The sequence below is a fragment of the Neolamprologus brichardi genome, chromosome 8 (genome assembly GCF_056152115.1).
Source record: "Neolamprologus brichardi isolate AB-2024 chromosome 8, ASM5615211v1, whole genome shotgun sequence".
Classification (NCBI taxonomy): Eukaryota; Metazoa; Chordata; class Actinopteri; order Cichliformes; family Cichlidae; genus Neolamprologus; species Neolamprologus brichardi.
In genome coordinates this window covers 2520164-2664342 of record NC_142111.1, presented here as the reverse complement: position 1 = coordinate 2664342, position 144179 = coordinate 2520164, and the positions used below count along the sequence as shown (strand labels likewise).

Here is a 144179-nt window from a genome sequence, read left to right as displayed (position 1 = left end):
AATGTTGGACTAACAACAAGTGGTGGCTGATACTGTTGCTTCTTCATCTGAATAAGGAGCTCATTAGCCTCGGTGCTACAGTGCTTTTGTCTTGTGTTTACAGGTTGTTCCCCTCTGGCTAAAAAAGAACAAATGCAGATTTAAAACATCTATGAATAAAAAAGCGTTTCTCTGAATAATTTTACATTTTTGTGCCAAACTTCTCTGAGTCAAATCATTGTGAACGCTACGGCTTTGAATTAAAAAAGAAAACTATTAAAATGCTAGAACAGGAGTGTGTGTGTGTGTTAGACACTTATTGTAGCTTATTTACTTATTGTAAATAACGGGCTTTTCAGTGTTTTTACTGGCCTTATCATTTATAACAACTAACCATATTCCTTTGTTTTTTTCATAAACCTTTTTTTTCCTGTTTACCATGAAATTAGGTCGTCTTCATTCCTATTAACACCGTCTTCAACTGAGGCACAGCATCATTTTAGTAAATTAACCTTTATTGATGAAATTGATAAGATCGTATTCTTTAAACATCTTCTTCTACACTGCTGATGCAAGGTGGTACAAACTGGAGGAAACTAGTGACATTGTGATGTTTATATGCCTCATCTGCCATAATCTCAAATCACACTCGGTAAGCATTATGTCATTAAGTGAAAAGTACATCAAAACTAAATTTAGAGACCACTGCTCATGGTTTTCAATATGACACAGGAAGCCACCACTACTGTTTAAGTAGGCAGTTGCTCTCTACTTGCGTCCATCTCAAAGATGCTTTTCTTGCACTGTCGCATTCTTTCAGATGTTTTTCATTTTTTCAATATTTAGAGGAAACTCACAGTGTAACACGCAGCTGCCAGATCACACCATATGCCTGGCACACACACACACATATAAAAAGTAGGCTGTTTGAGGGCTGAAGGCTCTGCGCCACACGTTTAATTGGAAGAGGAGCTTGTTAAGTCCTCTCACGCTGCACATAAAGAAATCGTTTGTGAAACATCACTAAAAAGAGGATCTACAGTGTTTGGTCAAATAATTCAGTCTCTGGCAAGTAAAAGTATTTTCTTTTGTTAATGTTTGTGTGAATTCCACTGTGGAAATTAAGTTTTAAAGCCACCGAGCCCTCGTGGGTGTGTGGAGAATGACTTGTGCTGGTTCAAACACCAAGCTCAGCGAGGCAGCCTCAGAAAAAGCATTCAAAATCCCAGCACAAAAGAAGTCGTGTCCTTGTGTTACTGTAATGAACACTATTCCCTCACACAACTCCGCACTGCTGGGGATTCTTCAGTTTCCAGATTCTCTTTCATCTTAACTTGCCCACAGACTTTCTGGCCCAGAAAGGTGAACTGTCATTCATTTTAGTCTGTTGGATACACGGTTGGAAAACAGACAAAGCAGCGGTTACAACTACATCTATTCAGTTAGGAAAGACAAACCAAAAGCAGTGGTAATAATTATTTGAGCTTGATATGACCTCCAAACAATCTTTATCCTTAATCTTGATGAAGTCCAGATAATGATTGAGGGCATCAGCACGCTGCAGACGCAGGATAACTAACTTTGGTTTTACTGATTAAATGAAATGAACTTGGAGCTCTTTCTGAATTTTAAACAGAAGGAAACCGAATATATCAGAGGCTACAACCAAAAAGCCAACAAAGAGCAAGAAAAGCGTCTTTAAATTCTCAATCATGCTTAGTTGTCAGTAATATTGCTGGCAATTTGATTGTGTTGTCTATGTAACTGAATGAAGAACTACATTGCCTTGGTGGCAAAGAATTCCCTCCTCAATATACCTGCCAAAATCCCCATCCTTCCCTGGTTTCTCCTGCATTTTAAAACCATCTCTTTCTTCCAGGAACCTAATTCATGGGCTGTGTGAAGCTGGTTTTTGCTCAAACGCACCAGCTGGATGCTGAATGGATTGGCTGCTGACTTCTATGTTGTCTGAGGAGGAGGTGCTTTTAAATATTTAACATTTCAAGTTTCTGTACTACAAAGACATCATAAAGAAGGTGACTTCAAAAGCACAGAAGTTTAAATAACTGCAAGTCAAACCTCTCTTCAGATGTGCATCATGAGGAATTGCTGGAAAGGTATTTGTTGATTTGAGCTTCCAGATTCAAGAATACAAGAATAGAGTCCAATCAAAAGTTTGATGCAAAGGATTGTAAATTGTTGTCTATGGTTAGAAAGCGGCAGAAGTGTGACTGGGACAATCTGTGAAGTCACAGTTAATATCGTGTTTAAATCAGACCATAATCCTTCTTATGACCAAACAAGTCCCCAAACGAGAACGGAAAAATTAAACTATTGGTTCCTACTCTTAGGTAGAGTCTGAAATAGCACAGAAATGTCTCACCTCTGGGAACAAAACAGCTTTTTATTGATAGGAAATAATGGTTTATGGGTTTTAACAGGGAGGCTTCGGGTGGATTTCCTCTGTGCTGGTCAGTAGTGATGGGTCGTTCACGAACGAAATGGCTCTTAGAGCCGCCTCTTTGACGTGAACGACGCGAGCCGGCTCCTTATCGCGAGCCGTCACGTGGGTTTTTTTTTTTTCTTTCTCTCAGCCTCTCTCTCGCACTTTTTTTCTGCTTCACTCAGCACGCGAGCCTTGTGCTTTACGCTGAGCAGAGGGGGGAGGGGCGATAGTTACACTCAGTAGCACAGGAACAGAGCGGGAGAGAGAGAGAAAGAGAGCCAGGGACAACAACTTCACATTAGAAAGGTATAGTAATCATCCACAACTATTTTCGGTTGCAGATGATAAAGGATTCAGAAAGTTTATTCATGCAGGTCCATATGACAGAGAATATGCATCTTCTTTTTGTTTTCATATTTTAATTTTTATTTAATTGTGTTGTGGTTTGCAGTGTTTTGTGTTGTTTCACTTCAAATTTGTAAAAGGAAAAAGCTGAAAATTTAAATAGTTAAAATTTGAAATGTGAATAGTTAATTTTTGTATTATATGATTTATTTATTACATTTTATGTGGAGTGAATAAATAAAAGTATATTTACGGTGGCCCCTAGAGACAAAGCACATACAAACTTCAAATCACGTACAAACTCAAAAACACGTACAAACTCCGAAGCACGTAAAAACACGTACAAACTCCGAAGCACATAAAAACACGTACAAACTCCGAAGCACGTAAAAACTCCAAAGCACGTAAAAACTCAGAAGCACGTACAAAAGACAACAGAAGTGCTCCAGGATGCTGGGCGCAGTGTTGAGCTTTTGTTACCTAGTGGCTACACAAGCCAGCAAGTACCAACGACCGGATTTGGTGTGTGGTAGTAACAGGTAAATGAACTTTTTTTTAAAATTATTTGAATATATATGAGTGCCTGTGTATAAATACACAAACAATACACACATGCTTTCAATTGTGTAATTTAAGTGATCTAGTAGCTCTGCTTTGGAAGTTCAGTTCATGCTAGAAATGTGTTATGGAGTTTGTACGTGTTTTGTCTCTAGGGGCCCCCGCATATATTTATATATAAAAATATATAAATAAAACCACTTTTTTTTACGTTAGTAATTCCTTTTGTGCATAATTTTATATTATTGTTAATAATAAATTAATTAAAGCAACAAAACAACCTGAAGAGCTGGTTCGGAGCCGAAAGAGCCGGCTCTTTTTAGTGAGCCGAACCGAAAGAGCCGGATCTCTAAAAAGAGCCGGAAATCCCATCACTACTGGTCAGTGTGTGATACTGGCCTAGGTGTGTGTGCGTGGCTCTTTGTGAGTAATTCTTAACTGAGCGGTGGTTTCCCTTAAGTGACGGCGGCCTCCATTAGTTTGTTTGGCCTGCCTGGTTACTGCTAATAGCAGCGTTGCTGTCTTTTTCTGTTGAAGCCTTATAGTTGTTTTCTTTGTTGAAGTGGCCACTATCTCTTTGGGTTGACCTGTCTGATTTATCATTAAAGCAGCGGTGCTGTCTCCTTTTGTTGTTACTATTTATATGATTATTGAGTTAATTGATTATAATAAAGATTTATTTTGTGTTAAATACCTCTGCCTGGCGTTCTTTTCATTTCAACCCGGATCCAACTGTTACTGTCCCCCACCCTCTTCGCCTAGCTTTTATGTGGGGACGTAACAGAAGGTTTGTTGTAATTGTACCAATTACATGTTACATAAAATACTTAATAAGTAACTATTCTAAATTTTAAAGTGACTGTCTTCCTTCGATCATGCTTTATCAACCCTGCCATCCACCCCAACCTCTCTTCAAAGCTTATTTTGTGAATCTGTAATTAGTGTAACCATTAGAGGCCACTGTGACAGTCAAACATACCTATGCTGACTTGTAATGGTCAAATAACGTGCTTTTTTGTTTGTTTGTTTCATTTTACTGCAGGGGGATATTATAATGAAACTGTAGTATCATACTGATTTTGTTGCTTTCAGCATTAAGCTAATTATGACTTGCCATATAACAGTGCTTATCCATTATATATATGCAGGAAAGATATACCTGAATCTGAAACTATTTAATTTAGTTTCATGTTTTATTGAATAGAGACAACATCTGAGGATACACTGACTGGGGAATCACTGTTCCTGGCAGGTTGCAAAGACACCCCACTATAAACGAACACTAGAAAACTAAACCTTTATGCTCATAAACTGAATTTCCTGCATGTTTCCTGCAGGTCTGAATGTTGCTATTGAATAAAATCTTCCTGGCCTTTCAAGTTCAGAATCTAGTATCTCTCAAAACCAATGAGTCAACTTTCAAATTCAATATATAATTCAACATGCTGTTCAACACACTATTTTTAGAAGTTGTTTTTGTAACATAGAGAAGACAGAATCTCTGTGTGCATTGTGAAAGCAGAATGGGAAATACTTGCTGTAAACGCAGTGAATTCTGTTTCTTTTTTGGAACATCGTGTACGGAGCGCTAAGATTCCAGTGAGTACACTTGAAATTTTAAGCTAAAATTGGTCATAACATTGCTTTTCATATTTAACCTATGCATACATTTACAAAATGTTTGAGAGTATATTGTTGTCTGCTGATAAATTGGGAACCTGTCCAAGGTATAACTATGCATTTTGTGCTATGATGGCTGGAACTGGAGCAGTATCTTGTTATCCTTAAAATACACAGTAAAAGTTTGAAAAAAATAGGATATGTTTAACAAATACATAATTGTAATGTCTACACCAACAATCCAAGACATTATGATGACTGACAAATAAAGGCAAATGCTGAACATCTCATAACATTGCTTACAATTTCTCTCACCCCAACCGGTCGCAGCAGATGGCCCCGCCCCTCCCTGAGCCTGGTTCTGCCGGAGGTTTCTTCCTGTTAAAAGGGAGTTTTTCCTTCCCACTGTCGCCAAAGTGCTTGCTCATAGAGGGTCATATGATTGTTGGGTTTTTCTCTGTATCTATGAAGCGCCTTGAGGCGACTTTTGTTGTGATTTGGCGCTATATAAATAAAATTGAATTGAATTGAATTGAACAATGCCCATCATCAGGAAAACGTTAGAGCCTTATCATCTCTACTCTGAGCCCCTCCCAGATGGCTGAGCTTCTCACCCTATCTCTAAGGGAGAGGCCAGCCACCCTTCGGAGGAAGCTCATTTTCACCGCTTGTATCCGCAATCTCGTTCTTTCGGTCACTACCCACAGCTCGTGGCCATAGGTGAGGGTAGGGACGTAGATCGACCGGTAAATTGAGAGCTTCGCTTTTACACTCAGCTCCCTCTTCACCATGACGGACCGGTGCAGCGTCCGCATCACTGCGCATTACAACAGACTAGTCTGTTATAATAATTACTATCTATGTTTACTATTTTATCTCTACTATGTACAGCACTTTGGCTCAACCCGTGTTGTTTTTAAATGTGCTTATAAATAAATTTTGTTCCCCTATCCAGTTGACGAGTGGTTGCAGGAACGTGTTTGCTGTCTAAAAGAGATAGAGTAGGTTGTCTATTAGAAGAAATTATCAGAAGATCAGTTGTTTAGTGTCTAGCTCCCCTAGTCTCAATGTTAAAGTATCTTTGGGTCAGATACTAAAACTCAAGTTACACCTGATGCATCGAACACTGAGACATGTTGCTGCACCAAGAATCTTCTTGTAATTGCTTTGGCCACTAGCAGGTTGCCACAGATGACCATATTTTGTATAGAAGATGCTGACTTGTTGTGTTTGCATCACACTTTTTCAAGTTTCAGTACTGTTTTGTGTTTAGATAGCAAGTGCAGACAAGTCAGCATCTTCTATGCAAACTGCAAATGATCATGGCAAAACCACAGTTTTTCAAATTTCACTCAATCCAGCAATCACTCTCAAACCATTTGTGAAATATACGTTTATTAGAGGTCCCCACTGGGCGCCACCCAGTCTCTGGCCTGTGTGACTAAAGCCTAACATGTTAGAGGCACTGAAAATCAGCAGTTCTTAATCACTGTGCACTTTTGACGAAGGTCAAATAATGAAAGCCACCTACCTAAGGGTACATCTTTCGCCATCTTACAATGCTGTGATTGCAGCCATTCCCCAACTCTCTGTGAATGGTACTCATGGCCAGTGGTCTTTGATCAGTGGGTTTTGGTCAGTGGTTGTTGATCAATGGTCATGAGAATTTGCATAATTATGATTAAGGAACTGACCTCACAGCCCATTGTTCCTTCAGTGGGCTGGTTTCAGTCATTATGCAAATGTACTGTTTATAAGATTGGGGAAACCTGCAGTCAGCTGAGACTGAAGAAGTCACTTGGATGAGTGATGAAACGTTTCTCCCACAAAACGCTACGTCCAGATGAACAGATTTAACTTTTGGAGAATGAAAGCCAGGGTACCTTCTGTATTCTGGTTCAAGAACTAGCAAGAGAAGGAATCAATGACAGTCTTGATGGACCCAAAAGGTTGATTCTGTTCATCTGGACGTAGCATTCATAGTGGGGAAACGGTTCATCACCCAGCCAAGTGACTTCTTCAGTCTCAGCTGACTGCAGGTTTCCCCAACCTTATAAACAGTACATTTGCATAATAAATGAAACTAGCACCACTGACAAACAGAGGATAGGAGGTAAGTTTCTTGATCATTAATATGCAAATTTGTTAGGTGAAAATGCCCATTGATCAATTCTCATTGATCGATGGGCATTCATCAGTGGTTGCTGATCAATGGCCATGAAATTTACATATTTAAGATTAAGACACTGCCCATTGTTTACTGGTGGTGCTAGTTTCAGTTATGCAAATGTACTGTTTATAAGGTTGGGGAAACCTGCAGTCAGCTGAGACTGAAGAAACTCTTGGATGAGTGACGAAATGTTTCTCCCAGAAAACGCTACGTCCAGATGAACAGAATCAATGGCAGGTTATTGGGAAAAGTATTGGGACAAGTGACATCCACAGTGCTTTTTTGCTACCTACCAGTCTAGTTTCAGAGCACAACCTAAAATAGTCAAATGTGAAGTTTCTTTTTGTAACAAATGCATTTAAGCGCTAGGTATATTTCTATTTGCATCTCCAACATGTATTTTGTCCGGTCAAAGCAGGCACACATGCTTAATGGCTCATAATTATGGAAATGTTAATAATATAAGAAAATGTGTAAAAATCTGTAACGTGTAAGACTCAAAAGTGAATGTGAGCAGTAAAAAGAATCACCCTACCATCAACCGTTACAACCTATGAATATGGACCTTGTTGTGTCTTAAAACTTAATAATCCTAAGTCTGTGAACATCAAATTAATCAGCACATGAGACAATCAATAAGGAAAAAAGAACATAACAAAGGGCACACAAGTAATAATATGAAATGTAATACAAAAATCGATAGTTTATGATCAGAAACACAAATGGGTAGTTTAGAGGAACTATTTCACAAAATGGTGTGAGACTGTGTTATTCTTCCAGCATTGGAAAGAGGTGTAAGGATATGTATTGCATTACTGAAATAATTGAACCTATACTCGAATGTTCAGTGTCTGCTGTGCCATGTTTTCTGTATTAACTTTTCATCATCGAGCTATCAAACCATAGAAATAACAAGTCAAAACTGCATTTTTCTGGCTGTACCATTATTATCCTGAATACCAAAAATCTTAATATCCCATGAAAAGTCATAGAGATGTGGGGCAAATTCTGCATTTTTATTATAAGTAAAAAATAAATAGAAAAGAATTAGCCACTGTTTAAAAGAAGATTTTAAAGTGAAGAGCAGCAGGCAGGTATCCTGATGAGGAGTAACAGAAAGCCACTGAACTGAAATGTGCGTGTGAGATGCAAGTCATGGGAGATTTATCAGCTGAGCACAACAGTGGCTCTGAATACCTCACCTGCTTTAGCTGTCCCTGGACTCTGCTTGTTCTTTGCCACTTCACAACACGTTAACGCGCCACTTACATGTGGAGTCATGAAAACAATCATTACTACACAAAGTGATGCACTTTAAAACACAGAGAGGTCTGAGCATCAACTTAATAAGGCTACGTTCACACTGCAGGTCTTAATGCTCAATTCAGATTTTTTGATCAAATCCGATTTTTTTGTCTGCTTGTTCAAACTACCAGTGTTGGGACTAACGCGTTATTAAGTAACGCGTTACAGTAACTACGTTATTATTGTGGTAACTAGCACGGTAACTAGTTATTATGCCAAAATCAGGAACGCGTTACTCGTTACTGGGATTTAGATAGGGTCGTTATTCGTTATTTCGTGTGGTGGCATCGCGGAGCTTCCAAAGATTCAGTAAGATTAGCAAGTGGTGGAGGCCAGCAGGTGGACGAGGGAAAGGGGAGACAGGAGGAGCAGAGACCCGAGGCAGCCGCCGGTCCGAGTGTCAGGTGAACTGAACTTCAGGAAGAAGTTATGACCTGCAGTCTATCTGGGTCAGATATAAACCAAGTTGAGGTGGAGTTTATTTTCGTTCTGCTGACTTTTTCGTACTGGGTACTAGCTAGCATGACAGAGTTTCTATACATCTGGGTGGGTGCTATGATGTTACTGATGTTGAGCTTTATTTTGTTCATAAGGTTAATTATTAGAGTTGCCAACAGTCCCGTAAAAACGGAATCGTCTCGTATTCAGAGATAATATTACGCGTTTTGTATTGAGGTGAAAAGTAACGCAGTTTGTCCCGTACTTGGTAAATGGACTGATTCTTATATAGTGCTTTTCTACTCTCCCGGAGTACTCAAAGCGCTGTATTACCATTTGCCATTTGGTGTTGGCTACATCTTCCTACTCGGAAGTCAGAATTTCCGAGTTCTGAGTACAATCGAAAGCACCACGACTGCAGTTTTTGTGTTGGATGTAAAAAGTGCATGTGACGCTGTGACGTAGGCTAGAATCATGGTCAACGATGGTCCAGGCGTGGGATTTCTCTCGTGGAAATATGCAGATTATCTTTTCCTTTCTATTGGTAGGTGGCACAGTGCACTTGTGGCAAGTAAGCAAGCTAGAAGACTGGCAATCCTGCTGGGTATCCAGTTACAGAAGCAACACATTAACAAGAGAATTCTGAGAAAAACCAAAGTTACTTTCCCTAGTAACTAGTTACTTTGAAAGTGACAAGTAACTTGAAGTAACTGAGTTACTTTTGATAGAAGTAACTAGTAATGTAACTAAGTTACTAATTTAAAGTAACTTACCCAACACTGCACACTACAAATAAAATGTGACAGCAAACACGCTCTAGTGTGAACCCTCAAAGCGGCCCGCATGCGCAAAAGAAGACGTCACACACAACGCGCTTTGTTCAGACCCAGAACAAACAGTATTGTTTGACTGTTTTGGACTTTACGTTTCCCAATTTTCTTTAAGTTATAAAGTTATTTTGTTATTTACATATGGCCCAATAATGATCCTTATAGCTGTTTTAGAGGAGCGGTGCTTCAAAGGACAGTTGCAGATTTCTGTCAGAATCTGCAGATTATACAGTACAAATAAAATGTTCACGTTTCTCCAACGTTGTCTTCCCAACAGTTTCACTGACATCTACACGGGATGGCCAGGAAGCGTTCACGATGTCTTCTCGGGCACTTCTCCGGCGCAATATTAATATCCTGCAATATTAAGCTTAACAAAATATTGACATTTTTTTCATAAATTAACAATTAACTATCATTGTATTGCTAAATGTGAAAGGACCTGGTAGGATATATAAGTTCATCCTAAAATAAAAGTTTCCATGTTTAATAGATTGTTATAGATCAAAGTGTCCAGCGAACAATATTTTTTTTAGTAAAGTGGACCTATTGTGCAAATTTCCAGTTCCACATTTTATTATTTAAATCTTAGTAATGTAGTCGTAGTCGTTGTAGAGTAGCTTTGCATGATTAATAGTTCACAATGATTCTTATTATTGATGGTAATTATGTAGCTCTTTAGTTCATCCATGACTGAAACTGTTACATGACATGTGTTTTTATGTGTTTAAAATGAGCAGAAAATAGACTAACTAGAAACATCACGGGCTGGGAAAAACTAGTTCACCGACAGAGAGCTAAATTGTAAGTTACTTAAACACACAGGGATACACAAGGAAATGATCACAGCTGGGGAGAACAAAACAGGTGCAGACAGTTGGGGAACTGAGCTTAGTGAAACTAGGATAGATACGACACAAGGAAAGTGGAAACTATAACCAAACCATAAAGATTAAACTGAGAATTTAACTAAGGAATCTGTTATATGAGATATTTTGCAAAGCTTGAAACACCAAACAAAGGAAATACACCTCAACTAAGGATAAGGCGGTCCACACAATGACAAGTAACAAAACTCCCAAGGTTAAGCATGACATCTGCTAACTGTGGTTCTGTTCCTGGCACCTCCAAAATATCCTTGTTAAATTTCTCTGATGCATCTATTGGAAAAGTGAGTTTGTGCATGATGGGTAGAAACCATATAAATGAAGAACAATGAATAATGTCCATTTATCTTCTTGTTTGTTTATCTTAACATGAACATCCACCATTGTGCCAGTGTCACCAATCACATTGGGTGCCCAGAGTCCAGGTAAATCAAACCCTATGCCAACCTTTTCAAGCAGTCACACTAGTCAGATGAACTGGACTTTTGGGGTCAGGCCCAGAACATGTGCGTACGCCCAGTCACAGTATGTATTTATTCTCCCATATCTTGGCATTCTGATGAATAAACACCAAAAACCACTTACATTTTTCCCTTTTCTACCACTTCAAATTCAGGGTCACAGGGGGGGCTGCAGCTTTTCCTGCTGGTAATAGATTGTAGATCCTTCATGAGTGAGTTCTTGATTTAATTCCATCCCCAACTTTCTTAGTTTATAGTGAACGTAACAGTTTTTTGTCATGAGTGGGAGACTTGCCTACATCCATCATACACTCTCTTCTAAACGCATGCATCATAGTTTGAATTGTCAGTTGTGATGCACAGAAGTCAGGAAGATGAGTGTGTTGTTGTTTATTTATGTCTGAAAGAATGCATGAGAATGCACTTTCACTTTGCACAGCTCCGAAAGAAGCAGCCCGAGAGTAATCCACCTGCACAGGTGTACAGATTGCTTTGATGGAGATGCTCCAGTATGGATGAAGCTTACCTCTGAAGTAGGCACACGGCCACTGCTGGGTTTTATTCCTCATCTTGTGATGTATTGTAGCAGGGGGGAACTAACTGTGCTGGCCCTTTCTGGTTGGGTTATTTCATCTCCAGCTTCTGCTCCTGCTGGCTTTCTTGAACATTGCATGATTTTCGAAGATCCTGCTTTCCATGCTGAAGAGCATGATAGTTATGTAGTGCAGAGCAACTCCAGGTTTACAGAAGCTCCATCATTACTTTCCAAAGCCTCTTACACTGTTATTAACAGTGTAATATTATGGTATAGCAAAACAAGAAATTACTTATTTTAGACACCTTTGACTTTGGAAATACTATAATTGCTAGTATGTGTTAGGTTTGATGGATCTTCCCATTCTGTTGTGCCCCTTGTGTGATATCCAGCAAATTATAACTTTAACCCCAAATCAACATCAACATTAACAAACATTAACTTTGGGAACAATGTTTAAAAATCAAACCACAAGATAGAATCCTCTCCTTCTGTTTTCTCTCACTGAGATACTGGATCGTAATAGCTGCTCCACAAAGGCGCGTTCTTTTCAGGGAGGGCAGCGGTGCAGGCGTTAACGTCTTGTACACATTTATGTGCACACCTTCATGTCACAAGTTCTGGTTATTAGTGAAGGCACTGACTTAACACTATTGACAGATGTGATATTTTATGTGATAATGAAAATCTACTAGGTAGGTTCTAGGTAAAGTTCTTCATGTACAGACCCTCTTGTCAAAGCACGCTATCACAGCTCCATTACAGCTGGTGAGACATTTTTATTTCACGGTAATTACAGTTAGAGATCATTATTATTATTGTTTTTGTGGCATGGCAGACAACAAGTTGCTTAACGACAGTGAAAGCACATTTAATGTGTTGCGATCTAGGAGTGTGTAGAAAACTGACATTTCGTGAATCTTTGGAAAATCTTTAAGGAGTATACTAATTCTCTGATTTTCTATTTCCAGGAGGTTAGAGTTCAGACTGGCTGCTGATGTCCTCAATACGCGCAGAGGACAAACAACAGTGCGAGACGAGAGAGTATCGGTTATTGATGATATGCTGGGCTGCATGTAAACCCCAAACCTGAACTGAGGAAAATAAAGACAAAAGGAGAATGGAGTCATGTCTCTCTGCTAGATAAGTTCTGTCACAAACAAAGTTTCAGAAATTTGTAAGTAAATGAGTAAACCTTTTAAATTATTGTTGTTTTTGTGGGAATTTAAGCTCCACAGAACTGCCAATTGTCTTATTCGGTGCAACAATGTCAGCAGTTTTATTGTGTTTAAACAATATGAAACCTGTCCAACAATAAACTGGCAGTGCTGATTTTTATTTCTGGCTTTTTATTTCTCTGGAGACAACTTAGTTTCTAATTAGCTTAACACTGGAACTGCCAGATGACTCGACAAAATAAGAATTTAACATTTAACACATTTAAGGTTCTGAGGTTCTTTCATTTTATATATATATATAATAATAAGTTTCCTTGTTCTCCCCGTGAACCTGGAGCAGATAAGCAGAAGAGAATGGATGGATGGGTGTCAGAATAAGAAAGATTAATAATAATTAATAAAGATTAAAAACAAACAATAAAATACAGCTGTGAACCTGATTTTACTTGGATTAGTTTTTCACTCTCTGGTCAGCTCAGCTATAGTTCCCTCACTGCTCTGTACATCCAGCAATCATATTATCACACCCTTCCCGGCTGTGACCAGGCTCAATATCACATCCACAACTCATTTGGCACTACAGTAATTATTCAGTTCTCAGAGGGACCATCTACATTTATTTATTTATCAATCACATCTAGTTATCTCAGCTAATGCTATGGGACCACCCATATCAAAATGTATATTGCCAATGTTTGTTTGTTTTAATAATATTCTTGTTTATACTACAGAGTAAGCTGTATTCTACATGATTTACATATTATATGAATAAAGGTATAATTTAAATAAATAAAGTAAAATAATAAAAGTCATCTATAAAATTAACGAAATTGCTGTATTATGTTACCTGCTGTGTTCAAAGCGACTTTTGCCAAAAAATGATGTGTGTGTTCTTTCTGTCTCAAAATGATTTCATATCATTTATGAGAGATATGTTTGACAGATTGTAGGTCAACAACACATTTTAATAGTTTTAACACCACAATTTTGTGTTATATTACATTCATTTCTGTGGGTTTAAAATGATGTCATTGGCAGTTCTAAGTAGAAATTGTCCTTTTTTTTATTCTTTTTACCTCCCATCATGCAAAATTAATAACAGAATGAACTTACACATTTAAGAAAAAAATAGGAAATGTGAAATTATTGCATTTTATTTTAACATAGATCATTTTTAAAATGCAAAGGGTCATAATGACTGTAAAACTGACTGACTGAACATGCAGACTGAAGGCTGCATACAGGACTTTGTCACGCTGCTATGTGAAGAGAGGTACCAAGAACATGTGTGCACACGTGTACACACACACACAGCGTCTCACTTCATGCTTGCTCCTGTCCTAGCCTCTGGTGTCACCTAGTCGTCTTGTCTTATTATTGTCCTATTTGTTGCAATTTAGTCTGTGAGCACAAGCAGAGGTGTTTTCTTACGAAGTAACCGTGACCTCATTTTCAGAGGCTTCTTTAACATTTACTGCTTGTGAAATATGTCAAACCTTTCTCCCCTACCTAAAGTTAAACAGCTGAGAGCATCTTAAGCACAGCGGAGAAAAAAGGTGTGCACTGAGGATTTTGAACTGTGGTGTTTAAGCATTGTCACTGCTGAGGATTTGTGGACACAGATCGTTATTCACTTAGCAGCTGTTTATGGTTTAAAAGTCTCAGTGTTTTATTCTGTGTATTTTAGTTTTTAATGTATGGAGGGAACGTCCTGTTAGCCTTGTGCTCAGAGGGCTGTGGTCATCCATCTGTCCTGTTCTAATAAACCCAAACTTCAGGAACAGCTTTAGATCTGTTCAGTTTTATTCATATAGCTCCAGTTAACAGTCAACAAATCTTGTCTCAAGTCGTTTTATATTGTAAGGTAAAGACGCCACAGTGTTAATGCAGGACAAATGTTCACTCAGATTCACCGATGAAGTAAATGCAAGTCAGTAATCAAAGGTGAGTTTTTGGTCATAACTGACTACATGTGTATACTGTGCACAGACATGGATTTAAACCACGACTTAACTGTTAACAACCACGAGGCAGTGATTCTAGCTTAAAGGCATTCTGGATATTTTTAAATGTTTGTTTGTCCGGTGTCCTGTTGGAAGAAAACACTTTGGAGCCACTTGAATATGAACACATTTACATGAGAACAAAATGATTTCAAGTAAAATAAAAATGCCAAAATTGTAACGATTGTGTTATTTTGCTGTTTATTCATTTTATGTGGAAATGGATGCTTTCATTATATTTTATTATAGTTTTTGAGTTAAGGTAAATAAAAGGCTATTTAACGTTAAAGGTTAAAAAATGTTTGAGTAAATGGTGTATAAAGTTTCATTTGTATAGAAATGTATGGTTAACGATATAAAGAAGTACATTTGATGAGTCACGGTAAAAAAAAAAAAAAGTGCCTGAAATGTGATTTAAAGAGAATTTTCCATTTTTCTATTAACAGAAAATATTTGCTAATGGTAGAGAAAATATACTGTCAATAAACTGAATTTTCCATTTGAGAGTTGAAGGAAATGTCCAAAAATACTACAGAGAATATGCTCTAAATCAACAGAATTTTCCATTTCACCACTGACGGAAAGGTCCACGAACTAAAATTATCAAACTTACCAGGACATTTTCAGTTTTTCTACGCAATTTTTTACAGTGTAGTGCTGAGGTTTGTGTTTTTGGTTAGGAAGTGTCAAAAATGCAGACGAAATAGACTAAAAATAGAAAGTTATCACTGGAGGTCTAAGTTGTGACCAGTGGGAACCCCAAACCTAATCTCAACTGTAACCTCAGGCAATCGTGATATGACATGCGGATTTTTGCTTTGATTAAACTAAAGTCTTGATATGATCAGTGAAGAAAGAAAATAATCGTGATTGTATTGTTGGGAAAAACAACAACAATAAACAAAACATGCAACACAACACAAATTGCTAAAATAAAGTCAAATAAAATCTTCATTTAATGCAGTATATTGATATAAATAAACATGCTAAATAATAAATGTATCATAAAGATATAAAATTTATATAGATACAATATCACTGTCTTTTATCAGTCCCCAACTAAACTTTAACCCATTGTGATTCTTTTGATTCGTATCGCTTTTATTTACTTATTTATCATTTTGTCATATTTGCAGCATATTGTAAAGAAAAGTAGCTTTTTTTTTATCACAGATTTCTCAGGACTGTTTGTTTCATCACACACACATAGTCGACATCAGTGTCCCAAGACATGCTTCATCTATATCGATTCTTCTTCAGCTGCAGCTCCCGAGCTGCCCTCTTGTTTCCGGAGAGACGCGCATTCATAAATCCTACACTCACACTACTCATCGACTCTTCTTATTTATGACCCATTAATTAGGTATTACTGCAATAAACTGCCTGTCCCTGATTATAAATTGGTACACTCACTGTTAGTTGTTTACCTGCTAAAGTTTTCAGCATTTTTGCAATAGTGTCGTCATGCTAATTTACTCTTTTTAGTAAATCTCACCCTGAGTAGCACACTCTGTTCTCCATATTTAGCTCACAATAGTTTGAATCATCTGAGAGACTTAGAAAAAGAGCTTCTGGTTCATTCAATGACATTTATGATTCAGTACAGTCAGTTCAGCTGGAGTTCACTAAGAACTGAATGTGTCCTCAGACACCAAACTTTGACAGAGAAACAAAAAGAGACAGTGGGGTTAAACCAACAAACCATTCATCAGTTTATCTGGGTGTAAACTCATGTGTTCATAGACATAAACTCTCCAGTCTGCACTTACAGCTACTCAGAGAGACACACTTGAATTAGGCTGTTTTCTCTTTCCCACATTTTAACACAGCCACACATGAAAGTAAAGCGTAAACAAAAATGAAAGAATGAAAAAAAAATCTCATGCATAGTCAGAAGGCAACAAACAAAACACCCATGGGGCCCAAACAAAGGGAAGGCTTTCACTGGCTTGTAACTGCCTGTGCTTGAGGTTATCAAAAGGGTGGAACAAAAGACTGAAAAGAGAGAAAAAAGTTATGGTTGTTGTTTGCTGTTTTTCTCACATGTGACTTAGGTTCTTGGGGCTTGTTAGGCCTAACTTTGTACTCAGAGACTGACCCAGAAAAGTCAGGAAGGATGCACCAAAATGCGCCCACATATGAGAACGTCTTGGGGGAGCATAGTTGCCAGTCAGGGATGACTTGGTAATCTTTTACAGTGCTTCTGCGCCATCAATTTGTAGCTTACTCACTACTTAGCATAAGAAAATCTATGGTCGTCCCACGGCTTCTTATAACTGAGGCAAAATCCCACGAAGCAAAAATACTTTTACAAGTTAAAAGCTGAAAAGATATTGACAATGACTTTGGTTGATGTCTAGAGAACATTGAAATTTAGTTAAAAAGTTAAATATATAAACCGATTTTCTTAGGTTGTTGGAAAAAACACATAAAAATAAACTCGTTTGCATCTGCATTTAGTTCAAATGTGAAAAGGACACTTTCTTTCATCACAACCTCAAACGGCCACCAGATTTAAACCTCGAACCTTGTGGCTAATCGCAGCAACACTGCGACACTCTGACATGTAGGAATACGTTTTGGCTCACACGGATGTAACAAACAATAACAAAAACTCCTTTAAGAAACACAATTTACACGTAGACGTATACATTAATGGTCAAAATCTAGAGAAAGTCACTGTTATTGTTGTTTCCTCCCACTGGAATAATCTAACTTCTTTCAGGGCTGTTTTGGGGAGACAAAGACAGTCGTCTCTTTGATAGTTTCCTTCTCTTTAATTAAACTATGTTTAGTGAAGTTGTTCAAACATGCTCATCTTACACATATATACGACTACATGTATCTTTGTTTGTGGATTTTTGGTTTACAGGTAAACTCAGCTGCTGAGTGTAGTCAGTTTTTGAATGGATGTACAGATTTGACTGACTTTAGGTCAGCAGGCAGCTTGCTCCAGAGAGCAGGACCACTGTCACTGAAAGCACCCCCACTTGGCTTAAATTCTGGGAAGAGTTAAAAAAGTCCATGCCTGAAAAGTCTGACTGGGTTACAGATGTTGAGCAAGTCAGAGATGTAGTGGGAAGCCAAACCATTTAGAGCTTTATGAATGGAAGGATTTTGGAGGTAATTCTATATTAAACTGGGAGCCAATGAAGTGAGTTCAGTCATATTTCTGTGTACATGTAAAGACTCTCGCTGCTGCTGAACGAGCTCAAGTCGTCACATTAATGTTCATTCTCACAGATTTGGTAGAGGTTGAAAATTCAGCCTTTCAGTCGGGCTTCCAGTTTCTTTCTGAGTCAAAGAAAGCCGGAGCAGCCAGAAAGAGAGCTGAGTGGTGGCACTGGTGAGATCTAACGGTGCTGCGTTTGTGAAGTGGAATCTGTCTGTGTTTACTGTGCAGGTAGCAACCAAAGGTCGAATCTACAAGGCAGATGACCACTTTCTGGTACGTTAAATGTCAGTTCTCAAAAATCAAAAGTAAGTGGCGAGAAAGTCAGATCTGCATGCAGCCAACAGACAGAAGTCAACTTGCAAGCATCACATAGCAAAGACATCAGTCACTAAGTAAAAGAGAACATTACGCCTTTGTGAGGTGCGACTGATTCTGTTTTGCCCTCACAGACTCAAAGTAGCCTGTGGTGCTTCTAACATCTAACTTATTTACTTGTAAATAACACCAAGAGAAACATCATTATCTTATATCCAATCCACGTTGTATCAGATTTCTGCCTATTTGCTAAAACTGGTTATTTTATCTGATGGTGACTTTGTCAGCAGCATCATTTTTACAGCAACAGAAATTACAAACAGCTGTAAGGTTCTCAATTATCCAACATGGTGAAATTGCACTGTTTATGAATTTGAAGCTGCAAATTAAAAGCTGCGAAAATGCACTTATTCACATATTCACTTATTCCACCATTTCTCCACACCTCCCACACCTACACTACCTCCCACCTTTACAAACCACTTTTTTTTCCACTCCCCACATCAAAAATTGATAACCGATAGGTGTCCGGCTCAAAATGCTCATAATTCTGCCTCTCACTGCTCGTGTGTTCCAAGGTGAGGTGGGAGAAACCCATCAAATTCCATCAGATCATTGAATTTGCTGGTATTCCAATGTGATTTCGTTTGTATTTGTTAGCAGAAGTATGAAATGTGCAAAGAAATCCGACGTGGACAGCAAACTGTACCGGCTAAACACACATCAGCCTTGATGAATGAACACGCCCCCGAGAGAGCGCAACTTTATTTACAGCCACCTAATACATACATGTACATTATGTATCAAGTGAACATCAAACAGAGCACATCCCATTGGCCGTTTCCATAATTTGAGAGCATTTTCTTTCTTCGTGTCAACAGTATTACTTTATGATACAAAACACAGTTGGAATTATTGTGTTTTGCCAAGTTTTGGTTACATTAAAATGTGCACATGGTCCAAAGGAATTGGAGGCGGTGTTCATGCTTGGTTGGCTTATTAGTTTAGAAGGCTCTGAATTAGTCAGTGCTCTTTAAAGTTTCCCCTTTACCAATGTCATACTGTTATACCTTTCTATGTGTTAACGTCAGAGTTTTTGTTCAAGAATGGGATCCATACTGTCACCCACATTTTATCTACCCATCCAAGTGGTGAACTGTAATCCCTCTTTTCGTAAGCGCACTTAGTATCACTTGCATTTACAGTGTAGTTTCCCCAAGACATTGTTATATGTTTCTATCCTTGGTATCAGACGTTTTCAGAATAGCAATGTGCCCAGAGTGCTTTCAGGGGAAAACAGACTAAAATCTATTAATCTTTTTCTTGCCAAAGGTATAAACAGAGTACAGAACATACTTTGTGTTGGCTGATATTTAATTAAAGGCCTACAGCCGCTCCTTAGGAAACACCAGACAACATAAAGAATGCATCTGAATTTATCAAGGTCCATATGAGTATTCACTGTCAAAGAGCAGTGACTTACAGTGATGTGGTCAGAATGCATTAGTTTGTGTTTGTGAATAATCAGAAATCAATAACTCATTTCATTTCAGGAGAAAATTGGTTTGGTTTCTCCAAGTCTGTCAGAAAATAGCGCACAGCAGAGCTGAGAATGCCACTGTTGCAACATTAGAGGTGCTGATTGGTGAACCAAACATCAAGCATGGGACTGAAAAATGAAACCAGTAAGAATTGTAGTTCTTACAACTTATTATGGGCTCCCTTGTTAACCCTCTCCAGGCAGACATTGCAGATTTGCAACAGTTAAGACATAATACCCTGATTACCCCACATACATATTTTATGAGTTTTTATTACTCAGAAGTACCACTGCAGGACTTGGTTGTGCATTAGCAACAAAAAACTTAATTCGGGCCTGAGAGGGTTAAAATGTCAAAGTAAACAGCATTTAAAATAAATAATACAGTGCTAGATGTATATATATAACTTACCCATTTGGATACTTGGCTTCTTTGACATGACTGTTACATGTAGATGTAGAGCCAGTCTCAAGTGCATTAGCTGATAACTTAGTATTCCACTTCCTCCAAAAGCAGTAACTTCCAAAACCAATTTCTGTGGATATGTCCATCTTTTATGTTTGTTTGTTTATTTGTTTTGTTGTGAGTATGTTGTGAGTTAGCATCTATAGATTCACAGCTAAAGATCAGAGAGAAGGCCAAGCTATTCATTTTTCAAAACATTAAAAGAGCAGGCATATAATAAGGTGAATGGGATGCACATGGCCTTCAACAATAATGCTCTTATGAGATGACGAGGTTAAATAATTGTTGGCCTGTGCTGTAATTTTAGTATCTTTCAGGTGTCTCCTCACAGCCTCCCTGCACCTCTCTGACTTCAGCCAGTAAGTTTAATATGTAAACCACCTCCTGTAATGCACCTTGACATTGTGTGGGTGTACAGCTCATTTTCTGTCTCTGCCCCTGTAACATACTCCTATTTTTATGCTAATCCTTTGGCCAGACGCTCACAAGATTCCCCCAGAGAGGATAACGTGCTCCCAAAAGCAATACACTGGAAGATAGAAACACACACAAATTTAATTCAATTCAATGTTATTTATATAGCGCCAAATCACAACAAAAGTCACCTCAAGGCGCTTCATAGTTACAGAGAAAAACCCAACAATCATATGAACCCCTATGAGCAAGCACTTTGGCGACAGTGGGAAGGAAAAACTCCCTTTTAACAGGAAGAAACCTCCGGCAGAACCAGGCTCAGGGAGGGGCGGGGCCATCTGCTGCGACCGGTTGGGGTGAGAGAAGGAAGACAGGATAAAGACATGCTGTGGAAGAGAGACAGAGATTAATAACAGATATGATTTAATACAGAGAGGTCTATTAACACATAGTGAGTGAGAAAGGTGACTGGAAAGGAAAAACTCAATGCATCATGGGAATCCCCGGCAGCCTACGTCTAATGCAGCATAACTAAGGGAGGATTCAGGGTCACCTGGTCCAGCCCTAACTATATGCTTTAGCAAAAAGGAAAGTTTTAAGCCTAATCTTGAAAGTAGAGATAGTGTCTGTCTCCCGAATCCAAACTGGAAGCTGGTTCCACAGAAGAGGGGCCTGAAAACTGAAGGCTCTCCCTCCCATTCTACTTTTAAATACTCTAGGAACAACAAGTAGGCCTGCAGAGCGAGAGCGAAGTGCTCTAATAGGGTGATATGGTACTACAAGGTCATTAAGATAAGATGGGGCCTGATTATTTAAGACCTTGTATGTGAGGAGCAGGATTTTGAATTCAATTCTGGATTTAACAGGAAGCCAATGAAGGGAAGCCAAAACAGGAGAAATATGCTCTCTCTTTCTAGTCCCTGTCAGTACTCTTGCTGCAGCATTTTGGATTAGCTGAAGGCTTTTCAGTGAGTTTTTTGGACATCCTGATAATAATGAATTGCAGTAGTCCAGCCTGGAAGTAATAAATGCATGAACTAGTTTTTCAGCGTCACTCTGAGACAGGATATTTCTAATTTTAGAGATGTTGCGCAAATGGAAGAACGCAGTCTTACATATTTGTTTAATATGTGCGTTGAAGGACATATCCTGGTCAAAAATGACTCCAAGGTTCCTCACAGTGTTACTGGAGGCCAAGGTAATGCCATCCAGAGTAAGAATCTGGTTAGATACCATATTTCTAAGCTTTTCAGCACCGAGTACAATGACCTCAGTTTTATCTGAGTTAAGAAGCAGAAAGTTATCGGCCATCCAAGTCTTTATGTCTTTAAGACATTCCTGCAGTTTAACTAATTGGTGTGTGTTATCTGGCTTCATGGACAGATAGAGCTGGGTGTCATCTGCATAGCAGTGAAAATGTATGCTATGTCTTCTAATGATGCTGCCTAAGGGAAGCATGTATAATGTAAACAGAATTGGTCCTAGCACTGAACCCTGTGGAACTCCATAATTAACCTCAGTGTGTGAAGAGGACTCTCCATTTACATGCACAAATTGGAGTCTATTAGATAGATATGATACAAACCACTGCAGTGCAGTACCTGTAATACCTACAGCATGTTCTAATCGCTCTAATAGGATATTATGGTCAACAGTATCGAATGCTGCACTGAGGTCTAGCAGGACAAGCACAGAGATGAGTCCACTGTCAGAGGCCATAAGAAGATCATTTGTAACCTTCACTAAAGCTGTTTCTGTGCTGTGATGAACTCTGAAACCTGACTGAAACTCTTCAAATAAACCATTCCTCTGCAGATGATCTGTTAGCTGTTTGACAACTACTCTTTCAAGGATTTTTGATATGAAAGGAAGGTTGGAGATTGGCCTATAATTAGCTAAGACTGCTGGGTCTAGAGATGGCTTTTTGAGTAAAGGTTTAACTGCAGCCACCTTGAAGGCCTGTGGTACATAGCCGATTATTAGAGATAGGTTGATCATATATAAGATCGAAGAATTAATCAATGGCAGGACTTCTTTGAGCAGTTTTGTAGGAATGGGGTCTAAAAGACATGTTGATGGTTTGGAGGAAGTAATTATTGACGTTATCTCAGAAAGATCGATTGGAGAAAAAGAGTCTAACTTAACATCAATGGTACTAAGAGTAGCTGTAGATAATATTACATCTGTGGGATGATTATTGGCAATTTTTTCTCTAATGATAAAAATTTTATTTGTGAAGACGTTCATGAAGTCATCACTAGTTAACGTTAAAGGGATGGTTGGCTCAAAAGAGCTCTGACCTTTTGTCAGCCTGGCTACAGAGCTGAAGAGAAACCTGGGGTTGTTCTTATTTTCTTCAATCAGTGACGAATAGTAAGATGTTCTGGCTTTGCGGAGGGCTTTCTTATAAAGCAACAAACTATTTCTCCAGGCTAAATGATGATCCACTAAATTTGTGACACGCCATTTCCTCTCCAGCTTACATGTCATCTGCTTTAGGGTACGTGTTTGAGAATTATACCACGGGGTCAGGTACTTCTGATTAGAGACCTTAGTTTTCACTGGAGCTACAGTATCCAGAGTCGTACGTAGTGAGGAGGTGAAATTATTAACAAGATAATCGACCTATGTTGGGGTAGCGTTCAGATAGCTGCTCTGCTCTGTGTTGGTACAGGGCATTGACTATGATAACAGTGGCTGGATTATATTCTTAAACTTAGTTACAGCGCTTTCAGAAAGACATCTACTTTGATAAAGTCCACTCTCCACTGCTGCGTAATCAATTATTGTAAATGTAAATGTTATCAGGAAATGATTAGGCAGGAGAGGGTTTTCAGGAAACACTGTTAAATGTTCAGTTTCTATGCCATATGTTAAAACAAGATTTAGAGTGTGATTAAAGTGGTGGGTGGGTTCTTTTACATTTAAACACGTCATACTACAATACCTGCAATCAAAGGAGCTTGCAAAGAAAAGCGTCTGGACTTCTTTAAGTTGCTTGAAGACGTTTCACCTCTCATCCAAGAAGCTTCTTCAATTCTAAGGTCAAATGGTGGAGAGTCCCAGATTTAAATTTAGTGGGAGTGTCCCCCCACAGAGGGACAAAACGACCCCCTGATGATCCTCTAATCGCCTGAGCCAAGGTGTGAAACTGGGTGAGGGTCCCAATCAGCCAGAGTTTCAGGTGAGCTCATTGTGAAACCTGGCCCCACCTTATCATGCGAATTCCTGAGGTCAGATGGCCCAGGAAGTGAGTGGGCGTTAAGGCGTCTGGGGAGGGAACTCAAAACTGGATTATAGATGGCAGACAGTTGGTGTCGTAAACCACCGCCTCTGTTCAAAGATGGTCGCTCACAGTGGACGTAAATGGCTCCTTTCACTCCTCTTTCAAACCATCTGTCCTCTCTGTCCAAAATATATCGAAAGAATCAATATTTCAGTATCGATCCACCCACCACTAAGAAACACCAAAGGAATTTTCAAAATTCTTTAAAAAAAAGAGTTTTCAAACACAAGCAAGGCAGTCTGAGATTACCTGACAACATTAAGGCCCAAGGCCAAAAACACCAGCAAGGCTCAGACTTTATCCAATTAACGCGTAGGTCCAGATAAAATCACAGAAAGAAACTTGACTAAAATCAGACTAATTTTACTGCTGACCACAGAAAGACCGTGTTGTGACTACCAAAGTCCGATCACAGAAACTTCCTCTGGCAACAGTATGTCAGGGGCTCATGTTTTTCAGTTTTCACAGCTGGTTGCACTGTGGTTTACAACTCCATCTTGCATCCTATTGCAGATATGCAAAGGTAACGATGCGGATAATACAATACACACACAGATGCTTTCATACTATTTTACTATTTTTCAGTTGTAGGAAAAATGTTGTAATAATTTTAAAACAGTTATGCCAGAAATGAAAGATAATGTAAGTTATCGACTGCAAAATAAATGCATGTGTGTTCTGGATCATACAGACCCTGTTTGCAGAAAGTTGTTTGTATGATAAACTTTTCACCTCAGTAATTCTTAGCCGTTCAGATGAATGTTCAAAGCTGCAGAATGTTAAAGCCATTCCCACATGTTTCTCTAAGACTTACCTGCAAGGATGCAGTTACTTTCATATCAAGCCAGCAGAACACGGGTCACTGCCTCTGAATGGAGAAACTGCAATCTACTGAGAATCTACTGAATAATAAATGAACGAATTCCTATTATGACTGAAATATAATTGTTTGTATGTGAATTTTATTACATATCATACCAAGTCAGTCCACACTGATGACTTGGTATGATAATTCTTGTATTTATTTCTCCATTACTAACCTTTTCTGTTCTTTTTTATGACATGAAATTATGATGGAAAATATACACAATATTCACATAAATACAAGTTTAACTTTTTTTCCAGTTAGTTGCACTGAGTATAAAGTGACTCAGAAAAGTTGATCCACACGTTTTCACATTAAAAGCTAGTTTATAATATCTGGATTATGATTATCACAGCTAGAAATACAGTCTCAACAGTGCTACCACGAGCAACAGCTCAGATGAAACAATGAATAAACAGAGTTTAGTCAAGCAATGTCTTGGACTTGCACTGTAACTGCCTACAAATCAGTTCTCTTGTGTAAAGTTATATAATTAAGCAAACAGAGGCAAAAACACATTTAAGTGATCAAGTTAGGAAATAAACTCTTTCACAGGTAAGAGACAAGATTTTTACATTAATTATTTTAAAATATTCGAGTCTTACAGAACATCAGCATACCTGAAACAGTTATTTATTAACTCAATTAGAGTTCTTCGTCTGGGGAAAATAACCTGTTGAGCTGCGTCTCCTTCAGATTCCACAAACATGCATCCCTCTTTTTGTCCCGTTCTATATACACTGTTTTTATGCAACTCCTCTTTTCACAGGTTTTACAATGCATTCATTACATTGACTTGCTCTTAAATTTATTTTTTTTTTCAAGCTGTTTTAACAAAAACAAAACAGAAAAAGCCCAAAACCCCTCAATCCACAACCCTTAATTGGATAAGCAGAAAAAAAATGGATGGATGGACAAGACCCAGCTGTACATTTGCATCTAAAGGGCAAAGGTCACTTTCGAGGATGCCATTGTCCACATTTTGGACAGAGAAGACAGATGGTTTGACAGAGGAGTAAAGCCATCAATGTCCACTGTGATTGACCATTTTGAGATCCGTTCCCAGGCGCCAAAACGCCCACTCACATCATCTGTCACGTCTCAACAGGTCACATGATATGGTGAGGCTGATAATGACCCCCACCCTTTTTCATACCTTTGCTCATTTGATGAGGCACATGATCAATAGTGGGTCAACAAACCTTTTAGGGGACAATTCCCACTAAGGCTAGATAGCTGGGACCGTTGGTCTTAGAACTGAAGAAGCGTCTCTGATAAGAGCGCCTATACAGGCTTACTCTAGGTACCTAAAAAAAAAAAATATTCAACGCTTTATTATTTTTGTTACATCTGATTGTTTTGGTATTCCAGCCATAATAAAAGGTATAATTGATTTAAACAAAAACGTAAGCTTCTCCTGTGAGATTTGATGATGAAGCAGGATAGCGTTGAACAGTACAGTAACGATGACGTTTCACGATGAGCTGATGATTTTTGTCCTTCTGTTGCTTTTTTATTTAACCGTTGGTTTGTTCAGACAGATGACAGAAAGACAATACCTTCAGAATTTCATTGATGATCAGCTGATCCAACCCAATCCAGCTCCCACTGAGTGGAACGAACAGATTGTTCTTTTTTGCCCTTTTTCCCATCCAGAAACATAAGCGATGAACTAAATTCTACATTCAGAAATCTGAAGAAGTGAGAAACATGTTTTCATATTTTGCACTTACATCGTGTTTTCTATTGCAATGGCTAAGTATTCTTTGCATCATCTTTGTGTCATGTATTTATGAACTAAATTAATTGAAAACTACAGAAAAACAAAAATTATAAGTTCAGATTTTCTTTTGTAATTTTTGAATTCATTGTGAAAAGGTCCTTTTATTACTGCACCCCTAAGTGGTCACACCTACATCCAAACCCATTAAGACTTAAACATTGCCTCAATACAAAAGTAATAACATTAAATACAGAGGCTGGATTGTGGAGCTCATCAGAACTGACAAAAGTTGGAGCACAGCTCAGGATTTATGATTCACATTCACTGCATTAAATTGTATGAAGCAAAAACATCAATTAATGATGCAATATTAAGAGGAGTTTCAGAAGTAGCAACAGCTTGAGGAACGCCATTTCCAATTCTACGTAACATTTTATAATCTCCTATTCAAAGACTACAGCTGACATGAATAATTTCCTCATGTCAAACATGTCAAAACATGCCACAATTTTCTGTGAAGAATGTAAAGAGCAGACAGTCATGAACAGCTCTGACTCATCTTGCCTTATTCATAAACCCCACACTTTGATTGCAAACACGTTGTGGTTTAATATATGAAAAAGCTAGATGATATATGACTGACCCATTTTCCAGTCTAGCCTCTATGAGTAAGTCATCTAATTCATTCATAAAAAATTCCTGCTTTGAAAATAGGGCAGCTTTTTGCATCACATTATTTTGTAGACTTGGCAAGACCAGACTCTATATAAATGACTTTTTTGCAAAGCAAAGTCAGTATTGAAGCCTTTTTTCTTTTAATGACCTGCTTTCACATCTTTTTTAACATTTTTATATTTTATATAATTTGTATCTTGTATTTTACATATTAATTACTTTAAGTGGCACTTGTTGTGCTGTGCTGTGTTGGGAGAAACATATAAACAGTAATAACTAAATCACTGCCTCTAAGTATGTGTTTTGGCTAGCAGTGATTATGGCCCCTGCAAGACAAGACAATGTAAATGTGAGAACCCAAAAACATGCAGAACCCAAAGCTCACAAAAGGAACAAAAAGTCAAGCTTAAAAAATCAAAAATATGAGGCGAAAAAAGGCACAAAACCAACAGGGAAACAACTAATATTTTGACATATTTAAAAGTTTCTGGACACCGGCCCTTTAAAAAAAGAAGTTATTCAATTCAATTCAATTTTATTTTATTTATATAGCGCCAAATCACAACAAAAGTCGCCTCAAGGCGCTTCATAGATACAGAGAAAAACCCAACAATCATATGACCCCCTATGAGCAGCACTTTGGCGACAGTGGGAAGGAAAAACTCCCTTTTAACAGAAAGAAACCTCCGGCAGAACCAGGCTCAGGGAGGGGCGGGGCCATCTGCTGCGACCGGTTGGGGTGAGAGAAGGAAGACAGGATAAAAGACATAATCTAAGGGGTTTTTGTAACTTCGAAATAGTGAAGGTATGCACTACCAGCAAAAGCTTTTGTGTTTCTGGAGTGAAACTGTGGAACAGTTTGAATATGGAATTGAAGCAATGTCCAAACATAAAGCCGTTCAAAAAGAGTTATAAAGATATGATCTTCTTGAACTATAAAAAAAGGGAAAATGCTGAAATTAAGTGAATGTCTCATGATGTGATGTATATATTATATCAGAAATCTGTTAGTTATTTTTATTACAGCTTATATCAGTAAGGAAGCTGACTAAATATTGACTGATAACTTATGGCAACGGTGTGGGTTTAAATAAGTGTGTCCTTCTTCCCACTCCCTTTTCATATGTAACTGAATTAGAACAGAAGCAATATTGAAATGTATTAACTTTATTTTGTATAGTATTTTTTCTCTCTTCTTTTCTTTGCTAAATGTACCTGTGTATTGTTTACATGATCAAAATAAATTTACAAACAAACAAACAAAATTCATGGCTCTATGTATAATAATGGTTGTAATTCCTAAACAGTTAATGCAATCCGGTTGCATTATGACGTATGAACTCTGCTTCCAGGTCCAAACTACTCTGCGTTTATTAAGGCTTTTGTGTTTTTAACATGTTTTATTGCTTTGCATCTTGTTCTATTTAATCTTAACAAGCCCCTAAAAAAGTCAGGGATCCCTGTTGGCCTCTTTCAGCTTTTACTACCACTGTTCATTGGCAGCAAACCTTACAATGTAGCTACAGCTCACGGTTCGCAGGCACCAAAGATTTTATTGGGTCAGAAAAGAATGACTCTAAAACAAACAAAGATTTGAATGAGTGCGTGAAGATGAGGATCAGGACTTTATAACAAGTAGTAGCAAGTAGTATAAACCATGCGGCAATATATTAATGACTAAACCTCGCGTTGTGTTTGGATTATCTCAGTTGTTCTCCTGACTGAAGTTTGGTTCGCTTACATCATCCTGACATGCGATTGCATTTGTCCCTAACCATCGGGAACCCTCACGTTAACTTTTATCGAGTGGAAAAAAGTTAGCGTTCATCCTCCAGCTTCACTGTGCTAATGTGTTTATATTATGCTAACCATAGCTGTGTAGCTAGCCACCACGTTATTATATACCAATTAGCCCAACTTCAGTAACCCTACAAATGTCACTACTGTTTAGTTTTCTGTCTTCATTTATGTACAGAGTGATAACAGAGCTGCACTTTTTAATTTTTTAGAAATCTCTCAGTCAGAACATGGTGTATTATCTTCAGATGGAAACTATTGAACTCTCCCACCTCCAATTGCCGTTTCACAGAGAATCTACTTTGGAAATCCCTATCTAAACTGCTTTTATAATACTATATAAACCACACTTGCTATTAAGTGTTGTATTCCTCAAAACTGATTAAATCCAGCTTCAGGTTTTAAATTATGAAAAAAGACTTGTATATGAATATAGTCTAATTGAAAACCAAGTAAATGATGGATGTAGCCGATGTTGATGGCTTGTGAAGTCACCTTGTGAATAAGAAGATACTAGCCAATGAATAACCCCTGGTTTTTTCTCATTTCTGTAAACACTAATGATCGCAATTAATGATATAACCTTACTGTTTTACCCGAGACATGTAAACAGCTGTTAACAAGAGTGTTGTTGTTTTTCGATGGCCTCCGTTGGAGATGACAAAGGCACTGACTTCACTTTTTAGCTTCCGTGTGTCCATCTTTTATATACAGTCTGAAACACAATACAAAATGAAATTCAGCAATTGTTAATATTTATGTGTGAGAAATGTTTTCTATGACAAGCCCCATTAAATCACATCTGACTAAGAAGGCTGAAAGTAAGACGTGATTATATGCACATATTTTTTTGGTGAGATCAAATACATTGATCCATTCTACCCATAATTCACCATAATTTGTTTTTCTTTACACCTTATTGGTCTTAATCTGACAGCTCTTTCTCAGGTTGAATAAGATTCCAGCCTTTTCTCCTAAACTTTTGCACCTTGTGACAAAGTGGAGGAGCAGTTGCAATGCTCTCCATTTGTCGCATATGTGTTTACCTTTTTTTGCACATTGTACACATTATTCTGTTTTTCTGTATTTGCTATGATTTGCTATTTGTTAAGTAACATTGCTTCACTCACTATCCCGGGTTTGTTTGTGTAAGCGTTCTGTTGCCGGCAAATCAAACATTCTGCAAATTAAGACAAATACTCAGTTACATGTTTCTTTATATTTTATTATGTTACAGATTAAGTCATTTGTTCATACTTACTTTGTTTGTCTTTTCAGTCGTCATAAGGGTCAGGTGTGGGGAAACGCTGCCTGGCATTTCCTCATTTTAAAGTCTTGATGATGTCACACATGACATCAGCAGGTCAAACCAAGTGGAGGGGTTTCTTTTTCCATAGAGATGCTTCCTTTTGTTTGTGTTAAGGTTTAAAGGGATTTGTTGAATGTTTTTCCTTTCGTTAATACTGCCATTTAGTTGTGTAAATGTGCATGTTAGAAGTGTGTAGAGGTTTTGTGTTTTTGGATAATCTGTGTAGAGTTTTAGATCCCTCAGTTGAGTGAGTGGTACTGGCTGGGCAATTGGAGGGAAATTGATGACCCTATTTAAAGCCAGTCTCTACCAGATGCAGGAGAGAGGAGAGGTGAGCTGTGTCACCAGATCCATGTTATGTTGAGTAGTGTTAATAGAGTTTATTTGGGGAGGAAGTTTTGTTAAGTTACATTAAATTAAGTTCACTGTAAATAAATTGCTCACCTTGGAAACCTGAAATGTCTGCATAGTCTGCTTCCCTACCACCTTCCTTGACGTTCGAGTCTGACTACTTCACACACCTGACCTTCAGTTAGAAGGTCTTTTGGTTGTTTGGCTCTCAAGTGCTGAGTTTTAATTTCCATCTTGAAGCAAAAGCAGCACTGATTTCTGTACACTAATCAAGTGTGTGCTGGACTCTCTTCCAAAATCCTGAATAAGTAACAATAACTGTGAACTCTTCTACGCTAATAAACCAGAAGAATACTTTTTGTCACACTTCCTGCCACCACACAGAGATCAAGTAATTGTGCCTCCAGGCCAATATGTTAACACCTCTCCATGCACATCATACCTCAAGCTCAGTTTATTCATCAAGTGTCAACCCTCAACTCTATATTAAGGGTCTGACCTTCCTAGATTCATAGATCTTGCATGTGACTATTAATTTACTTTAAACACTCAGACACACACACACACACACTTCTTAATACCTTTCGTTCTAATCTGCTATTCACTTTACTGTATGTGTGTTTATTTAGTTATCAAGTTTATTTTAGAAGTCCTCAAGATGTGTGCTTCGCTGCTAATTGTAACGACTACAATTAAATTCACAGACACATAAACTCACAGACTGTGTGTGGTGCTGAAGATATTACCTTTGATAACTTTCAGAAGCAGCATATAATTACTCATTAAACTGGATAATTAGGACATAATCGAGTGCGGGCGATTTAAATGTCAAAAAAATAAGGGCCCGGTTATAGATCATTCTATTTTTATAGGACTGATGAAGTGACGTTACATGCGGTGGTGACACACATGCCGAGATTTGAGGATGTTACAGCTACACACTGCGGCTCTACAGTCCAGAGCCAGTGGGTGGGGTAACACTGCCCCCTTCAGGTGACATCACCATCCAAACAGAAATAGGGTTTTTCGGCAGACTGTTTAAGTTGCATCACTTGTGTTTTTTACTTGTGTTTTTTTCCCCCCACATTGACTTGTTGGTCTTAGATACTAAATGGGCAATAAAGAAGAAGGTAAACAGTAAAAACAGAGATACACAGAAAAAATGCCTTTCAGTTTCCCAGCAGAAGGTTCCTTTATCCATCTATTTGCTAAAATTGCTTATTCGTTCAGCAAAATGTTGATTTGGATCCCTTGTAGAGAATTTTTTATGTTTTTCATCTTATTTTTCCTCCTGTGGCTACAAAATCCATGTCAGAATACCATCACTTCAACTCCTTAAATGCATCTGGAGGAGGAAGAAAAGCTATATTCAAGAATGTGCAAGTGTTTCCAATGTGAAAATACTTTTACCCATGAGGCATGAAAGACTGGTGGAATATACAAAGCATAGCTGCAGGAAGTCTCTACAAACAACTATGATCAACTGAACGAACGAGTTTAAAAAAAATAAAGAAAAAAGATGCAATTGTCATGCATATGAGAGAAATTATGGTGGAACGTAAAAAAATATTTTATCCAATCAGTTTCAATACAGCCCCGTACATCTCATCAGTATACGTGAGCATGTGTGTGTTTCTTACTGGAAAAAACAATTTCTACAGACTCAAAACCTTTAAATTATTTCAGAATATATATGTTCCATGAAATCATGTCACAATATCTGAGCCATAAATTTATTCTGAATGTTTTTTTATTTAAAAGCACATAAAAATAACAATAAAAATATCACCATCATCTCTTATAAATAGTGGCAATTGACAGAAGTGCATGAAATGTTCAGAGTTCATGATATTAGCTAAATGGCAGCAGCATATATTTAGAAAAAGCTGATTCTGCTGAGTTTTTAGCAGAGGATTGGAAACCAGCATACGGTGAAGCTCATACTCAGACAGTGAATCTACGTTTCAAATTAAAGGTTTATCCAAAACACCATGCCCTTCTGTTTTGTATTCAGAAAAAGGTAATCTTCTGAATACAGAAGGCAAAAAATAAAATCGTTTTGGCATTTACAGACTGTTCAAAGTAAGAATAAAAGGGAGAGTAATTTATGACTAATTATTGTTGTTTTTCTTCAGTTACGTGCTCGACACACAGTCCTAGAGCAAAAATATTACCAGTGCTTTAAAATTCAAAATTCAAATACAAGCTACCATATACATATACACCGTATAATACCAGTGACTACCTTTGTATGGCACACTGGTAGAACATTGGTAATTCATTCTGAAATGTAATTCTTTTCTTACCAGCTAATCTATTTTAGGTCACCAATTTTATGATTTGGGAATAAAATCATGCTCTGCAAGGAAACTATATTCTGCATTCAGTCGCTATATTAACCCCACTGAAATCTTCATCAGACAATGCATTCTGTTTTGTCTGCAGTACATTAGGGGGCACTGTGGCCCCTGATATAACCAAAACAGATGTCATCATGGAGAGTTTCAGAGCTGCGTGAAATAAACAAACTGGGTGCGGCTGACCTTTAAGTGATGCCATGGGAGAATTCTGTCAGTTGATGTCAAGCCCTCACAGCATCCTGTGAAGTTTTTGTTTGGAAACAGGAAGTTTCCACTCGAGCAGTAAGGTGTGGAAGACGAGAGCACGGAGAAATGCTGCTCTTTACTTAATTGACTCATGGCTAATTCAGTGCAGCAGCAAAGGAGCGTTTGAGAGGGTTAAACACTGATATATGAAACCACTACAGGTCTGCACATCATCTCCTTTAACGTGGCTGCTGGTGTGGGATCTTATCTTCTGTCATTATGTAACGGGAAGGAGCTCTTCACAGGATCTGTAAATCCTTCTACGAGCTCAGCTCCACCGACCAGTCTAAATGGAGGGATTCCTGCGAGTAGACACGTCCTTAGTCACATTTATAGTCGGGGTCATGTTCTGGGACAAACTGAGTCTAGTAAGAAGGATGGGAGAAAGAAAAAGAAGCAGTGTTCCTGTTTCTAAGTGGAAGACACTTGTGGCCAAATCTGGGCAGGATCGGAGAAACGATACAAACATATCTTGAGCATGGAGTTTGGACCCAGGCCGAGAACAGGGAGAAAATTGATAGTGTTTATGTTTGGGAATTCTGAAGGGATGTGTGTTGATTTCTGTCAACGCTGTTCATTGCGCATTTTTTGCAGGCATCTCAGTGCAGTTTAATGGAGAACATATAAGATGTTGCAAGTCTGTGTTGGAATCAGACACATTAGAAAAACCGTTGGCTAAAATGAACTAAATGCAGTGTTTTATTTTTATTCTATTCTATTTTGTCCAATGTTGAAAACCTGCTTTCTTTTTAGAACATGTGCAGAGCAAGTTGCAGTGTAAATGGAAAAGAGATTATCTTTTTTCATTTTCTCAGTTTTTTTGCATGATTTTATATGTCATAAAATGAGATGTGAAAGGTTTAAAATGTATAAAGTGTAATTGTGCAGCTTGGTTTTTAATCACAACATAACATTTTTAGTCTTGTTGTTCCAATTCCTGCTCTTTTAAAGCAATTTTCTGATGTCAAAAACAAAACAATATTCTTTTTTTTTTTTTTCATTTGTAAAAAAGTTGCTTTCTGCTTTTATTGTCACTTTACAAACTATCTCAACTATTTGTATGAAAGTTGGACTTTAACGGGACAATTATGGGCAAGTGCCTGTGACAAAAAGAAGTAAACCAGAATACACTGGTTTGATCCACAAGCAAGGCCTTGCCTCAAAAATACAGCATCTGGATCAGAGCATATTTTGCTCGAATACGTCCAATATAAGGTTTAGCATTAATGGTGCCTTCAGATGTTGTCACAGTTGTGGTTGGACGTTTACATATGCTCATCATGGGTATGAATGCCATGGTAATTTTGGGCTTTAACTGGTCTTTTTCCAGGATGTAATCACTGTTCAGAAAACCCTGTTCTAATTTCTAACATTTCTAAACAACTGCTGATTCCAAGATCATCATTTCAAACTGTTTTAGCACAAGTTACTACCAAGGTCTAAAAAAGGCTCCAAACAATCACCCCCAGATAAGAGGAAATTGGTTAAAACAATTTGAAAACTGCTGGAACACTAGTGTGACTGTCCACAGTGAAGCCAGTTTTATATCGCCATAGACTGAGAGGATGTCACACAAAAAAGGAGTCCTTGCTCCAAAACTGACAAAAAATTGCAGCTAGACGAGGCAAATACCTTCTGGAGAGAGGTTTTATGGTCACATTAAACAAATATGTAAGACTGGTTTCTTCCATTTGAACAATATTTCTAAAATTAGAAACATCCTGTCTCAAAGTGATGGTAAAAAAGTAGTTCCAGCATTTGTTACTTCTTTGTTGGACTATTGTAATTCATTATTATCAGGTTGTTCTAAAAGTTTCCCTGAAAAGGCTTCAGTTAATCCAAAAGTGTATTAACAGGGACTTTAAAAATAGATCATATTTACGTCTCTTAATTGGCTCACTGTTAAATCTAGAATTTGATTTAAAATCTTTTATCTCATGCAAAGGTTCTTTGAATACTAGGCTCCATATTTATAAGAAAGAAAAAAAGAGGAGAAAAAGTGGAGAAAAAATTAAGCTTTGAAGATTTTTGAAAATGTGAAGTTTTCGATGTGTTACTATTGACAAGACTCAGGAGAACAGTGTAATGAAAACAGAAAAAGACCTATTCTAATCAAGGTCAGTTAAGGTCGTGGTTAGAGTTGAGGCTGTCACCAATAATGACTTAGACCTCAAAGGGTTAATGCAGTTCATCTGTTTTAATTGTATTTATATCTAAACCATCAGCTTCCCTTAAACACAACAAAAGTGTTTCTTTATACAGACAAAAGTCTGGATGCAAACCTCAAGTCTTTGGATCGAGGGTTGCATGTTTTCTACAAGGATCTAGCCAAAACACAACTGACATGACAAATTATTCTGACACTGATGTCAAAACTTCACTAATCCCCTCTTTTACAAAGTTGTAATCCTAATAGTTTGTGTACGACTGCCTCCATGCCAGAACAAAGAGGAGGTTGGAATATTGTTAGTGAGACTAACAGCACTGAAAAATTGCATTTCTCAAATTCAGTTTCCATTTGCCTTTCCGGAGAAATATCTTTGTTCTCCTGGATGATCCGCAGACCTCACTGTAAAAGGGTTTTGTTGGAAGTACTTTCTATTAGAAACATAGTCCTATCAACACTGCTGACAGCTAAGTAATCAGAAGCTTTTTTTGTAAAGGAATCGCGGCACAGTCACATTTCATCACAAACAAAATTCCACTCACATTTATTGTACTCACAACAACATTTCATTAATTAATAGTAATTTGGGTTGTGCTTTTTCATCAATCTGTTTTATGTGAAGTTACAGTATGTGAACAAATATAGAAAAGAACCACAATAAAGGTTTTGAGCATTCAGTGTCATGTTTGTTGTGACAATTTGGTATTGAAACAGTTTTGATATCTCTTTCAATCCGTTCGGTAAGTCTGACGTCACTAGCCGTGTCTGGGCCTAAACTCCGCTGCAGGTCCATATATCAAACGATCACTGTGGCATTACTGAGAGTTGAAAAACTGTCTAAAGTCTTTCATCTTTAATAAAATGATCAGCGTTCTGCTCTACCAGGTGTAACAATTGAGTTTAACATCCAGGCATCCATGAAAACAGAATTTATGACATTTAACGGAGTTAGAAGTTAGCAAGAAGTTAGCGTGCTAGCTTCTATCTAAGTACAATATAGCATGTCCTGACTGCGGGGTTTTGGAAACAAATTAAAACATACAGCTCTGTTATCACTTCTAACATAAATGAAGACAGAAAACTAAACAGCAGTGACATTTGTAGGGTTACTGAAGTTTGGCTAGCTGGTATATAATGTTGTGCTACGTGAGCGCTAGCGACACAGCTATGTTAGCATAATATAAACAAGCTAACTTTTTTTCCACTCGATAAAAGTTAACGTGAGTGTTCTCGGTGGTCAGGAACAAATGTAATCGCATGGCAGGATGCTGTAAAAGGACCAAACTTCAGCCAGGAGAACAACTGAGATAATCCATCCACAATACGAGGTTAGTCATTCATATACTGCTGCATGGGCTGGGCTGTAGTCACATCCTAAGGTTTTAAAAACTGAGCTTAAATAAATGATTAGCGGTAATAAAAGCCGAGGGAGGTCAACAGTGATCACTGACTGTTTTAGGAACTTTTTGAGATTAAATAGAAGAAAATACATAACATTAAACATGTTAACAACACAAAAGCCATATTAAACGCAGACTACTTTAGGCCCGGAAGTAGGATTCGTCACGTCATCACTTAACGACCGGATAGCCATTATTTTCTTGTAGCCTTTTTTTCCCCCAGTCGTTTATTGGCATCCAACTGGAGAATTAATACCACCAACAGGGTCTTGAATAATCAGGTCCCATCTTTAAAGACCTCACAAAACAACAGAGCACTTTGATCTCGGACTGCAGATGTATTTGTGGTTCCTAGAGTGTTTATAAGTAGAATGGGAGGTAGAGCCTTCAGCTTCCAGGCCCCTCTTCTGCTCCCAGTTTGGATTCCTTCCCCCTTTAAGATTAGGCTTAAAACATTCCTTTTGATAAAGCTTATGATAAAAGCTGGATCAGGTGATCCTGAACCCCCCCCCTAGTTATCCTGCAATAAGCATTGGTTGCTGGGGCTTTGCCATTTTTCAGTCACCATGTTGCATTTAATCATTAGTTATTAATAATCTTTGGCTCGCCTGTCCCTGAGCCTGGATCTGACTGAGATTTCTTCCTGTTAAAAGAGTGTTTTTCCTTTCCTGTTGCCAGATGCTTGCTCTTAAGGGGTCGTTGTTGGGATTTTCTTAGAATTCTTGCAGGGTCTTTACCTTACAATAAAAGCATGTTGAGGTGACATTTTACGTAGGTAGGTAGGTAGATAACTGCCAGAGTAATTAAAACTAATTCTGTAAACTCTGCACATCAAATATTAGGTGTCACTTTCTCCTTGCACCAGCATCCAAGGCTTGGATGTGTTCCTTCGACATTTTAGTTACCCCTCTCTGATTCCCATGTTTGACAGAGTTTCTGGTCTCTCTCACTGTTAAACTGGACTCCAGGCTGACACTTCACCATCACTCTCCACTCTAAACCCACCGAGGTTGACAAGTTCTGGAGTTTATCAGCCACACAAGCAAGGATGGTGGTAAATATTAGCTTTAATATTTAAAGGCCCTGTGTACATACTATTTGTTGGATTGATACACTAGCGTGAATGTTACTAAAATGCTATATGTTGATCAGAATATGTTCACTTATGAAGTCAGGGACTTTTAGTGGCTCTAATCAAAATAGACGTTGGTTGTTTTGTGATGCTGTGAGTTTATGTTTCAGAGTTACTTATAGATTTCCATTCATCGTTCCATTTTCTTGTTTGCTTAACCAAAGTTGGGTAGTTGAGTGAGTCTCTCAGTCCAAACCATCTCACCTGGCTCCATTTGAGGCGAAGGAGCAGCGGCTCAATTCCAAACTCCCTCTGAATGTCCAAGCTCCTCATCCCAGCTCTAATGCCCAGCCACATTATGGAGGGAATTAATTTCAGTCACTTTTATCCATTTCAGCCAAACATCTTTAAACCAACTACTTTTTTAGCACGACCCCGGTTGATGGATTATTTTTTAAAAAATGCATTATTTTGATACCTATAAGAACAGCAGTTCCCGTCACCAAAACAACTACACCAAGACCCTTTGGAGGAGGAGGTCGTGGTACAGTTCCAAACAAACTCCAGAGCGACTCATTTATGGTTCGCTTGAAGTTGAATTGGATTTTTCTCTTTGTGAAAACAAACCAAATGACGGGGAAAGCTACAAGTTTATAAACTCATCAATTACAAGAGTAAACGAACTATAAGTGTGAAATTTCACTGGGAACTCTTGCCATACTGAAAAACATGAGTGATTGAGGGATTGTGAGATTGATTGTGGGTTGAACTACTATCTTGTGTTACTACCATTCAACTGGTTATCACCAGTCAACCCCTTTCTTTTGTCAGTGCCCCTGACAAAAAGGGGGGAGGTACTGTCTTTTTCAGGGGTACTAACAAAGTTGACTGGTTATCACTAAATATTTCTTGGACTCTGACTCACACCCTGGGATTTGCCAATAAGTGTGTAAGTGGTACGAGACGCAATGCGCGAAGAGATGGAAAAACCCACAGCACATTTTAGCTCCTTAGCACTTAAAGCCAGCACTGAATAGATACTTGCATTCATAGAACTTGAAATACAACAAATAATTATCATTATAGCTCAGGTCTGACCACGGTGACCTTGCAGCTGCATTGAATCAATTATACCTTAATGACTTGTTTGCTTCATGTGTTTGACATTCTCCTCCAGAAGCAGCATTGAGTTGCATCTCCGAGCTTTGCTATGAGTGTTGTTAGGTCTGGCCTCAGCTTACAGAACAAACAAAACAGAGGAACATTTCTGCACTGAAACAGCGGGCCAAGAAGTGTCCGGCAATGTTGAGTGTGTGTACATAAAGCTGCCACGAGAAGCAGATAAACGTTTAAAATATTAATGATTTGATCGTTATCTGCCGGCTGGAGCAAAACAGAATGCAGTCTAAGAGTGCAAAAGTATGTGAAAGATGTTTTCTGGCAAATACACAAAACAGATAACCAGTCTCAGAAATGTAGAGAACTAACTACTAGCATCAGAGGTTATGTAATTTTTTATTTAATATTGCACATGGAGGCCTCTTCTTACCCAAACTAAAGCTTTCACCGGCCTGAATATGTCCTAGTTATCCCTCCATGTCTCCATGTCAACAACTTTTTGATGAGCTCTCTTCTAAATATAAACTACACTCATGAATAAACATGTCTGATTACAATATATACTCTGCTAATAAATAATCCTTAATGATTTTTAATCTACAACTTTCTTTCTAAATAACTTGCTCATAAAAACATATCCAAGTGTACGCATTAATTTATGCATGAGCACGAGTAATTAATAGTGGTAAAGTTCTATTGTGAATGCCACAGTGTGAGGGTTTTATTTAAGGACTCTTTGCTTTTTGTTTAGAGTCTGGTGCTGAGACTGTGTTTGGGAGAATGTAAATGGATGATAAATCTTTGAAGTACAGAGCTGACAACCTTCCCAAAACCCTCCTCCTCTCAGAGCTAATCTCTGCTTTCATCTCGAGCGTCTCTTACAAAAACATATATTACTAACAGAGCATGTGTGAACAGTAAATGTATGAATCTATGGGGGATTGGGGAGGGAGAAGATGATATGAAGAAATAACAGGTATTTTTCATTTTGCCAGCTCAAGGACATATAGAGCTGCTGAAAAGGAATTAGAGGGTTGAGTCCTGTGTCACAGACCTGTTAACAGCGTCAATGGCCAATATTATGTCCCACCGCAGGATCCTGGCTACTATTGAAAAGCGCCTTCAGCTATTAGAAAAAACAAATCTGTCCATGAGCTATTAAGTAAGCTAGCACTGTTAGAAAAAGAGAAACTATCAATTTCCATCAGTGTAGGAAAAGTACCAGCTGATCTGAGATGTATATTTAGATCCCCTTTGTTCCTCCTACAGTATCCTCAGCCTTATATTTACTTACCCCGTGTGTAACAGGTAATGAGTCAGAACAGGAAATGTTGTGTCATGACTACCTAAGTCGAGGATTTCTCTGTTAGCTTAGTCATTCATCTCCATTAGCTCATTCCGATGAAACTCAACAACTGAAATTATGCGCTGCATGTTTCTATACTAGGACCAAAACACAAGCACTTAAAGGGCCAGTACTCTGCTAAGTGGTAAGCCATTTTTACATGGGAACTCAGGGTAAAATCAGGAGAATTAGTTTAGGTTAGGTCACTGCTCAAAGATGCCCTTTCCCAAAACACACACTGATTCTATTCATACTTATTATGGAAAGAATTTCTAGGCGTAGCCAGGTGCCTTCTAATTGGTCGGTCACGGAATCTCTTCTCTGCTTTTCACGTATGATCTGTTTCTGTTGGCTTCATCAGGTGGTGGCCTCCAGCTCACATTGTAGTGGTTCACAGCCAAGTGTGAAAGAAATGAGAATCAGCACCTCCAAGTCTGATGCCATCGTCCACAGCCGTAAAAGGGTGATGTCCACTCCAGGTCAGGGCTGAGTTACCTGCCCCAAGTGGAGGAGTTTAAGTGAGGGGAGCTTTGGGTGGTGACCAAAAGAACAAGAGTGTGGATATAAGCTGCGGACATGAGCTTTCTCCGAAGGGTAGCTGGCCTCTCCCTTAGCGATAAGGTGAGGAGTTTAGCCATCCTCGAGGGGCTCAGAGTAGAGCCGCTACTTCTCCACATCCAAAGGAGCCAGCTGAGGTAGTTCGGGCATCCTACAAGGATGCCTCCTGAGTGAGGAGGCCCCAGGGGAAGAGCCAGGACACGCTAGAGAGATTATATCTCTCAGAATGCCTTGGTGTTCCTCTGGACAAGCTGGAGATGGTGGCTGGGGAGAGGGTGGTCTGGGCTTCTCTGCTTAAGCTGCTGCCCCTGGATAAGCAGAAGAAGATGGATGGAAGAATGATGGATAGAATATAATGTATTAATTTTGGGGTGAAACTGTATAGCAAGACTTAATCGTTTTGGTGAACTGGTTGGTTAAATATAATTGAAAGAAATAAAAAAAGGTTCATAATTTTATTTTAAGGGTCTTCCTGCATGTTTGCATTTTTTCTTTTCAAAATAATAACAGTAAAACACACCAGATTTTCCACTAATTATTAATATATACCAATATAGCTCTATCTACACCAAACAGTTTTCTTTAAAATAAAAGTGATTTACTTTGCTTCTGGCTCATATAAGTAAAAGAAATAATGAACAAATGGGTTTCTGTGACTAGAATCAGATCTAAAACTTCCTTTTTGTGCGAACTTGACCGTCGGGGTTGGCTATTACCTTGATGCGCTTCTAATGCTGTTTTCCGGCTACCAAATGATGCAGTGCCTGTAGCTGTGTGGAGTGTTGACCCAGGCAAACCCATAGACAGGATGTTCCAGAGCATCCCCGGGCTACAGCGGGCTCTTTTGCTGCAGCCTCAGCCTATTTGTTTTTCCAGTTGAGAGCTACCATTTGCTCCCACCATCTATCCCTCTCTGCCCAGCCATCACTCTGGATTAGCAAGAATGTAAGCGCAAGGAGGATGTGTGCACATGTTCTGTACATGCGTTTGGTCATTTACAAGCTGAGTACTTCAAATACATAATATTTAGCATAGGTAATATTTCAAATATTCCCTGCATTAAAGTATCACAACTGATACAGTATATGAAAAGTAATATAAAAATAATTATATTCAGTTAATGAGCACATGACTTACATATATCTGTAATTTTCTGCCTCAGGGCTTTTAAATAAGTGTCTTTAAAGCATCCCAACACGCTGCCTCCTTACCAAGAAATGTTTGTACTCTTTACCTGAAAAAAGACCAGATCTCCAACTCCCGAGCACAGTACAGCAGGCACTCAGGCTTTAGAGATCCAAACAGTTTATGCGGCAGCACTGCAACCTGTTTAAGCTTCCACATAGCACCTGTCCTGTCTGGTAAACCATTTGCAGGAGAGCGTAAACATTTGCAGGGCTGTGTTTGCCTAATATGTGTAAGAATGACACCCATCTCCATCTCTACCTCACCCCGCTACTATGTTGTCTAAAAGGCGAGCCTCAGCTGAGGTGGTGGTGTGGAGCGATACATTAATCACCGTGCCTGACCTCCTTCAACCTTCTCTTGAAATTCACTCCCTGAATTTATGGCTGCTTGTTTGGGACTGAAAGTCAAATTTATCAAAAATGTTGTTAACATAAGGTCAGTTTGATTCATGGGGAAACAGAATATGTTATGTAGTTATATTTCAACTTTCTCAACCTTTTTAGCTTATTTTAAATGTTTAAATGAGGTTTTAAGGAATAATATAAATTACTATTTACTTTATGACAGTATAACTTGGAATCCTTGGAAAGTGCAACACAGCCAGAAGATAAATGGCATTTCTTAGGAGCTGAGAAAATAGTCAGATCATTTATATATCCCCTCAAGTGAAAATCTGTGATTGAAAATAGCATGTTTCCAACACTGCTGTAAGAGTTGTTAAAACACTTCTGGGAAGTAATTAATCAAATTCTAAACTGACAATGATCCTCAGGATACTGTAAAGTACGGTGGCCCTGAGAGGCCAAACAGACTGCAACTTAAGAAAACACCAGCAATAAGAAAAATGCTGCAAAAGCACACAAAACACAACGGAAATAGGAAAAAAGAAAACAGAAATAGGAAAAAACAGATTTCCAAAAGCACAAGGGAAGTGTTTCTGGGGAGACAATAACCCGACGGACCAGCTGCAGGATATGCTAAGAATTGCACTGAGGTAAGTGTGTTAGACTAAAAATCCATCATCAGCGTTATATGAATCATGATAAAACACGCCTACCATGTTTTGGGTTCCTGCAACTGGTCTGTCCCGTTATTGTCTCCCCAGAAACACTTCCCTTGTGTTTTTTCCTATTTCCGTTGTGTTTTGTGTGCTTTTGCAGCGTTTTTCTTATTGCTGGTGTTTTCTTAAGTTGCAGTCCGTTTGGCCTCTCGGGGCCACCGTAGTAAAGAGCACCAACTTCCTGAAAGTTTATGGCTGTATCCCAATTCAGGGTCTGCAGCCTTAAAGTACGCAGCCTCAACGATCCTCAAGGGCCGCGTACTTAAAGACCGCTAAGGCCGGAAGTGCGAGGCTTGTGAAATGGGACGGTCTAGCCTCCATTGCGCTGCCCAGGTTGCCTAGCAACCATGATACTAACAGCTGGAAACGTTTCATACAGCTTTGTTTGACAGAAATGAAGGAGAAAATCTTTTGTTCATTTGTTTGTTTGTTTCTACATGAGCTTTGATCATTCTCTGATTAAGCTCAGCTATTGAACGGCGTATATTTTAAAGTAAAGGCTTTAAAACCAAGTTAGTACAAACGTCACTAATGTCACATAACTTTGCCGACATGTGGCCAACAGTAATGTTTTAATGTTCTTCGTTACTAAACATTTGCACATAAATAAGTGACATAATATTCAGTACTTAGTTTACTAAGTTACTCTTCGGGCGCCCCTCATCTGCTGTTTTTTTTATTATAAATTATCCACACCCACCGCCGCGCTATGCATTCTGGGATATGTTGGGCCACGAAGTCTACACCGCTACGTCCTTAAAATTCAGGGAAATGAAGGGCGCATTTGAGGGCCGCATTTCGAGCAGCCTTCGAATTGGGACAACCTTCGTCGCGTTGCTGTGACGTAATCGGCCTTAAAATGCGGCCTTTAAGGCTGCAGACCCTGAATAGGGATACAGCCTATGTCAGCATGGTGCCACACATGCATTCATTTATGCAGCACACTCACTATAACGGACAGGAATTTCACATGAACGTTTTTCACACCTTATGACACAAAGAAATTCAAAGCTAGTCTGGCCAGTGCTAAAATATACTGAAACTCTGAGAATTAGCACCTAAATCCGTTCCTCACAGTTTTGTTGAGCATCTTATCATTTTTCATTTAAATTACTTTGGTTTTATGACTTTGGCATTTACATTTTTTCGATAATTAGTAAGACAAGAATTGGACTTCCAATGATATAATCAGATGAAACATATCTTTCAAATGAATATTTCTGTTGCTCTTTGTCTGCTGAATGAAGAAAACGGTATTTGCTAGCATTTTAGCCGTAATGCCTATAGATATAGTATAGATAGATAACATGCTTTAACTTAGTCTGTTACCACAAACTGGACAATTGAATTAATAAATGAAACTTTCTTTGTACTTTTAATTCAGCTTTTATATTTTTATGAATACTTTTTACTTTTTTATGAGTTCATAATTTGTTTCATTTATTATTGGCTTGTACCAGCATAAGAATGCGATGATGGTAAATGGTAAATGGTCTGTATTTGTATAGCACTTTTACTTGGTCCTAAAGACCCCAAAGCGCTTTACGCTATACACAATCATCCACCCATTCACACACACATTCACACACACTCACACATGATACTCATAGATAACACAGACAACAAAAAATGGATGTAGCTCCTGTGACATCACCCACTAGTTTTTGAAGCCCTGTTTAGAAGCATCAGTTTAGGCCTCTAAATGTTGAGAATGTAAAATTCTTGCAAATATTTTGTTAGTTGAAAATTACCGTGTCATTTCACAGGACAATTTTGCATGGGTTTTTCTTTCTGTTTTTTGCCGCTCATGCTTGATTGTTCTGATTTTTTGCATGCAAAACCACATTTACCACTGGTAGCTCAAAATGAACACAGATACTGAATATACTATGATAAGAAAATTGTAAAATAATACTGTTTTACCTCAGACACACAGCTAGACGCTGCTCTGGGTCAATCGGCTCTTTAAAATTTTTCCTCTGCCTCCATAGATGTGGTCCCAACTCTGCCAACAGGAGCTCAAACCCCCCACTGACACGATGGAAATCTCCTTGCTGCTGAGCTGTTGTTTGGAAACAACCAACCAAGCTCATCATCGCTTGATGCCTCCCTATTTGTTTTCATTGTGCAGGATGTTTTTGCAGAAATGCTATGGATGCAGTGTTTATACATATTCCATGAAAAGTTTGCATCCAAAAATATTCAGAATTTCATGTTGTTTTTTTCACAATACATAAATAATATGACAGTGTAATATAAATAGTATTAACCTATATATTTCCCATTGTTAGCATCTTGGTGTTTTGGTGGTGGAGGCGATGAGAGAAAGTTGAAAATGTCGCCCAAACAAGAAACACATTTGTTTATTTAAAAATCTCCTCCAGTCACTTTCTCATGTCCTGTTGTTCTTTACTGTGCAGTAATTGACAGGTGCCATGGTTACCTGGAGCCCTGTACACCGCCTCTCTAATTTTGTTCTTGCTTTCTCTCTCTCTTCTGCTCCCAGGTCTTTGTGCGATTAGGCTTTGAGAGCAGGTGTGATCAGGGGCTGCAGCAACTGCATCATCACACCTGTGTGTCACTGCCTGTAACTGCCTAACTGGCTTTTGAGCTACTCGTTGTCAGGCTGTTCAGCTTGGCTTTGTGGTAATTTAGGGCTTGTAAGTCTAAATATTCAGAATTGTTGTTTCCCGTGTGATTCACACTCTCATCTCCCAGGAATCCCTGATTGTGCGTCCCTTCAGTTTGCTGCCGTTGCCAGAACCTCATCTCATGGATTTACTTCAGTTTGGACTTTGAACTATGTAATTCACTCTTCCAGCTTCATTGTCTCAAGGGAGCCAGTTGACTCACTGAAACTGCAGGTATATCAACTTTCTTATTCAAACCAGAGTTTGTGAATTAAACCTTTGAACTGTCCTGTGAATATCATGACAACAGCAGTCACTGCTGACTACACATCTAACACCTTCACATACACACCTAACCTTTGTTTTCAAATGTCTAGAAAAGAGTGTCCTGTTGCAATCAGTCCTAAATCCTTAACAGATCATTTAGCGTCCATTTACACTATCAATATGTTTGTGTTTTCTGGGTAAATGTGTAAACGGTTTGTATTTTACTGATTTCAATTCTGGATATGTAACCAGCTGTGTATTTCCTAAAACTAAAATAGAAAATTGGACTTACTAGAATGGGATTTATACAGTTATTTTATCCGTTTTACTCCACTGCCTTTACTAGTAGATCACTATCTCACAATCACTTTCTTGGTAAAAGACTGAAAGTGGCTCTCAGGTTTAGTGAAGCTCTCATAAATGGAACCAGAGCACAAACCATGGGAGAGGTTTCGACCGTTAAGTGGGTTTGAAATGGCCACATTTGAACTCTCACATTACCTCTTCAACAGCCTCTTCTCTTCCTGCTGTCCAGCTATAAATGAGAATCCCTCCACACCAGTACCCTAAGGCCATACGTCTGCTGCTTGAGACCGCACACTGCTATTTAAATCTTTCAAATTACACTGAAAATTCTGATGTATTTTTCCTCGAGTCTAAACCTAATCTCTGCTGTCTGCAGGCACATAGTGTGGACATTCAGCCACAGCTCTGTATTGCCAAGCTTACAAAGCTGGAATAAAAAGATCTTACTGTTAGTTTGCATGTCATGATCATAAATAACGCCAAGCGTGGTGCACTATGACGTCCTGAAAGAATATATACATAGATATAGATAGATCTATCTATCTATCTATCTATCTATCTATCTATCTATCTAAAATTTTAAAGTCTAATTAACATGTAACAAATACACAAATCTGAGGTTTTTCCTTGAAGTTGAAAATAGGTAAATATCCCATTCGGAGTCACTTTGCTGCCTGGGATATCTCTTCATTTCACCTTCCTTTTGTTAGATAATTTTGGTGGTTATGTTTGTATATGTGTGGTGTGAGATTACATACACACTCAAACGGCCGTTGAAGATCGTCCTAAAGCATCTCAATAGGATTTAAGTCCAGACTTAAACGAAGCCGCTCCAAAACTTGTTTGTTTGTTTTAGCTATTCAGAGGTGGACCTGCTGGTGTGTTTTCTGTCATTGTCCTGCTGCATAACCCAAGTGCACTTGCTCTTCAGGACAGAAAGTGATGGCTGGAAAATTCTCCTTCAGGAGTTTCTGGTAATAAACAGAATTCCTGATCCCATCAGTTGCAGCAGACATCACACTACCTTTTATTTTAAATGTCATTTTAATAATCATCTTATTTTTTATTTTTTTTAATATTTTTTATTTATTTTGTATTGTTTTTATTTTTAATTTTTTTATTTCTTATTTTTTAACATGTTCAATGTATCATTTCTGGCATGTCAAGTGTACAGCACTTTGTGTTCAGCTGGGGGCTGATCTGAAAGTGCTATATAAATAAATTGCTTGCGTGCTATCTCCACCATGTTTGGTGCTCTTGGTCTCTTTTTCTGAAAGGCTGTAAAAGTTTTATGCCAGATGTAACAGGACTCAAACCTTCCAAAAGGTAACTTTTGTCTTATCAGTTCACAAAATATTTTTCCTAAAATCTTGGGGACAATCATCGCCTCTTTCTTGTGGTCGTGTCATGATTACTGGCCTCAACTGAGACAAGTGGCATCTGCAGCTCTTTAGATGTTCTCCATAGTTCTTTTGTGACCTCCTGGATGAGTCGTTCATGCGCTCTTGTAGTAATTTTGGTAGGCCGGCTGCTCCTGGGAAGGTTCACCACTGTTCCAAGTTTTCTCCAAGTTTGTGAATAATCACTCTTACTGTGGAGTAAACTCAAGTCTCTGTTGCTTAGCTGTTTTTTTTAGACTGTGGCTTTTAGCCTGGTTCCCTTTTCAGACAGTCATCTCTCCGAGGTGTGGCTAGTGAAATTGAGCTTTCCAACAAATGTGGTTAATCACAGTTAATCTATGATTGGTCACAACTGTTTTACTTACTAAAACTGCATTTCTTTGTTTAAAATCAAAATGTTCTGAAACATGTATCTGCTTCTAAAATACAATTAACTAAGAGGTCACAAAAGAGCAAATGTTTTTTCATGGGACTGTACGTGCATGCGTACATACAGCTTTAAGACATCATCAAGTGCCTTGAGGCAGCTGTTGTTGTAAATTGGTGCTATTAAATAAAATCAAATTGAACTGAAATGGAATTTATTTGTTAGTGAGACAATTCAGAATGCAATTATTTGGTTATGAAATAAGAATTCATCAAATCAAGGTTTATTGTGATCCATGTGATGTAATAACATTTTCTCTCGTTTTGTTTAAGCTTTTTCTATCTGCTGTAAAAAGTCATGAGAAAGTTGTGGCTTAATTATCTAATTGGTTAGTCAACTAATACTGTTACTGCTTCCTTTCTGATTGTGAAATTAGCTTTTGTCAATTAAAAATAAATTACACAAGGCGATTTATTCTTAATGATATACTGAGATGGGTTTTTAATGCACCAACCCTGGCTCTTTGCTCTCTAATTTGCTCGTCTGTGTTTGGCTTCTGTGGATGTTAGTTTACACTAGATCCCCATTAGTGTCAGAAATGCTGGGTGATGCCCAGTTACTGTTTGAGCTGGTTAGACAGAAGGGAGCAGTCGTGTCTTCTCTTTTTGTCACAAGTTAAGGTGGTATTTGCTTGTGCTTGTTTGTGCATTGTGATTTTTCAGCGCATATGTGCATGAAATCCCAGTGAATGCTGGTACAACAGTGTGTGACCATTTTACTCCTGTGTGATCAGTTTTCCTGGACAACAAAGTTAGTTCATTTATGCTCTTCTGGGGCCTTATCTTCATTGGTTAGGGGAGGACTGGGTGGGAGAGGCAATCTGTCGGTGAGGATCCACAGGCGTGTTCAGCTGCTCTGTATCTACACAGGCACAGACAGACCTCAGTCCCAGAGCTCTTCATGAACAGATGGGAAATTGGCTTTACCCTCCATGAAATCTGTTATTAAAAAGTAATATAGTAGCTAATTGAAGAACTAGAGTGGAAGCATTTGCTGGATCTGAGGAACTCTAAGGATAACTGGTTTAGGTGGGAGACCAGCTTTGAGCACAATTCTTTCAAATCATCTTCTGTTGTAACAAAATTTTCGGAGTTTCTTGGAAGGAGGTCAGGTTCAAATCCACTCTTTTTGATGCAGTGAAGCTGGAACAGCAGTGCAAAAAAGGAAGTACGGCGCTAAAGCAAGGATGAGTGAGAGGCCCGACAAGCCAAAGCGAAAGGCATGAGGTGGCAGGAAAGCCAAGAGACCAGACACCAATTGATTTCAATGTGAACACAGAGCCATGCCGGCTCCAATGCCAGCCTGGCACAAGAGGACCAAACTCCTGCTCACACTGCTCTTTATCATCTACAACCATCAGGTAAACTGTACATACACACACATTTGAGGCTTTTCTGTGAAATTATAAGCAGACAGAAAAGCAGTATTTATCACTGAGTGTGAGAGCTGCGTCACACTTAATGGAAACATCTTCAATATTTGATTCAAACGATCATTTTGCAGCACAAAATAACAGTAACAATGACAGCTAACAGTTGTCTGTGGAGACATATATAATGCATTGTGTTGCAGATTGTTTTAAGCCCAAACATTGATGTGATCCGTCGGGCTTTTATGTATTTTCTGCAGCGTTTACTTGCCTTTAGCAACGTGCTATTCTTGAAATGATAATCTAGATTTGTTGTTGTTGTTGTTGTTGAAAGAACTTAAAGCAAAACTAGCATCTGAGTCCTTGAAAGGTTTTGGGTTTTTTGGGGGGGGGGCTGTGGTTGAGTTTAAAGGAGGTTTAGGCCCACAGGAGACAAGAGAGAAGACAGTGAGACAGCTTTTCCTTATATTCCTCTGGATGGGTTTTTGACAAGACAACCCTCAGAGAGTCAAAACGCTCTCTATCAGCTGGCTCACATGGGACATTCTGAGCGGCGCAGGCGGTTGCCTAGTTCAGCTGTTGCTCTCATTTTGATGTGAAGCTTGGAAGTGTTCAACCAAGATAGGTGAGCTAGATATCATCTATAAAAGACGGGGTCTCAAATACAGGAAATGCTGACGTCTCACTAATGAAAGCAAATTAAGGGGGAATTAGAATTTATGAGCCAGCTCAGGGCACAACTATACACTCTGTATATGTCACTGAGGCAGGAATAAATACACAGGTGTGTGTTTGCATTGCTGAAGGCATGGCACTAATGCAGTGAGCCAGGTTGATAAATTGCACGTATCAATTGGAGATTAAACTAAGATGAAAATGTTCCCTCAGTCACAGATGCTGCTCCTGATTAAATACTCCCACCAAGTGGATAAAAAAGGTACTGCAATACTGCCTTCATCTGCAGGCTGCAGATACTGTGAAAGATTCAATCTTGCAGTCATTATATTAAATAGACAATTCAACTAAATGACTGTAGCTAACTGTAAATCGCTTTAAGTTAATCAGCAATGAACGAATGAATAAATAAACTTTCATATTATTGAACAATTGATTTAATTTTCACTTAAGTGGAAGCAAAATTAATTAGCAAAAACTTAAAATTAAACTGTGCTCCTTTCATAAACTCCTTCTGAGTAACTTAATATGGTAAATATGCAATGATTACACAGGATACTAAGCATTCACTTAAATACATAAATAATGGATTGCATTTATATAGCGCTTTACAATACCAGTATTCATTCACTCTCACATTCATACACTGGTGGATACAGTTGCAGCCACAGCTGCTCCTTCAAACGAATCATATGATGATGACGCCTCAGATCAGGAAACATTTTTTCAATCATCGGTTGTCGTTGCCTCCTCGTTGACTGGAGTGGTACACTGGGTGGTCTTCAGGTGTTGCAGCCATTCTGTTTTAAGGATCAATGCATTGTGTATGCTCTTTGGCATACAGTCCTGTCAGCTCAATGCATGCTAGCCATTCTCCTCTGGCATCAATGAGGCGTTTTTGCACAGAGAACTACTGCTTACTAAATATTTTCTTGAGATGATTATGCAGGAAAGTCTCAGCAGATCTAAAGTTCTTTTCACCAACAACCATGGCACATTCAGAGTCACTAATTTGACTTTGTTCCACGTTCTGATGCTGGATTTGAACTTCAGCAGGTTCTGTTTTCCATGTCTACATGTTTAAAAGCATTGATGTGCTGCAGTGTAATCGACTGATTAGATATTTGTATTAACAAACAGGCCTTGGCTCATGTCAGTGTCAGTTGAAAAACATATGCAATATAAAGTACGTCACATGGTTGCTTGGGAATAGCCTCCAGGCTGGTCCATGCAGACCAGACAGTAGTTTCACTCCTCTGGTCTCCTAATGGGGTTTTTTGGTGGACAATTTATACTAGCTTTACTCAAAGAAAACCCATGTAGACACCCCAACTATTGTTGGACCTGTAGGCACACACAGTCATGTTTGCTGGCACATTATTAATAATAAGAAAATGCCATTAAACACGATTATTGCAAAGGACATGAAAACAAAGAAAATGTTTGTGTCACAGAAGGTGTTTCAAACCTCATTAAAATGAAGATTAAACTGAATCTTATTGATGTACTTTTATACATGTTATCCCTGTTGGCCTTCCTGAGCTTGGTTAGAGGTTCTTTTTAAAAATGCTGCACTTAGAAATATTTAAAACCTCCGAAAATGAGCTACAACAATCTGAAGAAACAACACCATGACTTCATGTTCTAGACATCTACATTTGGTATTGTGTTGAACTAATATCTTAAGTTTAAAACTCATCTTTACTTTCATGTAACACAAGTGTGTGCCATAAGATGGTGCAGTTAGTCAGTTAGAGAAGTCATTAGGAAAACATCCTTATGTGTAAGCGTGCCTTGGTAAAAGAAAAAGACAGCGTCTCACATCTGGACACATTTGAAAACACCCATAATTAAACTATTTTAGTGAAAGGTACTTTTAAGATGATGGGTTTTCTTCTCGTGATTAACTATATTCCAAAATGTTATTCACACAACCTGTGTGTTATACTTTTAATTAAATTTTAACTGTTATTTTTTAATTTTTGTTGTTATTTTAGTGGGCAAATTTGAGAGTTTGGAGTCCATGAATTTCATTACCAATAACGATGTTCCCCTGATAAAAATCAATCAGTCAAATATTCAGCGTTTTGTACGTTGTACTGTTTATGTGGTCTTTTATACAAGTATCTTAAACAATTCTTTCCCAGATATCATCCTAAACGAAAACATATCAAATAACAGTTTTTCTCTCACTTCTTTCTCCATCTGCAGGTAACAGGTTCACTGCTTGAAAGTCTGATTGCTAAGCGGAATGAATACTCGAAGAACTGCAATAAAACTCTGGTAGTGAGTGCACTCTCAATAACTGGTAAGCCTTCTGCAAGCCTTCATATTTTTCATTTTTTATTACCTTTACAAAATCCTCAAGCATTATTTTTATTGCAGGAAACTACTGCAAAGGAGCGTTTGACATGTTTGTGTGTTGGCCCCACTCTTCTCCTGGAAATGTGTCCGTCCCCTGTCCGTCTTTCTTACCGTGGATCAGTGACGGTAATGTTGTTTTATCCGAAACAAATCACATGGGAGTGCACAAATTTTTAAAAACTGTATTATGCATACTTTGTTCATTAGTCACAAGAATGCAGCAAAAAGCATATGAGGCACAGGATCAGGAATTTTACAGTGCATTTAAATGTCAAAATCTGTCAGGGCTCTGTGTGCAGGCAGATGGAGAGGAGGATCCAAATGCGAGACTCTGAGACTGAATTGAAACTGAGAACCTTAGCTTTATTGCTGGTGATAAACAAAAACATGAAGTGAACAATGACACTGAGAACTGAACACACAGGCATAATTCTGAGGGTACGACACGACACTGAGCACCGGAAAACACAGGGCTAATATACACAGGGTGGTAATCAGGGAATGGGCAACAGGAGGAAGACACAGCTGGGAGAAATTGGACTAACGAGACAGGGGGAGTAAAGCTGCACACACTAACATAAGACAGACTTTCACAATAAAACAGGAAATAAGACACAAGAACGCAGACTAAGCAACAGACTTAACACGGGCAGAACTAAAAATAAACCAGAATAAGCTGGAACATAGAACATCATCATAATCATCATCATCACAAGCACTAAGAGAATAAGAAAACAAACACACCAAAGTAACTTGAAACGCAGATTCATCACAAAAACCCAACAAAGCACCAGAGAAACATAAAGAACAATCCATCATTCAAAAATAAACCAAAACATAACTCAAAATACTGGGTCAAACTGACCCAGAACCATGACAAAATCAAAACATCTAATTACACATTCACACTTTAAACGTGAAAAAGAAGAAACATAGTCACAGGATTATTGCCTAATGGTCATAATAAACTCTTGGAACACTGTCCTGAGCTGTAACCCACTGTTACACTATTTAAAATGCTTCTTCACTTAAATATACACAGAATTAACATTTTTCATGTTTTTGCCAATAGTTGTAGGTTAATAAAGAATTCTTGTATTCTTTATTAACCATGGAAAAAAAGCACAGGTTGCATTTAGGGCTGTCATGATGCCAAAATTTCACTTCACAATGATTGGAGTAACTTTGTCGTTATTTTATGTTTGTGTGTATGTGTGTCTAAAGTGCATGTAATTTTTTTTGTGCAATTTTAAGTCAGTTTTATTCAAGTTGAATTTTCCATGCAATTATTTTCTCGATAGTAAGACAGGAGGAACTATACATGCAGAAGTAATACAAAATTTCCCAGCTTCAAATAAGCATTGTTATAACTGAGCACGATTCAATTTTGATATCATTTCATGCTAAATTGTTGAACTTTAAGTGACACAGTCCCTTAGGGAAAAATAAATGTGAGCATAGACTGCTACCCCTCTAATTTTGGACATCAGATGACATTTTTCCAGTATGTCCCTCATATTTAGAAACTTTATGAAAAACTGAATATAAAGATGTGCTCTGAAGTACTTTAACATTTCACATTTCTTAAATCTACCACCAGAAAATGATACAGAATATATCACAATGAAGTTTGAATTCTTGACCTCTTCTTCCAAGGAGAAGAACTGCCTACCCAGAATAAATACAAAACAATAAACGTAAAGTAATTATCTCTCTCCCCTCCAAATCAGCCTTTTTTCTCACTGAGCTGTCAGAGGATATAATGCCCATCCTTGTTTCTTCCATTTACCTCCAGACAATTCTAGGAGCGCACATAGAGAATGCTTGGAAAATGGGAGATGGCGACAAATGGAGAACTCCTCCGAGGCCTGGAGGGATGTCTCAGAGTGTGAGGAGCACCATTACTTTAAAGACAAGGTGAGGGAAAGGGTGTGTATTACATAGTTTCCCTTTAGGTTTTAACGCTGAAAGCGAGGTCTCTATTTTGCAATTTGTTTCTTTCTCTAGGCGTAAAAGTTCTAGAAAGACTATAAGGGATTATTTTCTTGATTGTCCTTAATCAGAAAGTGTAGCGTTGCCTCCGTCAGTTTTATTGTGTAATTATATCTGTTTCCAGGAGGATGAAATGCTGCGCCATACAGCCCTCAGGCTCATCTCTGTCATTGGCTACTCCTTGTCTTTGGTGTCTCTCATATTAGCCACTCTGCTAATGGGCATGCTAAGGTTTGAAACAATTTTCTAATGTTCAGAAAATAAAGTTTATAAAGATTTATGACAACTTTGGTATTAACTTTGAACCTTTGGTCATCAGATCTTGTGTATGATAACATGATAACATTTTTTACTAGATCATTGTAGAGCAGGGGTGGGCAATCTCAGTCCACGAGGGCCGGTGTCCTGCAGGTTTTAGATCTCACCTTGGGTCAACACACCTGAATCACATGATTAGTTCGTTACCAGGCCTCTGGAGAACTTCAGGACATGTTGGGTGTGTCCCAATTCAGGGTCTGCAGCCTTAAAGGCCGCATTTTAAGGCCGATTACGTCACAGCGACGCGACGAAGGCTGTCCCAATTCGAAGGCTGCTCGAAATGTGGCCCTCAAATGCGTCCTTCATTTCCCTGAATTTTAAGGACGTGGCGGTGTAGACTTTGTGGCCCAACATATCCCAGAATGCATAGCGCGGCGGTGGGTGTGGATAATTTATAATAAAAAAAACGGCGGATGAGGGGCGCCCGAAGAGTAACTTAGTAAACTAAGTACTGAATATTATGTCACTTATTTATGTGCAAATGTTTAATAACGAAGAACATTAAAACATTACTGTTGGCCACATGTCGGCAAAGTTATGTGACATTAGCGACGTTTGTACTAACTTGGTTTTAAAGCCTTTACTTTAAAATATACACCGTTCAATAGCTGAGCTTAATCTTACAGAGAATGATCAAAGCTCATGTAGAAACAAACAAACAAATGAACAAAAGAGTTTCTCCTTCATTTCTGTCAAACAAAGCTGTATGAAACGTTTCCAGCTGTTAGTATCATGGTTGCTAGGCAACCTGGGCAGCGCAACAGAGGCTAGACCGTCCCATTTCACAAGCCTCGCACTTCCGGCCTTAGCGGTCTTTAAGTACGCGGCCCTTGAGGATCGTTGAGACTGCGTACTTTAAGGCTGCAGACCCTGAATTGGGATACAGCCGTTGAGGAGCTAATTTAGCCATTTAAATCAGCTGTGTTGGTTCGAGGACACATCTAAAACCTGCAGCGACACCGGCCCTCGTGGATTGAGATTGCCCACCCCACTCAATTGGTTTCTCTCAAAATGTAAAAGAACCCACCCACCACTTTAATCACACTCTAGATCTTGTTTTAACATACGGCATAGAAACTGAACATTTAACAGTGTTTCCTGAAAACCCTCTCCTGTCTGATCATTTCTTGATAACATTTACATTTACAATAATTGATTACGCAGCAGTGGAGAGTGGACTTTATCAAAGTAGATGTCTTTCTGAAAGCGCTGTAACTAAGTTTAAGAATATAATCCAGCCACTGTTATCATCGTCAATGCCCTGTACCAACACAGAGCAGAGCAGCTATCTGAACGCTACCCCAACAGAGGTCGATTATCTTGTTAATAATTTCACCTCCTCACTACGTACGACTCTGGATACTGTAGCTCCGGTGAAAACTAAGGTCTCTAATCAGAAGTACCTGACCCCGTGGTATAATTCTCAAACACGTACCCTAAAGCAGATGACTCGTAATCTGGAGAGGAAATGGCGTGTCACAAATTTAGAGGATCATCATTTAGCCTGGAGAAATAGTTTGTTGCTTTATAAGAAAGCCCTCCGCAAAGCCAGAACAGCTTACTACTCATCACTGATTGAAGAAAATAAGAACAACCCCAGGTTTCTCTTCAGCACTGTAGCCAGGCTGACAAACAGTCAGAGCTCTTTTGAGCCAACCATCCCTTTAACGTTAACTAGTGATGACTTCATGAACTTCTTCACAAATAAAATTTTTATCATTAGAGAAAAAATTACCAATAATCATCCCACAGATCTAATATTATCAACAGCTACTCTTATACCATTGATGTTAAGTTAGACTCTTTTTCTCCAATCGATCTTTCTGAGTTAACTTCAATAATTACTTCCTCCAAACCATCAACATGTCTTTTAGACCCCATTCCTACAAAACTGCTCAAAGAAGTCCTGCCATTGATTAATTCTTCGATCTTATATATGATCAACCTATCTCTAATAATCGGCTATTTACCACAGGCCTTCAAGGTGGCTGCAGTTAAACCTTTACTCAAAAAGCCATCTCTAGACCCAGCAGTCTTAGCTAATTATAGGCCAATCTCCAACCTTCCTTTCATATCAAAAATCCTTGAAAGAGTAGTTGTCAAACAGCTAACAGATCATCTGCAGAGGAATGGTTTATTTGAAGAGTTTCAGTCAGGTTTCAGAGTTCATCACAGCACAGAAACAGCTTTAGTGAAGGTTACAAATGATCTTCTTATGGCCTCTGACAGTGGACTCATCTCTGTGCTTGTCCTTCTTGACCTTAGTGCAGCATTCGATACTGTTGACCATAATATCCTGTTAGAGCGATTAGAACATGCTGTAGGTATTACAGGTATTGCACTGCAGTGGTTTGTATCATATCTATCTAACAGACTCCAATTTGTGCATGTAAATGGAGAGTCCTCTTCACACACTGAGGTTAATTATGGAGTTCCACAGGGTTCAGTGCTAGGACCAATTCTGTTTACATTATACATGCTTCCCCTAGGCAGCATCATTAGAAGACATAGCATACATTTTCACTGCTATGCAGATGACACCCAGCTCTATCTGTCCATGAAGCCAGATAACACACACCAATTAGTTAAACTGCAGGAATGTCTTAAAGACATAAAGACTTGGATGGCCGCTAACTTTCTGCTTCTTAACTCAGATAAAACTGAGGTCATTGTACTCGGCGCTGAAAAGCTTAGAAATATGGTATCTAACCAGATTCTTACTCTGGATGGCATTACCTTGGCCTCCAGTAACACTGTGAGGAACCTTGGAGTCATTTTTGACCAGGATATGTCCTTCAACGCACATATTAAACAAATATGTAAGACTGCGTTCTTCCATTTGCGCAACATCTCTAAAATTAGAAATATCCTGTCTCAGAGTGATGCTGAAAAACTAGTTCATGCATTTATTACTTCCAGGCTGGACTACTGCAATTCATTATTATCAGGATGTCCAAAAAACTCACTGAAAAGCCTTCAGTTAATCCAAAATGCTGCAGCAAGAGTACTGACAGGGACTAGAAAGAGAGAGCATATTTCTCCTGTTTTGGCTTCCCTTCATTGGCTTCCTGTTAAATCCAGAATTGAATTCAAAATCCTGCTCCTCACATACAAGGTCTTAAATAATCAGGCCCCATCTTATCTTAATGACCTTGTAGTACCATATTACCCTATTAGAGCACTTTGCTCCCGCTCTGCAGGCCTACTTGTTGTTCCTAGAGTATTTAAAAGTAGAATGGGAGGGAGAGCCTTCAGTTTTCAGGCCCCTCTTCTGTGGAACCAGCTTCCAGTTTGGATTCAGGAGACAGACACTATCTCTACTTTTAAGATTAGGCTTAAAACTTTCCTTTTTGCTAAAGCATATAGTTAGGGCTGGACCAGGTGACCCTGAATCCTCCCTTAGTTATGCTGCAATAGATGTAGGCTGCCGGGGGATTCCCATGATGCATTGAGTTTTTCCTTTCCAGTCACCTTTCTCACTCACTATGTGTTAATAGACCTCTCTGTATTGAATCATATCTGTTATTAATCTCTGTCTCTCTTCCACAGCATGTCTTTTATCCTGTCTTCCTTCTCTCACCCCAACCGGTCGCAGCAGATGGCCGCCCCTCCCTGAGCCTGGTTCTGCCGGAGGTTTCTTCCTGTTAAAAGGGAGTTTTTCCTTCCCACTGTCGCCAAAGTGCTTGCTCATAGGGGGTCATATGATTGTTGGGCTTTTCTCTGTATCTATGAAGCGCCTTGAGGCGACATTTGTTGTGATTTGGCGCTATATAAATAAAATTGAATTGAATTGAATTGTTATAGAGTCTAGCTGCCAACTGTAGACCGTAGTTCACATGTATAGAGCTGCCATATTTAGCAAACCTGGCATGCTTGCTTTACGTAAAGGAAACAAAAGCTGGAAGTTTCTACTTTTTGCATTTTTAACAGATCTCCACAGACTTCAGTTGCAATATGGATGCTACATTTTGGCACTACATTTGTAACTGAAGATATCCTCTAGGCCTAAAAACATCTACAACATTCTGTTTCCACTCGGCAGGATACAGCTTCTATAATTCTGTTATACCACTAGCAAAATATAGGATGGACTTGTTAACTTCAGCTGCATTGATTTTATGCAGAGGATTACAGGACTTGACAGTTACCCACTAGAAAGAGATATTTACAAGCCTGTGGAGACAAGTTATCATTTTTAATTACATTAAAAGCCACAAACATTTCCATGTACCTGTGAGAACCAAGAGCATTTTTCATTTCCACTTACCGTATGTTATGTCATGTGCCCTCAGTAATGCTTTTACAGTTGCACAAGAAGGATCAATGGCTTTTTCAAATTGCTTCTGTATCTTCTTACCAGGAAGCTCCACTGTACCAGGAACTACATCCATATGAATTTGTTTGTGTCATTCATCCTGAGAGCTGCAGCTATCCTTTCTAAGGAGATCATAATGCACATCATGTACTCCAACCTACCAAAGGACGACCCTGGATGGAACACCTACTCGAGCTCTCCGGTACACTAACCATGGTGTTTTTTCTAAAGACTGTTAATAATGTCTTATTTGTTTGTGGTTTTCGGTGGATACAGTTCTGAGACTAATCTACCTGAAACTTACACTTTAACAGATAGTGATAATGTGCAGATTGTCCAAGGTGTGCATGGAGTACTTTGTGGCCTGTAACTACTTCTGGCTTTTGGTAGAGGCCATTTTCCTTCATACGCTGCTCTTCACTGCTGTGCTGACCAAGAGGTGTCTGCTGAAGAAATACATGCTGCTAGGATGGGGTGAGTCATGCATGAGCTATTTGTGTGTATGCTTTTATATTAGGAAGTAACCTGAGCCCAAAGCTCACTTTTGTCCAGATAAGTTTCCAAATTAACATGTTCACACAAGAATAAACAAAACAAATGAACATGGTAGCATGGAGGTCTGAGAGCAGACCACAGCAACCTCCCTGAACAGAGTCCATAAACCATCACAGTGACAGACATCCAAGAAAGGTTTGCCAGTATGAAGAGTTGGACAGCACCAGGCCCCAACATGGGTCACACTTACTGGCTGAAGAAGCTGACTGGGGTTACATGAAGGGACCGATGGAAACTTCGATACCAAACATCCACATTGACGGCGAAATAATGTAGCTCAGTGCTCCAACTTTCGGAAGAAGGGAATGCTCTGATAGCTAGAGATTGATGAGGTACAACACACATGCTATGGCAAGGGGGAGCCAGGATGGCAGGTCAGGGGAGAGATAGCATCACCCCCACCCGAGATTGGGTACCAAGCCCAAAGTGCGAACGAAGAAGGATCGTTGAGTACGAGAGGAACTGACCTGAAAGACAGAATCATGGCAAAGCTTGAAACGTGGATCCTCCAAGACTACGTGAAGTACCCTCAGAAGACTAGATGATGGACAATACTTACCGCCACTATTACCGAGACTAACAAGCTGATCTACACTACGGCAGCAGTGATCAGTGAGATGCTTGGCTACAAGTTGAACAGCCACAAGGAGCAATACCCTCCATGGAGAAGGCGACTAGAGGCTAAGATCAAGCTAGCACGGGGGGAGATTAGCCAACTATGGCTCGTGGATCTGAGACAAGACCACAGCAACCTCCCAGAACAGGGTCCAGTAACCATTACAGTGACAGATATCCAAGAAAGGGTTCCCAGTATAAAGAACTGGATCAAGGCAGTAGCTATATATGGATAGGGATGGGTATTGATAAGATTTTCACGATTCTGATTCCATTTTCGATTCTGTTTAAAAAGGGAGAACACTAAGGTCGATTAGCTTAGAACTTTGTTTTATATCTTCTCTTTGAACAAGATAGAAATTTAGGAGTAACATGGCCTTACAAACCCAACAGTGAGATCTTAAGAGATCCACAGCCTACGGCTCTTCAATGGGGTGTCACAGGGTCCCCAGGAAAAAAATTTGTAAATGTAAAATAACAAAATAAATATTCTTCTGTAGCAATAACAAAGTATAACATAAATTATTCTGTAGCAATTACACAAGAATATCCAGTAATGTCCCTGCCTACAATTAAACACATTCACTTACCGAAAATCGGGGCATCTGCTGTGGCAAATGGGTGCAAGCCTTTGACCACAAACTGAGTCACTGCTCGGTGACATTCGTCTATCCTGGCCTGAAAGGAGACGCTAACGGTAGACTGCAGCGAGAAACACGACATTCATTTAAGGTCATCGCGTGTTTTGTGAGCAAATGCTTTTGCATATTCGTAGTGTTTCCTCCATTAAATGAAATATCTACTTTGCAAGTATTGCAAGTTGCCTTGTTGTCATCCGTTCTCGTAAAGTATAACCAAACTTTTGAGCGTTTAAGCTGCTTAGGCGCCATGTTTCCTGCCAGGTAAATGACGCTCTGCAACGTGGTGACGTCATTTGGGGCGACTGGAATCGATAAGGGAATCGTTTGCAAAAATGGCAAACAATTCCAAGGAATTGAAACAGTGGGAACCGGTTCTCAACAAGAACCGGTTTTCGATACCCATCCCTATATATGGATGAATTAAATGTTAAGTTAAGTATTTCATCATGTTAACTCCACAATGGTGCAGTGGTTAACTAAGGTTCTGGGTTTGAGTCTGCTTGCTCTCTGTGGAGTTAGCATGTTGTCTCTGTGGTTGCATGGGTTCTCTCCATGTGGGTAAAAACTGAATGGGTTTCATCTGTTAGCAGGATTATTGGTCCAAGTCAGAAACATTTCCCGCGGCAGTGAAGGTTTCATGAACTTGTAGTGCTTCGAAACTAATTTTTGAGCGATAGCGTCTTCTTGTGTAGTTTGATTCATGTGCACTTAAGTGTGATCTGTTAATCTGAAATGCTCCAGTTTCAACTACCATCTCATGCCATTGGTGTTTCAGGAACTCCGGCCTTGTTTGTGACACCATGGACAGTGGTCAAGATTTTATATGAAAACACAGAGTAAGTCTCTCAATACATGTTTTATATTAAAATAATCAGTTTAACAGACTCGTAAACCCTTTATTCCTTAGATGCTGGTCCATTATTAACAGAGGGTTCTGGTGGATCATAAAGGGCCCGATCACTTTATCAGTGCTAGTAAGTCAAGTTTCTCAACAACCTCTACACACTTTTCAAAGAACCATAGCACAGTCACATTGGTTACAGATATGTCATGTGGCTCCAGTGGTGCTTAATTAATTAGTTACTTTCCCCCTAATTTTCTCCATGTAATGGTTTGTGCCTCGTGTTGGCATGTGATATGATGCTGCTATAGTCACAAGTATGAATGATATTAGCCATCTTCTTACTTACAAAAGCATTTAAAACACACTTTTAGTCTCTTTTTTTTTTTAACTTTTATTTAACTTTTTTCCCCAACAAATACAAGACTGGTTCACATCCAAGATAATAACACTACACAGCACTAGAATATTACAACATTATGTCCATAATTGTTGTCCACTAGGATCCAGTTTACAGGTTACTCCCAGTGCTTCCAGTGGTTTCTTCCATTTGTCCACAAAAATTCGGGATCAGAGTCATAACTTCAATGATGAGCGACTTCCATAGAGAGGCTCAGCCCCCACCCATCTCAACATAATGCTTTTCCTGGCCAACATTAACAGTGACTGAATTACATGCTCATGTTGTATCAGTGAAACAGGGATATATCCCAATATACATTAATGGGTTTTCTGTCACCTGATGACCAATGGCTGTACTAATATTGGCGCAGACCTCTTTCCAAAATGACTGGATAATAGCACATTCCCACAAGCAGTGGAATCTAGTGCCCACTCTGACCTTACACTTGAGACAGTTTGGAGATGTTCCCATATTATACTTACTTTAAATATACGGAGAAATATACACATTGTGCAAAATTTTGTACTGCAGTTCTTTAAATCGGTTACAAACAGAGATTTTAGATGGAAGGAGCAGGATTTTGTCCCATGCTTGTATATCTATTTCACATTTAAGCAGCGTCTCCCAAGATTTTCTCAACCATGCCAGTTTATCCACAATTAGGGCATAAATCTCAGAATAAAAATGTTTATGCTCCCTATTATCCAGAAAGAATTTCTCCAACCGAAAAGAGGCTGTTGAGATTTGTAATGATTTAGCATTTTTTAACACAGAATTTCTCAATTGCAAATACTTATAAAACTCAGTCTTTGACATAGAATACTGGGACTTCAAGGATTCAAATGATTTAAACTCACCATGTTTAAAGAGGTCATAAAACCTCTTTACACCTACTTTATGCCATCCCACAAAGCTTGACCCTATGTTTTGCGGCAGAAGGTCTGGATTATTTATAAACGTTGACAAGATATCAAACGGAAGACTACTGTTAAAAAATTTTCTCAGTTTTCCCCACGTCCACATAGCATTATATATCAGTGGGTTATGCTTTATTACGTGAGGCAAGTCATTTAGACGTTTCCCTAGAAAATTAACAGGTGACTTTTAGTCTTTTTTTAATGTGCATTTCATTTAAACCTGCTTTTGTTGTATATTGCAGGTTATTTTCTTTATCTTCATTAAGATTCTGATGTTGCTGCTGTCCAAGCTGAAAGCAGATCAGGTGAAATTTACCGACTACAGATACAGGTATTTAAGATTTTACTGCTTCTCTGTCTAAATGTCAGGAAACAAGCTTGACCTTGAGAACTGTTTCCAAAGTCTTCTTCTTAAACTGGTACAGCAGACTCCTGGCTTACCATTTAAATGTTAATCACTCACCATGTGCAGCACAAATTCAAATGTCACCCCCACAGCTCTGACCATAAATGTCACACCACGAGGGAAAATCATGCATATAAATGTATGCACAGGTTATATAATGTTTCTTATTCCCTTATCCTTTGCTCTTTTTAAATCTAACTCCACTTTAAAAATGCTCATACACATTCTCAATGTTAAATGTATTTGTTTAGCTTGGCCAGAGCAACACTGGTGCTGATTCCTCTGCTTGGAATCCATGAAGTAGTCTTCACTGTGCTGATAGACGAATGTGTAGATGGAAGCAGTCGCTATGCTCGGAACTTTGTCAACCTCACCCTCAGCTCATTCCAGGTAACACCACTAATACAAATTATCCACCTGATGAGAATTTTATTTTGTTCTAAAACTGCATTATAACTGCTATTTGTTGTGTACAATCTTTTTTAGGGGTTCTTGGTAGCTGTTCTGTACTGCTTCGCTAATGGAGAGGTATGTTTTTCTTTTGTCAGTTACAATAAATGCAGTTTTGATATCAGGAAAATTGTATAGCAAGAACTGAAAACTTAACAAAAAAAAAAAATTTAAAATGCACAAGTTCTTGCTTTGTTGCCTGAAAGCTTTAAAGCTTCTTTCTTCAGTTTCTGCAGGTTAGCAGACTACATACCTGCTTGTACTTCATAATATAACCCCAGCTTGTAGTACATTAGCCTCTATGGTCTGAGGCTCTCTGAGCTTCTATATTGACATATCACTGCACAAGGTAAAGACTGACAAGATAGTATCCTCATTAAAAAAAATCATGAGGCGCACAACTAATCAAAATAACGCCAAAGTGGAGCGTGCAAGAACAATTGTTTACAAGGGAAAGTGGTGACCATAAACTACCACAGCCCCCTCGCCCCAACTAATAACACTTGAAACCAACAAATGAGATAAGTGGCCGGTCAGAGGAGTGTTATACTAAATATCTGTGAAGGATCTCAGTCATCCAGGTCATCGTAGTCTAAGGTGCTTGGAAAAAAAGCGTCTGGACTTCTTTAAGTTTCTTGAAAACGTTTGATCCGAGAAGCTTCTTCAGTTCTAAGAACAATTGGTGGAGAGTCCCACAGTTTAAGCCCTATGAGAGTGTCCCCAAGAGGGTCATGGACCCCCTATTGATCCTCTACCCAATCACACAAGGTGTGAAAACAGATGTGGGTCACAATCAGCCAAGGTTTCGGGTGAACCCATTGTGAAACATAGCCCCACCCTATCATGTGATTTGAGGTCAAATGGCCCAACACACACAAAGATTTGTAACCCAACTTTGGTTAGAGGTTTCTAAAAATCTTGTGAATGTGACAGCTCAAGAATTAAGTCGCCTAAGATTTTCAACTTGATGCCATTGGTGCATCTAATAAAAAATGTTGGACAAGATTAAATTGCAGTGACATTGATGTCAAGGCCAGAGATCAGAGGTTAAGTTTTCTGAAAATCTTGTGATTTTCAAACAACTTGCGTACAAGGCAGTCAGTAACTTGCAGCAACTCCAAAAAGTATAAATCCGAAGCTACGTGCCATTATGTACATGTATGTAAATATATGCCTAATGGACTGCTATAACTGGGAACCTTTATCTTTAGGTACAAGCTGAACTAAAAAAGCGCTGGCAGCTCTTCTTGTTCACCAACCACTTCAAGGTCAGGACCTGTTTTCGGGGAGTGCCCCTGAAGCACCTGTGGAAATGTACTCGAGGACATCATCCGCGGTGCTCTCGGCAAAGTGAATCCTATGACGAGGGCGGCATTTCAACAATGCACCCCCACCTGCTCCAGGTGGCTGTGCACGGCAGAGGCAGAGTACTCGGAAAAGGAGAAGTTAAAGGTCAAGCGCTGAATGGCTATGATGTGACAGGACTTGAGTTCCTCACCAGGAAGAGTCTATCCAGTAGCGATGGTGAGATGACGCTTGGGGAAACCATGGAAGAGATTCTGGAAGAGAGTGAATTCTGATATACATACGTTTTCAAGATTGGATCACCAACCAGAAAACTTGTTTGTTTCAGAGCAGTGGTCCAAATCCTCAGTCCTCAGGCCTTCGCTGACTAAGGGGACACCAAGGTAGATATAACTGCACAATGGCAGGAAGTTTAAATGTGTGGAGAAGAGGTTAGCAGACACCCTGTGAGAAAACGTTTGCATTGAGATTCTAATTAGAGCATTCTTCGAAATAAAATAATTTTTTTTCATTCAGGGTGAATTTTACAAACTTGCAGTATAGAACGTGTTTACTCTAAATTCACCAGAAGATAATTTATCCTGCTGCATTCCCAGCCACTAAGATATACAAGCTTCATCCATGGCTATAAATCCATTAATCAGATTCTTATGTACTTACAGTATTCAGTGAATTCCACACAATTGCAGGCACGTAATGTTCACCTTTGATATTAGTACTCGCACAGTTAAAGTTATCCTATACACAAACAGCAGTGTTAAGCATTTCTCTGTTTTATTTACACAATATAATATGTCAGGCCAGTTATAAATATCCATATGATACATTTGGATTGAATTGTGTGTATAAATACAATGTATTTGTTGTTTTAATGTGAATATGTGCAGAATGTTTTGCAGGCTTTTCATGTTTTCTATTCTTGTGAAGCTTAAAATGTATCAAAGGTGATGTACAGGTACAGTAAAACTATAATTTGTACATGTAGTGTCACAAAATATGATATTGATCATATATAGAAATAAAACAGCAGTTAAAATGTAGTTGTGTGCTTCTTCTCTTACTATCTGGGCCTGAGACACTGCAGTTACATTTTCCAAACAGATTCAGTTACACTGAAATGGAATTTCATGCATGTGCTTGAAGAGTCATGTGAAGTGACTCAGAGAGTGCACAGTCTCATAGTTTCATTTAATGATTTATTTTTCATGGACACAAATTTTCCTTTTTCCCGTGTACACTTACATGGTAAAGGGCTGCCATGGAGACTAAAGTCAGTTTGTGAGATATAAACAAAATTATTTTTATCGTGTTCACAGACATGAACTGTAGTGCTTCAAGTCTGAAAGAGCCGCACAGTCCACCCCAGGAGTCGGGAGGAGCGGTAGTGGCTTGAATCACACACAGGACCACACTTGGGGTTCTTATACTTGAACTTTATTTAGATTGGAATGAAGTGGTGACTGAAAGTAACTACATAATATGACATCAAAGATAAGTAACCATAGAAGGATTCAAAACAACAACAAAGAAGTTAAAATTGACAAAAATGATTTTATGGCGGGAGTTGTCACGGTGTGCTGCATTCACAAGTCACTGAATTCATATAAGCTACAAACTCACAGCTGACACTTGTTCCTGTGTGACGTTCCTCAAATAAGTTAGAACTGACCTGGTCTTGGCTTTTGTGCTCTGATGTGGTAAGGCACTGATAAAACACACATTTCCACATTCCCAGACACAAACCCAGAGAATAGGTCGATCAGTGTGTTTGAATACCTACTGTATATGTAACAATGGTTTGGATTTTTTCCCCCTAAAATAATAAATGCCTTCATTTAGAAACTGCATATTGTGTTTACTTGTGTTATCTTTGTCTAATATTCAAATTTGTTTAATGATCTGAAACATTTAAGTGTGACCAACATGCAAAAAAAGAGGGAAAGCAGGAAGGCAGCAAATACTTTGTCAGTGTATGTACAGTTACATGTAACTAGGCATTAGTGTCATTGTGAGAACGAAAATTCCCAGCCTACTGTCAGAATTGCCCTTTTCCAACACTGTTACTTGCACTTAGGGATGCACCGATACTGGTATCGGGTATCGGGGCCGATACTGTAAAATGTGTGTGTTCTCATACTCGTAAAAGTCAAAGGAGCTTGCAAAGAAAAGCGTCTGGACTTCTTTAAGTTACTTAAAGACGTTTCACCTTCATCCGAGAAACTTCTTCAGTTCTAAGGTCAAATGGTGGAGAGTCCCAGATATAAACCTAGTGGGAGTATCCCCCCACAGAGGGACAAAAGGACCCCCTGATGATCCTCTAATCGCCTGAGCCAAGGTGTGAAACTGGGTGTGGGTCCCAATCAGCCAGAGTTTCGGGTGAGTTCATTGTGAAACCTGGCCCCACCTTATCATGCGAATTCCTGAGGTCAGATGGCCCAGGATGTGAGTGGGCGTTAAGGCGTCTGGGGAGGGAACTCAAAACTGGATTATAGATGGCAGAGAGTTGGTGTCGTAAACCACCGCCTCTGTTCAAAGATGGTCGCTCACAGTGGACATAGATGGCTATTTTCACTCCTCTTTCAAACCATCTGTCCTCTCTGTCCAAAATGTGAACATTGGCATCCTGGTGTCTGATCTTCATCAGAAGCCATTTACGTCCTGGCTGATTGGGACCCACACCCAGTTTCACACCTTGGCTCAGGCGATTAGAGGATCATCAGGGGGTCCTTTTGTCCCTCTGTGGGGGGAAACTCCCACTAGGTTTATATCTGGGACTCTCCACCATTTGACCTTAGAACTGAAGAAGCTTCTCGGATGAGAGGCGAAACGTCTTCAAGTAACTTAAAGAAGTCCAGACGCTTTTCTTTGCAAGCTCCTTTGACTACGATGACCTGGATGACTGAGAACCTTCACAGACATACTCGTAAAAGTTAACCGATACCATGAACCGATACCAACAGCCACTAGGGGGACATCCCGCGCTAAACAGGCACAGGGTTAGGCGAGTGAGACTGGCGGCTCCAGATAAAAAAGAGAAACTGGAGGCTGCTGTAGCTAGGCTAAACAAAATGTCAGCAGTGTGGACCAGAACAGCCAAATTTAACTCAGGTTTTGGAAAAGCGAAGAAAAATGTCAAGAGAAAATCCACAGGCAGTTAAAATAACAGAGGCTCTGGCTCATTTTATCGCTCTGAATGATCAGCCAATGCCGGTTGTGGAAAAGGATTGCACCGTCTTCTCAGCATACTCGAGCTGCGATATGAAATTTAATAAATAAACAGAAGTGTTTATTTATTATTCTGAAAGCTCGGGACAGTGCCAATAGTTCAGTGATATTCTGTTAAATTACAATGTGGAGACTCCGCAATAATTTAACAGAAGTGCTTATTTTTCACTTGAAATTTTTTTGTGGTCATTTTTATTAAGATTTTATTTTTTATCAGCAGAGAATAAAATAAAACCTGTCTTCCAATTCATTGCATTTGTGTGTGTGTGTGTGTGTGTGGTAGAAGTATCGGTTTTTGTACTCTGTATCGGCAAGTACTCAGATCCAAGTATCGGTATCGTATCGGTTTGAAAAAATTGGTATCGTTGCATCCCTACTTGCACTACTACCATTACTTGACCAACACCTAGTTTTAACCATAAAGATGGGAGAATAGAAGCTAGTTATTTTGGCTCTTGTTTATTATATTTCTCCCTTCCTTTCTTTTATGTGCCTTTTTTCACTCTTATGTGTATCCATCCAGTCTGAGGACAGATTTAGGCCTCTTGCCACCAATAAATGTTGCTGACAGCCAACATAAGTGGCATTTCTTTTAGTAGTTCTAGCTGTTAATTACATCGCCCTCAGCACAAAATCCAATTTGCACCAAATTTCATACAGTTCTGCTCCAACAGTTACAAAACAGCCAGCACTCAGCATCAGTTCAGCACCATCTACGTTTAAGTGGTTTCAGATCGTTCCTTCCAGCTATAATTTCCATCAGATTTTAATCATAAACAATGACGGTGCTACACCTGATTTACACCTACTTTCCTATAAATCTTGACACACCTTCACTTTGCCTGTAGCATCACCCTCCATGGTGCAACCATTTTCATCAGAGGTTTATCATTCCATAAACTAGCATTACAAACATGTCTGCAGAAATAGCTTTCTGTTCATTCACAAGTGTTCATGTGGGCTGAGAACATAAAAAGCAACAACAAAAAACCATAAAACAACAGAGAAGGCCCAGAAAGAGCCATGACATACATACAGGTTACCCAAAATAGTTAAAGCCGGAAAAGTCGTCATGAACTGGGCATAGCAAAGTGGGAAGAGGAATCTTGCAGATTTTGTCAGCCTGCAAGTCCACAGACCATTAGTCTGACACCAATGACTGACAGTTTGTTCATCACCCCAGTACATTTGGGCACAGTTCAGTGCACAAGTCATGCACCATGGCTAAATCATTAGCCCTGGATGCATAACGCCCCCAACGAAAAAAATTCCCTTCCCTCTGGTAAAGTCTGTGTAGGTTTGACTAGATGGTTTTGGATACCCTGGAAATGCTCTCTCTAGGCTTCTGGTACAGGTTCATGTGCTTGTAAAATGGCACTCTCCAAGTTTTTGTAAATTAGACCTTGGGAAACAGGGGAAAGCAAGCCCCCTGAGCCTTATTTGCTAACTGTAACTGCAACATTAGTAGCAGTTTAGTAGCTTTACGCTCAAACCTCGCAAAGTAAATATCAACATCTGCCTCAGAAAATACAAGAGTCACATTGCTATTTTTAATGAAGTTAAATGGTTATACACACCCTGGTGCACCAGGAATCATAGCATCAGAGGCTTCAACCACTTAAGTGCCAACTTTCTCCCTCGTGTCTTTCTGAAGACACGCTGAACACACTCTCAGTCTAGCATCCACCCAGGCAGCTAAGATAGAGCTTTTACCCTCTGATGCTCATTAGCAAACAGAATGACTGGTTAGTGGCGTTAAATGACTGGAGAATCCTACAGGTGGCAGTAATGCATCGTTCTGGATGTTAGCTGCTGTTAAGCATCAAAGAAGAAGAACTGCACGCTAAGCTACAAGCACAAAATCAGATTGTTATATGCACACAAATTAAAATGCAACAACACCTTTCCACAGACCGACCTGTCTTCCGGAGCAGGCTTGAGACATCTTTATAGACAATTTCAGCTTGTTGAGAATAGTTTCCTTAATATACATCAGAGTTAAAGAGAATATAGTTTGGGATTGCTTTTAATATTACAATATGGCGGTTAATGGGTATACAAAATAGAAAATAGGCCTGGAATGGGAACAAAGAACTGGGGTACAGGGCAGAAGGACAATCAACACCCACCCCCAGGGCAGGAAGCAAGAGTTACTGAGGGTGAGGGGCAGACCATTGCCAATGGACACTACCTTAAAAGGAGATGGGGGTCAGCACCCCTGGCCACTGTACCAGTGTATTTTCATTGTGGGGGTGTTTACTGTAGGAGGAGGAGACCAGAGGTTATAACTGCAACTGCTGTGTGGAATTCTTTATAGTGATGGGATTTCCGGCTCTTTTTAGAGATCCGGCTCTTTCGGCTCGGCTCACTAAAAAGAGCCGGCTCTTTCGGCTCAGAACCGGTCTTCAGGTTGTTTTGTTGCTTTAATTAATTTATCATTAACAATAATAAAAAATTATGCAGAAAAGGAATTACTAATGTAAAAAAAAGTGGTTTTATTTATATATGTTTATATATGGCCCCTAGAGACAAAGCACGTACAAACTCCAAAACACATTTCTAGCGTTAACTGAACTTCCAAAACAGAGCTACCCAGATCACCTAAATTACACAATTGAAAGCATGTGTGTTTGTTTGTGTATTTATAGACAAGCACTCATATTTATTCAAATAATTTTTTAAAAAAGTTCATTTACCTGTTACTACCACACACCAAATCTGGTTGTTGATACTTGCTGGCTTGTGTAGCCACTAGGTAACAAAAGCTCAACACTGCGCCCAGCATTCTGGAGCACTTCTGTTGTGTTTTGTACGTGCTTCTGAGTTTTCACGTGTTTTGGAGTTTGTACATGCTTCGGGGTTTGAAAGTACGTCTGAGATTTTACGCGTTTTGGAGTTTTTACGTGCTTCAGGGTTTGTACATGCTTAGGAGTTTGTATGTGTTTTGGAGTTCGTACGTGTTTTGGAGTGTGTATGTGCTTTGTCTCTAAGGGCCACCATAAATATACTTTATTTATTCACTCCACATAAAATGTAATAAATAAATCATATAATACAAAAAACAACTATTCACATTTTAAACTTTTAACTATTTCAATTTTCAGCTTTTTCCTTTTAAACAAATTTAACGTGAAACAACACAAAACACTGCAAACCACAACACAATTAAATATAAATTAAAATATTAAAACAAAAAGAAGATGCATATTCTCTGTCATATGTGCCTGCGTGATTTCTGAATCCTTTATCATCTGCAACTGAAAATAGTGGATGATTACTATACCTTTCTAATGTGACGTTGTTGTCCCTCGCTCTCTTTGTCTCTGGCTCTGTTCCTGTGCTACTGCGAGTGTAACTAACGCCCCTCCCCCCTCTTCCCAGTGCAAAGTACAGGCCGCGCGTGTGGAGTTTAGCGGAAAAAAAGGGCGAGAGAGAGGGTGAGAGAAAGAAAAAAAACCCCTCATGGCTTCCAATAAGGAGCCGGCTCGCGTCGTTCACTTCAAAGACTTCGCGAGCGAGCGACACATCACTAATTCTTTAGATCAGCCTTTAGAATAGGACTGCTGTGTGCTGATCTCCAGATGCATCTGTAAGGAAAATGGGTCATAAAAGGATTGTGTAAAACATGGAAACATCTCTGCGTGATTTCTACCAAGACAAAAAGAATCGGAGAGAGAGGCCGGCGTTGTCCTTTTTCACAAGCTTTACATCATGTTCATTTTTTTCGTCTGGTGAAGGTTTGCCAGTTTAATGATAAGTCAGGGGTAACTATTAAATATATACGTTATATTTATTGAAAACAACTTTTTACCGCATTTACCATACATACCAATGTTCTGAATTATAGGCGCTTGAAGTACACAAGGGGGGTTGTGTACTTTAAGTGCCTATTAAATATACTAAAGTAATGGTGTAAAAAAATCTGTCTGATTTTGAGGGGGTCAGATAGGAGGCCACCACAGGGTGCTGCTCACTTTAAAACATATAAAGCAGAAATAATGGTTCTGAAACTCGGGATTTTAAAATCCACTGTAAAGTCTCCATCAGAATAAAATATTACAGTAATATTTCAGAGGTCAGGATTATTGTACTTCCTGTTTCTGTTGATTATCTATTTCCTGGATTAGACAGAGTAAGCAGTAAACAGTGTCTCATTAACCATTGTGGATTAGTTGAAGCAGAGCACGCTCTGGGATTAGATGCTGGAATTAATCACACAGCTTTAAGGTAATCTGGTTGAGGAACCCACACATATATACATAATGATGGTTTTAAGATCACCGCAATGCAAAGAGAATCACAGGGCTTCAGTGTGGCACTCACATCACAGAGTCATGCAGGACTTATAAAGCGGAAGCAGCTACACACACTAATGACACTGTGGCAAAGTAATCCTACTCCAGAAGGAAACCAAACACAGCATTACACTGCAGTATGTGATTAAAACAGCTTTCCCTATTAAATCAGTCGAAATGAAGCAAACAAATGAAGCATTTAGAAGTTTTCTCAGGGGGATGTTGTTTCACAATTAAACTAAATGACACAGCCAGGAGAAACTGCAAGACCACTCTAAAATTGTTGTAAGACAAAGTTCTTAATTAATAACAACAGAGACCAAATATTTCTCAGCATTTCCTTCCATAGTTTAGAAGAAGAACATGTAGGTTAGCTTTTGAATTGATTCTTTTTCTCTGTGCCTTTGTGACTTTCCTCTTAGTGCTCTAGTTTGCTTCCAGAGTTCAAAGACATGCACGGTATATTAACTGGTGCATGTGAGAGTGTGAGTGCTTGTTTGTTTCACTGTGTTCACCCGAGGGGAGAACAGGACGGATGGATGACTTTGAGTTATTTTCTAAGCCTGCCTTTCGTAAATCATACACTGTGTTCTGTGCATGCTTGGTTGTCAGATGATCATTGTTTTTTAAATAACTCCCAGACATCTTCTTCCTCTTATTCCTGTGTATCTCAGGTAATGCTGACCGCATCCTATTAGCAGTGTTGGGGAGTAACGGAATACATGTACCGCCGCTACGTATTTAAAATACAAAATATGAGTAACTGTATTCCGTTACAGTTACCGTTTAAAAAGGTGGTATTTAGAATACAGTTACTTTGTTGAAATAAATGGATTACACGGCGGTACTTCCCTGTTTCATATTGTGGTGGGTCAGGACTGTTTGGGTTTTGTTTGACAGCTACGTTCTGGTGTTCCAGGCGGCAGCGTTACAGTTGCCATGGTTACAGGGTGACGCTCTCTCTCTGCGTGTTTCCTGGGTGAGAGAGCGCCTGTTGTTGTTGTGCTAAGCTAATAGGCAGAATGCTACCGGTATAGCTCTAAAGAATGTAGCATCATAGGCAGTGTAGTCCGTGCTGCAGGGAGAATGGACTGCCATACACGTTATGTGTCTGTGAGCGAGGGAGGGAGAAAAAGGAAAAGTACGAGCTGTCATCGAGCAAAAACGGGAGCTGGAAGCATGTAAATATAATAATAACCACTGCAGCCAAGAAGAGAGCCTGACGAGCCCAGTTGTAAGTAAGCTATTAAGACTCGACTGTACACCGTGTTCGTGTTTTCCTCCAACCGTTCAACGCCTCTGTTTGTCTCTCGCAAGCAAAGTTGACCCAGACAACAAAGTAAAGCTATTTTTCGGCTACGAGCCCGACACAGAACCCACCGTATTAGCCAGAGGTCCCTTTACTACGGTTCGGAGCCGCGGACCTTCAGTAACAGTAATAAATCACAGCAATAGTACATTCATGTAGTTGTAAACAGCATGATAATACATTAAGTAATCCAAAGTATTCAGAATACGTTACTCTCATTGAGTAACGTAACGGAATACGTTACAAAATACATTTCGGGGCATGTATTCTGTAATCTGTAATGGATTACATTTTAAAAGTAACCTTCCCAACACTGCCTATTAGTCATTGCTGGCACCAGACATCAACATGGGGGATGATTCCGTGAAATAGGGTTTATTTGTGTTTAAGCTTATGGCTTTATTGACTTTGCTGACAGTGCTATACTGCTATTGGCAGGATGACTGGATACCAGCAACTAATTGTGGGGGAAAGAGTCTTGTTTGTGTTGTAAAGTGTTATATAACATTAGGTTTCATGTTTTCATGATGTCCATTGCACCTTTTTTATTCAAATAACTGTTGATAATATAATAACTTATTGCAGCTGCTGCTCTATTAATAATATTTACGTATCCGAAAGGATGCACCCATAGATCAGCACCACTCTTTTTTGTTTCCAGTGACTCACGTGTATTGACTTTTGTAAATCAATCACAATGTGTAAACAGGATAAGAAGACTATGGATAAAAATGCAGTACCTGCTGACAAGACCCTCAGGTGTAGTCTATTTATGTGCATCTACAGCATTAAAATGTGTTATATTGATGAGTATTTATGTATTAATGGTCTTCCAAATTTCACCTGAGGGCTTTTGTTGCTTATGCAGATCATGTGACTTATAATAACGCCCCTGATTTGCGCCAATGACCTTACAGCTTGAGTCACGGTTTTATACATTCTCCTTCCGGTTTATCAGCTGATATAAGCCGTCCCCTTTGTGTTTGTGCGGTGACATCATGGCAGGGTCATCTGCGCACAGTAGCACAGCGGAGCGCATCGGATACATAAGCAGAATCCAGAGCTTCAGCGCTTGTCACCGTCTTCACAGGTACATCGCCTCCATCCCTCCTCCGTTAGGGAGGAAGCAGGCTGATAGAGAGTCGTCCCGAAAGCGGGTTTATTTCAAACACCTTCTTAAAGCACTCACACTGAAGTGCGCCGAATCAAAGTAGCTTTCACCCGATGGCGCAGGGTTTGCGTTTGACATGTACTGAAGTGTGTTTTTACAAGAGCGAGTAAAATCCCGTGTGTCGTGGATGGAGGATCGTGGAGAAGTGAAGCGCGATGATTAGGATACTGAATAAGTGTGATGTGGATCATTTGGAGCAGGGGGAAGTCACTGACAGTGTCACTGACACCCGTGTTCTTGCTCTTTAGCGGATTAAAGCTTTTGGTGTTTGCGGCATTCTGCTTAAACTCAGAAAGATTCGCGGAATATCCACTCATGCTGCATTTACGTGCAGTCGGCGCTGTCGAAAACGAGCCTATCCAAAGATTAATTGGAGACGACTTAATTAGATCTAGATCCAGGCCTCGAGAGCCGGTGTCCTGCAGGTTTTAGATGTGTCCAGCTGATTTAAATGGCTAAATTATCTCCTCAACATGTCCTGAAGTTCTCCAGAGGCCTGGTAATGAACTAATCATTTGATTCAGGTGTGTTGACCCAGGGTGAGATCTAAAACCTGCAGGACACCGGCCCTCGAGGCCTAGATCAACATTTTATGCTGTGCTAATAAACATCTTTTACTATATTGTTTGGTGTACAATTTTTGTTGTTGTTGAGCAATAATACGTTACGTAGTATACGTCTACAAAATGTGACAGTTACACTGTTAAAAATCAAAATACTTGAGCTTGGCGTACTTTAATTGCCTTTTTGTCATCTCTTTATACTACATGACTGTTAGAAATGCACATTAAAGAGCTTTTGACTGTCTTGGCCAAAAGGCTTTCCTGACTATTCCTTCACATCTCATGCAGCATTCACCTGAGTGATGAGGAGAATAAAGAAGTGTACGGAAAGTGCAACAATCCCAACGGTCACGGACACAACTACAAAGGTTTGTCACACTCCTTCCCTTCAATTTAACGAACTATATTAGGAGTGTAATGCTCTTCATTCATCGCTCTCGTTTCTCTCCACAGTGGAGGTAACCGTGCGTGGAAAGGTATCTGGAACATTTTTGTGAGGAATCCATGTCACCCTAGTAATAAATAGGAAAACCTGTTTCAGGAACAAGTGTGTTTTCTGTATACGTTTTCAGATTGATGCTAAAACTGGCATGGTCATGAATCTGACTGATTTGAAGAAATGTATCGAGGTAACTTTTTTTTTTTCTTCTTTTCCTTTTTTTAAATTTTTTTTTTATTTTTTATTCTTAATGGAATTTAAAAACTGGCTAAATGTTACTCAAAAAACAGACTTGTTTTGGACTGGGTTTAGCTTGATAAAAGCTGTTTTGGATGCGAAGATTAATTACATTTTTCAGTTTTTATTACCAATTTGATAGTAAATAACTCAATTACTTATGTGCTAATTAAAATTATTATTGTATAGTTTTCTGAGGTTTTAACTGTTGTAAATATTAACAGGTTTATAGACAGTTTTTATTATGTTAAGTTGGTAAATTTGTACACTACTTCTACAACATGCAGGCTAAAACTGGCCTTTGTTAGTTTTACACAGAACATTTAGGATGACATACATTAGCTATGTATGGAACAAACTCTGAAGTTAGTAACTAACTGCCCAGTTGGTGTACAGTATATTGAAACGTTTTAAATTAAAAACGGTGCTTCTCCTGCAGGAAGTCATCATGATTCCACTGGACCATAAAAACCTTGATAAGGATGTTCCATATTTTACTACGGTTGTCAGGTGTGTACCCTTTCAGGCTATTGTCACCAGTATTACAGATTAATTTGGTTTTCCTCACTGAAACTTTTTCATCTGCCCACTTAGCACAACAGAGAACGTGGCTGTTTACATCTGGGACAACATGGTGAAGGTTCTCCCGCCCGGCCTGCTCTATGAGATCAAGATTCACGAGACCGACAAGAACGTGGTTGTGTATCGAGGAGAGTAGTGAAGCAGTGTTTGGTTTAGAAGCCCTAAAGTGCCATTCCTTTCTACTTATTTTAGGCTAATTGTTTACGGACCGACTTCACTCTGGTCACACGTAGTGAAAGTCTCTTAGACGTTGTTCCTTTTGCACAGCAAATGAGAGAACAGAAGCCTGAAAAATGTGGTTATAAAGTAAACTGTCAAGCATATTGTAAACTGAATTCAATAAATAAATAAATAAAAATTGATTCTCAGTGGTGGTTTTGGGCCTCGTTAGACATGATTTACACAAGAGGTGGTCTGACCTCCCTCCAGAGGACGGAGAAATTTAATGAACCAAATTGAAAAGTAATACAGGTGAAGCAGACCTGACCAATCAGAAGCATCCTGTGTGTTTCATGCTAGTATTAACAAATGGTTAAAAATGACCAGAAGTCTGATATTTACATGTCATTTGGCATGTATATGAAAATGAGTTGTGAACATCCTAATAAGATATTCTCAGTCCAACAGTGACATCTAGTGGAATAAAATCATCCCTCTCAGCTCGGTGGATTAGACCAAACTTTTTCAGATGAGTAGAGCTTGGATTTTATTTTCAGATGAAGGGTTTGAGTCAAGAGGTACAGAATTCAAGATGTTGGAAATCTGTTTCCACAGTCTGTAAAGTCATCGGTAGCTGTTGGCAGTGGTTGATCTTCTGTGTTTTGTGAAGTCCAAAGTCAACACAGCAGCTTAGCAGGAGCTTTGAGAGCTCTTTGTGTCTGCATCTGTGTGATGCTGATTTCTTTTGTTCAGCTGGATTCAGTATCTGGCTGCAATGCTAAAACTACTGCAGGACCAAATGGTTCGCTGACACATTAATACTGTATGGAACTGACCTGAACCCCATCCCCATGTATATGGAGTATTGTCACGACGAAAAGGCCCCAAACAAAAAAATGCAGAAAGAGCTGATGGCAGATCGCCATAACGAACCACAACGACACAGTAATTCCTGCTAAAGGAGAGTTGACCAAGCACTGAATATTTAAATTCAAATATTTATAAGAAGGTACACGTGTCTGTCATTTTAACCACTTGATGTCAGTAAAGAGCTGCACATTTCTTAGAGGCTCTGGCACATTTGCACCGGGGTAATAAGTTTACCACAAAAGGTTGGGGGGGTGATATGAGCTCATATTTTCTGCTTCCACAAAACTTACCAAAATGAAAGTGGGCGCACTCCTTTCATCTCAAACAGCATTATTGTCATAAAACCTGGATTGTCTTTATTTACGTACCTGCAAAAGTCAGACCAAGTCACCGGTTTCAAGTAACGTTTGTGAACTTTTAAGTTGTCTCAGATCAATGGCATGGAAATTAAAAATGCATATATGCTATATGTTGCTGTGTAATGTTAATGCTTCATATTTGGATGCAGAGAGCTTTCAGATTTGGTTTGTGAATCGTAGCTTCAGGCAGCTAAAATATTAACAAGGACGACTTTTTGCTGGTGTGAAAAAGATGACTGTTTATTCAAACCTGAGTGTCCCGTCTTTTTTAGATCCCATCTGATCCCTGAGGATCAGAGGACTGAGGTGCCGTCAGCTTGTCTGATCTCCAAACTTTAGATAGTTGCTATTATGTCTCTGAGGCATGTGCTCCATGAGTAAGTCATAAATTTAAAGCCACCAGTCAAACTACCAGCAGAAATTAAGACCATACACTGTTTCTTTGATTTGATTTGCTCAGTCTTTTTTAATTTGTGCTTCCAGGATGTCAGGATTCAATAGGACACCACATTTTGGTGACTTTGAGAATGTTATTGAGGAGAGTAATAGGTCAGACTCCTAAATGACCTTTTAAAGCTGATGCTTTTTATTTTTATATTGCTTAAAAATCCAAGAATGTGGAACAATGTGAATGTGAAGGAAAGGACTGAGCAAGAACTACTTCCTCCTGTTACAGAAACTGAACATGTCCACATCCTGATGTATAAAGAACTGTGCCGAATGTTTGGGAAAGGCTGCTGCAGGTGAACAGGCTGGTTTGTAGCCTTGAAAGAAGTAGTAAAAGTATAGGTGACATTCAGCACTACTGATACAGTAGTGGATCTTTTACATCAGTACATCCCCAGCAGGTCCCTGAGGTCATGTGATCAGGGCTCGCTGGTCGTCCAACATACAAGGCTGAAAACGAAAGGCGATAGAGCGTTTGTAGCTGTAGTCCCCAGACTCTGGAGCTCCCTTACTTTAAGCCTGAGGTCTGTGGACTCAGTGGTTTCATTTAAAAAAACAGCTAAAAACCCATCTTTTTAAACTTGCTTTTGGTTGATTTCTGCTTTTATGTTTTAGTTTTTCTGTGAAGCACTTTGTGATTTTTGTCTTGAAAGGTGGTATACAAATAAAATTTTACTTTACTTACTTACTTTACATGTTGGGGACCAAAATGCTAATACTACATGGTGATTGTACCCATCGACACCAATCTGGTCGTTAAGTGATGACGTGACGAATCCTACTTCCGGGCCTAAAGTAGTCTGTGTTTAATATGGCTTTTGTGTTGTTAACATGTTTAATGTTTTGTATTTTCTTCTATTTAATCTCAAAAAGCTCCTAAAACAGTCAGTGATCACTGTTGACCTCCCTCGGCTTTTATTACCGCTAATCATTTATTTAAGCTCAGTTTTTAAAACCTTAGGATGTAACTACAGCCCAGCCCATGCAGCAGTATATGAATGACTAACCTCGTATTGTGGATGGATTATCTCAGTTGTTCTCCTGGCTGAAGTTTGGTCCTTTTACAGCATCCTGCCATGCGATTACATTTGTTCCTGACCACCGAGAACACTCACGTTAACTTTTGTGAGTGGAAAAAAAGTTCGTTTGTTTATATTATGCTAACATAGCTGTGTTGCTAGCGCTCACGTAGCACATCATTATATACCAGCTAGCCAAACTTCAGTAACCCTACAAACGTCACTGCTGTTTAGTTTTCTGTCTTCATTTATGTTGGAAGTGATAACAGAGCTCTACGTTTTAATTTGTTTCCAAAACCCTGCAGTCAGGACATGCTATATTGTATTTAGATAGAAGCTAGCGAGCTAACTTCCTGCTAACTTCTAACTCCGTTAAATGTCATAAATTCTGTTTTCATGGATGCCTGGATGTTAAACTCAATTGTTACACCTGGTAGAGCAGAACGCTGATCATTTTATTAAAGATGAAAGACTTTAGACAGTTTTTCAACTCTCAGTAATGCCACAGTGATCGTTTGATATATGGACCTGCAGCGGAGTTTAGGCCCAGACACGGCTAGTGACGTCAGACTTAACGACCGGATAGTAACAATCCTTTGTAAATTGACTATCACTATTACTTAATGTTAAAAGCTTTTAATGGAGCCAGGCTAGCTGTATCCTGTGGTTCCTGTGATTTTGTGCACTAAATCTGTTTCCAAATGCAACACAGATTAAATCCAGTGTCCCACTTTAATGGTTTCTAGTCTGATCCCTTTATTGTCTTTGTGAACTGAGACCACAAAACGTGTGAAGTGTCTCTGGATGAACATACACAGTTTAAAACAAGGGGCCTCTTCTTGTTTCCCTGCCAGAGTTGTAATCTTTGTGTCAAGATTCAGCAGCCGACTCAAACCTTTAATTAATAAAATTCCATAAACATGTGTCATGCACAGGCAGATGACCTGCTATAAACAAGCCAGAGCAAGACTTGCAAGCAGAAGTGCCACCTCTTTACTCTGATTCCAGATCAGACTCAGCCTTTTGTACTTCACCTCTTTTCTTGATTCCAGTAAGCACTCGCTGATCTGAGATCTGTCAAAAAGCCTCGAATAAGAACCTGCTTCTTTTATAGCAAGTGGGTAGATACAGAACAAATCAAACTATAATTACATGTCATAGAGTGCAGCTGGATTACTGCAATTAACAGGTAAAGCTAGTGATTATCCTCCTGTTTCATGGAAAAGTATTTTTTGCTACATTTTAAGGCCCTCTTTGCTTTTCTGTTTAAACACAAGCAACTGTGTGTCTTATTTATTTATGAACTTAGCCCAAAGTAAGGCAGATGAGTCGGATTACGTCCCCTAATTATCTTTGCAAATGTAAATAAAGATACTATAAATGTTTGTTAGCATGGATTTAACATATTTTTTGGTGCTGTGATGTGTTCAGGTAGTAGACTTTCACTTGTTTGGCTGTGCATCTTACTACATCTTTCCGAAACAGCTCTTATTTATACTCTTTAATCTCTGCCACAGGTTAGCTCAACAACACAGCACAACACAAACAAGTGCTCTGCTAAAAGCTTTGGATCAGAACGCTTAGGTAATAGCAAATGGCCTGGTGCTTATGTGGCACTTTTCTACTCTACCTGTGAGACTTTAAGGCACTTCATACAACTTGCCTCGTTCACACAATCACTTTTTTCTGCTGAACTCGATCTGCCGTTCACATGTATGCGTCTCTTGCCCAATGATATTTGGCATGCAGACCGGAGCCGCCAAGGATCAAACCACCAACCTTCCAATAGATCCTGCATCATTAATAATATAATCTATAGCATTGATACTGCATTAAGATGTTCATTAAAATCTGCCGGCCTCACATTAACCTTTTATTACAGGTGCAGCCATAATAATTGTACACACACATTGCATTTTGTGCTTATTAAAGAGTTGAAGTTCAGTCAATTAAGGAAAGGTCATAAGCCTCGTTCGGCACGATGTCCGTACGATCTATTGTGTAAGTGACTTGGAGCTGCAGAAGGTTAAAACTGCATACACGCCTACAAAACACATATAATACATACAATCTAGAAACAGGCCTGAGCGAAGGCCTGAATGTATTCAGCTTCTTGTTGCAACCTGTTGCATTTGAGTTTGCTTAGTAACAGGTGACAGAAGATGTGTCAGAGAGGAGGACAAGTCCACGGGGGCCTGAAGTCATCGCCATATTTGGAAAAGATGCTAGAAAGAGGAACTTCTGGGTCTGCCTTTAGCTCTAAAATTGATCATTGTCTGTAAACGATGCACATAATGTTCTTATAGTGCGTGAAGGGGCGTTAACCCTGACATTATAAAAAGCCATTGTCTGTGTATTTTGGGCGAAGAAGTCCGCTGATGTGATGCTGTGTGCTTCTTCCCACACAGTGTTGGGAAGGTTACTTTTAAAATTTTCCATTACAGAATACAGAATACATGCCCCGAAATGTATTCTGTGACGTATTCCGTTACGTTACTCAATGAGAGTAACGTATTCTGAATACTTTGGATTACTTAATATATTATCATGCTGTTTACAACTACATGAATGTACTATTGCTGTGATTTATTACTGTTACTGAAGGTCCGCGGCTCCGAACCGTAGTAAAGGGACCTCTGGCTAATACGGTGGGTTCTGTGTCGGGCTCGTAGCCGAAAACTAGCTTTACTTTGTTGTCTGGGTCAACTTTGCTAGCAGAGACAGAGAGAGGCATTGAAAGGCTGCTCCAACAGAACTTATTGTTTTTGGAGGAAAACACGAACACGGTGTACAGTCGAGTCTTAATAGCTTACTTACAACTGGGCTCGTCAGGCTCTCTTCTTGGCTGCAGTGGTTATTATTATATTTACATGCTTCCAGCTCCCGTTTCTGCTCCATGACAGCTCGTACTTTTCCTTTTTCTCCCTCCCTCGCTCACAGACACATAACGTGTATGGCAGTCCATTCTCCCTGCAGCACGGACTACACTGCCCATGATGCTACATTCTTTAGAGCTATACCTGTAGCATTCTGCCTGTTAGCTTAGCACAACAACAAAAAGGCCTCTCTCACCCAGGAAACACGCAGAGAGAGAGCGGCACCCTGTAACCATGGCAACCGTAACGCTGCCACCTGGAACAACAGATCATAGCTGTCAAACAAAACCCAAACAGTCCTGACCCGCCACAATATGAAACAGGAAAATACCGCCATGTAATCCATTTATTTCAACAAAGTAACTGTATTCTAAATACCACCTTTTTAAACGGTAACTGTAACGGAATACAGTTACTCATATTTTGTATTTTAAATACGTAACGGCGGTACATGTATTCCGTTACTCCCCAACACTGTTCCCACACATGTGTTCTTAATAAACTCTTCATCTGATTGCACTCTACTGGGCCTCCATTGGTTTGTTTTTGTGCCACATTTTCGAATTCGGGACAACAGTCAGTAGAAGGTTCGTTTTATTTGATAAGTTATATTTAACAATTTCGATTTCAGTGAATGTGATAAATGTGTCAAATGTGTAGCAAACTGTTGTAAAAGAAAAGCTTCTGAAACACCATTCAGCAAAACACTAAACATTTCTAACTCAACCACATACTAATTGTTTACTTGCACCAATCTCTTTCCTTACCACTAGGAGACTAGGAATCTTGTACACCTAGCTATACCTCAAAGATGTTTATCACATTTTGACTTTGGAAAACCACGGTTTGTCAAAATGGGACATGAATTAAAACATGTAAAAAGAGTATTTCCTACTCCTTTTTCTATAAAATTGGTATAGTTTGTGCTCATCAAATATTTGTGCTTCTTTGTGGAACTTTGCTTGAGAAAAGGTAGCTAGCTAGTTAGCACGATAGTTGCAGAAGAACAATGAGTTGTTGCTTGAGTCGTCTTGCATCATCCTGCACATAGAAAAGTCTTTCTTCCTTGTCACGGTAATGTATGATCTTGTTAAATGCTATATCTGTTTTTACGTTTACTGCCTTGATGCCAGGTCTCTCTTGGAAATGAAATTTGGATAAATGAAGAATTAATAACTAGACAATATAATTCCCACATTGTCATCTTTAAAATTTCTTAATCACAGACACAGGCAGCCATTTGCCTCATTTGAGAAGCAGCAAACCTACAAGTTGTCAGCTAAAGCGTAATTTATGGTCCCACAAATGTCCCTGTCTGCATATGCAATAGAGACTGACTTAAGACAGAAATAAACAGAGAGGAATTTCCACCCACCGCAAACGTGTTCTCATGCTTTTCTCCAAAATGCCAACGCCATGTTGCTGAACTTGGATGACGTATGCGTCAGTCAAATGCTGGTTGGAAGAATTGAACAGTGAGTCAACACCGAGGCATTCCCTGGACAGTCAAGAGATATAATCTCACCAGTGTGCTCTGGGTCTACCCTGATAGCCTCTTTATGGTAGGATATGGCCTGAACACCTAACCTGACTCTTTTTGATGTGGAGGAATAGCGGCTCTACTCTGAGCCCCCCTGGAATGACTGAACTCTTCACCCTATCTCTAAGGGAGAAGCCAGCCACCCTCAGGGGAAAATACTGTACTATTCACTGAATAAACACATTCAGAACCAATCATTTGGAGCAGGTAAGGTTGGAAGCATGAGTTAGACAAAGTTGAGCACCATATAAACCAAACAAGCTGGAAGATGCTAAAATCTTTAGCTTAGCAGAGCTCAACAGTTAATGATCATTGTCTTCAGGCTTGTCATTACACATTGTTGTTGGATTCAGTCAGAATATATTAGTATTTCCACTATTATAAATGTAAAAACAAACAGAAACGTGACTTTTTACTCTTTATAAAGGTGAAAAATAAATTCACTGGGACATAAAGTATATTTTTTTATGAGCACAAGATCAATTTCTTGAGCTTTGCATGCATGCTGACATCCACTTGACTGTGAGTCAAGCCATAAGCCAAACAATAGACAATAAGCCTCTAAAAAATCCCGAGTTTCCCTGCCAGCTTGATTAAAAACTTCAGGGATCTGTTCTTTTCATGCCCACAAGATGAAACAAGATAAATTACCCACTGCTGTCATTTTGCCTGTGTTGCAAGGTAAACATATCATTTCGTGCATGATTTCCTCCTGCCTCCAGCCAGTAGGTGCAACAGATCTTTATCCAACAGATGACACACATAAAAAAAATACCCAGGGGGTATTTATTAAGTTATTAAAGTAGTTTAATTAATAAATAAGTAATAATAAAATATATGCATGAATTATGAAGCTATTGCAGGACCTAGAGACTTCCAACTAGCAGATAAATGAGAATATGAAATGCTAGTGTAAGTTCAGTCATAGCCTGAAGTTTGTGAATTACTTGTGTGAGTGCCAGAAACTTTTACTTTTTAACTTTTTTCCTGCAATAATCCAAAAAATACAAAAAGCATTGTACATGCATTCCTTACAATGTGACGCTGCTTTTTCATGGTGTTGTTACAACTTTAATTTAATGTTTCACCATTAAAATTCAGTATTTGTTATTTTAAAAACAGAAAATAATAATGTCACATGCACAACACAGTTTGGTTGCAAATGAGCCGCTCTGTAGTATGTGTGCGCTACATTGTTGCGGTAAAAGCTGCCAGTCTGTCTTCTTTTGTTATGCCTTTGTCAGAAGGTGGCGTAGCTTTGGGCAAAGAGGAGAAATGTGTGCATGTGTGGAATCAGGGTTTAGAGCGGCGTGGGGGTGTTCAAGCTTGTTTTTTGTTTGCTCGTCATCTCCCTCCCTCCTTCCCTCCCTCCCTCAGGGTCAGGTAGCATGCATAGCACTCTCACACACACTCCCACAGCTTCAAGAGAGCACACACACATTCTTCACTATCTACCCAGAACCTGCTTGGGTGAAGACAGCATGTGCGTCTGTGAGCTGTGAGGATGGAAAAGAGAGTGTGTGTGATCCAGACTGACTTCCACCAGTATAGACCCACCATTGCTCTCCACAACAGACCCCTGGCACATGTAAGAAAAATGCCTCTTTTTCTCTGGCACTACATGTTTTCCTTCTTCACTTAAACTTTGCTTATTAATTTTTTGCAGACTTTGTGTTATTTAATCTCTCCCGGTTAGTTTTCTTTCTGGCACTGTGCTTCCACCATGATGCAGGGCTCTTCCTTGTTCCCGGCCCACACCTCTAGAAAAGAGGGTCCTTCATTCAGCAGGGGGCATCAGAGTGTATAGGATCATTTGTGAAACACATGTATGTGCTTTTCAAGTTTTTTTTAATTTTCCATGTTTCAGGATTAGCATCATTCTTAAAGTTTAAGCTGTGAGTAGCCAAATGTGTAGTTTTTCCTCTTCTTCTCACAAGCTCACACATACATTTCAGTGGAATGCAAACACAGACAAGCATCAGAAAGCCTGAGGAGACTAAAACAGGGAGTTTCATTTGCTTGCTCACTGACTTAAGGTACTGCTGAAGGATCAATTACAACCACTTAGAAAACATTGGAAGATTTGAAGATTTAAAGCAAAGAGTTTTATGATCAATACAACTCCAAACTACTAAACTGGAGCCAGGTAGCAACTCCAGAGTTCCCCTTAAACTAACTGACATCATTCTTTATGGAATTAATTACTAATATTAAATGATATCAATAATGAAAAACAGTGAAACAAAGTGTCTGTGAAGATCATGGTAGTCTATGGAGCTGAGAAAGAAAAGCGTCTGGACTTCTTTAAGCTTCTTGAAGATGTTTCTCCTCTCAGTTGGTGGAGAGTCCCAGATTTTTAAGCCCTATTGGGAGTGTCCCTAAGAGGGTCGTGGACCCTATTGATCCCCTGCCTGATCACATGAAAACAGGTGTAGGTCACGATCAGCCAAGTAAAACAAAGTATTAAATGTGACAGCGGGGGCATGTACTGCAGCCTGCCAGCAGGGGAGCATCACAAGATTTTTGACCTCTTTTGGGGAGCTGTCATGTTGTGCACCTTTATATTAATGTATACTATCTATGGTGTGTGTGGATATTAAAAGATAGTCAAATGATATGAAGTAATGTAAGGCTGTACTTTTGATAATGGCTACTGCAGAGTAACTGTTTACCATTTTTATGTAACTTGCCCATCACAGATGATATACAACTCTGTGACCTAAACCATGGTGGCTCTTTCAGCTGGCTGGTTCCTGTCTCTCTCAGTAGTTTCACATGTAGCGGCTGGGTCTGTCAGCAAAGACACAAAAAGCTCGGTGGTTTTCTTCTTTGATGATGGTGCATGTGGGTCATGCGGCTCAGACGGGATACTTTGTTTCTTTGTGTGTTTCCTCCTAAATTGAAAGGAATCCCACTGATCCTCAGATAATGTTATGTTTAGGTCTACACACTTCACGGTAACTACAGTCAGTGTTGTCTATAATCCATCCAACTGTTATGCGGTCCAATAATGTAAGGTATTTCAAATCAACCTTATCAGGACAATAACTCACAAAGAAAAGAGCAGCTCTTCAGTGTAATGAATGACAGTCATATCACTGATGTAATTTATAAGCTGGTATTATTGGACCTGACCTGCAGTCAGTTGACCACATGAGTGTAAGTGAGCTATGAGGTGCTTCGCTGATCAAAGGCTTGCTGTACCTCCCTCCGCGACCTGGATCCAGAGTTCAGCCAGAGGCCAGGCTTCGCTCTGTGGGCCATTTATCTGGGAGCAATTTGGATGCTCAGGATTTTTTACTGTACAGAAAGGCTCTGTTTGCAGCAATAAGCTAACAATTCAAGGACGACACACACCTGGATAAGAAGCACCCAAACACAGTAGATGTGCATTAAGCATCACTGAGCTTTAAAGCTACAGGTTTTTGCTTAAGCTCTGGGTCTACAGTCACAGTCTTACCTGTATACTGCAGTGGTCAGTAGCACTGCAGATGAAAGAAAGAATAAAGTGCATTCATCAAAGTCGCTCTGAGTAAAACTTAGATATATGTCATGTGTTTTATCTCTTGTCAGACACACATGTATAAAGACAGATGTGATTAATCCCAGTCCTCACTGTCTGTTAGGATCCTTTCCTATTACCTTTAGCTTACTAGAAAAACTAACTTTAATGATTTTTTCTACTAAATAATGGGCCATTATCACACAAACCTTTACGTTTTATTAACAGAGGAATGATTTAATTTGCACATTCATTGAACAGCCTGAAATTAGTCATTAAGGCTCACTATAGTAAAACAAAAAAAATATTAAGAGCTAGCTATTTAGTGGTTGTTAGTGGCATTGCAGTTTGCCATGCTTACAAGTTAACTGGTTCTTAATTATGATGTCACTAGGGACTGTATTACTAGTTTTAACACATTGCTACTAAAACCTCCCAGCAATGACTTTTGCTCAGGCACATTTTGAAGACTAACTTTATAATTCCTGAAGTTTTGTTTGCACCTACATATGCAAATATAAAAGATATTAATTTCTTTTTTTATGGATATTAGTGATGAATGATTAGACTTAAACATTAAAGGTGACGGACATCTATGCTGAGGTTTTAATATTAAAAAAATATTAAAATGATCTTCAAATGCCGACTTTACCCAAAATTTAGAATTAGTTCTTTTTTTCCAAAGGCTTGAAAGTAAACTGACTATCTCTTGCATCCTTCTGTCCAAGCTCGCACTCTGTTAGTCTTTGACTCTAAATTTATGCTTCATTAAGTGACAGGATTTTTCTTTGCATTTAGCACCTGCCTTTGCAAAGGTATTCAATTAAAACTGAGCATTAACGAAGCAGCTTTCAAAGCTTCAAAGCATGATCCAGAGTTTGCATAATAATTTTATTACTTTTTTCCTGAAATAGTTCGGCTGTTGCCTACTTGAGTAATGTGAATATTAACTGGGATAACACGCAGGCTGCATTAAGCCGTATTGAACCATCTCAGTATTTAGCATGGTAACTATTGGTGGTAACTACTAAAGAGTGACTATTATGGCTGTCCTTATTTTCTGCTACACAATATATTATTACAAATATTAAACATAGTTACACAACTAGAGGTCAGCACACATATGCAAGCAATCCCTGTATGCAGACATTTTTTTCTTGGATGTTAATGATGGTAATAAGAACAGTAGCCCCGCCCATCTTCTGTTTAAAAGTAGCAGCCACTCAAAAGAAGGTTTAGTGAGGGAGGGGGTTTGTTTCAGAAGACAAGGAATAAGTTAAATAAGGATTATTTTTGAACTGTGAATCAATATAAAAGTGGAAATGGATTAAGAATAGAACAACAGAATAAGTCCCCTTTTCATATTCATAGTCCTCGGTTGACTTCAAAGTATATTCAGGGAGTGCAAACAATTTTTACAGCACTGCGAATCAGATGGACACTTGGAAAGTTTTTTTTTTTCTGAGACAAGAGGTGCAGAAACACCTCAGAGCTTCAAGTCAAAACATGAAACCTTTGCTCAAGTGTAATCCCCGGCCTTCACACAAAGCGGGAATGCGCTGCAATAAAGAGACTACTTTATTTGTGCAATATCAACAGTGGTGCTGGCATAAGGGGTTAATCCCTGTGATCATGCTAAAGGTGAACCATTGATGTGTCACATTTGTCTTCCTCTTCTTTTTCTGGCATCGGCGTGCAGATTGAAGCTAAGTGAGACATTAAGTCCCGCACTGACAGGTGAAGGTATTGTGTGTTTAATCTGACTACAGGCAAAAGGAAGTTCAGGTGTGTCAGGTGATACACATGTGCTAAACCGTGTTTGGACAACATGGTAATTATCGGCACACACTTTAAGAAAGATGATAATGCCCTTACTACTTTCCCTGCTGACGACCTGTACAGTTTGTCAGGCATGAGCAGTGAACTGGCTGTCAGATCTCTGACAGCCCAACTAATGACAGCTCTTTTTCCGATACCAGCACTCAAGCAGCAACAGGTTTTTGTGCATGTGTGTGTGTGTGTGTATGTGCGAGCCTGCCTTTCTGTACAGTAACACAGCATATGCTTTTTAACACCTTCTTCAATGGATAATGACATTGTTTTATTCCAGATCCACTTCTTGTTTCTTTTAGAAGTTATGCCAGAAATACTTGCAGAATCTTGTTAGGTGAGCAGAGAAAATAAAAGAAAATATATATATTCTGGCAGAAAGTTGAAATGCATGCAGCAGATAGCCGGTCTGTTGCTTTGGATAGTGCATTTTGTGTGAAATTGAAACCATTTCCTGCAATACATTTAATGCGGGTCTTTATTGTGTTAAAATACCCTGTCTAAGAATTCAGTGCAGAACAGCTGACATTTCTATTTGCAGTATAGACAAATACTATTGTTCATAATCAGAGGGTTCAGAAATTCCATGCTTCTATTTCAAGGTCACATTTGCTACAGCAGAAAGCAACATCCTAATGGTTATCTAAACTTAGCACAAAAGTAAGAAAATGTGTGTTTGGTTGATTATTTGTCCATGCTTCTTGGAAATAACTCTCACACCATTGGAAAGCAAGGGTACTGATTATTATAAGCAGACCTTTGACAAAAAAGTAAAACGTGAGTGAGCAAAGTGAGCAAACTCACTCTGGACACTAACTAAAATTAAACTGAATTAAAAGAAACATTAAAATAAATATAAATATAAATATAAAAAATAATTCGACATTAAAAACTATAATAACTCTAATGGAAACCTGTTTATTTCCCCTAAATAGTGCCACATTTGTAAGGAAAATGCATCTGTGTGTTAAGCAGCAGGGTTGAGCATGTGGATGGATTATCTCAGCTGTTCTCCTGACTGACGTTTGGTCCGTTTAAAAATCTTTTTCCTGCCATGTGATTGCATTTGTCCCTAACCATCGTTAACTTTTATCAAGTGGAAAAAAGTTAGCATTCATCCTCCAGCCTCACTGTGTTTCTGTTATGCTAACCATAGCTGTGTAGCTAGTCACCACATCATTATATACCAGCTAGCCCAACTTCAGTAACCTTACAAACAGTGTTGGGGAGTAACGGAATACATGTACCGCCGTTACGTATTTAAAATACAAAATATGAGTAACTGTATTCCGTTACAGTTACCGTTTAAAAAGGTGGTATTTAGAATACAGTTACTTTGTTGAAATAAATGGATTACACGGCGGTACTTCCCTGTTTCATATTGTGGCGGGTCAGGCCTGTTTGGGTTTTGTTTGACAGCTACGTTCTGTTGTTCCAAGTGGCAGCGTTACGGTTGCCATGGTTACAGGGTGACGCTCTCTCTCTGCGTGTTTCCTGGGTGAGAGAGGCCTTTTTGTTGTTGTTGTGCTAAGCTAATAGGCAGAATGCTACCGGTATAGCTCTAAAGAATGTAGCATCATAGGCAGTGTAGTCCGTGCTGCAGGGAGAATGGACTGCCATACCCGTTATGTGTCTGTGAGCGAGGGAGGGAGAAAAAGGAAAAGTACGAGCTGTCATTGAGCAAAAACGGGAGCTGGAAGCATGTAAATATAATAATAACCACTGCAGCCAAGAAGAGTGCCTGACGAGCCCAGTTGTAAGTAAGCTATTAAGACTCGACTGTACACCGTGTTCGTGTTTTCCTCCAGAAACAATAAGTTCCTTTGGAGCAGCCTTTCAACGCCTCTCTTGCAAGCGAAGTTGACCCAGACAGATGGTGTATCATCTTCAGATGGAAGCTAGCGAGCTAACTCTGTTAAATTTAATAAATTCTGTTTTCATGGATGTTAGACTTCAATGTTACACCTGGTAGAGCAGCCACACTGACCATTTTATTAAAGACAAAAGGATTTAGACAGTTTTTAACTCTCAGTGATGCTGCAGTGTTCCTTTGGCTTTGGGACCTGAAGCAGAGTTTGGACCTGGAAACGGCTAATGAGGTCAGAATTAAAGACCAGGTTGTAAAGCAGAAGGGTTTAGTAACTGCAGCAACTGCAGAAGAACATGTGAAGCTATGGAGTGGGGTTGCTTATGATAAGGCGCCTTGGTGCTCTGCTGCTAACTGCAGAGTTCGAATTCTTTCCTAGCATTAATATCGGCACAAAAACTGATATTCATGGGCTGGGTACATGGTTATGTAGCTTATTTGTGGCCATACAGTGTAGGCTAGCTGGGATTTTATGGTGAAAAACTAGTCTTTTTTCTTATTTCACTGCCACTCTATCAGTGACTAGATAAGTTGCTGGCTTCAGCTTTGTTTTAGACTCCTCCAGCTCTGCTTTAGTCTTTGGCATACACTGATTCAAATCCTGAGGACATCTTGAAATGTGGTGTACATTAATCAAAAACGTGGCCTGCATTTTGAGAAGACCTATTATAAAACCCCCACCAGCAGGAGATCCAGAGTTACCAGTCTTATGATAGAAAGCTGACCTCTTGCTTGATTTCTTACTTACTTCCAGCAGCAGTTGTTAGTTTTTATTGTTGCAGTGCAAACCAGCAGGAGGCCAGTTAGGTAAAAGGGGAGAAAACGTGGGCTCATACTGGTGGATTCTTGGATGTCTTTTACAGGGCAAAACTCCCTGACGTGTGGGCTTGTGTGTGTGTCAGATGTGGATTTGGAGGAGTTGGGGAGTGGGGAAGGCCAGACAGCAGTGAACAAAAGTGAGAGAGACTCAGTGAGAGCGCCAGACAGCCTAGCTGAAATACCAAGCCTTCTGTATGCATGCGTGTATTTGCAGATGTGTGTGAGTGGTGTTGCGGGTCAGGTCCCTGTTTTTGCAGCCGTTCATACAGAGGAAGCAGGGATGAGGGAGAGAGAGGAGCTCAGGAGAGCCATAGAGCAGAGTGACCGGCTCCTTTCCAAGGTCCGTGAACTGGAGGAGCAGAACACCCAGCTTAACAAGGAAAAGAATGAGGTGGCCACTAAATACCGAGCTGTAAGTCTCTGCTGCTTTTCCCTCTATGCCTCAACTTTATTCTTTCCCTTTCCCCTTTAAATAAGATATTCTTTTGTTTCACTAACTTGATACTTTGGAACTCACATAATTTGTGATTAAGCTTGAATTTCTGCTCGATAAGGGATTTTGAACGTGGTCATTATACCAGCCCCTAGTGTATGAAATTAAGTGGATAATGATACCTTTGCTGAGGGGGAGACAGAAAGAGAGAGAGGGATGGAGTCACTGTGGCAGTCGTATTAAATCTGGATTTTCCTTTTCTTGCTGTGCTGACTATTTTCCAACTGATTATTTTATGTAGTGAAGAAGCACAAAGTATCTTATTTTTATTTGTTTTTGTACCCAGACTGCTGTCAGTGCTGTGGGGCACCATACTGTTCCTTGGCTTCAGACTCACAGTATTACTGGTTTATTCCAAGGAGGAGTGTTTGAGTGGCACATCCCCTTCTTTATAGCTTCATAGGAGAAATAGAACAACCATTTTCTTGTCAGTCCATTAAAGAAGCACGACAAAACTAGCATTAGCACAAAAGCAAAATTACAAATGAATGATATCGTTTCTTTTTTCTTAATTTGCAAATACCTGAAGTGACACGTGTGAACTCAGCTTTTACCCACTGAGGATTAAGTCTGGCGATGACTCCAACCCCAATCCTAACCCTTACTCTAACAATAGGCTTAAGTCTTAGCAGTTAGGGAAACAAAGAAAGTAATCGTTTTAACTAATCTACATCAAAAAATATTCACATTAAAATAAAAATCCATTTAGACTTTCTTGAAAACATAGGTTAGGAGTAACCTCCTATATGACAACTTCAGAGTACTATTAGGTACTAATCAAGTACTACTTTTGCAGGACCAGGCTGTTTGAGATATAAACTGGAGTGTAAATGTGGGACAGTCTCTTCTTCTTGTTGGTGGTCTTGCCATATTGGTTGTGACACTGTCCAGAGTTCTATGCTAAAGAAACATAACAGAAACCTTCACCTGTCTATGAGCTCTGGGCTTTTGGCCACCATCCCCTCTCCTAGTCTCCAAATCAACAAGAGGGTTGACTTAGTTTGCGTTACCTGTTTTGGTGCTCTGCATGTCTAGGAAGCCTGTGTGTAAGGCTTCAGACAGTCTTCATGAAGCAAAGGTTTCTGTTGTTTAAGATTTTTGGTAGTTACATCAAAGTTAACTTCCACCAGTGAACCCCTTGGCCAGCCCGGTCTCACTCCCGAGGCGTAACATGCCGACGTTTTGTCACATCCCGCGGCGTTCCTGAGGAACGCGAAAGGAGACCTTCGGCGTTCTTATGGTACGCGGCGGGTTATGGCCGAAATCCAGTGCAATGACGCTCCCGCGGTAATAGACGTTCCAGCCCTGTATTCCAGCCCTAAACCTAACCTTATCCCTAACCCTAACCATAACCTTTTTCCTGAGCTTAACCAGGACTTTAATTATGTTAAATAGCGTGTTTCTAAGTGATTTGAAGAAAAAGAGCGAACATGTGTAGATTGAGTCCATACGGTTCTCATATTTCCTCATTTTTCCTAGGTCGTCATTTAGGAACGTGGTGGGTAGCCGAAAACGTAATATGTTGACGATTTGTCACCTAGCCTAAAATGTTACGCTTTGAGAGTGAGAACGTGTTGCCTTGGCGATGGGGTTAGAAGTAGGTTAGGTTGGATTTTAGCTATGTTACACAATTAGAAGAGGTTACTGTTCAAATCAACTCTAAATTTGGCCTGACAGCTTCTTCTCTTATAGCGTCTCTATTTGGTTAATAGACAATTCAATATAAAGGGGAAGATTTGAACCTAACCCTGCAACAGTATCGACTTCTTATACTTGTGCGGCTTTTCCATTAAACATTATTTAGAAGTTGAACTAGAAGCTCCTTTTTACTGAACACAAATCCTGATGTTAATCATACTGGGTATATTCTCAGGAAGAAAAACTTGAAAGCTTTCTGTGTTGTATTGAGTTAGGGCATTATTTAGAGATTTAGGTGCTTCAAGATAACTTATTAGTTGTGAGAAATAAATCCTTCCTTCAGGCAGAGGATTTAGTGTGAGAGTGCTGCTGCCAGTGTTTGTTGAAAATGCTCCAGGGTTGCCCATGGGATCTGGTCATTATTGGTGCTGAGTGCCTTAGCAGACTTTTCATATGGCTTTGATGGAATACATCATAAAGGCTTTCAAGGAGCTGGACCGTGGCCTTTGTCACTGTATTTTAGCAGCAATCATCTTTTTTGTCCTTGTGTGCCTCTAATTACAGTGACCTTCAGAAGATTTCTTCTGCATAGTCACTTTGTTTGATGACTTGCAGCTGATCTTCCTTTCTTTATTGATATAACAAGTAAGTCTTTAAAGTGGGTTTAATTCGAAGAAAAAGATTTTCCTTTATAATCAGCATTTTTCCAAATTTTATAAAGTTACTTCAGCAGAGACAAAGTGTTAGGACTATAATCCCCCCCTTTTTTTATTACCCTTTTAGAGTAAAACATAACTTTTTTATTGAAATCACCAGGTGTGCGCTGGCTCCCACTGTTTTTTCTTCACTGCTTAGATTAGCCAGCCACAAATAATGACGTGAATCTGCGGAGGAGACAGATCAGCCAGCAGAGTTCATATCTCGGAGACCTCCAGATTTGACTGCAGTGAAAAATGTGATCCCTTGTCAGAGTTGTTTAATGCTAAGGAAGACTTCCAGTTTTCCAAGGGAGTTTTGTCCCAGACTTCATTACCCAAGTTGTTTGCTAAGGGACACATCTGTTATCTGGGGTACAATAAAATCCTCCTTATGAATCAACCCTGATGCATATCTGCCCTGTTAAGTCAACACTGTTCTGGCAGATTGACATTCTGTTGGCTTACTGTTAATAAATGCATAAAGGGTCAAATACTATTAGACTGTCAACCTCAACAACCAAAAAGATGAAAGTTTTCCACTTTGTTGGTCTGGCTTTCCGATATTAAACTAAAGCGATTCAATCCAGCCTGTGAAAATAATCGTTTTACTTTCCTTTTCAACAGCTGGTGTTGTGGAAAGACAGCTGACAAATTAAAAAGAAAAACTCGAATCTTTTAACCCCTACAGTACAGACACCCAGCACCTTTGTTATGCTGTGGTGGCATTTTACAGGCGTGGCTTGGGTCAATAGAGAGAAAGGTCACAAATTACAAATTAGTACAAAGTTGGTCTGAATGACCAGCTTTGTTATATGATTTCAACTAGTTTATGGAACTATTCCTGTCGTATGTGGTGGCCTATCTCCTTATCAGTTTTTTTCTTGAAATTAGTTATTTGGAGTGAGGCCAGCAGATACTGATCAGCTACAGATCCTTTTGACAGAATACTTGTCAGTCAAAGTAGCCCTAAATCAACTCAAATTAATACTGTAGCTGCCCACTTAGAATTACCACTCGTGACGCAGAGGGCTTCGACTGATGCAACTTTATTCTCTCCTCTTTAAACCACCGACAATATGGCACCGTGAAAACTATAAAGATGCACAAACAAATACCATTAAACATTTAAGTAAAAAGTGCAGAAATGTTCACATTTTACTATAGAAAATTATTTTGATTAACTCAAATAGTGACATTGACATAAATCAATAGTTTTTAAACTATTTATGTTACAGCATTTAATAAAATGAATTAACGACAACCTTTCTGTCTCTTAAATACATAAAAATCATTTGCATCATTAAACCAACCTCTTTCTGCTTCCAAGGGTGCTAATCATGCTGAACCAGCTAGCCAACCTCCTCCATGCACATCTCTTAGCCAGTCTTTCCACACCACAAACAAATGACATGCATATACAATAAAAAACGAATTCAACCACATTGAGTAAACTTTCAAAGTTATAGCATGTGACAGATAAATAAAATACATAGTTTGCACGAGTATTTTCAAAAAATAAACGTTTTTACTCACTCTGAAGCAACGTGTTTGTGTCGTTTCACTGAGAACAGAACAGGAAGTCTGACACAATAAAAGAAGAAGTGCTAAGGTACCCTTCAAAATAAAAGCACAGAGTAAAGTGGCTTTGCCGGCATTTACAAATACTACTCAATTCATTTTACAACAGTAGTTGCCTTACGGTGCTTTATATTGTAAGGTAAAAACCCTACAATAAACTCCGGTTTATAGTGTACATTAAAAAAATTCCAGTATATAGATAAATGACAGAATGAGTTATGACAGAATGCACATTTGTTATGAAACTATACATACAGCAAAAGCAAAAAACTTCCTACTAGCCTCTAAACGTGTTATTTCATATTTTAAAGTTGGGTATTTTAACATGGAAGTATATGGCGATTGAGTCACTTTTGGATCTAAAACCAAGTGTCCATTTGTGGAACTGCAACTTTTTAAACTCTGCCTTGGCTTAAATTTTCAGGAGGTTTCTGCAGAGCAAGCATAGTACTAGCACATCCATATGATATCTGAGTTTAAACTAAATTGACTAACTTTTCCATTCCTGACCTGTTAATGTGGCTACAGAAAAAAAAAGGCAATACTAAAGAAAAGATGGTAAAACTAAATGAGGAATTTGAGGGTTGCCACTGCATGATAAGCAGAGTTTTCCTTTTTCTGATATTCAGACCAACTTTGGTACAAATGGATATAAACAGAAAATGTTTACCACTGTTTACCGCCCAGTTACTGCTAATGGGAAATAAATGTGCCTTCCTGCAGCACTATCCAGATGCCCCAATTCTGCATGTGGAAAAACTTTCAGCCTGGATAGACTTTGGAGTTTCTGAGGCCTGAGGCGAACTGTGAGACAAAAGACTGGCAGGGAGAGATGAATGAGCAGTGTAAAGAAGAGGAGTGAGTAGAGTAAAGAGAAGCTAGGGAATAGAAGATTGACTTCAAGGGCAAGAGGGAGAGAGCAAATGAATGGAAGAACAAATTAGTCAGGAGTGATAAATTTTGACAGGAGTTGGAACTGGAAAGCCTGCGAAATAATGCTAGAGACACATTACTTTTGTAGTTGGAAGATATTTCTTAATGAAGTTTTTATATTTTCTCCTTTACTTTGCACCAGACACATTTACCTTATATGCAAAAGATGTCTGCTTTTAGGTTAGGAGGACAAAAAAAAAAACAGCATCAGGAAATCACGCGATCATTTAAAACTAGTAGCAATAACGAGCCCGGATAAATGGGATGGTTGCCAATTTGCAAGCACAAGACAATGGTTATTGTAAAGACTGACATTCCCGTAGTTGAATATTGAATCAAATTTGCTCAAAGCACAGCTATGAAAAAGTGCAGCTTCTCAGGAGTGTTAGCATTTAAATATCCTGTGCAAAAACATCCAGCAGATGAACCCGTAGCCTCCCCTTCCCTCTGGTGTTATCGCTCATCTTACCCTGATTATGTTAAAAGGATGGCTGTCAGTTAAATACCAGGCATCTGGCCTCAATGTGGCAATATTTTGAGCTCGAGACACTACACAACTATTGGCTGCATTTGGCACTGAGAAAGCCAACGCAGCCAAAGACATGTAACCAGAGGGCTTTCCTGTTATGCTTTTGCCTAGTAACCATGTCCTCACATTACATTATAACTCTGTAATCACAATAAACTGTAATTTCAATCTCTGGATGAATGAATAAGACCTAAAACAGCAGTGTAAACAGGAAATGTGCTGTGTTTCATAAAGTGACTTGGTTCTAGAGTTGGTCTAATGAAAATCTGATATAGTCTCGAGTTATCTGTGTGTCTGAGTCACTGGCAGCTGCTTGTCAGATATGTGAGTGTTGGTGTTGGACATGAGCAGTGTCTGGTTGGGCAGCCTGGGCGAGCGCAGAGTCTCAGGCTTCTCCAGCTCTAGTGGGAGTAACATGAACAGAACTCTCTGTGCAGCCACTCTGCATAAGAACCCAGACCGCATTGTCAAAATAAAACAGTATAAATTCTCAGAAAGCCTATGTTTGTCTTTTTTTTTGTGGCCGGATATCTTTCACGATGGCATTGGCTTGTCCTGCCTCGTATATCTGTGTCCACTGTTGGACGACTTTAAATTCAGTGTTATTCTAACTCTTTGTAAGTTAGGAAGGTCGTGTGTGATTTTAGCTGCACATTCTGCGGTTTAGAGGGGATAAGTCATATACAGCACATGATTTTGTTTTTCCCGATACTTCAAATTATATATATGTTAGATATAATTAATGTTACATATTTATTCATTATAGTTTCTGCTGTGTTTTGACGTAAATATACATCATTATGTACAGGTAGCATGCTACATACCAAGGCTTTTACTTTCCTAAAAATAACCTAAAACACAATATATGTGAGATACTGTTCTTTACTTGTATCACTCAAAAGAATAACATATATACATTAATGATACTCCTATCATGCTTCAGTACAGCCACCATATTCCTGTGGTAATCAGTTTCCTCTGACAAGTTTGTTCTTGTCTTAATCACAGTACCATCTCCATTACTGATGTTAGCTCAAATAAGGAAATGCTTGGTTAAGTCTTTGTGGGGTCTCAGTAACTTCATTAAAAGGAAACCCCCCTATCAACACTTAAATGTAAAGCACAATACGCCTCTTTGTTCTTGCTAAGATGAATGCTGTGGCATTGTGGGGGACCATGTGGGCGTGGGCACACATGACATTTATGTCAATTATAACCGAGAGGAGAAAAGGCATTCTGACTTACTGCCCTTGTTTTTTCTATTCTCTGCTTGGGCTTTGAGGGTACAGCTGAGGGCTGCGTTTCTGTGGTAGAAAGGCACAACTTTACAGGCTTTTCTTTGGACCTGACATCCTACACCAACCACCATCCCTGTGGGACACCCTTGGATCCCCACCCGAGAAACTAGGGAGAACCACCTGTTTCTGGACTACAGCAAGGGAGTAAAGCAGCAGAGGTAGCCTTTGTGGTGAAACAGCCTTGAGAGTGGACCGAATAGTGGCAATTTCAAAGGGGTCCTAGTACAGAGGAATGTTTGGATTCCAGCAGCTTATACCAGCACACCCATATGAATGGCTGATTGAGTGGGAGTGGAAGAACGAGATAAAAAAAAACAAAGAAGAAAGACAGGGCTGATAGATTAAGGAAGGAAAAGAATGGTGAGCAGAGCTGCAAATGTGTAAGGGAGGGGATCTGTAGGGTGAGTATAGACGAGAGCAACACCAGGGAGGGAATTACTACTGTCACTCCTCTTCAAACCCACCTGTAACAACCAGAACAGCTGTACACCCAGTCAAAGGAAGAGAAAAAGACTCAGTTAAGCCTAGCTGTGGGACGGAAATACTGTTGGGCAAGCTGCGGCAGGTGAAGTTGGAAGCGTGTACGGCAGAGGAAGTACCACAGAGATGATGTCTGGGAGACGAAATCAGTGTCGTCACCCCATTTTTGATGACTCAGAGGAAGCCAATGGGAACCACGCAGATAATGGACCAGAACCAGAACCCGAGGAACTGGATTGGGATAGCTATAGCACCACACTGGAGCACAGAATAGCAGCTGTGGGTAAAGCATACATTAAAGTAAAGCATATATTAGGCTAATTCTGGAGTATATATTGTGCTGGGAGAATTTTGTTTTTTTTAAGATAACCGGTGTCTTCATAGCAGGAAAAGCACACAAGTTACTCTGTAGACATTTAAGTTCTCCAGTAAACACCACAAACTAAAGCAGGTAAATGTTAAAAATGCCAGTTGTCTGACATTTTATTCTTTATTTGTATATTTAATTATATTCCTTATTACTTATAATAATTATTTTATTGCTTATACCTCTGTGTCTCCTCCTGTGACATATGGTAAACTTGAGTTTAAGCTAAGTGAAGAATTTGAAACTAAGTATAAATAGTAAAAAAGAAAAAAGAAAAAAAGTAATATGTTCTCTTAAAGTCTAGCAGTTGTGAATTACCAGGACAATTTTGTAGTTTTTGGCTTTTGGCTGTAGTTGGCTTTTGAGACTGTGTATGAAGTGGTAGAAAAGGTAAGAGATATTAGCAGCTCTTTTAAATTAATTTTCGGGTGCTTACCTTAAATGTATGTACCTTAAATAACGCAGTAAATATAGACAAGAAAGCATGTAGAAGTTAAAGTTATCAAAAGTATAAACTTTTTTTTTTTTAAGTGACAGTCGTTGTGAAATGCTTAGATAGTGTAAAAATATTAGCAGTAGTTCTAATAGCAATGCTAGCTAAAACGCCACTGCTGCGTTATAGCTAGCATAGCAGGACAAGCTTTAAATACTATTTCGTTTAAAAGGTAAACAAGGTATAACACTTAACAAATGTTGTTCTTTACAGAATTATTAAGGATGTGTGTTTTATCATGGGGATTCTAGCTGGGCCTACCCTAGTAGCTAAAGCAACAGAAAAATGGATAGCGAAGAGTAAAATTTAAACAGGTAGATAACTGATAATAACAGGTTGAAGGATGTAGCCTGTGAGGAACCAGCTATGAAGGACAGTATCGATGCCGTCTTGTTCCCACTTCTCATCAGGGTGTCCTGGTTCCTCAACACCCGACATGGACCTTGTTAATCCGGGTAGGCTTGATTTAGTATAGGGGTTCTAGCTTAGGACCCTTACCGGATAGAGACACCCGGGGCAGGAATCGGAGCCTAGGTGCAGTGACTCCCAAGCTAGCTGAGTAGCTTTAGCAGATCCCAGGAACAACATCCAAGATCTCTGTCCAGAAGAACACAGTCCTAGGAACAGCTAAGATACTGCACAGGACCCTCAAGCTCCCAGGCCTCTGGTAGAGGACCTGAGCTTGAAAGATTGATGGCCCGCAGGGGCAAGAGGGGAATTTATATATACTTTTATAGTTTACAATGTATCACAAAACAGTTTCTTTTGGTTTAAGAATTCAGTCTCCAGCACAACAGTATCTGATAGATGATTGTACAATGCCAATGTTGTTTTTTTTACTGGTTTTAGCTTAAAGGCCATTGATATTAAGCTCCCTTTTATAATTACATCTTAATTACAGTCCATTAAAAGACAGTGGAATCACACTCATGATCTATCAATTTAAGGGATAATGTCAATTTAAGAGACTGCTACATAAATTTCTAATGTAGAAAATGCCAGTGCATTATGAAACCCAAGGGCAGGATGGTACTGTAATAAAAGATTTTTACAGAATTATAAGTACAGGTAGGACAAGCTATTGTATAGCTTGACTGAACAACTTCCTTTCTGCAGTTCTGTGTATTTCATATCTCACTATAGAAAAATGAATGTATGTGCAAATTTGTTTGCACATACCCTTTGTGTGTTAAGTGCTTGTATTCCATTCATACCTGGTAATACCTGTTTAGTAGTGACGAGGTAAAAGGGTTAAAGGTGCAAACAGCTCTGCACAGAAACTTGTGCGAGGAACTTTTAAAAAAAGCACGGAAAGTCCTCCAACCAAGTACTTTTATGGAAATAAATGCAGATGGAAATGTGGTCGCTTGATCATTTCACAAATGCCCAGATATCTGGGTATGCTATTTGCTCATTTCTAAATGCCTTGCCCATGATGACTGGCCTATAAGAAAGTAACTGTAACAAAAGCAAAGCTCTCATAATGTGGCCCTTTCACTACTGTTATGGATGGCAACTGATTAAGTGATCTGGTGTTTGGTAGAACTTGCTTATCTGGTTGGTAATACACGTGACCGTGTTACTTCTTAGCAGTACTATATTAAGGCAAGTGCACACTGACAGAGAGACGGTTCTTTGTGAAAGAGAATAAATTTCATCCTGTGGTAAGATTATCTTTGCATGAACGTCTTGAGGTTTGCTTCAGCTTCTTTAATTCAGCAAATCCCTTCATATTACATGTTTATCCTTAGCCTTTTACTAACAGTGTCAGCTTTTTCTTACCTTATCTTGCCCTTCTTTAAACTCCACCGACACTGAGTTTGACAAAACTATTATGTTGCTGCATAAAAGATCTTTTACAACTAGATTAGAAGTTGATACAAGGTCTGAGGACTGTGCAAAAAACAGTAAAACTGGACAAAAAATATTATTCGTAGGATATCTGGCACAAAATGAAATCCAGCCAATGCAATAATCTCCATAATACAGATTCAGTCAGTTGAAAAGTAAGTGATTTAACTCTTAACCCCCAGGAGCAGGAGAGTGCTCAGGTATCTGAGCATCGCTGTGCCCAACTGGAGAAGGCAAGGCGCGAGCTGGAGCGGCAGCTGGAGGAGGAGGAGGTCTGCTCAGCCCAGCTGGCCCTTCACAGAGACAGGCTGGAGGCCGAGTGCAGCAGCCTCAGACGAGACCTGGAAGAGCTGGAGAGCGCTCTGACTGTAGCTGAAGAGGATAAACAGGTAGGGCATTTTTGGATCTTCGTGATATGATAATCTCTGGAACAAGGATTTTTGCGCAGAAAGAGAAGGACTGATTTGTAACATGGAAGGAGCATTTAGGAAGACAACAGATTGGCAGATGAAGGTACAGTTGTCATCCAGCTCTTTAATTCAAAACAAGCAGTAGCCATGCAAGGAAACTAACAGACTGCAAGAAGCACTGAAGCCAGTGGATTTTGGCAAGTGGGAGGTGGATGGCTGGTGGTACACTTAATATGGTAACAGGCTGACTAAGTTAGACAGGTTAGCCAATCATAAAAGTAACAAAGTGAGGAAATAATATTGCCAGAAATGCACAAAGTCACTGATGACTAAATAAAACATGACATAACTTCAAACCATGACAAGATTATAGTTTCAAAAAGTAACACTAGGGCAGGGGTGGGCAATCTCAGTCCACGAGGGCCGGTGTCCCTGCAAGTTTTAGATCTCACCTTGGGTCAACACACCTGAATCACATGATTAGTTCGTTACCAGGCCTCTGGAGAACTTCAGGACATGTTGAGGAGCTAATTTAGCCACTTAAATCAGCTGTGTTGGTTCGAGGACACATCTAAAACCTGCAGGGACACCGGCCCTCGTGGACTGAGGCTGTCCACATTACTCGGGTATTTTTGAAAACGCAGATTTTTCTATGCGTTTGCACCTTTCGTCCACACGTAAACGGCGTTTTTGGTCACTGAAAATGGAGATTTTTAAAAACTCCGGCCAGGGTGGATATTTTTGAAAACTCAGTTTTTTGCATTTACGTGTGGACGAGAAAAACGGAGAAAACACAGCGTCAAAGGTGTGCGCCTTTTTTGACGTCACACTGTGCGCCACATTATTGTTTTGGTGAAATGAATTTCTACAATACTGTTACTGTTAATTGTTCTCTCTGCAGTGCTTAAATGCTTACATATACACACACAGTTACTGTCCCTCCACACATACCACTCGGTTCTGCTTCTATTCTATTTCCCACCGAGGCTTCTAGACTTCTGATTGGCCAACATTTCTGCACGGTTAGGACTATATCGCCACCTGTTGCTTTGGCATGTTCCTAGCAGCGTTTTCCTTCATTTCTGCGTTTACTTTATTTTTTAAAACGAAAACGGAAAATCTCAGTTTTCAAAAATACCCGTGTACGTGTGGACGTAGCCTGAGATTGCCCACCCCTGTACTAGGGCCATATGTCTGTCTGTGTAGGATCTCAGTTGTCCAGGTCATGTTAGTCTCAGGAGCTGGAAAAGTCTGGTTTTAAAAACTGAAGAAGCCTCTTGGACTCTAAAAAGTGCAGTCGCCTTCTTTTCAAACACATAGACCATCACTTTTCCAAAATATTAAATCTGAATGTAATTTGTTTGAAGTAATTAGCATTAAGTAGCATAGTGTTGACTGGTGGAACATTGAGCACCAGTACTGAAGAACCAGTCTGAAAAATAAAAACCAGAAAGCATAAAAAATGGAACCGAAACCCAAACAATAGTTTCTGTTTTCAGTGAACATTTTTTCATCCATTATTATCTGTTTTAGAGAGATTCAGACATCTGTTCAATCCCTGACTCTGAACGGTTATGAAATGTTAATCATATGTCACAGTATTACCTAGGGATGCACCGATACCACTTTTTTGGAAACGAGTACGAGTACGAGTACTTGCATTTCAGTACTCGCCGATACCGATACCGAGTACTTAATAAAAACATGATTTAAATTTACAGGTAACAGCTTTAGTCCTATAATTTAACAAAAACAAACAAACAAGGGACTAGTTTGGAATTAAGAACATTTATTTAAAATGAAAAGCATGTTGTATGCAACATATTACAGAATAAATAATTATAAAAAACAAAATTTAATTTTAAATTTGTTCGTCTGTTTCTCTGTTTAGAAGTCTCACTAGCACAGTCACAGCTGGGATGACATCAGAGGCTAGTGCGTCGTAGCTGCTCACTTTTTTAGTTAGTTCCTCAAAGGGGGCGAGGATGGCAACAGTCGTCTCCATAAGAACCCATTGGTGAGCGGTGAGATAGTCAGGGAGTTCGTGCTCGGACACGCCCAGCACTCGCTTTTGCTCAATGAGGGACTGGAGCATGTAATACGTGCTGTTCCAGCGCGTCTGTACGTCCTGCTGCAGTCTCTTTATTGGCTGGTTGAGCTGTCCCTGAATGTCCTCGAGGTGGGAGTAGGCTAAGGCGGAATGTTTAAAATGCCCAACTATTTTCCGTCCCACTGCTATAGCATCAGCTATGCTCCTCTGTGCTAATGAGCGTGGGTAAATAAGCGTGGGTAAATAAGTGTGGGTAAACTCTTTGTACTCATTGTCGTGTTTTTGGTGCTTGATTAAATTGTTTTTGTTAAATACGCTACCTTTTGAGCCTCCTCTGGACAATTTTGCTGAGCACAATTTGCAGTCCGCCTTTGTTTTTGCATCTTCGTTCACTTTGAAATAGTTCCACACGGCTGACTTGTCTCGCCTGCCATTCTCCCCGCTCTGAGCTGCAGCCGGGGCCTGGGGGCGGGCACTCGGGGGCCTGGGGGCGGGCACTCGGCGCCTGTGATTAACCCCTTACATGCCGCTCAAACATAGACAGGTCTCAGACCGTGGTATCGGTCCCCGGTATCGGGGGACTTTTAACGAGTACGAGTACTTTAGAAAATGTGGTATCGAGGCCGATACCCGATACCAGTATCGGTATCGGTGCATCCCTAGTATTACCTGTTTCTATCCAGATCTCAGGTAAAACATCTTCCCACCAAGAGTGCTTGCGCTCTTTTATTTTTTTTGTTTTTCCACGCTTTGCAGAAGCACGGTCTTCTCTGTGCAGAAACTAACAAGAAAGGGCTGTTCTGACACCTCCGTTACAGCCCCTGCCCCCCAAACCCCTTTATCTATTTCACTGAGGTGTATTAAAGGATTAGGATCCTATCTTTGTTCAGGAATGCTGCAAAAACGTGTTGCGCTCACAACTCTGTGCGTGACAGTGAATTAAGATTTCTCTGGGTAGCAAAGCAGTGCTGAGTTGGGAATTTACTCTGAACAATTTGATCTGCTCCATGATGTTATAAATTTGATCCTCTAGTTATATGATGATTGTTTTTTTTTTTGCTGAGTGGCCTCCTGTGTGGCAAAGATACAGTAAGAGGGAAATGTCAGGGGGCTCAGAGAAGAGAACAAGACCAGACTGGTTTGATGGCGCAAAGCTTTGAAAAAGAAAATGATAAGACCTCCTCTGATGCCACAATAATCTTTTAGCTGGACAAGATGTGAGTAGAAAGTTTCGACTCACCTGTTCACTCTGAAATTTGTTGAAAAGCATGTTAGTGTCCACGTACCTCAGTCTGCTGCCTCGTCTTGTTTTGCACATTTTTAACTCTCACCTTTCTCTCTAAGAGAAGACAAAGCTTTGATGTCTATTAGAAAGAAGGATCGTGACATCTGTTTCTGTCATGAAAGGAGACAATTGTTTTATGGTGTGGCTGCAGTCACAGGCTACAGACTCAAACTGCTGTATTCACAAGCAATCATGGTTACATGCCCAAGCAAACAGCGGTAGCTACAGAGGGAAGGGTTTTAGCGGAGTTAGATAAGAAGAAAATCTATGTATAGATAGTTTAGCTTGGTCATTTTTTGAATGAATAAAATATTATCTGATGTACAAAGTGGCTAAAAATTGCTATTAAGTTACAACCTGTGTCTGTTTTCATAGATGTCACACAGTGAGGTAAGGACGCTGTCAGAGCAGCTTTTTCAGAGGGATGAGGTGGTGCAGAAGCTGCAGAAGGAAAAGGAACATCTGGTGGAGCTCAGCCAGGTATGCTGTTAAGTGTATGCTACTGATATACATACACACCTGGGCTAATGTCTGTTAATAGCTAAGCTCCATAAAACTAGAGTTTACATTTTCCATAATGCAAGTAAACTGCTTTTCTTTTGTTGGCCTCATAAATGCCCTCATGCCTAATATCTCTCCAAATCCACTCCTTTCATTTATAACATAGATTGGAAATCACAGCCAAGGAGACAAGGTTTATTTTGGTCATTTTTAGAGGACTTTATGGGTAATGATGGATACCTTAACCCATTGCAACACTGTTAGTTTCCCAAAACTGATAAACTCCTCCAAAGCAACAGGGTTAGGGTTTGCACTATGCAACTGTTTTCACCCACTGAGTTGTATGAGAGATTAAAGGTGCCCTATGAAGGTTTCTTATTGCCCTAGAAGACATGTTTACATTCACTTTTGTTTACTTTGGCGTGTGGTTAGTGGCTCAGCTGCAGGGGAGGGGTGGAGCAGCGGGTTCAGGGTGCGGTTGCAGGGGAGGCTGACAGCCACCTGAGCTCCATCATCTTGTCATGGCTCCCCAATAAAAGATGTGCTGGGACATGAGGTGGGAGGTGTGTGTGCTACAAGCAGGGCAGCTGAAAAGTTGACCAGTGAAAAACACAGAGCAAATAAAAACGTGTGCAACTGCAAACGCTGTTGGTGTCAGGGCAGTTATTTCCACATTTACGAACTCTGATTATGTGTCCCTTTATTTTAGAAAAAGCATCGGACGTCATAAAACAAGATTGTTTAAAATAGATATATATATTGTCTGCAGCTTAGATCACTGAAAATGACGACTCAACACCTTTTTTGTTCAGAGAGTGGTTAGGGTAGTCAGAAGGTAGTATGATATAGGATATTTTAATTTTCACCATTAATGAAAATCTTCCTGCCAACTAAACATTCCTCTTAGTCATATTATAATTCTGTCATATAACAAACTTTTGATATTTTCCATTTTATCTTCATCATATACTCAGTAATTATCCCAGATATCCCAGAATACCGGAGTATTGGTAACACACAATAAATTACCACGTAAATTAACATCAACAGAAGCACACACAAGAAGTACAGCAGTGTTCTTCAATCTTGGTCATATACCTGAGTCATAGAGGTGGGAATCACCATACATCCCACGATACGATATTATCACAATACTTAACGCACGATATGATATTATTGCAATTTTTAAAAATACTTTGCGATATTCAGATTCTGTACATAAAGGTAAACTTTATCAATATTCATTTTATCTAATATCAAAGTCTCACACTCAGTCTTTCTCTCATTTCAGTTTTATTGTTGACAAACTGAACGGTTTGTATTACAGTCTAGTCCAACTTAACTGAACGCAACCATCTGGTACAATTATAGCTATTCTGAACTATGCAGTTTATGAAAACTATGCAGCCCCTTCAGCAACTGAAGAATTTGGAAGTAAATTAAAACAAAATATAATTTTACATTAAATAAAAAAGTTTTAAACTTAATTAAAATAAAACATGTCTTAAATTAAAATAAGTAAACTGTCATGTTTATTGCTGCCATAAAAAAAGTTAAACACATTTGGACAGTGAAGGAATGTCAGGATTCTTGCTCAGAAAAAGGATCAACATGCTCTGAAGTCAGAGCACAAAAACCTTTTTTGTAACAAAATATCGATTTCTGCTGTCCCTGTATCCATACATTATTAGCAAACAAAATATCACGATACTACACAGTATCGATTTTTTCCCCCACCCCTAGTGAGTCACCTGCACAGAAGGTTCTGACTTGCATCTGTAATCATTACGTGTACAACACACAGACATAGATTTCTAAATAAGTCACAGACCGATAAAATCCTAGAATTTCACACCAAATTAGAGAGCAAATTTTGTGGGTGGACTGTACTACACAGCAAGCAATATTATTTGTCAGTTAATTACGTTAAAATATTAAAAGATGTACCAACAGGACAAACATGTTTAACCAATCCAATTCATGTCCACAAAGTCTAGTTCACTAGTGGAAATCAAGCCTAGCCAACAGCAGTTGGTTAATATTAATCCAGGCAGCCACGCCCCAGATTTTAAGTCTTAACAAAGTGCAAACAGATTTCATTAACTGTGGAGCTATTTAATTAGAGATTAAAAATATTATTTGCACTAGGCTGTAAACATGTTATTCTTATGACTTGTTGGAAATCAATGGAGGTGATTCACTTTTACAGCCAGCCTCAAGTGGCCGTTACAGGAACTGAAGGTTTTTGGCGTTTAAGCGTTTGCTCCTTTTTTCAGCCCATTCCCTATAACAGACCATAAATTTGTACATGAATAGATTATCTTTTGCACTTGAAGCAAATGTTCTAATCTCAAAGTATGCATGTGCACACTTTAAAAAATATCTGTTTGCATTTTATTGGAAAACATGGTAAATGGACTGGTTCTTATATAGCGCTTTTCTACTCTTTCTGAGCACTCAAAGCGCTGTACACAACTTGTACATTCACACCCATTCGCACAAGCACATCTTTCTAAGTGCTTTCTAAGTAACATTCACACTCCGATGGATGCATCGGAGAGCAATTTGGGGTTAGTATCTTGCCCAAGGATATTTGGCATGCAGACTGGGGAAGCCAGGGATCGAACCACCAACCTTCCGATCAGTAGATGACCTGCTCTACCACCTGAGCTACAGCCACCCCAAATTTCCATTTAAATTGTAAATTTAACTCTTCCGTTCCCAAAAGCATACAGGGACGCTCCACTTGCTGTTTGACTCAGAATAAAACATGAGTTTAGGAAAATGGAACCATATGGCCTGTGGACAGAAGTGGCACTCGTGATAAATGTGCTCTTCACCAGACACAGACCAGTCTCCTAGAAAAAAAGAGAGAGATCTGAAGAATTCGCAGCCCTCAACAACCTCATCTTCCTTATGACAGCTATAAGAGGCCCTGTTTGCTAATTCCTCCCAGATGGTTCAACCAGTAGTAGCAGTCTTCTTCATTGTGTAATCCATGTGGACAATTTAGCATTAGTCCTCATTATGTTCCTACTGTTTGCTGAACATGTCTCAGATTATGGATTTGGCCTGGAATACAAGGAGACGCCTGTGGGGAAAAGATTTAACACAAAGAGCACGCACTGCTGTTTGAGTGAGTTTAGTCTTCCTGTTTGATGCTTCGCTGCTTTTGCTCCCTGTTGATGAAAAGACAGATAAAAAACATCTCATCTATCAGATCAAACTGAAGATGACTTCTGACATTTTCATGGTTAAGCAAACAAATAAATCATATCTTTCCAAAGTACAAATATGGCAGACAGATGGACATGAGACAGACATTTAAGGACACATGTGCAGTCCAGGCTCAGACATCTTTTATCGCCCTCCACAGCAGGCCATTGAGGACCTGCAGAGTGAAGAGGAGAAAGTCAACCTGCTGACCAAAGAGAAAACCAAGTTGCAGATGCACACTGAAGATGTATGTACATATTTTTCAAATTGAACATATAGTTGATACCATATGCACTACACAAATGTTGTTTTTTTTCAATATTTATTCTGTAATTTCTGAATTTTGCAATGTGTTATAGCTCAGTGCGCTTTCAAATTAAAATGCAGGACTGTTCCGTCTAATTCCTCCCAAACGTGCTCACCTGGGTGTAATTGTAGGCTGTAGGGTGCTATACATGATGTAAAGCTGGTTAATGTCTTTGAATGTGTTGAGTCATTGTCTTACTGCAGGATGAAGGCCTGGCCAACCACGTTGGCTTTTAAACTGCTAAAATTCCAACAGCTACTCTATAATTTTGGACGTCTGTCATTTGTGTTAGATGGAAAACTATAAACTCACTGGAAAGTATGTTAGGTAAGCGTTGCTAGCACTGCGTTTAAGCCTTTTTTACCTTTAAAATTGCTCTCATGGTTCGTGGCACATGGTTGCTGCAGATTGGTCAGCTGAACATTCATGATGCAAATCTGCCACCGATTACTCAGGAACTCAGGAGATCAAAGTGTGCAGAGAAAATATACACGACAACCTGAACTGTTGATACAAAGCAGGATGAACCCATCCTTTCCTGTTGTTTGTGACACATTCAGACCTTCCCATCCAAATGTATCAGCAGAAGTCAAGTAGTGTTATTTTATAAAATCTATAATATATTAATAACTGATAAAACATCTCTGATTTTATGAGACTACCTAGACTAGAGCTTTAACTATAGACTCCATGATAACTTATTTTAAATATAAGGTCAGTGCCATTACACTGGTGTAACATTTGCATCCAACAGAAACACACATGTTGTACACATTAAAAGTAATAATAAGCTTATGAACTATTCAACAGTAAAGTGAGGAATGGAAACTCGTGGTTATTTAACTTAATTGTAACCCTGTTAGCCAATACAGCTTGGCAAAAATAGGGAAACACTGAAACATGTAATTTCACACATAAAAATTGTCAAATATAATAAATGGTGATTATAAAATATATTAAAAAGTGGCACAAAGCATTTCACTATTTGCAATTACAGTCAAAAAATATTGTTAAACCCTATTATTGAATCTGTCCTGTAACTTTCCTCGTGCTCAGTTGGAGTACCAGCTGGAACAGGAGCGCCATCAGCGTGCTGAGCTAGAGAAGAGCAGGAGGAGGCTGGAGGGGGACAGCAGATCTTCGCAGGACAGTCTGGGAGAGATGGAGAAGATGAGGAATGGTCTGGAAGACCTCATTAAAAGGTCAGTCAAAGACGCGCTGCATGCTTATAGCGAACTTTTCAGAGTAGATGGGAAAAAAGCCAGTCAGCCAAAGTACTGTTTACTCCTGACACCAACAATTTGAGGCTAAAGCTACATTCTGTTAAATTCTGTTGGGAAATTTTGCAGAGGTTTTCATAGTTTCACAGAGATCTTCAATGATCTTCCGACTTTTTTTCTAGTGTAACTCTGAGGCTTGCATCTCAGGGGTCTGCTGAATCATCCTGCTAATTACTGAGTAGACTGTCTGTAAAGACTCTGTTGATTCCCAGAAGATAAATCCAAACGTCCTTGTTGATGCCTTTGCTTTATTGCTAGCATTACCAGAGGGTCAAAATGTTGGCTTTTATATTAAAATTGATTAACATAGACATTTAGACAATGAAAAATCCAAATAATTAACAGTTTTCTTAAAAACCAAAGTGAGACTGATATGTTTAACTGTTGTATTACTTAAGAAAATATGTTACAGATGTCCACAATTTCACCAGGACCTATAATTTTATTTGGGGCCACCATTATGAAAAGATTTTGAATCAGAATTCTTAATTTATGCTAATTAGCTAACGTTAGCATATTTGTAATGCTCTGTGAGATTTTCTGTTTACTGTATCGGTACCAAAATATTAAAAAGTTTGCAGTGTGCCTAATGGCTGAAGGTTTTTTGTACTATAATACAGTACTATATATTGTATACTGTGGTTGAAAATTATACAGGATATTGTTGTTATTTCCAGTTTGATCCTATTTGTAGTTTGTGGCATCACTACCTCATGGTCACAGTGGCTAAACATTGTGTGTCTGTCCTGTGGGTGGGGGAATAATAGTCATTCAGAATTTTTTGAGCTATACAATAAAGCATATTTGTTCAAAGAAGAAGACACACAGGTATTATTTCAGGTCAAATTTCTAACTTGAGAAGCCTGGAGACTCTCTTGGAAAACATTAGCATTAGCAATTTTAAAGCTCCAGCCTATTGAAGTCAGTACAACAGATATTTTATTCTTTGAGACTGTCTATAAGGTTAAATCAGTCAAAAGGTGGTTAAAGAAAGGACATAAACAGGGCACCATTATTAACACAAACATTTTCACAAACTGTGCATTTATCACAGCCATCATGATGGGCGGTAAACCCGTCTCTAAAACATTTATATCAGCCTATCTAAGTCAGAAAACATGGGGTGAATTTTTTCCCCCCATTTAGACTATATGCAAGTGACAACAAGTCTTATCTACTGTTGTCTTTTAATAGTCCACTGAACTGGAACCTAATCTGATCTGATCTACTATCCCAAGGGAAGAGAGAGCCTGATGGACTTTGGAAAATTTCTCCCTCTTGTGTGCGGCTTATATCCTGAGGCAGCAGAGCTTGGACTCTATGAGACTACATTGTATCTGCTCCATAGTCCTTTTGCATCTCTTTTAAGGTGTATGTACCTCTAGGGATTCACTAAGATCCCAGCATGTTGTTATCTGCCCAGTGATATAAAAACAGTCTGTACCCTACCCTGCAGCAACAATCTACTGAAGGCAAAAGCCTCCTGTCAGAAAACAAAAGTACAGTGCGCACCTACAATATTGTCTCCGTAACAAAGTTAAAACTTGTTCTCTTTGGCACTAATTGTTGCGTGACCTTCTTGAACATTAACAAAGTGAGTGACTCACTTGTTGCTAAGATACTATGGTATTCAAACAGTACTTATTGTCAGAGGATATTAAATCTGCCACTCAGTATAACACAGTCTTTAGTCCAGTGAAGCGTCACAGACATGGTGTTGCGATGTTGTCAAAGCACATACATATACAGAGCCTCACAAATGTGACCAGAAGGTCAGATGGAGCAACCTTTTCATGTGACTGGTGCTCCTTTGTATTTGCTGTTGTTGCTCTGCTTTTAAAGCACTATTTTTTGTGCCGTGTGAAACACATTAAAGAACATTGTCGTAATGTGTGTAATGTTTATATTTATCAGTAGTTCAGTTTTAGATGTCCAGCCCCAAAATCACGCGGTACCATGATGCTGCCTATATTAGCTAGTCCGGGGGTTTTTAAATGCAAGAGAAACTGTAGGGTTTTGGGAAACAGTTTTTGTGTTTTCTGAGCAAAAAACTTCCTCTATGCTCATTAATTTCAATTATATATTCCTTTTCTCATTAAAGGAAGGAGCTGGAGATCAGCAGTACCAGCTCCAAACTAGAAGAAGAGGAGGCGCTTAACTTTGGACTGCAGAGGAAGACTAAGGAGCTACAGGTAAGTTTGCAGTTTGTTGTTTGTCTTCTGTCATTTAACACTAGCAGTCTTGTTTAACAATCGCATGGTGAGACCTAGCAGAAAGAAAAAAGAAATCACACACCCAAACAGGTGATATTAAATTTCACTTCAATTTTATTTATATTTATATAGCACCAAATCACAACAAACGTCACCTCAAGGCGCTTTATATTGTAAGGTAGACCCTACAATAATACATAGAGAGAAAAACCCAACAATCATATGACCCCCTATGAGCAAGCACTTTGGCGACAGTGGGAAGGAAAAACTCCCTTTTAACAGGAAGAAACATCTGGCAGAACCTGACTCAGGGAGGGGCGGGGCCATCTGCTGCGACCTGTTGGGGTGAGAGAAGGAAGACAGGATAAAGACATGTTGTGGAAAAGAGACAGAGATTAATAACAAGTATGATTCTACGGAGCCCCGCAGGGGACATGGGAGAAAAAAAAATTAAGATCTCGCAAAACAAACTCGGGATCTTGCAAAACTTTTGCGAGATCTCGCAAAAGTTGAATTCCAACAATGGCGGCAGCTACTTAGTTGTAATATTACTCTTTCTGGGTCACAAGATACACTTTTAAGATATTTTCAGGCGTGAATGTAGTTGTGTAAACGTCAGATACCTGCTCAGTTTACAAGACATCACATATTTGCAAAAGTGCTCCGACGTTTTCGGAGATCTGACACCCACTAGCTCGAATCGTGCCTCGACGTCCCGGTCGGCTTCGAGCTGGCGGCCTCCGAAGAATGCGGCTAAAACTTTTGCGAGATCTCGCAAAACTTTTGCGAGATCCCGAGTTTGTTTGTTTTTTTTCTCCCATGTCCCCTGCGGGGCTCCGTATGATTCAATTCAGAGAGGTCTATTAACACATAGTGAGTGAGAAAGGTGACTGAAGAAGAAACACTCAATGCATCATGGGAATCCCCCAGCAGCCTATGCCTATTGCAGTATAACTCAGGGAGGATTCAGGGTCACCTGGTCCAGATATAGGGTGGTAGTTATCCATAGAAATGTAAATATGCTTTTCAATGTTATAAGGTTGAGCATTTTAAAATGGGAGTCTAGTTGGACTCATTCTGGAGTCTCAAGTGTTCATTAGCAAAAATGCAGTTTTTGGCGCTTCTGCTTTGACCTCATTCTCTGCGTGCTCACAGTTTAGTTCACTCAGATTCAAATAAACCAAGTTATCGTCATACTTGACTCTATGATATAGTATTATATAATATAACTGTTTGTGCTTTTTTTACATGACCAAGAAAAGCAGTCATGTCTTTGTTTGACCACTTAATGTTTTAGAAAGCAAAACAGTTCAAACAGATAAGTGTACAAATGTAAACCAGCCTTTTGTGGCCCGTGGCCTTACCCTTTGGTAATGATTTCTTGTTATCATCAATCATTTTTTAGCTATTTCCCAGAACAGGCTGAATGTGTCAGCTCAATGTGATGTTTCCACATTTGTCACCAATGTCACTGACTCTGTCGCTCATTCTGCTAGTAGCTGCAGCGCTGTTTACTGTCCATCACCTGTGGCTCACACACTTAAAAGCATCTGTTTACTCTTGCAAAAAGCTTTTTTCACTAATGTCACGTTCCTGATAAAATACTGGTAGCTAAGTTGACTGAGCTCACGCACAGCACTGCTGAAAGACATGTGGAGACCTTTCTTATTGGTTTGATAGTCATCAGCCAGACACCGGGGCTGGTATGCTCCTTTCATCTGCAGCCTTTAATTTCTAAAAATGTTCAAAGAGCTATAAAGAACTGTACGTGTCCTGTGTGCATGTCGTGATGAAATTTGCTCAACACTGAGCTGGCTTATCAAGTTAGTCATTACTAATCAACACAGAAAAGGTATTTTAGTTACCTTTATAATAGTAACTGTAATATTTAGTTGAAGTGGCTTTTGTAGACTGGCTTCTAAGTGGAGTTAAAAGCTGTTAAAACTGTTGTTTTACAAAGACAAACAGTGAGCCCAGCTGTAGGTTTCAACACGGCAGAAAAAAGGCATTCCTGTCTTTTAGCGAAGCTGCTGGGCTCTGCTATGTGATTGGAGCAGTCGCTTCAAGCTCCAAGCATGTCAGGAAATGATTAGAACGCACTGGCTACTTCAGTTTGAGTCTCAAACAGTTGCTGCCTCATTCTGATTATTGTACATTGCCACTACTTGAATTATTCAGTGTCTTCAATTAGCATTATACTGCATATAGGTCATGACATCTCTAATAATCACCAATATTTTGTTGGTTTTATCATTTCAAACTTCATTCTCTGAAGCTTCCTGCTTCTCTGCAGAGACAGCACAGACAGCTTGATTGAGGATATTGTGGCCTTACATTTATGATAAGCTGGGTAATAAAATGAAATGCCATATTTCCATGTTTTTCTGTTATTTTCAACCTCATTCTTGAGTTTGCCACTCTTATTCCCATTCCGGTCAATGCAATACCTCAAATCCAATATTTGGATTCAAAAATGAACTGAGTAGGTCAAGTTTATTATGATCTACCGGCATGCATTGACTTTTTGCCTTCCAGGTGAATAATTGCAAAGCATTATTACTGTTATAGTAGGCAGTAGATATTTACTATCAGCTGACTCGGGGTTGAGAATGTTTTTACAACCTCTCATCAAGGCAAAGTGGATTAAATGCTAAAAAAAACACCTTAATGTGTCTTATCACTAAATTTCACTTGAAGTATCAAAATTAAAAATACTTAGTCTGTGAGAAAATGTTATTGCTATATGGATTCAAGACGCTGTTTGTGAGTCTGGAGTTATGTGACCTGATTTCCCTAAAACAAGAGGATCTAGTGATGGTCTCCAGAGGTGGCAGCCAATGATTTTCTGGGCAGTGTTAATTACTAGCCTTCCTGTTCTCACTCGTGACCCTGCCTACCACAACACTCAGGCAGTAGGAGAGGACGCTCTCCACTGAGGAACAATAGAAGGCCAGCAGCAGCTGGGACAGGGGCGCCGAGTCTAACTGATTGTTACTGGTTGGCGAGGAAATCTTTGATCCATGACCAGGTGGCAGAGGGGATGTGAAGGTGGTCCAGTCTTTTGCTGAGGATGTCTGGGATTATTTTGTTGAATGCTGAGCTGTAGTCCATGAAGAGCATCCTTACGTTGCGCTCTGTAAAGGGTGATGGTGATGGCATCCTCCTTGGACCGATTTGCTCTTTAAGGAAACTGGTAGGGGTCGAGGGAGGAGGGCAGACAGTGTCTGATGTGCTGAGGCACTGTCTGTTTGAGACACGACTACAGACGTGAGGGAGAGATAAAGGATGATAAAGAGTGAAAACCGTAAATCCCATCCACGACCACTAGTGCATCCACACTGCATATGCACGTGAAGACACAGCAAAGTCATTTGGAAGTTTTGATGCTTTACAAAAAACAAAGATTTGTCGTTTAACTTTCAAAATAGTATTTCTCAACAAAAGATAGTGCTGCACCTCATTTGTCTGTCGGTGACAGGAAAAGGACTGCTGAGTTATCACACTGTAAACTTCTTTGGAAGTAAATCTTTCTCACTGCAGACATTTGGGCTTGTTACAGCAGGAGAAACACAGGTGCAGCTTGTAAGATTATCGATGGATTTAAATATTCCAGTAAAACACGCCGGCCGACATACCGGTGCATCGTCAGGGAAACACCTGAATGCAAGTTGTAATTAATGGGGTTAGCTACACATTGTGTTTATTAAGTCAGCATGGGATAGTTCGATTGTGGAAATGTTTTTTAAACTTCTTTTCGAGATCTTTGCATGTAAGGTCAAAAGTAGCATCACTAACTGGTGATACTTTCAAAGTGTTGTTGAGTTGAGAGTGAGCTCGTTCATTGTTCCGTCTGAGCAACTATAGGAAGTACAAGTGTAATAAATGATGAAGTGTACATCACATCTTTTGTACTAGATTACTGCTGTGCAGTGTTGGGGCGTAACGGAATACATGTACCGCCGTTACGTATTTAAAATACAAAATATGAGTAACTGTATTCCGTTACAGTTACCGTTTAAAAAGGTGGTATTTAGAATACAGTTACTTTGTTGAAATAAATGGATTACACGGCGGTACTTCCCTGTTTCATATTGTGGCGGGTCAGGCCTGTTTGGGTTTTGTTTGACAGCTACGTTCTGTTGTTCCAGGCGGCAGCGTTACGGTTGCCATGGTTACAGGGTGACGCTCTCTCTCTGCGTGTTTCCTGGGTGAGAGAGGCCTTTTTGTTGTTGTTGTGCTAAGCTAATAGGCAGAATGCTACATGTATAGCTCTAAAGAATGTAGCATCATAGGCAGTGTAGTCCGTGCTGCAGGGAGAATGGACTGCCATACCCGTTATGTGTCTGTGAGCGAGGGAGGGAGAAAAAGGAAAAGTACGAGCTGTCATCGAGCAAAAACGGGAGCTGGAAGCATGTAAATATAATAATAACCACTGCAGCCAAGAAGAGAGCCTGACGAGCCCAGTTGTAAGTAAGCTATTAAAACTCTACTGTACACCGTGTTCGTGTTTTCCTCCGAAACAATAAGTTCCGTTGGAGCAGCCGTTCAACGCCTCTCTCTGTCTCTCGCTAGCAAAGTTGACCCAGACAACAAAGTAAAGCTAGTTTTCGGCTACGAGCCCGACACAGAACCCACCGTATTAGCCAGAGGTCCCTTTACTACGGTTCGGAGCCGCGGACCTTCAGTAACAGTAATAAATCACAGCAATAGTACATTCATGTAGTTGTAAACAGCATGATAATATATTAAGTAATCCAAAGTATTCAGAATACGTTACTCTCATTGAGTAACGTAACGGAATACGTTACAGAATACATTTTGGGGCATGTATTCTGTATTCTGTAATGGAATACATTTTAAAAGTAACCTTCCCAACACTGGTGCTGTGTATTGGCTAGGCATGATAAAGTTAGCAGCCTATCACAGGCTTGGCTTATGTGTCTTTGGGTTTAGAAAAAACAGCAACATTTTTCAGTATTGAGTATTACTTTCAGCAGAGTTCAACATCTGGAGAGATGCAAAGTTTCATGGAGCTTTCAGTGACTGTGACCGGTCTATGGACTAAAACCACAGCGGCCTTTAGAGTGCAACAAAAAAGTGCCACCTAGCTGAACCTCGAATTTCAACAAAGCTAAAGGAAAAAGTCATCCCAGTTATTAACGAGTAATCTTTGGTGAGGCAGTGGAAAATCACCACAGCAGTGAGTGTATGCTGTACAGTGCAATTTAACTCACCATCTTTAGGATTGCAGGCACTGCAGAAGCAAGGGTAGAATAGCTATTTATTGTATGCATTATTTTCTCTGCCAATCTGGGAAGTATATACTAATGTTTTTCTGCTGAATCTTTCAATGGCATGCAGATAAAATCAAACAAGTCTGAGAGCTTTTATCTGTGTCACTGGTGCATGTTGCAGATAATGTGTTTTGTCTGTGTCTGTCGTTGAGTTCAGAGAGAGAGGGAGTGTTATGGGTTCAGGTGGTGCTTCTCTGTTCTGCCAGTGCCTCTGGGAGCCTGATGTTTCCTCCAGAGTTTGTCAGTAGTGAAAATAAAGAGCTCCTTTGTATCTAATTTGAGGAGTGAAAGACAATCCATGTGTCTTTGAGGGGTGCACATGTTTTCGCATTTACTGTAGCTGTGGCATCCTCTCACAATGAAGCTATTATATGTAAACTCCTCCTACCGATGAAGATGCAGGTGGACAGGCCAGCCAGCTGGACATCACCCACTGAGGTCTTTCCTTTGACGTAAAGGTTGCACGAATATGTCCACGCAAGCTGCTGCAGAATCAAAGAGACCGCTTTGTCTGTCGCTGACGATGAAGCCGCCTCTCCCTCTGTAGTATGCTGTAATTCAAAGCAGTTGGCCTAAAGAGAAAGCAGCCCTGCAGCCTTGATTTCTTACAGCAAACAAATCCTTTTTAGCAGTTTTATTTAGGGTTGTAAAACAGTTTACGCTCAGTCACAATCTGAGGGTTATCTCAATCTGTGAAGATAAAGCTCATTTTGTTTTTTTGTTTGGTCTGTAGCAGATGTTTTGCTAAAGGTGTTAGATCAGATTGGGCCACAGCGGTGATGAGCCTCGTATCCAGATTACGCTATTCAAGCTTTCTATTGTCCTCTCCCTTATAGCTACGTATGCTTGACGTGTGTATAATATGGGATCATGTGCTTTTGTGTCATTTGAAACATGTTTTTCACCCCTAAAAACACAAGCTGTGTGTACTAAGAGTCATCGTATTGCTAAAAGGTGTTTCTCAGACAAATGTTCAGACAAATGAGCACCTGTGGTGAACAAGTCATACTTCATACTTAGTACCAATAATTTCATCTATATCTTTACCTATGAAAAAAATAGTTGGGACGATGTCCGTGGAAGCTGTCAGCAACAAAAACTTTACGTCTGGAGTCTGTAGGTGGCCATCTGGTGGCATTTAAAACAACAAAGCATGCAGATTCCTGCACTATTGCCGTGATCTGAATTATGCTAGTGTTGTGCGAACAGTATAGATGCAGGGAAGGCCTCCCAGTTGTTCAGCTGGGGGGGTCTCACAGGATATCACTGCCCACACTGCTGACCATCCCCTCTGACACAAGCATGGAGACATCTGCACTGAGGCCACATCTGATTGCAATTTATAGACAATTATTATGGTTTCAGATTGAAGAGAAGGAAAAAGAAAACCGTAAGCACAAGCAATTATGGAGATCAAACCCTGCAACCATTCTCAGCAACGACGGCCTAATTCTGTTGTTTCCACCTCACTGCTTCAAGACTAGAGACATCTTTGTGGGTTCATTTAGAATCAAGTTCATGTTATTTAAATCAGTGTCTAAATTCTTCCTGCTACACATAAGTGGCCAGAATTACCCATGTAGCCTGGCTCAGACTTCTTAACACTCTTGGTGCATGATGTGTTTTTTGCAATTGTATTAGAGCCACAATGTTTACTTTGAGGGTGGTTTGAGGCTCTGGAAAAGAGGAATTTAACAAGAAACATATTTGAGTGGGGAACTGTCAGCGAGAGAAAAAGAGGCTGTGCATGCATGAGGGGGTGTGGACAGTAAAGTGCCGGAGGGGATCGACAGTGAAGCTATGTGTGTGTGTGTTTGTGTGTGTGCGCACGTGCGTGTCTCAGTGTGTGGGACACTCAGTCAGTCATTCAGTTGGGCTGCTGCTGCCTCACGATGGCTGTTCTCTCTGCAGAGGCGCTCCGCTGGCACGTGAGTTTTTATTTCGGTGTTTCTGTTTAAACGTATCAAAAATGATAAAAGGAATAAGTTAATGTCTCTGCGTGTTGTTTTTATTTAAAAATATTCTGTTGTTTATAATCAAAGATGGCACAAGTACAGGCGAGCTCTCCAGCTCTTGTCTGTACACATAGTTTACAGTACGTTTGTTATAGTTTGTTTTTGGGGGACATTTAGGCGCTGTGGCTTTCACCACTTGAGTGAAGTGGAGGTGTTGTTGCTGCGAGTGGCCCTGGGCTATCCGGCATGTCAGACACACTTCCTGACATTGAAACATAGATACAAATTGTAGATAACCAAGAGCATGACTCATCTTGGTTGAGTGCAGCCGTGCTGGGAAGCGAGCAATAAACTTTTATTAGTAATAAAAAAAGCAGTTTTGGCATGACATAAGTGGAACAGAAATGATCTGTGGATGATATACTTCTGTTAGAACATTCTGATGATTTTGAACAGAATCCAGTAAAATAAAATCAAAGCACAGTAGGTGTACACAGAGGGTACGTGTACTGTAAGCTGTGGTAGAGGGAGTTAAGCTTTCACTAAGAATAACAGTTTGTATTATGGGAGGATCTTTACCTTAATAAAATGTATATAAGTGTGTAAAATGCCTTGAGGCAACTGTTGTTGTGATTTGGTGCTATGTAAATATGCCTTAAGAGGACACTGGATATTTAAAGTTCAAAAGCAAAAGTGTTTAAAAAAATGACACTACGTTTTCTACACATTATAACATATTGTGCTAACTGATTCATTCATTCATTTTAGTGCTGTTAGCCTGTGCTGAGGTCTCATGAACCTGCTGGGAAGCTCATATTTTATTACACAAGTGTGTGTCCTGTCCTTCTTTTCCCCCCTGACCCCCAAACCGGATGGAGCAGATAGTAAAATGGGAGTTTTCCTTCCCACTGTTATCAAATTCATGCTCATAAGGAATTGTTTGATGACTGGGATTTTCCCTGTAATATTTTGGAGTCTTGACCTTAGAATATAAAGCGCCTTGATGTGCTTCTGCAACTGATTTGAATTGAATTGCATGTAAAAATCAAACGGATCATACAATTCACATGCATTTTACATGCAATCATAATAACTTCTCCTCATATCTAAGTGTAAACTTACATGAAGTGATTGAACAGAGTAGATATTCCTGGTTTTGTTCCAGGATTGTTTACGCTGCATAATTAAATATATTGTTGTATGCTGTGCGTGTTGTGGGCTCACACAGAGCAACAAACAGTTATGGCCACATTTATGTCAATGGTTAATTTAGATGTCTTTGGACTATGGGAGGAAGCTGGAGTACAGTGAGTATGCTGACACAGGAACAACATCCAAAATCTGCCCAATATATTTTGGATATTCATTTATTGTTTTTATGTTGGGCCAATAAGCTCATTATTTTATTTAAAACCAAAGTTGCATATTTAATCTTTTTGGCTCCATGGCAGATAAAACCCTCAGAGGAAGTGCATACCATGAAGAACTTGATCGACATCCTTTACCTGTACCAAATATGCACGATTGTCATTGTTCTACATAACTGTGGCTTTATAAACACAGTATCCTCTGCGATGAAATAGCTGAGTGTTCCAAAAATAACTGAAAATGCTTTGGTTATTTTCAGAGGTGGTCAGTTCACTGTAAAAAATAGTGCTGTTGTTGGTTTGCAAGGAATAAAGAATGTGTTGTGTAAAGGAAGCGGTTGTGCGTATTTAAAGATTTGTGTCATCATCAAAATGTTTTAAAAACCCTTGAATTGAGATGATGAAAGCAAGTTGCCACTTAGAATATGTGCAGTCATTTATTTAAATACTGTATATTCAAGGTAGATGCATAGTTGTAATTCATGCATGTGCATTAAATCAGCGGTCTCCAACCTTTTTTTGCGCCACGGACCGGTTTATGCCCGACATTATTTTCACAGACCGGCCTTTAAGGTGTCGCGGATAAATACAACAAAATAAAACTAGTACCGGTACCGAAAAAAAGAAGATTTATTCATAACACACCAGAAAAGACCCAGGAAAATCAAGTTAACGATAAAAACGATAACAAAATAACACTGAAAACCGATAAAAACCCTGAAAACTATACATTTCACACCTGAGCCTCAACCCTCGCGGACCGGTCCGAGGCCCGGGGGTTGGGGACCGCTGCATTAAATGGTACATATTAGTCATTCTTCATGATGATGCCATGCTTATATGAGAAGTAATTCAGCTGCTGCTGAAAAAGGTTACAAACCTGGAAGGAATAAACCTTACAAAATATATAGAAGACACCTGAAAATGATTTTGACTGATAAAATACTGCATGTATTCAGACCTTGATGCATCACTTACTTCAGGACAGGACCATAAAACCAAGAGCAAAAGAAAAAACCCAAAACAGAACAAAAAGAAAAAAAAAACAAAAATTCTTCAAATTTCATGGAAATGGCAGTGCTGATGATTTTTGGTCTCGGTGACCGGACATAGCACACCCAGGCTGGGGTCAGAATACAGATAATGACGGTGCCTACAGGACATTCTTGCTCTAAATTGCTACCTGAGGAAAAAAGCCAGAGGCGTGCCAAATCCCTAAAGAAAGTGGAGTGTATGAGAAGGACTCACCACACACACAAGTGCCGCCTTGAAATAGCAAACAGTCTGCGGAGATGACGCCCCGTTTGTTCTCTGTCAAAATTACACATGTACTGTGAAAGCAGAGGAAATATCCTCCCCATATTTTATTGTATTTTATTAGTTCAATGTTCAGGCCTGTGGTACTGAAAGCAAATTAAGTTTTCTTGTATTGATTTTTTTAAGTATGCACCTTAATCCATTTCAATATCTCTCATTAGGCTCGCATTGAAGAGCTGGAGGAGGAGCTGGAAGCAGAGCGGACCATGAGAGCCAAGGTACTGTATATCTACACACTTATGAGGAACTGTGTGGCTTCGCTCTTTAGTGCACATGAAACAAAGAGCAGTTAAATCTGTCTGTCCTTCTTTGGGGTAGATAAGAGGAAACCAGATAACTTGGTTCTGCTCTAATGTTCAGGCCTGTGGTGCTTAGAGCAGTTTAAAGATTGAAGGGGGCGGTAAATGAAGAAGAACAGACGAAAACAGTGCTGATGTGCTGGCAGCTGGTGGGGTACATGTGCTGGTGCTGTGCCTCTGGTCACCCCAAACTATCTGCACCTGTGATAATAAAAGGGGGTTGAAGAGACCTTGTGTTTCTGATTAACATAGAGAGAACCCAGAGGCGTGGAGGGACCCCCGACGTCCTTTTTCTTACTTTCCCAGATCGTTCTCTGTCTTCACACACCCATATCAGTGCACCTTCTGTAAGCCCTTGCTCCTTCAAGTGGAAGAATAGGGCATTTTTTCCATCCATCTTACATTTGACTGCAATAAAGTGTCCCAGATGACTTCTTTCTAGTGCATCATTTTTTCAAAGGAGCATGTCTTTGCCATAAAAAGCTGATACCAAGGTGGCTCTTTAAGTGCTTGCTGTTTCAAACAAGGGCTTATAGTATGTGTGTGCTAGCATGACAGAGCCCACTTAAGAGCGTACTGTAGTTACAATAGGAAAAGGCAGAAATGCAAAGGCATATATTTCACTCCAAGTGGTAAATAGAGTGACAGCTGGCCTGAGGGTGTGTTTTTCCCCAGTCTGGGTGGTATTTTTAATGGTGCTAGCTGAGACCCCTTCAGCCTCTGAAGCTGCAGAGCAGCGAAGAGGCAGGCAGAGACATGCAAGGTCTTTATCTGTTCCTCCGTCTTCAGAGCAGCTCAAATACAGCATACCTTTGCTGCAGACAGGTTCGCCATTGTTAGGTCTGCTCCTCGGGTCGCACTGGGGAGATAGAATTATGAGATAGAGGCTGACAGACAGCACTGTTTTTTCTAGGATCCTCTCCCATCTGGAATGCCATGCGGTTTTACACACACACACACACACACACACACACACACGCTCACACACACTATATAATTGTAAAGTAGCATGTTCTCACACACCCAGGAACACACATAGCATGCATAGCATTCAGTCAGTACACAAACACTTTATCTTTAAACTGGAAATCACACATTCTCCATAGAAACATGAACAACAAAAATTAACTTAAAAGTCAGGTGACTACGTAGAATATGAAAGGGGTTATTTATATAAGCTCTCGGTTATTTTCCAGTTTAAGCTTCAGGGTTGTCAAATTGTTTAGCTCCTTTGCTTTTTATCTTGGGTTTACTAAGTGAATCCTTATAGTTTTGATGCAGTCAGGAATTAAAACAGATAAGTATGACCTCACAATTATCTTGCCAAAGACGCAACTTTAAATTGTTTTTCACTGTTTTTGCTTGTGACAGATGCCCAAAGTAGCCAATTCATGGAAACCAACAAGCTACCAATGTCTTGATAGCTAATATTGCTAATTTATTAGCAATTAAAGTCAAATTTATTCTGTAAAATTTTTTTAATATCTGATGCAGATGATGTCCTAATGTGAAAAGTCAAGCTGCTTCACGATTCAGGAGCAGCAAGCTGCAAATGGCACTTGATGCTATGCTTAAAACCCCCAACATTACTATTCTTTACTAAGTGTAATATTCTGCTCTGGGTACTCGCTAACATTTTTATGAGATTAGATCTGATCAGATCAGAGCCAAAATAATAAATTTGCTTGCTTCTTGTCCCAGATGCTCCCTCGCCCCAGCAGATATTGTGCCTCACCCTATCCATAACATCATCCTCTATCACACCAAACCTCTGCATATCTTCCTTCACTATATCCATATATCCTTTGGCCAGTATACCCACAATCCCACTCTGCACATCTAAAAACAACGTCAACCTTGTCTCCCTTAACTTTGTCTTCAAACTGCTCAACCTGAGCTGTTCTTCTGACGTACTCATTTCTCATCTTGTTCACTTTCAATTAAATTCTGAACATCTTCAGCTCTGCCTTCGGTATTTTTGTTAGTCTCACCTAGGGCTGGGCGATATGGCCTAAAATCCATATCGCGGTATAATTTGAAGCACATGCGGTAATGATATATATCTCGATATATTCTTTTCTTCTGTATAACGTATTTTCCACACTATAAGGCACACTTAAAATCCTTTCATTTTCTCAAAAATCGAGAGTGTGCCTTATGTATGAATTCTGGTTGTGCTTACTGACCTCGAACCGATTTGGGCAGAAATCTGTTAAAAAATGTTTTAGTACAACTTTGGTAAGCCGCACTGCTTGATGGATTGTCAGAGCATTACGGCTGCCGTAGTGAGGAGCTTCGCGGAGTAATCTGGGTCCAAAACTCCGTCCACTTCAGGTCCCAAAGTCAAACGAACACTGAGAGTTAAAAACGGTCTAAATTCTTTCATCTTTAATTAAATCATCAGCGTTGCTGCTTTACCAGGTGTAACAATTAAGTTTAACATCCAGGCATCCATGAAAACAGAATTTATTACATTTAATGGAGTTAGAAGTTAGCAGGAAGTTAGCTCGCTAGTTTCCACCAAAACATTTCATACCAAGTTCTGAGAGATTTTTGAAACTAATTCAAACGTACAGCTCTGCTATCACTTCCAACATAAATGAAGACAGAAAACTAAACAGCAGTGGCGTTTGCAGGGTTACTGAAGTTGGACTACCTGGTATATAATGTTGTGCTACGTGATTGCTAGTGACACAGCTATGTTAGCATAACATTAGCACAGTGAAGCTGGATGATGAACGCCAACTTTTTTTCCCACTCGATAAAAGTTAACGTGAGGGATTCTGGTGGTTGGGGACAAATGCAATCGCATAGCAGGATGCTATACACGGGCCAAACTTCAGTCAGGAGAACAACTGAGATTATTCATCCACAATACGAGGTTAGTCATTAATATACTGCAACAACATGGGAATAGAGAGAGAATTCAACATTGATGAATCAATGTTACGGAAGTGGAGGAAGCGCAGTTTTTGGCTTTCCCCTTATTTCAAAAGTGCTTCATCTCTTTGCTGTGACTGTCGCCATAATTTGCAGATAATAATGGTTGTAGACGCTGCGATGCTTTCGACCAAAACAGGTGACATCATCAACATGCGCTATCACGATAGAGCGGTATAGTCAAAATCTCTATCGTTGGCCAAATTTATATCGTTTCTATCGTATATCGTTTCTATCGCCCACCCCTAGTCTCACCCTCTCCAAACATGTCAAACTGTCCATCATAATTGGAACCAAGAAGGAGCTCACCAGATCTTTGATATAATCTTACCTCCATCTTGAACCCATCTTTCACTCCTACCATACATATGTCCTGCACCACCCTAACATACTTCTGTGCCATGCAGTCTCACAGCTCCTCGCACCCAATCATATGCTGTCTCAGAATCCACAAAGACAAAGACACCTTCTCAGTACCTCTCCATGAACACTCTGAAAGCAAGCATCACACCTGTAGTGCTCTTTCTGGGCATGAAGCCATACTTCTGCTCACTGATAGCCACACCTCTATTTAAGCTAGGTTCAACAACTCTTTCCCATGGCTTCATGGTATTTCCCATCAATTCTATCCCTCTGTAGTGACTCCAGCTCTGAACATTACCCTTGTTCTTGACAGACTGGACTAGATGGCTTTCCCTGAGATTTAAAAAATGTATTAATGGATTTACATATTTGCTGCATAGTGAATGTACTTACACAAGCTTCTGGACAGTCTGTTGTTTCCTCTTTTTGGGATAGCACATAATACTGCTGCCATGTAACAAAAAGCTTTGTGGTGGCACATTAGAGATCGCAAAGGCAAAAGTTTCACACAAACATTTTTAAAAGGCAATTTTTCTACCCTTCAGTTTCAATCAAATCCCAACATTGAACATTACTGACCTTTCTGCATGGATTTTGGATGGATTTTGTACACCAACCATTGAATTACTTGAAATACCGGACACGTGAACTACAGCCCTGAACTTTTCAAGACATTAGCCAACAGAGGGGTGTGTGAAAATTAAGATCTCGCTCACTTTCTGATCGTACATTGGCCAGCTGTCTTGTACATGTGATATCCAATAGGTGAACAAGTAGACATCATGTGACTGAAATAAAGCAAAGTGGACCGAATGTTACATCTCTGAGAAAAAAATAAGTCATGCTAAACTGTCACTAGCAGGACTTTCATTGAAATTAACTCATTTTTGTGTTAAATTGGTCCCTGCTTGTAACTTACAGAAGATGATGGACATGTTGTATTGTATAAAGACTAACTTTGGACAAAGCATTTGGCTCTTTCGATATATACTTACTTACTATACTATATATACTTCTCTAATATAGAAAAAGCTGAGGAATAAGAGACGTATACAAACCTGTATCTTTTTGGACAATAAGATTAAAACCATTGAAGTAAACATACATTTAGTTTTGTTTCAGGATAGAACATCTCACCTGTCAGGGGTTTAGTATGAATTTGCTTTTGGAGACTGAGTGAATGAACACTAGAAATCACTTATGCAAACACAAATTGGCTGACTGCACAGAGACACACTCCTACTCCTTCATGCTCTTGTGCAAATGAAGATAAATCTCCTATCTCTAACAGAAGGGCACTTTAGGAGCACTGACCTTCCATTAGTATGTGAATGTGAGTGAGTGGTGTCAGGCGGTGCTGATCCGGAGGAGCTGTTGACACAGTCAGCAGTGCGAAGGAGTGCGATGAGTGTGCCAAGCGCACAGCGTTAACCCTCGACACAGAGCCAGCGTGTGGACACAAAGGGCTGGGTTCAGGCGTGAGCTGTTTTTTGAAGATTTAGCTGGAGGAGTAGGGGGTGGAAGAGGAGACCCCAGTGAGAGTCATCTATTTTCTGGTGTGCTGACAGCCGTGCCTCATTGCTTCCATCAGGGGGGCCCCGAGACTCTAGCTTTTGTGGGTCAGTCTCAACATCTATGGCTGTCGTTAAACTGGCTGTAAAACACGTGTATAAAAAATAAGTGTTTTTAATTACAGAGCACCAGTTGTTGTTTGTGCATATAATGGACCAGTATAATAAACTCAATCCATGTGTGCGGCTCCATGTTTGAGCATGAGATGAGGGTATGTACTGTCAAGTTTTATTACACTGTATAAACTGATATATAATCAGTTTTCTTCTACTAGTGGAGCCGGGATTTTGTTTGTAGAAGGTAATCATAGTTAATGATCTTATGTGTCTCATAATGTCAGAACATATCTATTCTTAGACAGTACTTTATTTATATTATATCAAAAGCGTTACCAGAAATCTAGAAAAAGTTTAGGTATATATGCTGATACTGCTTCAGTAAGCCACTTAAGTTTTAGGACTTTTTGGTAGTTGTCAATCCATCCATCTTCTGTTTATCTAGTGCTGGGGGCTGCAACCTAAGTAGATAAGCCAAAACTTCCCTGTCCTTAGCCACCATCTTTAGCTTATCCAGGGGGAACCAAGGTATTCCCACGCCAGCCAAGAGATGTAATCTCTCCAGCGTGTCCTGGGTTTGCCCTGAGGCCTTCGCCTGGTGGGTGATGCCTGAACCACCTCAAATAGCTTCTTTCGATGTGGAGGAGTAACGGCTCTACTCAGAGCCCCTCTGAATAACTGAAATCCTCACCCTGTCTGTAAGAGAGACACCAGCCACCTGTCAGAGAAAGCTCATTTCTGGTGCAGGTATCCACAATCTCTAATTCAACAGCTTCACTTTTACGCTCGTCCACATCACTGCAGCTGTGGCCCCAATCCGTCTGTCAGTCTCCCGCTCGCTCTTAAACAACGACCTGAGATGCTTGAACTCCATCACTTGGAGCAGCAATTTGTCCCTGACCCAGAGAGGATGCTACAACCTTTTCCAGCTGAGGACAGAGGCCTCAGACATAGAGATGCAGATTCTCATTCATTTCATTTCAGTTTTCAGTTAAATTTTCGACAGCTGGTATTAATAGATATAATGAGAAAGGAGTCACTGGTAGTGAAAGGAGTTGCTGGTAGTGAAAGGAGTCACTGGTAGTGAAAGGAGTCACTGGTAGTGAAAGGAGTCACTGGTGAAAGGAGTCACTGGTAGTGAAAGGAGTCGCTGGTAGTGAAAGGAGTCACTGGTAGTGAAAGGAGTCGCTGGTAGTGAAAGGAGTCGCTGGTAGTGAAAGGAGTCGCTAGTAGTGAAAGGAGTCGCTGGTAGTGAAAGGAGTCGCTGGTAGTGAAAGGAGTCGCTAGTAGTGAAAGGAGTCGCTAGTAGTGAAAGGAGTCGCTGGTAGTGAAAGGAGTCGCTGGTAGTGAAAGGAGTCGCTGGTAGTGAAAGGAGTCGCTAGTAGTGAAAGGAGTCGCTGGTAGTGAAAAGAGTCACTGGTGAAAGGAGTCACTGGTAATGAAAGGAGTCGCTGGTAGTGAAAGGAGTCGCTGGTAGTGAAAGGAGTCGCTGGTAGTGAAAGGAGTCACTGGTAGTGAAAGGAGTCGCTAGTAGTGAAAAGAGTCACTGGTGAAAGGAGTCACTGGTAATGAAAGGAGTCACTGGTAGTGAAAGGAGTCGCTGGTAGTGAAAGGAGTCGCTGGTAGTGAAAAGAGTCACTGGTGAAAGGAGTCACTGGTAATGAAAGGAGTCGCTGGTAGTGAAAAGAGTCACTGGTGAAAGGAGTCACTGGTAATGAAAGGAGTCGCTGGTAGTGAAAGGAGTCGCTGGTAGTGAAAGGAGTCACTGGTGAAAGGAGTCACTGGTAATGAAAGGAGTCGCTGGTGAAAGGAGTCACTGGTAATGAAAGGAGTCACTGGTAATGAAAGGAGTCGCTGGTAGTGAAAGGAGTCGCTGGTAGTGAAAGGAGTCACTGGTGAAAGGAGTCACTGGTAATGAAAGGAGTCACTGGTGAAAGGAGTCACTGGTAATGAAAGGAGTCGCTGGTAGTGAAAGGAGTCGCTGGTAGTGAAAGGAGTCGCTGGTAGTGAAAAGAGTCACTGGTGAAAGGAGTCACTGGTAGTGAAAGGAGTCGCTGGTAGTGAAAGGAGTCGTTGGTAGTGAAAGGAGTCGCTGGTAGTGAAAGGAGTCGTTGGTAGTGAAAGGAGTCGCTGGTAGTGAAAGGAGTCGCTGGTAGTGAAAGGAGTCGCTAGTAGTGAAAGGAGTCGCTGGTAGTGAAAGGAGTCGCTGGTAGTGAAAGGAGTCGCTGGTAGTGAAAGGAGTCGCTGGGAGGTAACTGTAGAGTTTCTCTGGTTTGAATCCTTTAGCTTCCTTTTGCCCATTATTGTTGCTTTATTACATTTATTTTTATAGTCACTATTTTCACTCCATTAGCAGCAGAAAGCAAACAGACAAAGTTAGCAACTAGCAGCTAAAACACAAGATTTTCTGATGAGTGGTTCAAACCAAAACATAGTAAGAAGAAGGGTGAATCAAAGTGAGGTAAAGAGCCAAAGTATAAAGAGTATGAAGGGTTTCAGATCCCATAATGATGGACAGATAGCTCACAGCACTTTTACCCAGAAATCTTTGCATTATATTGCATAATTTTGTTGTCCGTTATCATTCTTTAACTGTTGTGTTTATGGCAGGTGGAGAAGCAGAGAGCTGATCTCACCAGAGAACTGGATGATCTCACAGATCGCCTTGAAGAAGCAGGAGGAGTCACCGCCTCACAGGTAAACTACCAGCACACAAACACTGTCGAGCTGCACACTTCTGGACTACATAATTTCCCTCATAAATAATCCCAGATTGTACAGCTAAATGCTAGTACACGAAGAAGATTTCCAGGGCACTGCCTGGAAAATGTAACTTAAATTACTTCCTGTGTGTGTCGAACAGATGGAGGTGAACAAGAAGCGAGATGCAGAGCTGCAGCGCCTGAGACGAGACTTGGAGGAGTCCTCTGCCCAGTCTGAAGCTCTGGCTGTGTCTCTGAGGAAGCGGCACAGCGACGCCGTCACAGAGCTCACAGAGCAGTGTGAAGCTCTGCAGAGGACCAGAGCCAAACTGGATAAGGAGAAGCAGAACCTGAGGATGGAGGTGGATGACCTAGCTGCTTCACTGGACAGTTTACAGAAGGCCAAGGTCAGGATCTGAGATCACATGGACCTTATCTGTATTTTGAACAAGACAGCAACGTCACAGACTTTTGTGATGAGCGTGACCTAATGTGCTGTGATGTTACTGTGCCCCAGGCATCGTCTGACAGCCAGATGAAGAAGCTGGAGGAGCAGCTGTCTGAGGCCAACAGGAGAGGAGACGACCTGCAGAGGACGCTCACTGAGCTCAGCGTGGCCAAGAACAGGCTCACAGGTAAAACAATGTCACACCTGACAGTAACATTCAGAAATCCCATTGTCCCATCCTGTCAGTGGCTGTGGCTCAGGCGGTAGAGCAGATCAGCTACTGACTGGAAGGTTAGTGGTTCGATCCCAGTCTGCATGCCTAATGTCCTTGAGCAAGGTACTAACCCCAAGTTGCTCTCTGATGTGTCCATCGAAGTGTGAATGTTGGTTAGATTGCACTTGAGTGTAGAAGGAAGTGAATGTGGCATGTTGTATAGAGTCCTTTGAGTACTCCGGGAGAGTAGGAAAAAGCAGTCCAGTTACAATTTTTCTTAATCAGTTTCTTTCTGTCTTACAAGTAGGCAAAGCTTGATGCATATACTTTAAGGTTAAAGTGATCTTCTCGGGGATGTTACATGCAGCCTTAATTCACTAAAACTGGCTCCCAGTAGATATTGTGCATGTAAAAATAATATATTTTGATGACAACTAGTTAACGATTGACACAAAAGACGGTGGTGGTATGAGCTCATATTTCACATTCATATTTTAAGAATAAAAAAGATCCGTTGTTGGAAAAAAAAGACTGTCAGTAATTTCTGAAAAATTTTGAGTAATTCTTTCTTTTATATTTTGCCAACGACAAACCTGACTGACTAAGCCATAGGTGTCAAACTCTGGCTCGCGGGCCGCGAAGCCATACCAAATTACTATTAGAGCTGGCCTACTGGTATTATACAGCTAATATATATATTGTTTAGTATTAAGCTTTGCTTGTTCCGTATTCAGTTTTTCAGCAAAACGTGTTTGAGTCCATAAGAAAAGATTCATTCTTATATCTGGAGGAATAAATATATTTCAATAAATATTAACGTTAGCCCGCAACTTTGTTCCAGTTTTGAATTTTGGCCCACTGTGTATTTGAGTTTGACACCCCTGGACTAAGCCCTCCTGACCACTTGTCCTCAGGAGATTTGGGAAAAGATCTAAAAGGCAAACTATTTAGGCAGAAAACTAATGTGTTGTTAGGATAAGATCGAGTATGCATACGTACATTTTAATTACATTAAGTTTACCAAAGCAGGAAGGAAGGTCAATCAAAATTAGAGCAAATCAAAAATGAGAGTAAAGCACCAGAATAACTGCAGATGTGTCCTCTAATGCAACACATCTTTTATTTAAGACCTTGTCTCCAGGTTTTCTAGTGAAAATGTCTCCAAGAATTCTCGCAGAGACACTGACATGGTGTCTATTTGACACAGCATTTTATGCTACACTAGGACATTACACAGCTCTTTTTGCATTTCTCCCATGTGAGCTCATAATAATAGGAAATATTTTGTTTCAACCACTGAAATAAAATAAATGTAACTTACAGGAAGATGTGTCTTTGCTTTGCCACCACAATGCTATTCTATATGAACGTCTTAAACTGCATCTGCCTTTTGTAGCTAAATAATCACATTGTTTGTGTATGGTGCCTGAATTCTGCTGCATGCTACAGTGCATCATTAACCGGTGCTCCTGTGTGTCCTGTCAGCTGATAATGCCGACGTGAGTCGACAGATGGAGGAGGCAGAGACCAGAGTGAGCCAGCTGACCCGATCCAAGACTCTCCTCCAGTCACAAGCGGAGGAGATGAAGAAACAGCTTGATGAGGAGGTCAAGGTCTGTGTTTTGAACATAAAGCAAAAACACATACTTTTTGTCTGTTTTGCAGTTTAAAGTAGGCTTATTCAATAGAGTTAGTTACACAAACTTAGTATTTAAAACTTTTCTACTATTATAGCGTGTTCTGTGAATGTGGTTACCTTTGTGAGGCTATTAGACTGATTGTTTTTGGTAAGATTTGGGAGAGAGTCTGGAGAGGTGGAGATGTGCACAGGAGAGAAAGTCAGAAGAAGCAAGACAGAATCTATGTGCATTAGGGCTGGGTATCGTCACTGATTTCTAGAATCGATTCAATTCCGATTCACAAGGTCCTGAATCGATTCGATCCACAATTCGATTTAATTCGATTCGATTTAATTCGATTTGAATCTGGGAAATTTTGACAGTCAGACATATTATAATTCAGATCAGTACATTTACATATTTTTGTATCTATAAAAAGGAAGCTGACACTCGCAAGACTTTATCAAAGATGTGAGCGTCACAGCAGAGGCCTTTGTGTCAAAGTAGCTGAAGATAAAACACAGAAAAACATGAAGGTGGTTTTCCTGGCCTGGATTTTATAAAAAATATTCTGCAGTACATCAAAAACGAAAGAAAACCATTAATCAACACATGAATGTTACCTCTGACGTTACAGCGGTTTTATTAGAGACACGGTTAAGCGTTTTGCATTTTGCATAATTTTAAAAAGTTTAAATTTGTTCAGTATTGAACGGCAGAAATTAGGTTTTCTTTTCTGAAGAATGCTGTAAAGCGCTGTAAACGACGGTAGACTTGTGCGTAACAAGCAAGCGAATATTGAAGAAAAAAGATCTTTAGACGGGAAACTGTTCTTGAAGTACAGAGAGAGAGAGAGAGCTGTGCATCGTGGTGGAAGCAAAACAGTAAAAGTCAGAGTGAATTCATGACGATGTTTATGTGAAGCATAGTTTGGAGATATTGTTTGGAGAGAGATCAAACTAACAGCTTTAGAATCAGCGCATAAAGGGCGTGAACACAATGCGCGGACCCGCCGACAGATCAGAATCAGCGAGCTGTCGGCTTTCAGCCCCGACTGTGAGAAAGGCGACATGTCACTGATTCTGATCCGCGGGTCGCGCTGTGTGTTTAAGTCTTTGTGCAGAATCCTTGTTCCTGCTCTCATTCACTGTCTTAGCTGTTGGGTGGTTGTTGAAATTTTGTGAGATTTCACCTGAGATTCTGTCATTTCGGGCAAAATAAATTTATATTAAAAAAATCGATTCAGGATTTTAATGAATCTATTTTACGTTATCCAAGCCAGAATCGATTTTAATCGATAAATCGATTATAAAAACCCACCCCTTATGTGCATGGGAATGAGAGCGAGGCAGGTGGGATGCTGGAGGTATTGTAGGTGGATGATTTTAAACACCTCGGGTCAACCATCCAAAGTAACAGGCGAGTGCACCTCTACTGTGCACAGGAGAGGTGAAGAAGAAACTGCAGACAGGATGAAGCAGGTGGAAATGAGTGTCAAGGTTGATTAATGGACAATCTTCGGATTTAGTCGGTCTGGTGAAAGGTAATGGGAAAGTGTGAGTGTGAGCCTCCTAGTCTAAGAAGAGTATTATGCATGCAATCATAGATTATCAGAATCAGAATCACCTTTATTCGGCTAAGTTTGTGTACACAAACAAGGAATTTGACACTGGTACACTTTACTCTCAGCATATGAAATGTTTCAAATATGCAGTATATAGACATACAAATAGTGTAATCAAGAAGAGACAAAAAGATGGGCAGTACGAGTGAAGACTAACTTCGTGTCATTTTATCAAAGCTTTGTACGTTAGTTCAGCTTTTATATTGTGCTTGTGCTCCAAACAGGTTAAAAACACTTTTAACAACCATGAGTGAAGTGAGTCGGTGTGTTAGCACAGATTTGTGTTACATTTCTGGGCTTTACACTGCGCTCAAAGTGTGTCTCTTCGCTGGTGTTGCCAGTGTAAGCAGGGGGTCAGCAGCACTCTGAGCTCAGTGCGGCAGGAGTGCGAGGTGCTGAGGGAGCAGCTGGAGGAGGAGCAGGAGAGCAAGCAGGAGATGCAGCGCCTCGTCTCCAAACTCAACAGTGAAGTGACGCACTGGAGGACCAAACACGAGGCCGACACCATCCAGCACGCAGACGAGCTAGAGGAGACCAAGTACGTGGTGTTGATACTGGCGGCTATCATCTTCATCTGACGAGATGTGATGCCTTGAATTGAGCCTGTAATGTGTCTCAGAAGTCCAAATCACACGTGTGTCACAGGAAGAAGCTGGCAAGCAGGCTTCAGGAGGCTGAGGAGGCCGTGGAGGCCACCCAGGCAAAATGTTCCTCACTGGAGAAAACCAAACAGAGGCTGCAGGGAGAGGTGGAAGAGCTCTGTATGGACCTGGAGAAGGTAGACAGAGCAGCTCATATACTCATTTATTTGATGCCTTGCCATAAAGCTTTGGCGTTATAGCAGTGTATGGTCCCTGCCTTAGGCCAGCAGCTGTGGGCAGGCTCTGGATAAGAAGCAGAGGGTCCTGGAAAAGCAGCTTGGGGACTGGAAAGAGAAGAGTGAGGAGCTGGTGACCGAGGTGGAGGGCTGCCAGAAGGAGAGCAGACAACACGCCAGCGAGCTCTTCAAACTCAAGACGGCTCATGAAGAGACTCTGGAGCAGCTAGAGGCTCTGCGCAGGGAGAACAAGGCCTACCAGGGTATGACGGCGCACATGTGAGGGCTGAAATGAACATACAGCTGCCTGTCTTAGATTGCCTCATATGCAACTTCTTCTTTGTCCCACAGAGGAGGTAGCAGACCTGACAGAGCAGCTGTCCGATGGAGGCAAGAGCGTGCATGAGCTCCAGAAAGCAAAAAAGAAAATTGAGATGGAGAAAGAAGAGCTCCAGGCCTCGCTGGAGGAATCTGAGGCCGCACTGGAGGTGAGTGCTTTATCAAGTCTAGATTTGCTCCAATATTTGAAGCTGTTGTTTGTAAATCTTCTTCGTTCCTCCCGTTTTGCCAGGCTGAGGAGACCAAAGTGCTGAGGCTGCAGCTCGAGTTGTCTCAGGCGAAAGCAGACCTGGAGCGCCGACTACAGGAGAAGGAGGAAGAGGCGGAGGCTGCGAGGTACCTCAGCTTCCTCTCATCCTTCATGTTTCTCTGCATTCTGTTTTTCTCCACCATAATGTCTCTTTTTAAAGTTTGCAGATAATACACAGTTACACATGACACTGGAACAGCAAAAGTCTATTTAAACTTTGGGTAACTTTCCCTCTTGATGTGGTTAGTTTGTGCAGAAGTGAACATGGTAATTGCACAAACCAAATAAGCCACACTGAGACCCTTTGAAAGAGGTGCTCGTGGTCTAGTCCAGCCAAATCAAAATAAGAGCCTTGATCCAGCCCAACTACCAGGTGTACGCTCCAAGTCTAAGTGGCTAACTCTGATGAGCATAATCATTAGCTTCTTAATTTGTTTACTTAAGTAAGCATCTAAATCTAGAACAGAACTTTTTCTCAAAGTTTTTTATGAAAGCTAAAGATTCATGAACACAGAGGAGAATGAACAGAACCCTTAAGTGGCCATTAGAGCTCATTTTTGGCACTTATATGCCATCTTTAATTCAATTCAATTTTATTTATATAGCGCCAAATCACAACAAAAGTCGCCTCAAGGCGCTTCATAGATACAGAGAAAAACCCAACAATCATATGACCCCCTATGAGCAAGCACTTTGGCGACAGTGGGAAGGAAAAACTCCCTTTTAACAGGAAGAAACCTCCAGCAGAACCAGGCTCAGGGAGGGGCGGGGCCATCTGCTGCGACCAGTTGGGGTGAGAGAAGAAAGACAGGATAAAGACATGCTGTGGAAGAGAGACAGAGGTTAATAACAGATATGATTCAACACAGAGAGGTCTGTTAATACATAGTGAGTGAGAAAGGTGACTGGAAAGGAAAAACTCAATGCATCATGGGAATCCCCCGGCAGCCTACGTCTATTGCAGCATAACTAAGGCAGGATTCAGGGTCACCTGGTCCAGCCCTAACTATATGCTTTAGCAAAAAGGAAAGTTTTAAGCCTAATCTTGAAAGTAGAGATAGTGTCTGTCTCCTGAATCCAAACTGGAAGCTGGTTCCACAGAAGAGGGGCCTGAAAACTGAAGGCTCTCCCTCCCATTCTACTTTTAAAACTACTACTTTATTTTGCTGTTTATTTAAGACAATGTTTTTCATCTTGTTCCCTCATGCCCAACGTTAGAAAAAGCCACCAGAGGGCGCTAGAATCCCTGCAGGCCAGTCTGGATGTAGAGGTGAAAGGGAAGTCGGAGGCACTGAAACTGAAGAAGAAACTGGAGGCTGACATCAATGAGCTGGAACTGCAGGTGGACCTGCTCACCAAGAGCAACACAGAGCTCAGCAAGAACAGCAAGAAGATGCAGCAACAGATCAAGGTCTGCTCACAACATTCGGCAAGTACAGGAAGTGTTTTCTACACCACCCTGCTCACAGAGCAAGTGTCTGTCACAGGAGCTGCAGGCTCAGCTGGAGGAGGAAGCGAGGAGCCACGAGGAGTGCAGGGAGGAGCAGGTGGCCATGGAGCGACGCTGCTCTCTGCTGATCAGCGAGGGTGAGGGGACCCACGCGGCCCTGGAGAGCGCCGAGAGGGCCCGAAAGGCTCTGGAGATAGAACTGCAAGAGTCCGGGGAGAAATACGGCGATCTCAACAACCAGGTATTACACAGTGCCTCTGCTTCTGTTTCACTCATTCTAACCGGACCCACATACACTCACAGACTTCCTGATGTGTGTCCAGTTCCAGTCGGCTCTCAGCGGGAGGAGGAAGCTGGAGGTGGATCTCCAGACTGTGCAGCAGGAGCACGAGGAGCTCCAGGCCGAGATGAGAGGATGCACAGACAAAGCTAAGAAGGCCACCTGTGAGGTAAAACACATGAGATGACTCCATGTCGAAGCACGCAGCAGATTAATACAGACGAGGTCGGTAACGCTGGAAACGGATGTTCTGTTCTGTCAGCTTGCACGAGTTGGGGAGGAGCTGCGTCTAGAGCAGGAGCACACGCTCCACCTGGAGAGAGTGAAGAAAGGACTGGAAGCCCAGATCAAAGAGATGAGCAGCAGACTGGAGGAAGCTGAGCAGATGGCTCTGAAAGGAGGAAAGAAGATCATCCAGAAGCTGGAGGGAAAGGTACACACAAACATGTCAGAATGCCTGAACTGATTCGCTTCTTTTTAGCCTCACAATGTTGGAGCTGTGAAGCAACTGCTCTGGGATATGTGCAGTTACTTTAGCTAGTGTGGTCACGAGTATCCCTGCTATAAGTGTCTGCACAGAAGAAGTACTTACCTGTTATACTTATAAAGTAATTCAATGTGTAAAGTCGATTAATAATCAATACTGCTGTAGTTTAAATTCCTTCCAGAAGAAAATCTTGCTACAGGGCAGGCTTCATGAAAATGCTGCCTCCTGGAACTTATTTGAACCGTTACCCTGAAGTACATAAAAAGTCAGACCTGCAAGAAAATCCTCCTAAAAGTGATGTTTCTAAACCATTCTTTATTTTTACAATATAATAAAATGATATAAAAACTAATTAGAGGATTAAGGATTTATATTTACATGCTAGCCATTTGCACGTGCCTTTGCATGTAGCACACTGGCATATGCAGAAATATGACATAACAAAGTTATGAGCTGTATGTTATTGAGTATTGGTTGTCTGGCCTGCAGTACATTTCTGCTTTTATGGAACTTTTGACAAACAGCAAATTGTAACAGAGTGTGTCTTCACTAAACACTCAGTGGATAAATATGAAGCCTTCCTGCACACAATAGTAGATACTCTTTGCATGCAGGTGAAGGAGCTGGAGCTGGAGCTGGACTCTGAACAAAAGCGGCACGCTGAGACAGTGAAGACGCTGCGGAAGAACGAGCGTCGGCTGAAGGAACTGCTGTTCCAGTCGGAGGAGGACCAGAAGAACCAGCAGAGGATGCAGGAGCTGGTGGAGAGGCTGCAAAACAAGATGAAGGCCTACAAGAGACAAGTAGAGGAGGCCGTACGTCACCTCATCCTCTTACTCTGAACACGTTTCCAAGCATGGTGTTTGTGGGCTTTTTAAAATAACTCACACTGCTGTCACTTCAGGAGGAACAAGCTAACATGAACCTGGCAAAGTACAGGAAGACCGTGCACGAGCTGGATGATGCCGAAGAGAGGGCGGACATTGCTGAATCAGCGCTCACCAAGATTAGGACCAAGAACAGAGGAAGCTTCGGCAAGGGATACTCCTCCGTAAGTATTCTCGGGAACAGTATATTATCAGGTGTATTACGCGGTTTATTAACCCTTTAAGACCTACCATAGAACCAAGTCCACCAGAGCTTATATTATATTTTTACATGCTGTGGAGCCATTTTTGGGAGCATTTCAAGTTGCTATACATCAATACAACCATTATAACCCAGATTTTAATAATATGTCTGCATTAAGTGCATAGTAATTACATAAATTGCAAAAAAGTGCAATAAACTACAAAAAAATTGAAAATCGTTTTTGTTTTTTTAACATATATTTCTAGTTAGAGAAATTTAAGAGGCTTATCCCTCAAAACTGTAAATACAAAAAAGTTGCACAAAATAGTTTCCCACCACAGAAAATTTATTTTAAGTGTCTTCATAGTTTTATTTTTGAAATACACCAATTTTTATACACTGCAGGAAAAACGAAAATAAATATTATAGTGCAAATTTGCAAAAAAGCAGCATGTGCATCAAAATAAACTATTTCCAGCAGTGCAATATGAGTCCTAAGCATCCCAGAAACCACACAGAAAGTCATAAAGTCAAACATAACTTATAAACACCAGTATAGGCTCATGAGGCCCTGATGGTAAAAAACTACATTTCCGCAAAAATGACGTCACTTCCGGTTCCGGGCAGGTCATGGTGGACATGCGAAAGTTCGCGCTGATGTCTATTCCAACATAGGAAGTGTTACGAACAGCTGATCGGATCGGCAAAGCGTGTTTCTGGAACATTATGTCTTTGTTACTGCAAGCGCAGTTTTTATGCAGTTTTTGCAAAGCTATATGTGGAAGGAAACTGTGACCGAGGACAAGCTGATGGCATAAGATGTAAGTACAACTCCTCCGGTTTCATATGCACAAAAAATTTTTGTGCTAGCTTACGTGGTTGCAGAGCTACCGGGATTTAAAAATAGTTACGCAAAACAGAGCGTGCCCGCTCCGACCGGCTTTAAAGGGTTAAATAATAACTCCATGTTAGCCTCTTCTACTAAGTACTTGTTCTGACTCTAAGGCCTGTGTCTGTTCTAACAGGGCTACAGCACTCCGTACCCAGGCCGAGTCCGGTCACCCAGTTCAGTGGGCTCGGAAGGCGGAGGAGAGAAGATCCTCAACGATGACGAGGAGTCAGTCAGCTCCCTCATCCCAGCCTATCTCAACTCCCTCAAGAAGCTCATGATTGATTAGGAGCATGGCTTCAATTTCACCATCATCCCCCAGAAGTGAAGCATGGTACAGTATGAAGTTTGAAACATCCAAAAGGTTCCATGGGTGGAACCTGACTTTTTTTTGTGTATGCTGTACATTCCTGTTGAGTTTTCTACAATGTACTTGTGGCTTCCTCTCTGAGTGAAAGGTCATAGCCCTGACACATTCCAGCTTTATATCCCCTTTTTATCCATTTATACTGTAACATTTGTATGTAAAAACTAATAAATGTATTTCTAAGTGTTCCAAATTTCCAAATATCTAAAGAACAATCCTCAGGCTGATTCTCAGTCTGGAACACACCATTTTATATGAGATATTGTATTTGTTTAATACATAAAAAGCCAGACAAGACAAAGCATCAATAATTACAAAATAAAGCTGGCACCCAGAATCTGCAGTTCCTCTAATGGCCACATGAGGCTGTTAAAAAAGCAAGTCAATCCACTACAGACTTCCAAATCAAAATGTGCAACTTTACTGTACTGACATATATACGGGGTGCTGAGGCTATTCCAGACATTTGTGCTTTAGCAGATATCCTTCTCTTTCTGTAAACATGCAGAGTTTATGGGTCCAGCTTGCTAATCAAGCCTGCTAGCATTAGTATTTACACTTCCTGATTTCTTAGATTTTCAAATATTTGTCACACACTCATGTTTCAGATCAAACACACGTGGACAAAAGTAACTGAAGTAAACAGAAAATACAGTTTTTACATGATGATTTCATTTATTAAGGAAAAAAGTAACCAAAAGCACCGGGGGCTATGTGAAAAAGTAACTGCCCCTCAAACATAGTAACTGGTTTGAGGGGCAGTTACTTGGGATGGAGCGTTTTTCATACATTTCCAGGAAGGATGTTGTTCCTCTTAGTAAATAAGCTCATCATTTAAAATCTGCATTTTGTATTTATTCTGGCTCTCTCTTTCCGATTTGATCATCAGGAATCAGGAAAGTACTGTTTGTAGTCAAGATTTCCTTCATTTAAGCAAATCCGTGACAACCTTTAAGATAAATAAGGTTCAAACTGGCTGCAGTATTTATTAAACCATACATGCGAGAGGCTACAGGGACGTTTTTGAGTCCGTACATAAGTGGTGACTTAAATATAAAACACTTTTTTTCATGATTAACTTTTGCCTTATAAATGACTTCAGTCACTATCATAAAGTGTTGCTGGGGTGCTGTCAGCACATGGAGTATTTTAGGCCATTAATGTCAGTGTATTTTCATATTTCAAATGTATCTGTCTGAACTTTTCACTGACTAAACCTGTAACAAGACCTGACCAAATATGCTGTTGAATGTGAATATGTTTTTTTAAGGAAATAAAAGACCTTTTTTTTCCCATTAACTCTGTTTTCTTGCTTTTTTTCTTCATTTTTTGGAAACAAACAAACCACAAAGCAACGCATTGAGACATGAGATACGTATTTCCATTTTATTAATGAAAAATGCCAACTTTTAGCTGTTAATGTACAAAAACATCTAATTTGTCTCTTTTTAGTAGTCAAGCAGTACCAAGCAGTAATACTGGAAAAGAACATTTGGTATGGCAGTTAGCTTCTGCAGTACAGTCACCAAATCCAACTGACGCAAATGATACATATTCCAAAACTATCACCACCGAAGCGCTTCAACCTTACAGTACCATCTAAATGCAAAACATGTTGCAGCAGCACAGAGACTTTGAAGCTCAAGGGAGAGCCTTTTTTTAGATACCTGCAAATAAGAGAATATATCAGGAAATACGTACAGGGCTTTGAGTGGGTATCTGAAGTCATTTCCGGTGCTGTAGTTTAAAAAAACATGAGCTCCACCGTGAGAAAAACGCGTTATTTTCATCTGCATTTCAAAGAGCTGAACAGCTGCGCCGAATGACAGACATGACAAAGTATTTTAAAAATCCACACGGCTGAAAACTTTCACGTATAGCTAGCTTTAACGTGACCACTCTGCTAGCCGAGTGAAGCTACACGCACATTTACGTTCCCGTCGCTTACCCGCCATCACGGACAGCCTGCTGACAGCACAAACGATAACGGAAGGGTTTTAAAAGTATTCCGTGTCGGTGACAGCAGTGGACGTGCAGGCTCCACGTGATCTCTTCCCGCGTTTCATATCCATGCGGCCAGCGCCGGTGCGTTTGTGTGAAGCTGTTGCTAGGCATTCTTTTTAGAGGTGGGCGGGGCTTATAGGCATACTTCAAAGGAGAGACTTCAAAGCGACTAAATACTGTCACGTCACAGGACGCACGTCATTACAAAGACGTCGAAAACCCTTAAATAGGGGTGCTGCTACCAGGTACTGTCATTCAGTTGAGTCCATGCATCGGAACCAGACACACGAAGTAAGAGAAAACACTAACACTAAAATGTATTTAGATGACATTAACGCAGCCAC

The 144179-nt window shown here is 39.8% G+C and overlaps 3 protein-coding genes across 6 annotated transcripts; all 3 read left to right on the top strand.

Annotated features, from left to right (window-relative positions):
* Positions 1 to 46027: 46027 nt before the first annotated feature.
* glp2r (glucagon-like peptide 2 receptor) lies at positions 46028 to 66346 on the top strand. Of its 2 annotated transcripts, XM_087845064.1 has the most exons (15): positions 49166 to 49244; positions 49354 to 49576; positions 52472 to 52568; positions 52646 to 52750; positions 54420 to 54541; positions 54741 to 54847; positions 59295 to 59451; positions 59564 to 59723; positions 61836 to 61896; positions 61968 to 62034; positions 63464 to 63552; positions 63879 to 64017; positions 64114 to 64155; positions 65289 to 65601; positions 65711 to 66346. In XM_087845064.1, the coding sequence occupies exons 2-15, from the start codon at positions 49499 to 49501 to the stop codon at positions 65767 to 65769; spliced, it is 1596 nt and encodes a 531-aa protein (XP_087701190.1). In that variant the 5' UTR covers positions 49166 to 49244; positions 49354 to 49498; the 3' UTR covers positions 65770 to 66346. The 2 variants fall into 2 exon arrangements, with proteins under 2 accessions (XP_087701189.1, XP_087701190.1); XM_087845063.1 differs by lacking the exon at positions 49166 to 49244 and adding an exon at positions 46028 to 46050 and having other exon boundaries at positions 65289 to 66346.
* An 8827-nt stretch (positions 66347 to 75173) lies between these two features.
* pts (6-pyruvoyltetrahydropterin synthase) lies at positions 75174 to 77565 on the top strand. Its single transcript, XM_087845062.1, has 6 exons — positions 75174 to 75301; positions 76234 to 76313; positions 76399 to 76421; positions 76518 to 76574; positions 77061 to 77131; positions 77216 to 77565. Exons 1-6 carry the CDS (start codon positions 75210 to 75212, stop codon positions 77337 to 77339), a joined length of 447 nt encoding a protein of 148 aa, XP_087701188.1. The 5' UTR covers positions 75174 to 75209; the 3' UTR covers positions 77340 to 77565.
* Positions 77566 to 85937: 8372 nt separating this feature from the next.
* Positions 85938 to 143114, top strand: LOC102785222 (putative uncharacterized protein MYH16). Of its 3 annotated transcripts, none has more exons than XM_087845261.1 (23): positions 85938 to 86061; positions 103032 to 103238; positions 106970 to 107074; positions 110472 to 110558; positions 111675 to 111820; positions 114000 to 114090; positions 124206 to 124262; positions 131885 to 131971; positions 132138 to 132383; positions 132494 to 132611; positions 134124 to 134251; positions 136223 to 136419; positions 136527 to 136659; positions 136745 to 136961; positions 137050 to 137186; positions 137270 to 137373; positions 138506 to 138698; positions 138775 to 138978; positions 139061 to 139186; positions 139280 to 139450; positions 140119 to 140319; positions 140409 to 140555; positions 141601 to 143114. In XM_087845261.1, the coding sequence occupies exons 1-23, from the start codon at positions 85978 to 85980 to the stop codon at positions 141751 to 141753; spliced, it is 3339 nt and encodes a 1112-aa protein (XP_087701387.1). In that variant the 5' UTR covers positions 85938 to 85977; the 3' UTR covers positions 141754 to 143114. The 3 variants fall into 3 exon arrangements, with proteins under 3 accessions (XP_087701387.1, XP_087701386.1, XP_087701388.1); XM_087845260.1 differs by lacking the exon at positions 85938 to 86061 and adding an exon at positions 92715 to 92903; XM_087845262.1 differs by lacking the exon at positions 85938 to 86061 and adding an exon at positions 100265 to 100417.
* The last annotated feature ends 1065 nt before the right edge of the window (positions 143115 to 144179 follow it).

Excerpts from the sequence above, each read along its gene's own strand:
- LOC102785222 (XM_087845262.1), top strand. The coding sequence starts at position 100,265 with ATGATGTCTGGGAGACGAAATCAGTGTCGTCACCCCATTTTTGATGAC. Across the intron at positions 110,559-111,674 it reads TGCAGATGCACACTGAAGAT|TTGGAGTACCAGCTGGAACA; the intron begins GTATGTACATAT and ends CCTCGTGCTCAG. Across the intron at positions 131,972-132,137 it reads GAGGAGTCACCGCCTCACAG|ATGGAGGTGAACAAGAAGCG; the intron begins GTAAACTACCAG and ends TGTGTCGAACAG.
- pts (XM_087845062.1), top strand. The coding sequence starts at position 75,210 with ATGGCAGGGTCATCTGCGCACAGTAGCACAGCGGAGCGCATCGGATAC. Across the intron at positions 75,302-76,233 it reads GCTTGTCACCGTCTTCACAG|CATTCACCTGAGTGATGAGG; the intron begins GTACATCGCCTC and ends CATCTCATGCAG. Across the intron at positions 77,132-77,215 it reads TATTTTACTACGGTTGTCAG|CACAACAGAGAACGTGGCTG; the intron begins GTGTGTACCCTT and ends CTGCCCACTTAG.
- glp2r (XM_087845064.1), top strand. The coding sequence starts at position 49,499 with ATGCCGGCTCCAATGCCAGCCTGGCACAAGAGGACCAAACTCCTGCTC. Across the intron at positions 64,156-65,288 it reads ACTGCTTCGCTAATGGAGAG|GTACAAGCTGAACTAAAAAA; the intron begins GTATGTTTTTCT and ends CTTTATCTTTAG. Across the intron at positions 65,602-65,710 it reads GAGTCTATCCAGTAGCGATG|AGCAGTGGTCCAAATCCTCA; the intron begins GTGAGATGACGC and ends TGTTTGTTTCAG.